Genomic DNA, 142,271 nt, shown 5'->3' with positions numbered 1-142,271 from the left:
GAGGCGGTGAATCAGAGGCGGGGAATCAGAGGCGGGGAATCAGAGGCGGGGAATCAGAGGGCGGAAAAGAGATGTGGGAAAAGAGAGGCAGAGAAGGAGGCACGAAAATAGTGGCAGGGAAAGAGAGGCAGGGAATCAGAGGCGGGGAATCAGAGGCGGGGAATCAGAGGCGGGGAATCAGAGGCGGGGAATCAGAGGCGGGGAATCAGAGGCGGGGAATCAGAGGCGGGGAATCAGAGGCGGGGAATCAGAGGCGGGGAATCAGAGGCGGGGAATCAGAGGCGGGGAAGCAGAGGCGGGGAAGCAGAGGCGGGGAAGCAGAGGCGGGGAAGCAGAGGCGGGGAATCAGAGGCAGGGAATCAGAGGCGGGGAATTTGAGGTGGGGATTCTGAGGTGGGAAATCAGAGGCTGAGATTGAAAGGGGGAGAATCAGAAGGGGGAAAAGAAATGTGGGGAAAGAGAGGCATGGAAAGAGCCAGGGACTCTGAAGCAGGGAATCGGAGGCAGGGAAACAGAGTCGGAGAAACGGAGGCGGGGAAGCAGAAGCGGGGAATCAGAGAGTGGAAAAGAGATGTGGGGAAAGAGAGGCAGGGAAAGAGGCGCGGAAATAGACGCAGGGAAAGAGAGGCGGAGTATCAGATGTGGGGAATTCAAGGCGGGGAATCAGAGGCGGGGAAAGAGATGTGGGGAAAGAGAGGCAGGGAAAGACGCAAGGAAATAGAGGTGGGGAATCAGAGGCAGGGAATCAGAGGCGGAGAATCAGAGGCAGGGAATCTGAGGCGGGGAATCTGAGGTGGGGAATCTGAGGCGGGGAATCAGAGTCGGGGAATCAGTGTCAGGGAATCAGAGTCGGGGAATCAGAGTCGGGGAATCAGAGGCGGGGAATCAGAGGCGGGGAATCAGAGGCGGGGAATCAGAGGCGGGGAATCAGAGGCGGGGAATCAGAGGCGGGGAATCAGAGGCGGGGAATCAGAGGCGGAGAATCAGAGGCGGGGAATCAGAGGCGGGGAATCAGTGGGCGGAAATGAGATGTGGGAAAAGAGAGGCAGAGAAAGAGGCACGAAAATAGTGGCAGGGAAAGAGAGGCGGGGAATCAGAGGCGGGGAACCACAGGCGGGGAATCAGAGGCTGAAATTAAAAGGGGGTGAATCAGAGGGGGGAAAAGAGATGTGGGGAAAGAAGGGCAGGGAAAGAGCCAGGGAAAGAGCCAGGGACTCTGAAGCAGGGAATCGGAGGCAGGGAAACAGAGGAAGGGAATCAGAGTCGGAGAAATATAGGCGGGGAATCAGAGGCGGGGAAGCAGAGGCGGGGAATCGGAGGTGGGGATTCTGAGGCAGGGAATCTGAGGTGGGGAATCTGAGGTGGGGAATCCGAGGCTGAGATTCAAAGGGGGAGAATCAGAAGGGGGAAAAGATATGTAGGGAAAGAGAGGCATGGAAAGAGCCAGGGACTCTGAAGCAGGTAATCGGAGGCAGGTAAACAGAGTCGGAGAACGGAGGCGGGGAATCAGAAGCGGGGTATCAGAAGCGGGGAATCAGAGGACGGAAAAGAGATGTGGCGAAAGAGAGGCAGAGAAAGAGAGGCGGGTTATCAGATGTGTGCAATCCGAGGCAAGGAATCAGAGGCGTGGAATCAGAGGCGTGGAATCTAAGGTGGGGAATCGGAGTCGGGGAATCAGAGTCGTTGAATCAGAGGCGGGGAATCAGAGTCGGGGAATCAGAGGAGGGGAATCAGAGGCGGGGAATCAGAGGCGGGGAATCAGAGGCGGGGAATCAGAGGCGGGGAATCAGAGGCGGGGAATCAGAGGCGGGGTATCAGAGGCGGGGTATAAGAGGCGGGGTATCAGAGGAAGAGGAACGGAGGCGTGGAATCAGAGGTGGGGAATCAGAGGGCAGAAAAGAGATGTGGGGAAAGAGAGGCAGAGAAAGAGGCGTGGAAATAGACGCAGTGAAAGAGAGGCGGGGTATCAGATGTGGGGGATCCGAGGCGGGGAATCAGAGGTGGGGAAAGAGATGTGGAGAAAGAGAGGCAGGGAAAGAGGCAAGGAAAGAGAGGCGGGGAAAGAGGCACGGAAAGAGAGGTGGGAAATGAGAGGCGGGGAATCAGAGTCGTATTATCTGAAGTGGGGAATCTGAGGCGGGGAATCAGAGGCGGGGAAAGAGATGTGGGAAAAGAGAGGCAGAAAATGAGGCACGAAAATAGTGGCAGGGAAAGAGAGGCAGGGAATCAGAGGCGGGGAATCAGAGGCGGGGAATCAGAGGCGGGGAAGCAGAGGCGGGGAATCAGAGGCGGGGAATCAGAGGCGGGGAATCAGAGGCGGGGAAGCAGAGGCGGGGAATCAGAGGCGGGGAATCAGAGGCGGGGAATCAGAGGCGGGGAAAGAGATGTGGGAAAAGAGAGGCAGAGAAAGAGGCGTGGAAATAGACGCAGTGAAATCGAGGAGGGGTATCAGATGCGGGGAATCCGAGGCGGGGAATCAGAGGCAGGAAAAGAGATGTGGGGAAAGAGAGGCCGGGAAAGAGGCACGGAAAGAGAGGCGGGTAATCAGAGGTGGGGAATCAGAGGCGGGGAATCAGAGGGCGGAAAAGAGATGTGGGGAAAGAGAGGCAGGGAAAGAGGCGCGGAAATAGACGCAGGGAAAGAGAGGCAGGGTATCAGATGTGGGGGATCCGAGGCGGGGAATCAGAGGTGGGGAAAGAGATGTGGAGAAAGAGAGGCAGGGAAAGAGGCACGGAAAGAGAGGTGGGAAATGAGAGGCGGGGAATCAGAGGCGGGGAATCAGAGTCGTGGTATCAGAAGCGGGGAATTTGAGGTGGAGAATCTGAGGCGGGGAATCAGAGGCGTGGAATCCGAGGCGGGGAATCAGAAGCAGGAAAAGAGATGTGGGGAAAGAGAGGCCGGGAAAGAGGCACGGAAAGAGAGGCGGGAAATCAGAGGCGAGGAATCAGAGGCGGGGAATCAGAGTCGTGGTTTCAGAGGCGGGGAATCAGAGGCGGGGAATCAGAGTCATGGTATCAGAGGCGGGGAATCAGAGGCGGGGAAAGAGATGTGGGAAAAGAGAGGCGGGGAAAGAGGCGCGGAAATAGACGCAGGGAAAGAGAGGCGGGGTATCAGATGTGGGGAATCTGAGGTGGAAAATCTGAGGCGGGGAATCCGAGGCGGGGCATCAGAGGCAGGAAAAGAGATGTGGGGAAAGAGAGGCCGGGAAGGAGGCACGGAAAGAGAGGCAGGAAATCAGAGGCGGTGAATCACAGGCGGGGAATCAGAGGCGGGGAATCAGAGTCGTATTATCTGAGGCGGGGAATCGGAGGCAGGGAATCAGAGGCGGGGCAAGAGATGTGGGAAAAGAGAGGCAGAGAAGGAGGCACGAAAATAGTGGCAGGGAAAGAGAGGCGGGGAATCAGAGGCGGGGAATCAGAGGCGGGGAATCAGAGGCGGGGAATCAGAGGCGGGAAATCAGAGGCGGGGAATCAGAGGCGGGGAATCAGAGGCGGGGAAGCAGAGGCGGGGAAGCAGAGGCGGGGAAGCAGAGGCGGGGAATCAGAGGCGGGGAATTTGAGGTGGGGATTCTGAGGTGGGAAATCAGAGGCTGAGATTGAAAGGGGGAGAATCAGAAGGGGGAAAAGAAATGTGGGGAAAGAGAGGCATGGAAAGAGCCAGGGACTCTGAAGCAGGGAATCGGAGGCAGGGAAACAGAGTTGGAGAAACGGAGGCGGGGAATCAGAAGCGGGGAATCAGAGGGTGGAAAAGAGATGTGGGGAAAGAGAGGCAGGAAAAGAGGCGCGGAAATAGACGCAGGGAAAGAGAGGCGGGGTATCAGATGTGGGGAATCTGAAGTGGAAAATCTGAGGCGGGGAATCAGAGGCGTGGAATCCGAGGCGGGGCATCAGAGGCAGGAAAAGAGATGTGGGGAAAGAGAGGCCGGGAAAGAGGCACGGAAAGAGAGGCAGGAAATCAGAGGCGGTGAATCAGAGGCGGGGAATCAGAGGCGGGGAATCAGAGTCGTATTATCTGAGGCGGGGAATCGGAGGCAGGGAAACAGAGGCGGGGAAAGAGAAGTGGGAAAAGAGAGGCAGAGAAGGAGGCACAAAAATAGTGGCAGGGAAAGAGAGGCGGGGAATCAGGGGCGGGGAATGAGAGGCGGGGAATCAGAGGCGTGGAATCAGAGGCGGGGAATCAGAGTCATGGTATCAGAGGCGGGGAATCTGAGGCGGGGAATCAGAGGCGGGGAAAGAGATGTGGGAAAAGAGAGGCAGGGAAATAGGCGCGGAAATAGACGCAGGGAAAGAGAGGCGGGGTATCAGATGTGGGGAATCCGAGGCGGGGAATCAGAGGCGGGGAAAGAGATGTGGGGTAAGAGAGGCAGGGAAAGAGGCGCGGAAATAGACGCAGGGAAAGAGAGGCGGGGTATCAGATGTGGGGAATCTGAGGTGGAAAATCTGAGGCGGGGAATCAGAGGCGTGGAATCCGAGGCGGGGCATCAGAGGCAGGAAAAGAGATGTGGGGAAAGAGAGGCCGGGAAAGAGGCACGGAAAGAGAGGCAGGAAATCAGAGGCGGTGAATCAGAGGCGGGGAATCAGAGGCGGGGAATCAGAGGCGGGGAATCAGAGTCGTATTATCTGAGGCGGGGAATCGGAGGCAGGGAATCAGAGGCGGGGAAAGAGATGTGGGAAAAGAGAGGCAGAGAAGGAGGCACGAAAATAGTGGCAGGGAAAGAGAGGCAGGGAATCAGAGGCGGGGAATCAGAGGCGGGGAATCAGAGGCGGGGAATCAGAGGCGGGGAATCAGAGGCGGGAAATCAGAGGCGGGCAATCAGAGGCGGGGAAGCAGAGGCGGGGAAGCAGAGGCGGGGAATCAGAGGCGGGGAATTTGAGGTGGGGATTCTGAGGTGGGAAATCAGAGGCTGAGATTGAAAGGGGGAGAATCAGAAGGGGGAAAAGAAATGTGGGGAAAGAGAGGCATGGAAAGAGCCAGGGACTCTGAAGCAGGGAATCGGAGTCGGGGAATCAGAGTCGGGGAATCAGAGTCGGGGAATCAGTGTCGGGGAATCAGAGTCGGGGAATCAGAGTCGGGGAATCAGAGGCGGGGAATCAGAGTCGGGGAATCAGAGGCGGAGAATCAGAGGCGGGGAATCAGAGGCGGGGAATCAGTGGGCGGAAATGAGATGTGGGAAAAGAGAGGCAGAGAAAGAGGCACGAAAATAGTGGCAGGGAAAGAGAGGCGGGGAATCAGAGGCGGGAAACCACAGGCGGGGTATCAGAGGCTGAAATTAAAAGGGGGTGAATCAGAGGGGGGAAAAGAGATGTGGGGAAAGAAGGGCAGGGAAAGAGCCAGGGAAAGAGCCAGGGACTCTGAAGCAGGGAATCGGAGGCAGGGAAACAGAGGAAGGGAATCAGAGTGGGAGAAATGGAGGCGGGGAATCAGAGGCGGGGATTCAGAGGCGGGGAAGCAGAGGCGGGGAATCAGAGGCGGGGAATCTGAGGTGGGGATTCTGAGGCAGGGAATCTGAGGTGGGGAATCTGAGGTGGGGAATCCGAGGCTGAGATTGAAAGGGAGAGAATCAGAAGGGGGAAAAGATATGTAGGGAAAGAGAGGCATGGAAAGAGCCAGGGACTCTGAAGCAGGGAATCGGAGGCAGGGAAACAGAGTCGGAGAACGGAGGCGGGGAATCAGAAGCGGGGAATCAGAGGGCGGAAAAGAGATGTGGGGAAAGAGAGGCAGGGAAAGAGGCGCGGAAATAGACGCAGGGAAAGAGAGGCAGGGTATCAGATGTGGGGGATCCGAGGCGGGGAATCAGAGGTGGGGAAAGAGATGTGGAGAAAGAGAGGCAGGGAAAGAGGCAAGGAAAGAGAGGCGGGGAAAGAGGCACGGAAAGAGAGGTGGGAAATGAGAGGCGGGGAATCAGAGTCGTATTATCTGAGGTGGGGAATCTGAGGCGGGGAAAGAGATGTGGGAAAAGAGAGGCAGAGAATGAGGCACGAAAATAGTGGCAGGGAAAGAGAGGCAGGGAATCAGAGGCGGGGAATCAGAGGCGGGGAATCAGAGGCGGGGAATCAGAGGCGGGGAATCAGAGGCGGGGAATCAGAGGCGGGGAATCAGAGGCGGGGAATCAGAGGCGGGGAATCAGAGGCGGGGAAGCAGAGGCGGGGAATCAGAGGCGGGGAATCAGAGGGGGGAATAGAGATGTGGGAAAAGAGAGGCGGCGAAAGGGAGGCGGGGAAAGAGTGAGAGACTCTGAAGCAGGGAATCGGAGTCGGAGAAATGGAGGCGGGGAATCAGAGGCGGGGAATCAGAGGCGGGGAATCAGAGGCGGGGAATCAGAGGCGGGGAATCAGAGGCGGGGAATCAGAGGCGGGGAATCAGAGGCGGGGAATCAGAGGGCGGAAAAGAGATGTGGGGAAAGAGAGGCAGAGAAAGAGGCGTGGAAATAGACGCAGGGAAAGAGAGGCAGGGTATCAGATGTGGGGGATCCGAGGCGGGGAATCAGAGGTGGGGAAAGAGATGTGGAGAAAGAGAGGCAGGGAAAGAGGCAAGGAAAGAGAGGCGGGGAAAGAGGCACGGAAAGAGAGGTGGGAAATGAGAGGCGTGGAATCCGAGGCGGGGAATCAGAGGCAGGAAAAGAGATGTGGGAAAAGAGAGGCAGGGAAAGAGGCGCGGAAATAGACGCAGGGAAAGAGAGGCGGGGTATCAGATGTGGGGAATCTGAAGTGGAAAATCTGAGGCGGGGAATCAGAGGCGTGGAATCCGAGGCGGGGCATCAGAGGCAGGAAAAGAGATGTGGGGAAAGAGAGGCCGGGAAAGAGGCACGGAAAGAGAGGCAGGAAATCAGAGGCGGTGAATCACAGGCGGGGAATCAGAGGCGGGGAATCAGAGTCGTATTATCTGAGGCGGGGAATCGGAGGCAGGGAATCAGAGGCGGGGAATTTGAGGTGGGGATTCTGAGGTGGGAAATCAGAGGCTGAGATTGAAAGGGGGAGAATCAGAAGGGGGAAAAGAAATGTGGGGAAAGAGAGGCATGGAAAGTGCCAGGGACTCTGAAGCAGGGAATCGGAGGCAGGGAAACAGAGTCGGAGAAACGGAGGCGGGGAATCAGAAGCGGGGAATCAGAGGGTGGAAAAGAGATGTGGGGAAAGAGAGGCAGGGAAAGAGGCGCGGAAATAGACGCAGGGAAAGAGAGGCGGAGTATCAGATGTGGGGGATCCGAGGTGGGGAATCAGAGGTGGGGAAAGAGATGTGGAGAAAGAGAGGCAGGGAAAGAGGCAAGGAAATAGAGGTGGGGAATCAGAGGCAGGGAATCAGAGGCGGAGATCCAGAGGCAGGGAATCTGAGGCGGGGAATCTGAGGCGGGGAATCTGAGGCGGGGAATCTGAGGCGGGGAATCAGAGGCGTGGAATCAGAGGGGGGAATAGAGATGTGGGAAAAGAGAGGCGGCGAAAGGGAGGCGGGGAAAGAGTCAGAGACTCTGAAACAGGGAATCGGAGTCGGGGAATCAGAGTCGGGGAATCAGAGTCGGGGAATCAGAGTCGGGGAATCAGTGTCAGGGAATCAGAGTCGGGGAATCAGAGGTGGGGAATCAGAGGCGGGGAATCAGAGGCGGGGAATCAGAGGCGGGGAATCAGTGGGCGGAAATGAGATGTGGGAAAAGAGAGGCAGAGAAAGAGGCACGAAAATAGTGGCAGGGAAAGAGAGGCGGGGAATCAGAGGCGGGGAACCACAGGCGGGGAATCAGAGGCTGAAATTAAAAGGTGGTGAATCAGAGGGGGGAAAAGAGATGTGGGGAAAGAAGGGCAGGGAAAGAGCCAGGGACTCTGAAGCAGGGAATCGGAGGCAGGGAATCGGAGGCAGGAAAACAGAGGAAGGGAATCAGAGTCGGAGAAATGGAGGCGGGGAATCAGAAGCGGGGAATCAGAAGCGGGGAATCAGAGGACGGAAAAGAGATGTGGCGAAAGAGAGGCAGAGAAAGAGAGGCGGGTTATCAGATGTGTGCAATCCGAGGCAAGGAATCAGAGGCGTGGAATCAGAGGCGTGGAATCTAAGGCGGGGAATCGGAGTCGGGGAATCAGAGTCGTTGAATCAGAGGCGGGGAATCAGAGGCGGGGAATCAGAGGCGGGGAATCAGAGGCGGGGAATCAGAGGCGGGGAATCAGAGGCGGGGAATCAGAGGCGGGGAATCAGAGGCGGGGTATCAGAGGCGGGGTATAAGAGGCGGGGTATCAGAGGAAGAGGAACGGAGGCGTGGAATCAGAGGTGGGGAATCAGAGGGCAGAAAAGAGATGTGGGGAAAGAGAGGCAGAGAAAGAGGCGTGGAAATAGACGCAGTGAAAGAGAGGCGGGGTATCAGATGTGGGGGATCCGAGGCGGGGAATCAGAGGTGGGGAAAGAGATGTGGAGAAAGAGAGGCAGGGAAAGAGGCAAGGAAAGAGAGGCGGGGAAAGAGGCACGGAAAGAGAGGTGGGAAATGAGAGGCGGGGAATCAGAGTCGTATTATCTGAGGTGGGGAATCTGAGGCGGGGAATCAGAGGCGGGGAAAGAGATGTGGGAAAAGAGAGGCAGAGAATGAGGCACGAAAATAGTGGCAGGGAAAGAGAGGCAGGGAATCAGAGGCGGGGAATCAGAGGCGGGGAATCAGAGGCGGGGAATCAGAGGCGGGGAATCAGAGGCGGGGAATCAGAGGGGGGAATAGAGATGTGGGAAAAGAGAGGCGGCGAAAGGGAGGCGGGGAAAGAGTCAGAGACTCTGAAGCAGGGAATCGGAGTCGGAGAAATGGAGGCGGGGAATCAGAGGCGGGGAATCAGAGGCAGGGAATCAGAGGCAGGGAATCAGAGGCGGAGAATCAGAGGCGGGGAATCAGAGGCGGGGAATCAGAGGCGGGGAATCAGAGGCGGGGAATCAGAGGCGGGGAATCAGAGGCGGGGAATCAGAGGCTGAAATTAAAAGAGTGTGAATCAGAGGGGGGAAAAGAGATGTGGGGAAAGAAGGGCAGGGAAAGAGCCAGGGAAAGAGCCAGGGACTCTGAAGCAGGGAATCGGAGGCAGGGAATCGGTGGCAGGGAAACAGAGGAAGGGAATCAGAGTCGGAGAAATGGAGGCGGGGAATCAGAAACGGGGAATCAGAAGCGGGGAATCAGAGGACGGAAAAGAGATGTGGGGAAAGAGAGGCAGAGAAAGAGAGGCGGGGTATCAGATGTGTGCAATCCGAGGCAAGGAATCAGAGGCGGGGAATCAGAGGCGGGGAATCAGAGGAGGAGAATCAGAGGCGGGGAATCAGAGTCGGGGAATCAGAAGCGGGGAATCAGAGGCGGGGAATCAGAGGCGGGGTATCAGAGGCGGGGTATCAGAGGCAGAGGAACGGAGGCGTGGAATCAGAGGTGGGGAATCAGAGGGCAGAAAAGAGATGTGGGGAAAGAGAGGCAGAGAAAGAGGCGTGGAAATAGACGCAGGGAAAGAGAGGCGGGGTATCAGATGCGGGGAATTCAAGGCGGGGAATCAGAGGTAGGGAAAGAGATGTGGGGAAAGAGAGGCCGGGAAAGAGGCACGGAAAGAGAGGCGGGAAATCAGAGGTGGGGAATCAGAGGCGGGGAATCAGAGGTGGGGAATCAGAGGGCGGAAATGAGATGTGGGAAAAGAGTGGCAGAGAAGGAGGCACGAAAATAGTGGCAGGGAAAGAGAGGCAGGGAATCAGAGGCGGGGAATCAGAGGCAGGGAATCAGAGGCAGGGAATCAGAGGCGGGGAATCAGAGGGCGGAAAAGAGATGTGGGGAAAGAGAGGCAGAGAAAGAGGCGTGGAAATAGACGCAGGGAAAGAGAGGCGGGGTATCAGATGTGGGGGATCCGAGGCGGGGAATCAGAGGTGGGGAAAGAGATGTGGAGAAAGAGAGGCAGGGAAAGAGGCAAGGAAAGAGAGGCGGGGTAAGAGGCACGGAAAGAGAGGTGGGAAATGAGAGGCGGGGAATCAGAGGTGGAGAATCTGAGGCGGGGAATCAGAGGCGTGGAATCCGAGGTGGGGAATCAGAGGCAGGAAAAGAGATGTGGGGAAAGAGAGGCAGGGAAAGAGGCGCGGAAATAGACGCAGGGAAAGAGAGGCGGGGATTCAGAGGGGGGGAATCAGAGGCGGGGAATCAGAGGCGGGGAATCAGAGGCGGGGAATCAGAGGCGGGGAATCAGAGGCGGGGAACCACAGGCGGGGAATCAGAGGCTGAAATTAAAAGGGGGTGAATCAGAGGGGGGAAAAGAGATGTGGGGAAAGAAGGGCAGGGAAAGAGCCAGGAAAAGAGCCAGGGACTCTGAAGCAGGGAATCGGAGGCAGGGAATCGGAGGCAGGAAAACAGAGGAAGGGAATCAGAGTCGGAGAAATGGAGGCGGGGAATCAGAAGCGGGGAATCAGAAGCGGGGAATCAGAGGACGGAAAAGAGATGTGGCGAAAGAGAGGCAGAGAAAGAGAGGCGGGTTATCAGATGTGTGCAATCCGAGGCAAGGAATCAGAGGCGTGGAATCAGAGGCGTGGAATCTAAGGTGGGGAATCGGAGTCGGGGAATCAGAGGAGGGGAATCAGAGGCGGGGAATCAGAGGCGGGGAATCAGAGGCGGGGAATCAGAGGCGGGGAATCAGAGGCGGGGAATCGGAGGCGGGGAATCGGAGGCGGGGAATCAGAGGCGGGGAATCAGAGGCGGGTTATCAGAGGCGGGGAATCAGAGGCAGAGGAACGGAGGCGTGGAATCAGAGGTGGGGAATCAGAGGGCAGAAAAGAGATGTGGGGAAAGAGAGGCAGAGAAAGAGGCGTGGAAATAGACGCAGTGAAAGAGAGGAGGGGTATCAGATGCGGGGAATCCGAGGCGGGGAATCAGAGTCAGGAAAAGAGATGTGGGGAAAGAGAGTCCGGGAAAGAGGCACTGAAAGAGAGGCGGGAAATCAGAGGTGGGGAATCAGAGGCGGGGAATCAGAGGCGGGGAATCAGAGGCGGGGAATCAGAGGCTTGGACTCAGAGGAGGTGTATCAGAGGCGGAGAAAAGGCGGCGTGGAATCAGAGGTGCGGAATCAGAGGGCGGAAATGAGATGTGGGAAAAGAGAGGCAGAGAAGGAGGCACGAAAATAGTGGCAGGGAAAGAGAGGCAGGGAATCAGAGGCGGTGAATCAGAGGCGGGGAATCAGAGGCGGGGAATCAGAGGCGGGGAATCAGAGGGCGGAAAAGAGATGTGGGAAAAGAGAGGCAGAGAAGGAGGCACGAAAATAGTGGCAGGGAAAGAGAGGCAGGGAATCAGAGGCGGGGAATCAGAGGCGGGGAATCAGAGGCGGGGAATCAGAGGCGGGGAATCAGAGGCGGGGAATCAGAGGCGGGGAATCAGAGGCGGGGAATCAGAGGCGGGGAATCAGAGGCGGGGAATCAGAGGCGGGGAAGCAGAGGCGGGGAAGCAGAGGCGGGGAAGCAGAGGCGGGGAATCAGAGGCAGGGAATCAGAGGCGGGGAATTTGAGGTGGGGATTCTGAGGTGGGAAATCAGAGGCTGAGATTGAAAGGGGGAGAATCAGAAGGGGGAAAAGAAATGTGGGGAAAGAGAGGCAGGGAAAGAGGCGCGGAAATAGACGCAGGGAAAGAGAGGCGGAGTATCAGATGTGGGGAATTCAAGGCGGGGAATCAGAGGCGGGGAAAGAGATGTGGGGAAAGAGAGGCAGGGAAAGAGGCAAGAAAATAGAGATGGGGAATCAGAGGCAGGGAATCAGAGGCGGAGATCCAGAGGCGGGGAATCAGAGGCGGGGAATCAGAGGCGGGGAATCAGAGGCGGGGAATCAGTGGGCGGAAATGAGATGTGGGAAAAGAGAGGCAGAGAAAGAGGCACGAAAATAGTGGCAGGGAAAGAGAGGCGGGGAATCAGAGGCGGGGAACCACAGGCGGGGAATCAGAGGCTGAAATTAAAAGGGGGTGAATCAGAGGGGGGAAAAGAGATGTGGGGAAAGAAGGGCAGGGAAAGAGCCAGGGAAAGAGCCAGGGACTCTGAAGCAGGGAATCGGAGGCAGGGAAACAGAGGAAGGGAATCAGAGTCGGAGAAATATAGGCGGGGAATCAGAGGCGGGGAAGCAGAGGCGGGGAATCGGAGGTGGGGATTCTGAGGCAGGGAATCTGAGGTGGGGAATCTGAGGTGGGGAATCCGAGGCTGAGATTCAAAGGGGGAGAATCAGAAGGGGGAAAAGATATGTAGGGAAAGAGAGGCATGGAAAGAGCCAGGGACTCTGAAGCAGGTAATCGGAGGCAGGTAAACAGAGTCGGAGAACGGAGGCGGGGAATCAGAAGCGGGGAATCAGAGGGCGGAAAAGAGATGTGGGGAAAGAGAGGCAGGGAAAGAGGCGCAGAAATAGACGCAGGGAAAGAGAGGCGGGGTATCAGATGTGGGGAATTCAAGGCGGGGAAAGAGATGTGGGGAAAGAGAGGCAGGGAAAGAGGCAAGGAAATAGAGGCGGGGAATCAGAGGTGGGGATTCAGAGGCAGGGAATCAGAGGCATGGAATCAGAGGGGGGAATAGAGATGTGGGAAAAGAGAGGCGGCGAAAGGGAGGCGGGGAAAGAGTCAGAGACTCTGAAGCAGGGAATCGGAGTCGGGGAATCAGAGTCGGGGAATCAGAGTCGGGGAATCAGAGTCGGGGAATCAGAGGCGGGGAATTAGAGGCAGAGAATCAGAGGCGGGGAATCAGAGGCGGGGAATCAGAGGCGGGGAATCAGTGGGCGGAAATGAGATGTGGGAAAAGAGAGGCAGAGAAAGAGGCACGAAAATAGTGGCAGGGAAAGAGAGGCGGGGAATCAGAGGCGGGGAATCAGAGGCGGGGAATCAGAGGCGGGGAATCAGAAGCGGGGAATCAGAGGCTGAAATTAAAAGGGGGTGAATCAGAGGGGGGAAAAGAGATGTGGGGAAAGAAGGGCAGGGAAAGAGCCAGGGACTCTGAAGCAGGGAATCGGAGGCAGGGAAACAGAGGAAGGGAATCAGAGTCGGAGAAATGGAGGCAGGGAATCAGAAGCGGGGAATCAGAAGCGGGGAATCAGAGGACGGAAAAGAGATGTGGGGAAAGAGAGGCAGAGAAAGAGACGCGGGGTATCAGATGTTTGCAATCCGAGGCAGGGAATCAGAGGCGTGGAATCAGAGGCGGGGAATCAGAGGCGTGGAATCAGATGCGGGGAATCTGAGGTGGGGAATCTGAGGCGGGGAATCAGAGGCGGTGATTCAGAGGGGGGGAATCAGAGGCGGGGAATCAGAGGCGGGGAATCAGAGGCGGGGAAATAGAGGCGGGGAATCAGAGGCGGGGAATCAGAGGCGGGGAAATAGAGGCGGGGAATCAGAGGCGGGGAATCAGAGGCGGGGAATCAGAGGCGGGGAATTAGAGGTGGGGAATCAGAGTCGTCGTATCAGAAGCGGGGAATTTGAGGTGGAGAATCTGAGGCAGGGAATCAGAGGCGTGGAATCCGAGGCGGGGAATCAGAGGCAGGAAAAGAGATGTGGGGAAAGAGAGGCCGGGAAAGAGGCACGGAAAGAGAGGCGTGAAATCAGAGGCGAGGGATCAGAGGCGGGGAATCAGAGTCGTGGTTTCAGAGGCGGGGAATCTGAGGCGGGGAATCAGAGGCTGAGATTCAAAGGGGGAGAATCAGAAGGGGGAAAAGAAATGTAGGGAAAGAGAGGCATGGAAAGAGCCAGGGACTCTGAAGCAGGGAATCGGAGGCAGGGAAACAGAGTCAGGGAAACGGAAGCGGGGAATCAGAAGCGGGGAATCAGAGGGCGGAAAAGAGATGTGGGGAAAGAGAGGCAGGGAAAGAGGCGCGGAAATAGACGCAGGGAAAGAGAGGCGGGGTATCAGATGTGGGGAATCAGAGGCGGGGAAAGAGATGTGGGGAAAGAGAGGCAGGGAATCTGAGGCGGGGAATCAGAGGTGGGGAATCAGAGGCGGGGAACCAGAGGCGGGGAATCAGAGGCTGAAATTAAAAGAGGGTGAATAAGAGGGGGGAAAAGAGATGTGGGGAAAGAAGGGCAGGGAAAGAGCCAGGGACTCTGAAGCAGGGAATCGGAGTCGGGGAATCAGAGGCGGGGAATCAGAGGCGGGGAATAAGAGGCAGGGAATCAGAGGTGGGGAATCTGAGGTGGGGAATCAGAGGCGGGGAACCAGAGGCGGGGAATCAGAGGCTGAAATTAAAAGAGGGTGAATAAGAGGGGGGAAAAGAGATGTGGGGAAAGAAGGGCAGGGAAAGAGCCAGGGAAAGAGCCAGGGACTCTGAAGCAGGGAATCGGAGGCAGGGAATCAGAGGCAGGGAAACAGAGGAAGGGAATCAGAGTTGGAGAAATGGAGGCGGGGAATCAGAAGCGGAGAATCAGAGTCGTATTATATGAGGTGGGGAATCTGAGGTGGGGAATCAGAGGCGGGGAAAGAGATGTGGGAAAAGAGAGGCAGAGAAGGAGGCACGAAAATAGTGGCAGGGAAAGAGAGGCGGGGAATCAGAGGCGGGGAATCAGAGGCGGGGAATAAGAGGCGGGGAATCAGAGGCGGGGAATCAGAGGCGGGGAAGCAGAGGCGGGGAATCAGAGGCGGGGAATCAGAGGCGGGGAATCAGAGGCGGGGAATTTGAGGTGGGGAATCAGAGGCTGAGATTCAAAGGGGGAGAATCAGAAGGGGGAAAAGAAATGTAGGGAAAGAGAGGCATGGAAAGAGCCAGTGACTCTGAAGCAGGGAATCGGAGGCAGGGAAACAGAGTCGGAGAAACAGAGGCGGGGAATCAGAAGCGGGGAATCAGAGGGCGGAAAAGAGATGTGGGGAAAGGGTGGCAGGGAAAGAGGCGCGGAAATAGACGCAGGGAAAGAGAGGCGGGGTATCAGATGTGGAGAATTCAAGGTGGGGAATCAGAGGCGGGGAAAGAGATGTGGGGAAAGAGAGGCAGGGAAAGAGGCAAGGAAATAGAGTCGGGGAATCAGAGTCGGGGAATCAGAGGCGGGGAATCAGAGGCGGGGAATCAGAGGCGGGGAATCAGAGGCGGGGAATCAGAGGCGGGGAATCAGAGGCGGGGAATCAGAGGCGGGGAATCAGAGGCGGGGAATCAGAGGCGGGGAATCAGAGGCGGGGAATCAGAGGCGGGGAATCAGAGGCGGGGAATCAGAGGCGGGGAATCAGAGGAGGGGAATCAGAGGCGGGGAATCAGAGGCGGGGAATCAGAGGCAGAGAATCAGAGGCGGAGAATCAGAGGCGGGGAATCAGAGGCGGGGAATCAGAGGCGGGGAATCAGAGGCGGGGAATCAGAGGCGGGGAATCAGAGGCAGAGAATCAGAGGCGGAGAATCAGAGGCGGGGAATCAGAGGCTGAAATTAAAAGAGGGTGAATCAGAGGGGGGAAAAGAGATGTGGGGAAAGAAGGGCAGGGAAAGAGCCAGGGAAAGAGCCAGGGACTCTGAAGCAGGGAATCGGAGGCAGGGAATCGGTGGCAGGGAAACAGAGGAAGGGAATCAGAGTCGGAAAAATGGAGGCGTGGAATCAGAAGCGGGGAATCAGAAGAGGGGAATCAGAGGACGGAAAAGACATGTGGGGAAAGAGAGGCAGAGAAAGAGACGCGGGGTATCAGATGTTTGCAATCCGAGGCAGGGAATCAGAGGCGGGGAATCAGAGGCGGGGAATCAGAGGCAGGGAATCAGAGTCATGGTATCAGAGGCGGGGAATCAGAGGCGGGGAATCAGAGGCGGGGAAAGAGATGTGGGAAAAGAGAGGCGGGGAAAGAGGCGCGGAAATAGATGCAGGGAAAGAGAGGCGGGGTATCAGATGTGGGGAATCCGAGGCGGGGAATCAGAGGCGGGGAAAGAGATGTGGGGAAAGAGAGGCAGGGAAAGATGCGCGGAAATAGACGCAGGGAAAGAGAGGCGGGGTATCAGATGTGGGGAATCTGAAGTGGAAAATCTGAGGCGGGGAATCGGAGGCAGGGAATCAGAGGCGGGGAAAGAGATGTGGGAAAAGAGAGGCAGAGAATGAGGCACGAAAATAGTGGCAGGGAAAGAGAGGCAGGGAATCAGAGGCGGGGAATCAGAGGCGGGGAATCAGAGGCGGGGAATCAGAGGCGGGGAATCAGAGGCGGGGAATCAGAGGCGGGAAATCAGAGGCGGGGAATCAGAGGCGGGGAAGCAGAGGCGGGGAAGCAGAGGCGGGGAAGCAGACGCGGGGAAGCAGAGGCGGGGAAGCAGAGGCGGGGAATCAGAGGCGGGGAATTTGAGGTGGGGATTCTGAGGTGGGAAATCAGAGGCTGAGATTGAAAGGGGGAGAATCAGAAGGGGGAAAAGAAATGTGGGGAAAGAGAGGCATGGAAAGAGCCAGGGACTCTGAAGCAGGGAATCGGAGGCAGGGAAACAGAGTCGGAGAAACGGAGGCGGGGAATCAGAAGCGGGGAATCAGAGGGTGGAAAAGAGATGTGGGGAAAGAGAGGCAGGGAAAGAGGCGCGGAATTAGACGCAGGGAAAGAGAGGCGGAGTATCAGATGTGGGGAATTCAAGGCGGGGAATCAGAGGCGGGGAAAGAGATGTGGGGAAAGAGAGGCAGGGAAAGAGGCAAGGAAAGAGAGGTGGGGAATCAGAGGCAGGGAATCAGAGGCGGGGAATCAGAGGCGGGGAATCAGAGGCGGGGAATCAGAGGCGGGGAATCAGAGGCGGGGAATCAGAGGCAGGGAATCAGAGGCGGGGAATCAGAGGCGGGGAATCAGAGGCGGAGAATCAGAGGCGGGGAATCAGAGGCGGGGAATCAGTGGGCGGAAATGAGATGTGGGAAAAGAGAGGCAGAGAAAGAGGCACGAAAATAGTGGCAGGGAAAGAGAGGCGGGGAATCAGAGGCGGGGAACCACAGGCGGGGAATCAGAGGCTGAAATTAAAAGGTGGTGAATCAGAGGGGGGAAAAGAGATGTGGGGAAAGAAGGGCAGGGAAAGAGCCAGGGAAAGAGCCAGGGACTCTGAAGCAGGGAATCGGAGGCAGGGAAACAGAGGAAGGGAATCAGAGTGGGAGAAATGGAGGCGGGGAATCAGAGGCGGGGAATCAGAGGGCGGAAATGAGATGTGGGAAAAGAGTGGCAGAGAAGGAGGCACGAAAATAGTGGCAGGGAAAGAGAGGCAGGGAATCAGAGGCGGGGAATCAGAGGCGGGAAATCAGAGGCGGGGAATCAGAGGGCGGAAAAGAGATGTGGGGAAAGAGAGGCAGAGAAAGAGGCGTGGAAATAGACGCAGGGAAAGAGAGGCGGGGTATCAGATGTGGGGGATCCGAGGCGGGGAATCAGAGGTGGGGAAAGAGATGTGGAGAAAGAGAGGCAGGGAAAGAGGCAAGGAAAGAGAGGAGGGGAAAGAGGCACGGAAAGAGAGGTGGGAAATGAGAGGCGGGGAATCAGAGTCGTATTATCTGAGGTGGGGAATCTGAGGCGGGGAATCAGAGGCGGGGAAAGAGATGTGGGAAAAGAGAGGCAGAGAATGAGGCACGAAAATAGTGGCAGGGAAAGAGAGGCAGGGAATCAGAGGCGGGGAATCAGAGGCGGGGAATCAGAGGCGGGGAATCAGAGGCGGGGAATCAGAGTGGGGGAATCAGAGGCGGGGAATCAGAGGCGGGGAATCAGAGGCGGGGAATCAGAGGCGGGGAATCAGAGGCGGGGAAGCAGAGGCGGGGAATCAGAGGCGGGGAATCAGAGGGGGGAATAGAGATGTGGGAAAAGAGAGGCGGCGAAAGGGAGGCGGGGAAAGAGTGAGAGACTCTGAAGCAGGGAATCGGAGTCGGAGAAATGGAGGCGGGGAATCAGAGGCGGGGAATCAGAGGCGGGGAATCAGAGGCGGGGAATCAGAGGCGGGGAATCAGAGGCGGGGAATCAGAGGCGGGGAATCAGAGGGCGGAAAAGAGATGTGGGGAAAGAGAGGCAGAGAAAGAGGCGTGGAAATAGACGCAGGGAAAGAGAGGCAGGGTATCAGATGTGGGGGATCCGAGGCGGGGAATCAGAGGTGGGGAAAGAGATGTGGAGAAAGAGAGGCAGGGAAAGAGGCAAGGAAATAGAGGCCGGGAAAGAGGCACGGAAAGAGAGGCGGGAAATCAGAGGCGAGGAATCAGAGGCGGGGAATCAGAGTCGTGGTTTCAGAGGCGGGGAATCAGAGGCGGGGAATCAGAGGCGGGGAAAGAGATGTGGGAAAAGAGAGGCGGGGAAAGAGGCGCGGAAATAGACGCAGGGAAAGAGAGGCGGGGTATCAGATGTGGGGAATCCGAGGCGGGGAATCAGAGGCGGGGAATCAGAGGCGGGGAATCAGAGTCGTGGTATCAGAAGCGGGGAATTTGAGGTGGAGAATCTGAGGCGGGGAATCAGAGGCGTGGAATCCGAGGCGTGGAATCAGAGGCAGGAAAAGAGATGTGGGGAAAGAGAGGCCGGGAAAGAGGCACGGAAAGAGAGGCGGGAAATCAGAGGCGAGGAATCAGAGGCGGGGAATCAGAGTCGTGGTTTCAGAGGCGGGGAATCAGAGGCGGGGAATCAGAGTCATGGTATCAGAGGCGGGGAATCAGAGGCGGGGAATCAGAGGCGGGGAAAGAGATGTGGGAAAAGAGAGGCAGGGAAAGAGGCGCGGAAATAGACGCAGGGAAAGAGAGGCGGGGTATCAGATGTGGGGAATCCGAGGCGGGGAATCAGAGGCGGGGAAAGAGATGTGGGGAAAGAGAGGCAGGGAAAGAGGCGCGGAAATAGACGCAGGGAAAGAGAGGCGGGGTATCAGATGTGGGGAATCTGAGGTGGAAAATCTGAGGCGGGGAATCAGAGGCGTGGAATCCGAGGCGGGGCATCAGAGGCAGGAAAAGAGATGTGGGGAAAGAGAGGCCGGGAAAGAGGCACGGAAAGAGAGGCAGGAAATCAGAGGCGGTGAATCACAGGTGGGGAATCAGAGGCGGGGAATCAGAGTCGTATTATCTGAGGCGGGGAATCGGAGGCAGGGAATCAGAGGCGGGGAATGAGATGTGGGAAAAGAGAGGCAGAGAAGGAGGCACGAAAATAGTGGCAGGGAAAGAGAGGCAGGGAATCAGAGGCGGGGAATCAGAGGCGGGGAATCAGAGGCGGGGAATCAGAGGCGGGGAATCAGAGGCGGGGAATCAGAGGCGGGGAATCAGAGGCGGGAAATCAGAGGCGGGGAATCAGAGGCGGGGAATCAGAGGCGGGGAAGCAGAGGTGGGGAAGCAGAGGCGGGGAAGCAGAGGCGGGGAAGCAGAGGCGGGGAAGCAGAGGCGGGGAATCAGAGGCGGGGAATTTGAGGTGGGGATTCTGAGGTGGGAAATCAGAGGCTGAGATTGAAAGGGGGAGAATCAGAAGGGGGAAAAGAAATGTGGGGAAAGAGAGGCATGGAAAGAGCCAGGGACTCTGAAGCAGGGAATCGGAGGCAGGGAAACAGAGTCGGAGAAACGGAGGCGGGGAATCAGAAGCGGGGAATCAGAGGGTGGAAAAGAGATGTGGGGAAAGAGAGGCAGGGAAAGAGGCGCGGAAATAGACGCAGGGAAAGAGAGGCGGAGTATCAGATGTGGGGAATTCAAGGCGGGGAATCAGAGGCGGGGAAAGAGATGTGGGGAAAGAGAGGCAGGGAAAGAGGCAAGGAAATAGAGGAGGGGAATCAGAGGCAGGGAATCAGAGGCGGAGATCCAGAGGCAGGGAATCTGAGGCGGCGAATCTGAGGCGGGGAATCAGAGGCGTGGAATCAGAGGGGGGAATAGAGATGTGGGAAAAGAGAGGCGGCGAAAGGGAGGCGGGGAAAGAGTCAGAGACTCTGAAACAGGGAATCTGAGTCGGGGAATCAGAGTCGGGGAATCAGAGTCGGGGAATCAGTGTCCGGGAATCAGAGGTGGGGAATCAGAGGCGGGGAATCAGAGGCGGAGAATCAGAGGTGGGGAATCAGAGGGCAGAAAAGAGATGTGGGGAAAGAGAGGCAGAGAAAGAGGCGTGGAAATAGACGCAGTGAAAGAGAGGAGGGGTATCAGATGCGGGGAATCCGAGGCGGGGAATCAGAGGCAGGAAAAGAGATGTGGGGAAAGAGAGTCCGGGAAAGAGGCACGGAAAGAGAGGCAGGGAATCAGAGGCGGGGAATCAGAGGCGGGGAATCAGAGGCGGGGAATCAGAGGCGGGGAATCAGAGGCGGGGAAGCAGAGGCGGGGAAGCAGAGGCGGGGAAGCAGAGGCGGGGAAGCAGAGGCGGGGAAGCAGAGGCGGGGAAGCAGAGGCGGGGAAGCAGAGGCGGGGAAGCAGAGGCGGGGAATCAGAGGCAGGGAATCAGAGGCGGGGAATTTGAGGTGGGGATTCTGAGGTGGGAAATCAGAGGCTGAGATTGAAAGGGGGAGAATCAGAAGGGGGAAAAGAAATGTGGGGAAAGAGAGGCATGGAAAAAGCCAGGGACTCTGAAGCAGGGAATCGGAGGCAGGGAAACAGAGTCGGAGAAACGGAGGCGGGGAATCAGAAGCGGGGAATCAGAGGGTGGAAAAGAGATGTGGGGAAAGAGAGGCAGGGAAAGAGGCGCGGAAATAGACGCAGGGAAAGAGAGGCGGAGTATCAGATGTGGGGAATTCAAGGCGGGGAATCAGAGGCGGGGAAAGAGATGTGGGGAAAGAGAGGCAGGGAAAGACGCAAGGAAATAGAGGTGGGGAATCAGAGGCAGGGAATCAGAGGCGGAGAATCAGAGGCAGGGAATCTGAGGCGGGGAATCTGAGGTGGGGAATCTGAGGCGGGGAATCAGAGGCGTGGAATCAGAGGGGGGAATAGAGATGTGGGAAAAGAGAGGCGGCGAAAGGGAGGCGGGGAAAGTGTCAGAGACTCTGAAGCAGGGAATCGGAGTCGGGGAATCAGAGTCGGGGAATCAGAGTCGGGGAATCAGAGTCGGGGAATCAGAGTCGGGGAATCAGAGTCGGGGAATCAGAGTCGGGGAATCAGTGTCGGGGAATTAGAGTCGGGGAATCAGAAGTGGGGAATCAGAGGCGGGGAATCAGAGTCGGGGAATCAGAGGAAGGGAATCAGAGGCAGGGAATCAGAGGCGGGGAATCAGAGGCGGGGAATCAGAGGCGGGGAATCAGAGGCGGAGAATCAGAGGCGGGGAATCAGAGGCGGGGAATCAGTGGGCGGAAATGAGATGTGGGAAAAGAGAGGCAGAGAAAGAGGAACGAAAATAGTGGCAGGGAAAGAGAGGCGGGGAATCAGAGGCGGGGAACCACAGGCGGGGAAACAGAGGTTGAAATTAAAAGGGGGTGAATCAGAGGGGGGAAAAGAGATGTGGGGAAACAAGGGCAGGGAAAGAGCCAGGGAAAGAGCCAGGGACTCTGAAGCAGGGAATCGGAGGCAGGGAAACAGAGGAAGGGAATCAGAGTCGGAGAAATATAGGCGGGGAATCAGAAGCGGGGAATCAGAGGCGGGGAAGCAGAGGCGGGGAATCAGAGGCGGGGAATCAGAGGCGGGGAATCAGAGGCGGGGAATCTGAGGTGGGGATTCTGACGCAGGGAATCTGAGGTGGGGAATCTGAGGTGGGGAATCCGAGGCTGAGATTCAAAGGGGGAGAATCAGAAGGGGGAAAAGATATGTAGGGAAAGAGAGGCATGGAAGGAGCCAGGGACTCTGAAGCAGGTAATCGGAGGCAGGTAAACAGCGTCGGAGAACGGAGGCGGGGAATCAGAAGCGGGGAATCAGAGGGCGGAAAATAGATGTGGGGAAAGAGAGGCAGGGAAAGAGGCGCGGAAATAGACGCAGGGAAAGAGAGGCGGGGTATCAGATGTGGGGAATTCAAGGCGGGGAAAGAGATGTGGGGAAAGAGAGGCAGGGAAAGAGGCAAGGAAATAGAGGCGGGGAATCAGAGGTGGGGATTCAGAGGCAGGGAATCAGAGGGAGGGAATCAGAGGCAGGGAATCTGAGGCAGGGATTCTGAGGTGGGGAATCTGAGTCGGGGAATCAGAGGCGTGGAATCAGAGGGGGGAATAGTGATGTGGGAAAAGAGAGGCGGCGAAAGGGAGGCGAGGAAAGAGTCAGAGACTCTGAAGCAGGGAATCGGAGTCGGGGAATCAGAGGTGGGGAATCAGAGGCGGGGAATCAGAGGCGGGGAATCAGAGGCGGGGAATCAGAGGCGGGGAATCAGAGGCAGAGAATCAGAGGCGGGGAATCAGAGGCGGGGAAATCAGAGGCGGGGAATCAGAGGCGGGGAATCAGAGGCTGAAATTAAAAGGTGGTGAATCAGAGGGGGGAAAAGAGATGTGGGGAAAGAGAGGCAGAGAAAGAGGCGTGGAAATAGACGCAGGGAAAGAGAGGCGGGGTATCAGATGTGGGGGATCCGAGGCGGGGAATCAGAGGTGGGGAAAGAGATGTGGAGAAAGAGAGGCAGGGAAAGAGGCAAGGTAAGAGAGGCGGGGAAAGAGGCACGGAAAGAGAGGTGGGAAATGAGAGGCGGGGAATCAGAGTCGTATTATCTGAGGTGGGGAATCTGAGGCGGGGAATCAGAGGCGGGGAAAGAGATGTGGGAAAAGAGAGGCAGAGAATGAGGCACGAAAATAGTGGCAGGGAAAGAGAGGCAGGGAATCAGAGGCGGGGAATCAGAGGCGGGGAATCAGAGGCGGGGAATCAGAGGCGGGGAAGCAGAGGCGGGGAATCAGAAACGGGGAATCAGAGGGGGGAATAGAGATGTGGGAAAAGAGAGGCAGCGAAAGGGAGGCGGGGAAAGAGTCAGAGACTCTGAAGCAGGGAATCGGAGTCGGAGAAATGGAGGCGGGGAATCAGAGGCGGGGAATCAGAGGCAGGGAATCAGAGGCAGGGAATCAGAGGCAGGGAATCAGAGGCGGGGAATCAGAGGCGGGGAATCAGAGGCGGGGAATCAGAGGCGGGGAACCAGAGGCGGGGAATCAGAGGCTGAAATTAAAAGAGTGTGAATCAGAGGGGGGAAAAGAGATGTGGGGAAAGAAGGGCAGGGAAAGAGCCAGGGAAAGAGCCAGGGACTCTGAAGCAGGGAATCGGAGGCAGGGAATCGGTGGCAGGGAAACAGAGGAAGGGAATCAGAGTCGGAGAAATGGAGGCGGGGAATCAGAAACGGGGAATCAGAAGCGGGGAATCAGAGGACGGAAAAGAGATGTGGGGAAAGAGAGGCAGAGAAAGAGAGGCGGGGTATCAGATGTGGGGATTCAGAGGCAGGGAATCAGAGGGGGGGAATCAGAGGCAGGGAATCCGAGGCAAGGAATCAGAGGCGGGGAATCAGAGGCGTGGAATCAGAGGCGTGGAATCAGAGGCGGGGTATCTAAGGTGGGGAATCGGAGTCGGGGAATCAGAGTCGTGGAATCAGAGGCGGGGAATCAGAGGAGGGGAATCAGAGGCGGGGAATCAGAAGCGGGGAATCAGAAGCGGGGAATCAGAGGCGGGGAATCAGAGGCGAGGAATCAGAGGCGGGGTATCAGAGGCGGGGTATCAGAGGCGGGGTATCAGAGGCAGAGGAACGGAGGCGTGGAATCAGAGGTGGGGAATCAGAGGGCAGAAAAGAGATGTGGGGAAAGAGAGGCAGAGAAAGAGGCGTGGAAATAGACGCAGGGAAAGAGAGGCGGGAAATCAGAGGTGGGGAATCAGAGGCGGGGAATCAGAGGCGGAGAAAAGGCGGCGTGGAATCAGAGGTGGGGAATCAGAGGGCGGAAATGAGATGTGGGAAAAGAGAGGCAGAGAAGGAGGCACGAAAATAGTGGCAGGGAAAGAGAGGCAGGGAATCAGAGGCGGGGAATCAGAGGCAGGGAATCAGAGGCAGGGAATCAGAGGCAGGGAATCAGAGGCGGGGAATCAGAGGGCGGAAAAGAGATGTGGGGAAAGAGAGGCAGAGAAAGAGGCGTGGAAATAGACGCAGGAAAAGAGAGGCGGGGTATCAGATGTGGGGGATCCGAGGCGGGGAATCAGAGGTGGGGAAAGAGATGTGGAGAAAGAGAGGCAGGGAAAGAGGCAAGGAAAGAGAGGCGGGGAAAGAGGCACGGAAAGAGAGGTGGGAAATGAGAGGCGGGGAATCAGAGGCAGAGGAACGGAGGCGTGGAATCAGAGGTGGGGAATCAGAGGGCAGAAAAGAGATGTGGAGAAAGAGAGGCAGGGAAAGAGGCAAGGAAAGAGAGGCGGGGAAAGAGGCACGGAAAGAGAGGCGGGAAATCAGAGGCGGGGAATCAGAGGCGGGGAATCAGAGGCGGGGAATCAGAGGCTTGGACTCAGAGGAGGTGTATCAGAGGCGGAGAAAAGGCGGCGTGGAATCAGAGGTGGGGAATCAGAGGGCGGAAATGAGATGTGGGAAAAGAGAGGCAGAGAAGGAGGCACGAAAATAGTGGCAGGGAAAGAGAGGCAGGGAATCAGAGGCGGGGAATCAGAGGCGGGGAATCAGAGGCGGGGAATCAGAGGGCGGAAAAGAGATGTGGGAAAAGAGAGGCAGAGAAGGAGGCACGAAAATAGTGGCAGGGAAAGAGAGGCAGGGAATCAGAGGCGGGGAATCAGAGGCGGGGAATCAGAGGCGGGGAATCAGAGGCGGGGAATCAGAGGCGGGGAATCAGAGGCGGGGAATCAGAGGCGGGGAAGCGGAGGCGGGGAAGCAGAGGCGGGGAAGCAGAGGCGGGGAAGCAGAGGCGGGGAAGCAGAGGCGGGGAATCAGAGGCGGGGAATCAGAGGCGGGGAAGCAGAGGCGGGGAAGCAGAGGCGGGGAAGCAGAGGCGGGGAAGCAGAGGCGGGGAAGCAGAGGCGGGGAAGCAGAGGCGGGGAATCAGAGGCAGGGAATCAGAGGCGGGGAATTTGAGGTGGGGATTCTGAGGTGGGAAATCAGAGGCCGAGATTGAAAGGGGGAGAATCAGAAGGGGGAAAAGAAATGTGGGGAAAGAGAGGCATGGAAAGAGCCAGGGACTCTGAAGCAGGGAATCGGAGGCAGGGAAACAGAGTCGGAGAACGGAGGCGGGGAATCAGAAGCGGGGAATCAGAGGGCGGAAAAGAGATGTGGGGAAAGAGAGGCAGGGAAAGAGGCGCGGAAATAGACGCAGGGAAAGAGAGGCGGAGTATCAGATGTGGGGAATTCAAGGCGGGGAATCAGAGGCGGGGAAAGAGATGTGGGGAAAGAGAGGCAGGGAAAGACGCAAGGAAATAGAGGTGGGGAATCAGAGGCAGGGAATCAGAGGCGGAGAATCAGAGGCAGGGAATCTGAGGCGGGGAATCTGAGGTGGGGAATCTGAGGCGGGGAATCAGAGGGGGGAATAGAGATGTGGGAAAAGAGAGGCGGCGAAAGGGAGGCGGGGAAAGTGTCAGAGACTCTGAAGCAGGGAATCGGAGTCGGGGAATCAGAGTTGGGGAATCAGAGTCGGGGAATCAGAGTCAGGGAATCAGAGTCGGGGAATCAGAGGCGGGGAATCAGAGGCGGGGAATCAGAGGCGGTAAATCAGAGGCGGGGAATCAGAGGCGGGGAATCAGAGGCGGGGAATCAGAGGCGGGGAATCAGAGGCGGAGAATCAGAGGCGGGGAATCAGAGGCGGGGAATCAGTGGGCGGAAATGAGATGTGGGAAAAGAGAGGCAGAGAAAGAGGCACGAAAATAGTGGCAGGGAAAGAGAGGCGGGGAATCAGAGGCGGGGAACCACAGGCGGGGAACCACAGGCGGGGAATCAGAGGCGGGGAATCGGAGGTGGGGATTCTGAGGCAGGGAATCTGAGGTGGGGAATCTGAGGTGGGGAATCCGAGGCTGAGATTCAAAGGGGGAGAATCAGAAGGGGGAAAAGATATGTAGGGAAAGAGAGGCATGGAAAGAGCCAGGGACTCTGAAGCAGGTAATCGGAGGCAGGTAAACAGAGTCGGAGAACGGAGGCGGGGAATCAGAAGCGGGGAATCAGAGGGCGGAAAAGAGATGTGGGGAAAGAGAGGCAGGGAAAGAGGCGCAGAAATAGACGCAGGGAAAGAGAGGCGGGGTATCAGATGTGGGGAATTCAAGGCGGGGAAAGAGATGTGGGGAAAGAGAGGCAGGGAAAGAGGCAAGGAAATAGAGGCGGGGAATCAGAGGTGGGGATTCAGAGGCAGGGAATCAGAGGCGTGGAATCAGAGGGGGGAATAGAGATGTGGGAAAAGAGAGGCGGCGAAAGGGAGGCGGGGAAAGAGTCAGAGACTCTGAAGCAGGGAATCAGAGTCGGGGAATCAGAGTCGGGGAATCAGAGTCGGGTAATCAGAGGCGGGGAATTAGAGGCAGAGAATCAGAGGCGGGGAATCAGAGGCGGGGAATCAGAGTCGGGGAATCAGTGGGCGGAAATGAGATGTGGGAAAAGAGAGGCAGAGAAAGAGGCACGAAAATAGTGGCAGGGAAAGAGAGGCGGGGAATCAGAGGCGGGGAATCAGAGGCGGGGAATCAGAGGCGGGGAATCAGAGGCTGAAATTAAAAGGGGGTGAATCAGAGGGGGGAAAAGAGATGTGGGGAAAGAAGGGCAGGGAAAGAGCCAGGGACTCTGAAGCAGGGAATCGGAGGCAGGGAAACAGAGGAAGGGAATCAGAGTCGGAGAAATGGAGGCAGGGAATCAGAAGCGGGGAATCAGAAGCGGGGAATCAGAGGACGGAAAAGAGATGTGGGGAAAGAGAGGCAGAGAAAGAGACGCGGGGTATCAGATGTGTGCAATCCGAGGCAGGGAATCAGAGGCGTGGAATCAGAGGCGGGGAATCAGATGCGGGGAATCTGAGGTGGGGAATCTGAGGCGGGGAATCAGAGGCGGTGATTCAGAGGGGGGAATAGAGATGTGGGGAAAGAAGGGCAGGGAAAGAGCCAGGGACTCTGAAGCAGGGAATCGGAGTAGGGGAATCAGAGTTGGGGAATCAGAGGCGGCGAATCAGAGGAGGGGAATCAGAGGCGGGGAATCAGAAGTGGGGAATCAGAGTCGGGGAATCAGAGGCGGGGAATTAGAGGTGGGGAATCAGAGTCGTCGTATCAGAAGCGGGGAATTTGAGGTGGAGGATCAGAGGCGGGGAATCAGAGTCGTGGTTTCAGAGGCGGGGAATCTGAGGCGGGGAATCAGAGGTTGAGATTCAAAGGGGGAGAATCAGAAGGGGGAAAAGAAATGTAGGGAAAGAGAGGCATGGAAAGAGCCAGGGACTCTGAAGCAGGGAATCGGAGGCAGGGAAACAGAGTCAGGGAAACGGAAGCGGGGAATCAGAAGCGGGGAATCAGAGGGCGGAAAAGAGATGTGGGGAAAGAGAGGCAGGGAAAGAGGCGCGGAAATAGACGCAGGGAAAGAGAGGCGGGGTATCAGATGTGGGGAATCAGAGGCGGGGAAAGAGATGTGGGGAAAGAGAGGCAGGGAATCTGAGGCGGGGAATCAGAGGCGTGGAATCAGAGGGGGGAATAGAGATGTGGGAAAAGAGAGGCGGCGAAAGGGAGGCGGGGAAAGAGTCAGAGACTCTGAAGCAGGGAATCGGAGTCGGGGAATCAGAGGCGGGGAATCAGAGGCGGGGAATCAGAGGCAGGGAATCAGAGGTGGGGAATCTGAGGTGGGGAATCAGAGGCGGGGAACCAGAGGCGGGGAATCAGAGGCTGAAATTAAAAGAGGGTGAATAAGAGGGGGGAAAAGAGATGTGGGGAAAGAAGGGCAGGGAAAGAGCCAGGGAAAGAGCCAGGGACTCTGAAGCAGGGAATCGGAGGCAGGGAATCAGAGGCAGGGAAACAGAGGAAGGGAATCAGAGTCGGAGAAATGGAGGCGGGGAATCAGAAGCGGAGAATCAGAGTCGTATTATATGAGGTGGGGAATCTGAGGTGGGGAATCAGAGGCGGGGAAAGAGATGTGGGAAAAGAGAGGCAGAGAAGGAGGCACGAAAATAGTGGCAGGGAAAGAGAGGCGGGGAATCAGAGGCGGGGAATCAGAGGCGGGGAATCAGAGGCGGGGAATCAGAGGCGGGGAATCTGAGGTGGGGAATCAGAGGCTGAGATTCAAAGTGGGAGAATCAGAAGGGGGAAAAGAAATGTAGGGAAAGAGAGGCATGGAAAGAGCCAGTGACTCTGAAGCAGGGAATCGGAGGCAGGGAAACAGAGTCGGAGAAACAGAGGCGGGGAATCAGATGCGGGGAATCAGAGGCGGGGAATCAGAGGCGGGGAATCAGAGGCGGGGAATCAGAGGCGGGGAATCAGAGGCGGGGAATCAGAGGCGGGGAATCAGAGGCGGGGAATCAGAGGCGGGGAATCAGAGGCGGGGAATCAGAGGCGGGGAATCAGAGGCGGAGAATCAGAGGCGGGGAATCAGAAGCGGGGAATCAGATGGGGGAATAGAGATGTGGGAAAAGAGAGGCGGCGAAAGGGAGGCGGGGAAAGAGTCAGAGACTCTGAAGCAGGGAATCGGAGTCGGGGAATCAGAGTCGGGGAATCAGAGTCGGGGAATCAGAGTCGGGGAATCAGAGTCGGGGAATCAGAGGCGGGGAATCAGAGGCGGGGAATCAGAGGCGGGGAATCAGAGGCGGGGAATCAGAGGCGGGGAATCAGAGGCGGGGAATCAGAGGCGGGGAATCAGAGGCGGGGAATCAGAGGCGGGGAATCAGAGGCGGGGAATCAGAGGGCGGAAAAGAGATGTGGGGAAAGAGAGGCAGGGAAAGAGGAACGGAAAGAGAGGCGGGAAATCAGAGGCGGGGAATCAGAGGCGGGGAATCAGAGGCGGGGAATCAGAGGCGGGGAATCAGAGGCGGGGAATCAGAGGCGGGGAATCAGAGGCGGGGAAGCGGAGGCGGGGAAGCAGAGGCGGGGAAGCAGAGGCGGGGAAGCAGAGGCGGGGAAGCAGAGGCGGGGAATCAGAGGCGGGGAATCAGAGGCGGGGAAGCAGAGGCGGGGAAGCAGAGGCGGGGAAGCAGAGGCGGGGAAGCAGAGGCGGGGAAGCAGAGGCGGGGAAGCAGAGGCGGGGAATCAGAGGCAGGGAATCAGAGGCGGGGAATTTGAGGTGGGGATTCTGAGGTGGGAAATCAGAGGCCGAGATTGAAAGGGGGAGAATCAGAAGGGGGAAAAGAAATGTGGGGAAAGAGAGGCATGGAAAGAGCCAGGGACTCTGAAGCAGGGAATCGGAGGCAGGGAAACAGAGTCGGAGAACGGAGGCGGGGAATCAGAAGCGGGGAATCAGAGGGCGGAAAAGAGATGTGGGGAAAGAGAGGCAGGGAAAGAGGCGCGGAAATAGACGCAGGGAAAGAGAGGCGGAGTATCAGATGTGGGGAATTCAAGGCGGGGAATCAGAGGCGGGGAAAGAGATGTGGGGAAAGAGAGGCAGGGAAAGACGCAAGGAAATAGAGGTGGGGAATCAGAGGCAGGGAATCAGAGGCGGAGAATCAGAGGCAGGGAATCTGAGGCGGGGAATCTGAGGTGGGGAATCTGAGGCGGGGAATCAGAGGGGGGAATAGAGATGTGGGAAAAGAGAGGCGGCGAAAGGGAGGCGGGGAAAGTGTCAGAGACTCTGAAGCAGGGAATCGGAGTCGGGGAATCAGAGTTGGGGAATCAGAGTCGGGGAATCAGAGTCAGGGAGTCAGAGTCGGGGAATCAGAGGCGGGGAATCAGAGGCGGGGAATCAGAGGCGGTAAATCAGAGGCGGGGAATCAGAGGCGGGGAATCAGAGGCGGGGAATCAGAGGCGGGGAATCAGAGGCGGAGAATCAGAGGCGGGGAATCAGAGGCGGGGAATCAGTGGGCGGAAATGAGATGTGGGAAAAGAGAGGCAGAGAAAGAGGCACGAAAATAGTGGCAGGGAAAGAGAGGCGGGGAATCAGAGGCGGGGAACCACAGGCGGGGAACCACAGGCGGGGAATCAGAGGCGGGGAATCGGAGGTGGGGATTCTGAGGCAGGGAATCTGAGGTGGGGAATCTGAGGTGGGGAATCCGAGGCTGAGATTCAAAGGGGGAGAATCAGAAGGGGGAAAAGATATGTAGGGAAAGAGAGGCATGGAAAGAGCCAGGGACTCTGAAGCAGGTAATCGGAGGCAGGTAAACAGAGTCGGAGAACGGAGGCGGGGAATCAGAAGCGGGGAATCAGAGGGCGGAAAAGAGATGTGGGGAAAGAGAGGCAGGGAAAGAGGCGCAGAAATAGACGCAGGGAAAGAGAGGCGGGGTATCAGATGTGGGGAATTCAAGGCGGGGAAAGAGATGTGGGGAAAGAGAGGCAGGGAAAGAGGCAAGGAAATAGAGGCGGGGAATCAGAGGTGGGGATTCAGAGGCAGGGAATCAGAGGCGTGGAATCAGAGGGGGGAATAGAGATGTGGGAAAAGAGAGGCGGCGAAAGGGAGGCGGGGAAAGAGTCAGAGACTCTGAAGCAGGGAATCAGAGTCGGGGAATCAGAGTCGGGGAATCAGAGTCGGGTAATCAGAGGCGGGGAATTAGAGGCAGAGAATGAGAGGCGGGGAATCAGAGGCGGGGAATCAGAGTCGGGGAATCAGTGGGCGGAAATGAGATGTGGGAAAAGAGAGGCAGAGAAAGAGGCACGAAAATAGTGGCAGGGAAAGAGAGGCGGGGAATCAGAGGCGGGGAATCAGAGGCGGGGAATCAGAGGCGGGGAATCAGAGGCTGAAATTAAAAGGGGGTGAATCAGAGGGGGGAAAAGAGATGTGGGGAAAGAAGGGCAGGGAAAGAGCCAGGGACTCTGAAGCAGGGAATCGGAGGCAGGGAAACAGAGGAAGGGAATCAGAGTCGGAGAAATGGAGGCAGGGAATCAGAAGCGGGGAATCAGAAGCGGGGAATCAGAGGACGGAAAAGAGATGTGGGGAAAGAGAGGCAGAGAAAGAGACGCGGGGTATCAGATGTGTGCAATCCGAGGCAGGGAATCAGAGGCGTGGAATCAGAGGCGGGGAATCAGATGCGGGGAATCTGAGGTGGGGAATCTGAGGCGGGGAATCAGAGGCGGTGATTCAGAGGGGGGAATAGAGATGTGGGGAAAGAAGGGCAGGGAAAGAGCCAGGGACTCTGAAGCAGGGAATCGGAGTAGGGGAATCAGAGTTGGGGAATCAGAGGCGGCGAATCAGAGGAGGGGAATCAGAGGCGGGGAATCAGAAGTGGGGAATCAGAGTCGGGGAATCAGAGGCGGGGAATTAGAGGTGGGGAATCAGAGTCGTCGTATCAGAAGCGGGGAATTTGAGGTGGAGGATCAGAGGCGGGGAATCAGAGTCGTGGTTTCAGAGGCGGGGAATCTGAGGCGGGGAATCAGAGGTTGAGATTCAAAGGGGGAGAATCAGAAGGGGGAAAAGAAATGTAGGGAAAGAGAGGCATGGAAAGAGCCAGGGACTCTGAAGCAGGGAATCGGAGGCAGGGAAACAGAGTCAGGGAAACGGAAGCGGGGAATCAGAAGCGGGGAATCAGAGGGCGGAAAAGAGATGTGGGGAAAGAGAGGCAGGGAAAGAGGCGCGGAAATAGACGCAGGGAAAGAGAGGCGGGGTATCAGATGTGGGGAATCAGAGGCGGGGAAAGAGATGTGGGGAAAGAGAGGCAGGGAATCTGAGGCGGGGAATCAGAGGCGTGGAATCAGAGGGGGGAATAGAGATGTGGGAAAAGAGAGGCGGCGAAAGGGAGGCGGGGAAAGAGTCAGAGACTCTGAAGCAGGGAATCGGAGTCGGGGAATCAGAGGCGGGGAATCAGAGGCGGGGAATCAGAGGCAGGGAATCAGAGGTGGGGAATCTGAGGTGGGGAATCAGAGGCGGGGAACCAGAGGCGGGGAATCAGAGGCTGAAATTAAAAGAGGGTGAATAAGAGGGGGGAAAAGAGATGTGGGGAAAGAAGGGCAGGGAAAGAGCCAGGGAAAGAGCCAGGGACTCTGAAGCAGGGAATCGGAGGCAGGGAATCAGAGGCAGGGAAACAGAGGAAGGGAATCAGAGTCGGAGAAATGGAGGCGGGGAATCAGAAGCGGAGAATCAGAGTCGTATTATATGAGGTGGGGAATCTGAGGTGGGGAATCAGAGGCGGGGAAAGAGATGTGGGAAAAGAGAGGCAGAGAAGGAGGCACGAAAATAGTGGCAGGGAAAGAGAGGCGGGGAATCAGAGGCGGGGAATCAGAGGCGGGGAATCAGAGGCGGGGAATCAGAGGCGGGGAATCTGAGGTGGGGAATCAGAGGCTGAGATTCAAAGTGGGAGAATCAGAAGGGGGAAAAGAAATGTAGGGAAAGAGAGGCATGGAAAGAGCCAGTGACTCTGAAGCAGGGAATCGGAGGCAGGGAAACAGAGTCGGAGAAACAGAGGCGGGGAATCAGATGCGGGGAATCAGAGGCGGGGAATCAGAGGCGGGGAATCAGAGGCGGGGAATCAGAGGCGGGGAATCAGAGGCGGGGAATCAGAGGCGGGGAATCAGAGGCGGGGAATCAGAGGCGGGGAATCAGAGGCGGGGAATCAGAGGCGGAGAATCAGAGGCGGGGAATCAGAAGCGGGGAATCAGATGGGGGAATAGAGATGTGGGAAAAGAGAGGCGGCGAAAGGGAGGCGGGGAAAGAGTCAGAGACTCTGAAGCAGGGAATCGGAGTCGGGGAATCAGAGTCGGGGAATCAGAGTCGGGGAATCAGAGTCGGGGAATCAGAGTCGGGGAATCAGAGGCGGGGAATCAGAGGCGGGGAATCAGAGGCGGGGAATCAGAGGCGGGGAATCAGAGGCGGGGAATCAGAGGCGGGGAATCAGAGGCGGGGAATCAGAGGCGGGGAATCAGAGGCGGGGAATCAGAGGCGGGGAATCAGAGGCGGGGAATCAGAGGGCGGAAAAGAGATGTGGGGAAAGAGAGGCAGGGAAAGAGGAACGGAAAGAGAGGCGGGAAATCAGAGGCGAGGAATCAGAGGCGGGGAATCAGAGTCGTGGTATCAGAAGCGGGGAATTTGAGGTGGAGAATCTGAGGCGGGGAATCAGAGGCAGGAAAAGAGATGTGCGGAAAGAGAGGCCGGGAAAGAGGAACGGAAAGAGAGGCGGGAAATCAGAGGCGGGGAATCAGAGGCGGGGAATCTAAGGTGGGGAATCTGAGGCAGGGAATCAGAGGGCGGAAAAGAGATGTGGGGAAAGAGAGGCAGGGAAAGAGAGGCGGGGTATCAGATGTGTGCAATCCGAGACAGGGAATCAGAGGCGAGGAATCAGAGGTGGGGAATAAGAGGCGGGGAATCAGAGGGCGGAAAAGAGATGTGGGGAAAGAGAGGCAAGGAAAGAGGCGCGGAAATAGACGCAGGGAAAGAGAGGCGGGGTATCAGATGTGGGGAATTCAAGGCGGGGAATCAGAGGCGGGGAAAGAGATGTGGGGAAAGAGAGGCAGGGAAAGAGGCAAGGAAATAGAGGCGGGGAATCAGAGGTGTGGACTCAGAGTCGGGGAATCAGAGGCGGGGAATCAGAGGCGGGGAATCTGAGGTGGGGAATCAGAGGTGTGGACTCAGAGGGGGAAATAGAGATGTGGGAAAAGAGAGGCAGCGAAAGGGAGGCGGGGAAAGAGTCAGAGACTCTGAAGCAGGGAATCGGAGTCGGGGAATCAGAGTCGGGGAATCAGAGTCGGGGAATCAGAGGCGGGGAATCAGAGGCGGGGAATCAGAGGCGGGGAATCAGAGGCGGGGAATCAGAGGCGGGGAATCAGAGGCGGGGAATCAGAGGCGGGGAATCTGAGGCGGGGAATCTGAGGTGGGGAATCTGAGGCGGGGAATCAGAGGCGTGGAATCAGAGGGGGGAATAGAGATGTGGGAAAAGAGAGGCGGCGAAAGGGAGGCGGGGAAAGAGTCAGAGACTCTGAAGAAGGGAATCGGAGTCGGGGAATCATCAGAGTCGGGGAATCAGAGTTGGGGAATCAGAGGTGGGGAATCAGAGGCGGGGAATCAGAGGCGGGGAATCTGAGGCGGGGAATCTGAGGCGGGGAATCTGAGGTGGGGAATCTGAGGTGGGGAATCTGAGGCGGGGAATCAGAGGCGTGGAATCAGAGGCGGGGAGTCAGAGGCGGGGAGTCAGAGGCGGGGAGTCAGAGGCGGGGAATCAGAGGCGGGGAATCAGAGGCGGGGAATCAGAGGCAGGCAATCAGAGGCGGGGAATCAGTGGGCGGAAATGAGATGTGGGAAAAGAGAGGCAGAGAAAGAGGCAGGAAAATAGTGGCAAGGAAAGAGAGGTGGGGAATCAGAGTCGGGGAATCAGAGGCGGGGAACCAGAGGCGGGGAATCAGAGGCTGAAATTAAAAGGGGGTGAATCAGAGGGGGGAAAAGAGATGTGGGGAAAGAAGGGCAGGGAAAGAGCCAGGGAAAGAGCCAGGGACTCTGAAGCAGGGAATCGGAGGCAGGGAAACAGAGGAAGGGAATCAGAGTCGGAGAAATGGAGGCGGGGAATCAGAAGCGGGCAATCAGAGGCGGGGAATCAGAGGACGGAAAAGAGATGTGGGGAAAGAGAGGCAGAGAAAGAGAGGCGGGGTATCAGATGTGTGCAATCCGAGGCAGGGAATCAGAGGCGTGGAATCAGAGGCGGGGAATCAGAGGCGGGGAATCAGAGACGTGGAATCAAAGGCGGGGAATCTGAGGTGGGGAAGCTGAGGCGAGGAATCAGAGACGTGGAATCAGGGGTGTGGAATCAGAGGCAAGGATTCAGTGGGGGGAATAGAGATGTGGGAAAAGAAAGGCGGGGAAAGAGCCAGGGACTCTGAAGCAGGGAATCGGAGTCGGGGAATCAGAGGTGGGGAATCAGAGTGCGGAAAAGAGATGTGGGGAAAGAGAGGCAGAGAAAGAGGCGTGGAAATAAACGCAAGGAAAGAGAGGCGGGTAATCAGAGGTGGGGAATCAGAGGCGGGGAACCAGAGGCGGGGAATCAGAGGCATGGAATGAGAGGCGTGGAATCAGAGGCGTTGATTCAGAAGGGGGAAAAGAGAGGCGGGGAAAGAGCCAGGAACTCTGAAGCAGGGAATCGGAGTCGGGGAATCAGAGGCGGGAAAGAGAGGCAGGGAATCAGAGGCGGGAAAGAGAGGCAGAGAATCAGAGGCGGGGACTCAGAGGTGGGGTAAGGGAGGCAGGGAATCAGAGTCAGGGAATCGGAGGAGGAGTATCAAAGGCGGGGAATCAGAGGTGGGGAAGAGGGGGGAAACGGAGGTGGATAAACAGAGGCGGGGAAACGGCGGCGGCGAAACAGGCAGGGAAACAGCGGCGTTGGAACAGATGGTTGGAAGTAGAATGGACGAAAGAGAGGTGGAGAAATCGAGGAAGGGAAACAGAGGAGTAGGAGAGACGGGGAAAAAGAGGTGGGGAAAGAGTGCGGTGGAAAAAGAGAAGTGATAAGAGATGGGTAGAATCTAAAGTGGAGAAACAGAGGTGTGGAATTAGTCTGGTTGAAAAAGAGAAGCGGAAAGCGGGGTAGAAACAGAGTTGGGGAAATGGAGGGGTGGAAACAGAGGTGTTAAAAATGAGGTAGGGGAAGAGAAGGCTGGGTACAGGGTCAATAGGCAATTACTTGAAGGTGTGGATAAGCAGAGGGACTTTGGGGTTCAAATCCAAACATCCCTCAACGTTGTTGCCACACAGGTTAGTTATAGGATAGTCATGAAGGCCAATGGGATGCTGAGCTTCATTAACTTTTCTACGTGGTCGTGCGTCAAAATGAGGCCATTTTGGTAAGAAAGCGCAGGAAATTACTACGATCACAGGAATGGCCTCCACGTGCATCCTCGAGCAATATCTACATGGTAATTTTATGGAAACAAATGACAACGTGACCAAATATCCAATCACATTTATAAAAATAGCACTGGCCTTAGCGAAAAAATGGATCACGATGTCCGACTCCCCTCTACTTATAACACACTGGGCTGTGGAAATGAACAGCTGTTACCTACGGAAAAAAATCACATAAACATTACCCTTTGGTAAAGGTCTGTCAGCCATACCTGGACCACAAAAGGGGCCCAGACACAATAATAAAAAGGAACAATAGAATTCTATAAAACTTTTAAAGATTTATTAATTCCTCCCCTCCTGGAAGTAATCAACCAGATTGATAAAACACAAAGCTTACCAGATTCATGCAAAACAGCAATAATTACAGTAATACCAAAGACAGGGAAAGATCCACTCGCACCAGCGTCATATAGACCAATATCTTTACTTCACACAGATTGTAAGATAATAGCTAAACTATTAGCAAACAGATTAGCCGACTATGTACCAAAAATAGTAAATCTAGACCAAACTGGATTTATTAAAAAAGATGAACAACAGACAATATTTGTAAATTTATTAACTTAATTCATGCAGTAGAAGGAAATAAAGCTCCATCAGTAGCGGTTGCTTTAGACGCAGAGAAGCCCTTTGACAGAGTAGAATGGAATTATTTATTCAAAGTACTACAAAAATTCAGTTTACCAGAGAAATATATTCATTGGATTAAAGCATTATATAAGGGGCCATTGGCGAAAGTGACAGTAAATGGATATATATCAAAGCAACAAGATCAACAAGGCAGGGTTGCCCACTATCGCCCTTATTGTTCGCGTTAGCCATAGAACCACTAGCAGAATTGATAAGAACAGAAAATAAAATAAAAAGGATAAAAATAAAAGACAAGGAATATGAAATCAGTTTATTTGCAGATGACGTTATGGTATACTTAACAGAACCAGAAATAGCAATAAAAGAATTACATAACACATTGAAGGAATATGGAGAAGTGTCGGGATACAAGATTAACGCAAATAAAAGTGAAGCAATGCCAATGAATAATGCGGATTTCTCAAAATTTAAGAAAGAATCACCATTCAGATGGCAAATGCAAGCAATACGATACCTAGGTATACAAATAAATAAAAACCTCGGCCATCTATATAAACTCAATTATTATCCACTAATGAAAAAATTACAGGATGACTTAGAGCATTGGAAAGACTTACCACTAACACTAATAGGAAGGATAAACTGTATTAAAATGAACATTTTCCCAAGGATACAATACCTATTTTAGGCATTGCCAATACACTTGACGGAGAAATTCTTCAAGGAGTTAAAGAAAATAATAAGAAAATTTTTATGGAAAGGGGGGAAACCGAGGATAGCACTAGATAAATTAACAGAATGGTATAAACAAGGAGGCTTACAACTGCCAAACTTTAAAAATTATTATAGAGCCGCACAATTAAGATACCTATCAGATTTTTATCAAACAAGGGAAAAGCCAGATTGGACTAGATTAGAACTAGATAAAATAGGGGAGAAGATACCCGAACATATATTATATAAATGGGATGAAAAATTGGTACAACGTAGAAATTCTCCAGTATTACATCATCTGCTCAATATTTGGAAGAAGATTCATGTAGAAAGGAATAAAACAAATTACCAACTACCAAAACTAATACTGACGCAAAATCAGCTAATCCCTTTTACAATAGATAACCTTTCCTTTAGAGAATGGGAGAAAAAAGGGATCAAAAGAATAGAAAATTCTGTGCAATTTGACAAGTGTGACAAGTCTTACAAAATCTCTTTCCATCCTTTTCCAAATTAGGTCAGTAGAATTGTTTCATCATTTCCTTTTCCCAAAGGTGCCCACCCAAATGTGTTTTATGAGCCATGTTCAAAATCTCATCTCTATAGGCTGTAGGATCTATAACCCAATGAACCTCTGCCCATTCTTCATTATCCAATATCGCATTATATTTTCTCATCAATAAACCTCCTTTGAAATAATATCCAACTGGCCCTTTTTAATTCCTTCACCAGAGAATGGTTTCTATCCATCTCCATTTTGTTTTTCTATCAATTTTCCTCGAAGTTCTGAAAAATCCTTTTGCCAACTGCTGCTCACTGTCACAAACTTTTAAATCATTTTAGACATCACTGCCCTCACTGTCACAACTTTCAAATTTAAAATCAGAATCAGAATTCTGACTGAAGAAAATATTTAAAATGACTGGTGATTCACAGCTTGACTCTTTGATCTCTTCATTAGTTTGCTTCTGTACCTGACAGCTTGTTTCTTTCAGCTGCTGACTCTCTCAAGCTTTCTTGAAATCAATTGTCCAATATCTTCTTCACTGACCAAGGTTTTCAACATAACTGCCAACTTCCGTTGTTCAACTTTTAACCTCCAGAACTTTCATCTCCTTAGCAATAAGCAACAACTCCTCCTTTTTCAGATCTGAAAAGTTTGGTGATTCCAAACACATTTTTAATTTCTATTTGGACAAGTTCACTTGGCCCACACTTAAGTTTTGTTTCCAAAACACACTCATCTGTACTTTGTGCAGAATCTCACTTCATATTGGGGTTTAAAACATTCACATTCTGCAGAAACTGACAAAGTTTCCACTTTCAAATCGACACAGATTGGAGTTGCCAAACATGGACCAAAATCCATCGCTGTACTTGAACCCCACACACACAATAAGCCTTTTAATGAGCTTGGGAAATCAGTTTACTAATAAATCACAAAAACTCCAAAGATTTCAGATCCCAAAACTCCAAATCGCAAGGACAAGCCCAAAATATGTTATGAACTAACAACCTTTTTAATTATGTTTGGGATTAAAGGACCTTTTGACAAGAATGTGCTAAAAAGCATTTAAATCCATTTATGCCTCTGAGAAGTCTGCTTTCCTCAGAATTAAAATGGCCTGCATTTGTACAGGTGCTTCTGAACAAACACCTATTGTTTTCAATATCTCAAGAACATCATAAATCCTTTTCACCTTCTTGCATGTTTGTCTCAACTGCCTTCTGTTTGCGATCTCCAACAACAATCTGTGTTTAAAATGCTAATGCTTTGTCCTTGTGCCCCTGAAATATCCAAGCTAACTGATCAAGTATACAGGTACAATATTTTACCTCTGTAATTTACTTTACTAAGACATTTTTATATACGAGAAATATTAAATTAATATTAAAGGTTAACACAACTCCGTGACATATCTGAATAGTCAAGGTATTAAAGGTGAGTGGGAGAATGGATCAGTTCATGATGGAATGGACACAATGGGCCAAACGGCCTACTTCTGCTCCTGTATCTTATTGTCTCATATTTTACAAAGCACAGATGTTTTTTTCAACCCCAATTTGTAAATCACAGTTTTGGCTTTTGGAATGTAAATTGCACACATTTTTGCACAGCAAAGATATCGGTTTTGACCCAAAAACAGGACATATTTTGAAAAATACAACTTTTGTCTTTTTTTAGCAAAACACTCCATACTTTCCTTCAAAACACAACCTTCAGTTTTTGTTTATTAGAACCTCCACTTCTCCCAAAACAACCATTGTACACAAATTCTCCAAAACACCACAACCATTCCTTAATTGGGGAACACTTCCCCAAAATATTGGCAACATTTATGCTGGCATTGCTCGAACGCCCTAATCAGAGTGACCCACAGTCGCCAGGAGTGGGTGCTGCCACGCGAGCCATCATTCAAGTAAATGGCTCACGAGACTATCTTGTGACTTGAAGTCAAGCTGGTGTAAATACGATCAGTAACTCTCTCTCTGTTTTGTGCAAAGAATCTTGCATATAAGAACTAAAGAGAGTTGGGGTGTGGTTTGGTGAAACTCTGTGTCCTTCATTAATTCTCTGAGTCAACTCAAAGTGGGAGTTCGATTCCTCATCTACGTGTGCAGCCCAGACAGTTTGGGCACAGTTACACCAGGTGGACACATTGCCCAAAGCCTTAGGGATCAGCATTGTGGTGCACACAATAATCACGTCAAATAGGATGGAGTGATTAAACACCTTCAATGACCAAAAACCTGAGCATTACTGATACACGACTGGGCCAGGTTCAGAGGGGGCAAGTCCGGGAAATCCAGGGTGGAGATAAGGGAGAGGTTGGAGAAGGTCAGGTAGATATGGACTGGCCAGTCCATACATCTATATAAAAGCCTTTCACCACTTTGAGATAAAACCCAACGAGGTGATGTGGCGACACAGAGCACATACTGTACTTTATGACATACATAGTTCATAGTGTCCATCACAGGTTCAGCCTGTCGGGTGGTCTTGTGATGCTCTGTGGCTTCCGAGGCACTGGGCCCTCCCAATTTTGTGCCAGCTCCCCTTCTCGCTTCAGTCTGTATACGGACCTGAATCATTAACTGACCATCTCTCTCCATGGACACTGCCTAACCTGCTGAGTTCCTCCAGCTTCATTCTTTATTCCTCATTCTGGTGGTCCTTCACCTAAAGGCAGAATGGGCTCACAGGGAGAAACAGCCTCCTGCTCCTACTTTATTCTGTGTTGGGGAAAACCTATTCTAAATCCTCGTTCACTCCTTGAGGTGATCGGTCCTTGGCATCTGTTGGCCCTTGTACAGAACAAAGGCCACTCTTCTGCCTCTCACCCTGAAAGGACTCAGTTCAACCTTGTGCCATTTGGGGGATTAGTATTGGGGGAGTGTCAGGTATTGAAGGTTGAGGGTAAGACGTGGGTTTGTTGGTGGATCAGTTAAAGGTTATCTGCCCTCTCATTTCAACTGAATCCACATAGACCTGCATCATTCTGTGTCATATTAAGCCCTGACCACACAAATCCCCCCCATTCACTTTCCAATTTGATGAAGGGTGCAGAATATTAGCTGGATCTTGTTCTGATAATTGCGATGAAGACATCATCACACAGATTTTGCCAGGAAGCTAGGATAGAGAGTGACCAAGGACATTTCAGACAGGAATCAATTCTCAACTCCTCGACTGAGTCTCATATCCTAATGCCTGCCCCATCTCTAAAACAATAGTGCGAATTGACTACAGCTGGAGCCACTTTCAGGTGCATTCTACGTCAAGAATCAGTCTGCAGAAGCGGAAACAGCCCTGTGGAATGTTCTTTCAGGTGGCACCCTGAAAGGGACAGCTGCAGGAGAGGCGCCTCAGAGCGCACTCCAGCTCCTGTCAGCACGGGAGATCAGGGCAGGTGCGGCTGGCTCAGGATGTTGGGGCAGAGGAGGCTGTCAGGCAGCAGTGATGGGTGGTGTCGGGCGCGGTGATGGAGGCTCTCGGGTAAGGTGAATGGGGCTGTCGGACGCGGGAACGGTGAGTTGTCGGGCATGAGGAGGGGGGCTGTCAGGCGCGGGGATTTGGGTCCCTGGCTGATTATCATCAGGCGGCTGCATTCAGGTTCCTCGGGGGAATTGCTCAGACACGGAGATTATACCTCCCGAAGGAAGATTGGTAAGTACTCCTCCGAGCCGCATCAGGCTCTTTCACATGGCCTCCATACAGCCGTATTCGGGTAGAATATGTGACTTTACATTGGGGTATTCTGGCCACCTGAAGGAGGCTCATCAGGCCTGATCCAAAGGCTGCAAGAAGCCTTCAGCACCACTCAGTCCCAGAATGGCATTTTCTGCTTTGAACTGTTAGCCACCATTGTCAACTTCAAGAATTTAAAATTACTATGAAACTAGACATTTACATATGTAAATTGGAAACCAGAAATCAGACAGGCAGAGAATGATTACCAATGTGTACTGTGAGCAACCCTTCCAGATTTCTGTTGAAATTTTGTAGACCAGAAGGATGTTCTTAATTATAACGGGCACATGAGATTAAATTGCCAACAACAAATCCTTTCTATGTCTTGAGGAAGAGGATGTGCAAAATGTAAAGCAGAAGCTGTACCAATGCCTTCCAAGAAATGTTATCCAATTTGTTGGCAGGAAAATGTCTTAAAAGCTCTACCATGTGACTGTGTTCTTTAACTCCCGTTCAAACATTAATAGTGAGGTGAGTCTGTTCACCCACCACTGGTACCCCTCATTCTTACTGGCATGACTCAATAAAGACTGTGTTTTAGAGTTTGTGGTTTGTTACTGTACCTTTTTGTACCTTGACAGGAAATCGACTTCAACAAGGGTGAGAAAAAAAAAACACTCAAACCCCTTACATGGTGACAGATTGAAACTGGGTTACTGTCACTAAGAACATTCTTCCAAACATGCCAAGATCAAAATTCAATTGATTGTCATGGTATAAAGTGCAATATTACACAAAATTCACTTCATTCAGACATAAAGCAGACAGGGTCACATTAGCAGGAAGTTAGACATAGTGTTCCTTGCAGTCAAGAGGAAAAGAGAATTCCCTGAGTCCCCTACAGCCCCCAAACCCAGCCCTTGCCCACAAACACCCAGCCCCCTGCCCCCAAAATCCAGCGCAAACCATCAAATGCAGTCGCCTTGTTTAGAAAAGGTAATGGGGAGAATCTTGGGAATTATAGACCAGTATAGGATCTATGAGCATTTGCAGAAGTACAGACTTCTCAAGGACAGTCAACATGCCTTTGTGATGGTAAGGTCATGCCTCATAAGTCTAAATGAGTTTTATTTGAGGGGGGTAACAAAGGAAATGAATGAGGCTCGTGTGGTAGATGTGGTCTACATGGATTTTAGCAAGAATTTGACGAGACTCATCAGAAAGTAATTTGGCAAAGGATCAGGGTATCTTTGGCTGTGGATAAAAAATTGTCTTGTTGGAAGAAAGCAGAGAGCAGTGGAGTGCCACAAAGATCTGTTCTGGGACCCCTGCACTTGTTGATTTTTATAAATGACCTGGATGGAGGGGCAGAAGATGGGTCAGTAAGTCTGCAGATGATGTGAAGGTTGGAGGAGTTGTGGATGAAGCTGAAGGTTGTCGAAGGATACAAGAGGATACAGACAGGATGCAGATTTGGGCAGAAAAGTTGCAGATGGATTTCAATCCAGGTAAGTGTGAGGTGATGCATTTTGGAAGTACAAACCAGAAGGCTGGGTACAAGGTTACCAGTCGGTTTCTTGAGTGTGGATAAACTGAGGGAATTTGGGGTTCAAATCCAAACATCCCTCAAGGTTTCCGCTCAGGTTGATAGGATAGTTATGAAGGCCAATGGGATGATGAGCTTCATTAAACTTTTCTACGTGGTCTTGCGTGAAAGTGAGGCCATTTTGGCAGGAAAGCGCAGAAAAATTAACCACGATCACAGGAGTGGCCTCCACGTGAGACCTGGAGCAATATCTTCATGGAAACAAGCGACAACTTAACCAAATATCCAATATCATTTATAAAAATAGCACTGGCCTTCACGAAAAGATGTATCACGATCAACTGGATGTCCGATAGCACGCTGGGCTGGGGAAATGAACTGCTGTTACCTACGGAAAAAAAAATCACATAAACGTGACCCTTTGGTAAAGGTCTGTCAGCTGTACCTGGACCACATAGGGGCCCAGACACTAATATAAATGAACAATAAAAGGGGATAAAAGTAACCATTATATAAACCAAAACCAAGTTTCCCCAACTGGACTCATCTACTTGTAATCTCTGAAAATGTGGATATGAAAACAAACTGCAATAGAGAGAGAAAAAATTCAAAGTGCAAAAGGAAGAGTCTTTAAATGAATCCCTGAATGTGTGTTGAGTCTCGTGGTGAAGGGGTAGCAGCTATTCCTGAACCTGGCTATACCTCTTTCCTGATGGGAGCAGTGAGAACAGAGCGGGTGATGTGGATCCTTGATTGCTGCTGCTCTCTGACAGCAGCGTTCCCTGCAAATGTTCTCAATGGTGGAGGGTTTTTACCTGAGATGTCCTGGGCGGTGTCCATACTTTTGCAGAGCTTTTTGCTCAGGGGTATTGGTGTCACAACAGCTCAAACCTACTACAAACTGAACCTTTCACCCCTCACACCCGTAAACCCACTATTTTTCTTGCATCAATGTGCCTGCCTAAATGTTAAAGGTCCCTATTATTCCAGACTCCACCATCCTGCCCGGCCATGTGCTCCAGGCACCCGCAGCCTTCTGCACATTCTCTTTCTACAAGTCCTTCAGCAGCCTTGTGTTTCCTCAGCACTGCCTGCTCCTCCACCAAGCTCTGCCACAAATCCATTCACTATGAGCTTCCTGCATCACTCCAGAGAAAAGCCCAAGGTTTCTCTCTCTGAATATTGCATTTACTTCATTCTGAAGGGCTGAATTCCTGCAGCTTCCCAATCAAACATCTGCAATCGCCTTTAAATTGTGCCGCTCTGCACAGATTTGTGCCACCTGCTTTTAAACAGGTTAAATCCTATGGGCATTCTGACAGTGTCCTTCCACTCTCTCTCTCTCTCACTCTCACTCTACCGGTGGAACTAAATCCTTCTGCTCAAATTGTTGCTTGGTCTGGGCTTCTGTCCTTTTGCCTGGATTCTCATCCTCTGCTATTTCAGTCTGAACCTTGCCGTCAGCCCGAGGAATAAAAACGTGTGGATATGGATCGGAATTCTTTCTGGCTGAAGCATCTCAAACACTGCTCTCATCTTCGTGTGTACACAGCTAGAGACAAGAACAAATCTTAGAAACATAGAAAAATAGGTGCAGAAGTAGGCCATTTGGCCCTTCAAGCCTACACCACCATTCAATATGATCATGGCTGATCAGTACTCGGTTCCTGTCTTCTCCCCATACCCCCTGATCCTCTTAGCCACAAGGGCCAAATCTAACCTACTCAACAAACACATTCTTCTGAATAACTGGGTGCTCATCAATGCTTTCAAAGCTCTGGATCCCCAGCACAATTTGCATCATTGTGCACGCAGACGAGTGCCCCAGAGTGGTCGATGCTGAATTTTTTTTTAAATTTAACCCTTGAATAAAATTAATCTTGACCTGGAGCACCTTTTACCATCTCGATCCTCTCTCTCCTTCCACATCATCCCTCTCCACCACTCCCCTGGGATAGGTGCAGAAGGTAGCATGTTAAACCGGAAAGTCTGAAGTTGCTGAGGTTGGGTGCAATGCACAGACGTGCTGGAGAACCTCAGCTGGTCACACCGCATCCTAAAGAGGTAAAGGACAACCAACATTTCATGCCTGGGCCCTCCGTCAGGAATGCCCGGAATGTTCCTGTGGTTGCGGTGTGACCCCCTGAGTCTCTCCAGCACATTAGTGCATTTGCAGGGAGTAGAAATCCTTTTCAGTAATGACTTTGGGAGTAAAATCCTGGGCAGCATAAGATCTGACTGATGAAGGAATTCTAATCCACTCGAGGTGAAGCGCCCTGTGCCATGTAACAGAGAGCTCGGAAAATGTTATCTGCAGTCCCCGCAATCAAAGATATATTTTCATTTTTAATTGCACGGCGAATACTAATTCGACAACCAACACCTTCATCCCCACCATGAAAAAAGGTCAAGTACGTAACAGTCATCCCTGTGGGCAGGATTCTAGCGGAGTTGAAAATCCGTGGGTGCCCGTATCTTGTCCTGAGTCACTGTGAAATCCATTTCCAGGATGTTGGCACTTAATTCCTGTGTGTTTTTTTGAACCTTGCTTAGTGCTAGGTGTTTGAATTAAGATTTTTCCATTAGTTTTTCCTTTTGAATTGAACATTACAATATATGTTAATGCACTTTCCAAAGTGTTTTACAATGTAAACAATATTTTAAAGAAAAATCTGAAGACTTCACCATCTGAGATGCAGGAACTAATCTGTGGCTTCAGCGGGTCTGCGCCCAGGGTTATTTGGATTAGTTGAAACAGGACCGTCTTCCAATGTCTGCAGTGAAACTGGGAGAAAGAGGGTTGGGCTGTCGGTGTCATAGTTAATGACGTCTCATTACAGAACTGAAAGCTTTCAGTCTGTGGTGAACTGATATTCTCATCCCACTGACCAGCATCCCTTCCTGCTCATTCCCATCCATGGGTCCGGGACTCCCTCGCCCTCACGGGTCCCCCTCACACTCGCAGTTCACCGATCGCCTCAACCACACGGATCCCCTCAACCACGTGGATTAACACCCCCACCTTCAGCCTCGCGGGTCCCCCTCAGATTTCTGGGTCCACGTCCCCGTCCCCCCTCAGCCTTCCGGGTCCCCGTCCCCCCTCAGCCTTCCGGGTCCCCGTCCCCCCTCAGCCTTCCGGGTCCCCGTCCCCCCTCAGCCTTCCGGGTCCCCGTCCCCCCTCAGCCTTCCGGGTCCCCGTCCCCCCTCAGCCTTCCGGGTCCCCGTCCCCCCTCAGCCTTCCGGGTCCCCGTCCCCCCTCAGCCTTCCGGGTCCCCGTCCCCCCTCAGCCTTCCGGGTCCCCGTCCCCCCTCAGCCTTCCGGGTCCCCGTCCCCCCTCAGCCTTCCGGGTCCCCGTCCCCCCTCAGCCTTCCGGGTCCCCGTCCCCCCTCAGCCTTCCGGGTCCCCGTCCCCCCTCAGCCTTCCGGGTCCCCGTCCCCCCTCAGCCTTCCGGGTCCCCGTCCCCCCTCAGCCTTCCGGGTCCCCGTCCCCCCTCAGCCTTCCGGGTCCCCGTCCCCCCTCAGCCTTCCGGGTCCCCGTCCCCCCTCAGCCTTCCGGGTCCCCGTCCCCCCTCAGCCTTCCGGGTCCCCGTCCCCCCTCAGCCTTCCGGGTCCCCGTCCCCCCTCAGCCTTCCGGGTCCCCGTCCCCCCTCAGCCTTCCGGGTCCCCGTCCCCCCTCAGCCTTCCGGGTCCCCGTCCCCCCTCAGCCTTCCGGGTCCCCGTCCCCCCTCAGCCTTCTGGGTCCTGATCACCCTCACCCTTCTGGGTCCTGATCACCCTCACCCTTCTGGGTCCTGATCACCCTCACCCTTCAGGGTCCTGATCACCCTCACCCTTCTGGGTCCTGATCACCCTCACCCCTCTGGGTCCTGATCACCCTCACCTCTCTGGGTCCTGATCACCCTCACCCCTCTGGGTCCTGATCACCCTCACCCCTCTGGGTCCTGATCACCCTCACCCCTCTGGGTCCTGATCACCCTCACCCCTCTGGCGGGATCCCGTCACCCTTCTGGGTCCTTGTCCCCTCTCCCAGCAGCCTCAGCATTCCACTGCCCCCCTCAGCCTCGCGAGTCCCCGACGCCCCCCTCAGCCTCGCGGGTCCCCGACACCCCCCCTCAGCCTCTCGGGCCCCGACCCCCCCCCCTCAGCCTCGCGGCCCCCGCCCCCCCACCTCAGGCTCGCGGCCCCCGCCCCCCGACAGGCTCGCGGCCCCCGCCCCCCCACCTCCGCCTCGCGGCCCCCGACTCACCTCCAACCTCGCGGGCCCCGACCCCCCCTCAGCCTCGCCGCCCCCGACCCCCCCCCTCAGCCTCGCGGGTCCCCGACCCCCCCTCAGCCTCGAGGGTCCCCGACCCCCCCTCAGCCTCGAGGGTCCCCGACCCCCCCCTCAGCCTCGCGGGTCCCCGACACCCCGCCCTCAGCCTCGCGGGTCCCCGACACCCCGCCCTCAGCCTCGCGGATCCCCGACCCCCCCCTCAGCCTCGCGGGTCCCCCGACCCCCCTCAGCCTCGCGGGTCCCCCGACCCCCCTCAGCCTCGCGGGTCCCCCGACCCCCCTCAGCCTCGCGGGTCCCCCGACCCCCCTCAGCCTCGCGTGTCCCCCGACCCCCCTCAGCCTCGCGGGTCCCGATCCCCGAGCCCCCCCTCAGCCTCGCGGGCCCCGACACCCCCTCAGTCTCGCGGGTCCCCCGACCCCCCTCAGTCTCGCGGGCCCCGACCCCCCCCCTCAGCCTCGCGGGCCCCGACCCCCCCTCAGCCTCGCGGCCCCCGACCCCCACCTCAGCCTCGCGGGCCCCGACCCCCCCCTCAGCCTCGCGGGCCCCGACCCCCCCCCCTCAGCCTCGCGGGCCCTGACCCCCCCCCCTCAGCCTCGCGGGCCCCGACCCCCCCTCAGCCTCGAGGGCCCCGCCCCCCCCTTCAGCCTCGCGGCCCCCGAACCCCCTTCAACCTCGCGGCCCCCGGCCCCCCTCAGATTCACGGGCCCCAAACCCCCCCTCAGCATCGCGAGCCCCGACGCCCCCCCTCAGCCTCGCGTGTCCCCGACACCCCGCCCTCAGCCTCGCGGATCCCCGACCCCCCCCTCAGCCTCGCGGGTCCCCCGACCCCCCTCAGCCTCGCGGGTCCCGATCCCCGAGCCCCCCCTCAGTCTCGCGGCCCCCGACCCCCCTCCAACCTCGCGGGCCCCGACCCCCCTCAGCCTCGCCGCCCCCGACCCCCCCCTCAGCCTCACGGGTCCTGACCCCCCCCCTCAGCCTCACGGGTCCAGACCCCCCTCTCAGCCTCACGGTCCCCGAACCCCCCTCAGCCTCGCGGGCCCCTACCCCCCCCTCAGCCTCGCGGGCCCCGAACCCCCCCTCAGCCTCGCGGGCCCCGAACCCCCCCTCAGCCTCGCGGGCCCCGACCCCCCCCTCAGCCTCGCGGCCCCCGCCCCCCTCCCTTCAGCCTCGCGGCCCCCGAACCCCCTTCATCCTCTCGGCCCCCGACCCCCCTCAGCCTCGCGGCCCCCGCCCCCCCACCTCAGGCTCGCGGCCCCCGACCCCCCTCCAACCTCGCGGCCCCCGACCCCCCTCAGCCTCGCGGCCCCCGAACCCCCCCTCAGCCTCACGGGCCCCGACCCCCCCCTCAGTCTCACGGGCCCCGACCCCCCCCTCAGCCTCGAGGCCCCCGCCCCCCCACCTCAGGCTCGCGGCTCCCGACCCCCCTCCAACCTCGCGGGCCCCGACCCCCCTCAGCCTCACGGTCCCTGAACCACCCTCAGCCTCGCGGGCCCCTACCCCCCCTCAGCCTCGCGGGCCCCGACCCCCCCCCCCTCAGCCTCACGGACCCCGACCCCGCTCAACCTCGCGGCCCCCGACCCCCCCCACCTAAGGCTCGCGGCGCCCGACCCCCCTTCAGCCTCGCGGCCCCCACCCCCCCACATCAGCCTCGCCGCCCCCGACCCCCCCACCTCAGGCTCGCGGCCCCCGCCCCCCGACCTCAGGCTCGCGGCCCCCGCCCCCCCACCTCCGCCTCGCGGCCCCCGACTCACCTCCAACCTCGCGGGCCCCGACCCCCCCTCAGCCTCGCCGCCCCCGACCCCCCCCCTCAGCCTCGCGGGTCCCCGACCCCCCCTCAGCCTCGAGGGTCCCCGACCCCCCCTCAGCCTCGAGGGTCCCCGACCCCCCCCCTCAGCCTCGCGGGTCCCCGACACCCCGCCCTCAGCCTCGCGGGTCCCCGACACCCCGCCCTCAGCCTCGCGGATCCCCGACCCCCCCCCTCAGCCTCGCGGGTCCCCCGACCCCCCTCAGCCTCGCGGGTCCCCCGACCCCCCTCAGCCTCGCGGGTCCCCCGACCCCCCTCAGCCTCGCGGGTCCCCCGACCCCCCTCAGCCTCGCGGGTCCCCCGACCCCCCTCAGCCTCGCGTGTCCCGATCCCCGAGCCCCCCCGAACCCCCTCAGCCTCGCGGGTCCCGATCCCCGAGCCCCCCCGACCCCCCTCAGCCTCGCGGGTCCCCCGACCCACCTCAGCCTCGCGGGTCCCCCGACCCCCCTCAGCCTCGCGTGTCCCGATCCCCGAACCCCCTCAGCCTCGCGTGTCCCGATCCCCGAACCCCCTCAGCCTCGCGTGTCCCGATCCCCGAGCCCCCCCGACCCCCCTCAGCCTCGCGGGTCCCCCGACCCCCCTCAGCCTCGCGGGTCCCCCGACCCCCCTCAGCCTCGCGGGTCCCCCGACCCCCCTCAGCCTCGCGGGCCCCGACACCCCCTCAGTCTCGCGGGTCCCCCGACCCCCCTCAGCCTCGCGGGTCCCCCGACCCCCCTCAGCCTCGCGGGCCCCGACACCCCCTCAGTCTCGCGGGTCCCCCGACCCCCCTCAGTCTCGCGGGCCCCGACCCCCCCTCAGCCTCGCGGCCCCCGACCCCCACCTCAGCCTCGCGGGCCCCGACCCCCCCCTCAGCCTCGCGGGCCCCGACCCCCCCCCTCAGCCTCGCGGGCCCTGACCCCCCCCCTCAGCCTCGCGGGCCCCGACCCCCCCTCAGCCTCGAGGGCCTCGACCCCCCTCAGCCTCGCGGCCCCCGCCCCCCTCCCTTCAGCCTCGCGGCCCCCGAACCCCCTTCATCCTCTCGGCCCCCGACCCCCCTCAGCCTCGCGGCCCCCGCCCCCCCACCTCAGGCTCGCGGCCCCCGACCCCCCTCCAACCTCGCGGGCCCCGACCCCCCTCAGCCTCGCCGACCCCGACCCGCCCCCTCAGCCTCGCGGCCCCCGACCCCCCTCAGCCTCGCGGCCCCCGAACCCCCCCTCAGCCTCACGGGCCCCGACCCCCCCCTCAGTCTCACGGGCCCCGACCCCCCCCTCAGCCTCGAGGCCCCCGCCCCCCCACCTCAGGCTCGCGGCTCCCGACCCCCCTCCAACCTCGCGGGCCCCGACCCCCCTCAGCCTCACGGTCCCTGAACCACCCTCAGCCTCGCGGGCCCCTACACCCCCCTCAGCCTCGCGGGCCCCGACCCCCCCCTCAGCCTCACGGACCCCGACCCCGCTCAACCTCGCGGCCCCCGACCCCCCCCACCTCAGGCTCGCGGCGCCCGACCCCCCTTCAGCCTCGCGGCCCCCGCCCCCCCACATCAGCCTCGCCGCCCCCGACCCCCCCACCTCAGGCTCGCGGCCCCCGCCCCCCCCCACCTCAGGCTCGCGGGCCCCGACCCCCCTTCAGGCTCGCGGGCCCCGACCCCCCCCCCCTTCAGCCTCGCGGGTCCCCGACTACCACACACCCTAACGCCACCCCGACCCAAACTCCCTCACGGTTCCCCGGCCCCACCTCACAACCATCTCCCCGCCCGTTCCCCTCCGAGCTCCGGCCGCCCCGGACCCAAAGGGCGACCCGTGGAAACTCCCTCCTCCCTGGTCTCGCTCCCAAAATGCCCCGATTCCCGCCCGTGAAGCACCGACACGAACCTCTCCCGCTCGCGACCAACTGCTCCAAAGGCGGGAAAGATCAACAACATGGCGGCCCCCAGCGGTCGCTCTCGCGAGAGCTTGAGCCACCCCTCCACGGGATCTCTTGCCAGCCCAGTCCCACTGGGGAAGGGGCCGAGAGCTGCCTCGGGCCTCCAGTCCATCTCCCCTTCAGGCTGCACATTTCCACACCAGGACCTGCCCCACATTCCCCCCCAAGATTCCAGTCCATCCCACCTCCACCACCTTGGCCCAAAGCTCATTCCACGCTCCCACCCCCCTCTGAGGGAAGAAAATCCCCCTTCAATCTCAATCCATGTCCTCCTCTTTGAATCTCTTCCACTCTCCTTGGAAACAGCCTGTCCCCATGGACACGATCCGTCCCCCCTCACAATTTTCAAATCTTCCTCAATCTTCTACGCTCCAGGGAATAAAGTCCCAGCCTGTCCAACCTTCCCCTGGAACTCAAACCCCGAAAGCCAGACCACCTTCTTGTCCCTCTCCTCGACGCGCTGTCTCATTCCTATCCTTCCTCTCCTCCAGCCACCCAAACGGCACACAATGTTCCCAAGTTGGCCTCACCCATGCCTCGTCCAACTTCCTCGTGGCCTCCCACCTCCTGCACTCAATCCTCTCATTTCTGAAGGCCAAAATACCAGAAGCTTTCTTCACTCCCCCCACCACCCACCCCCCCCCCCCCCCCCATCTCCACATGGGACTCCACTTTCGGGCAGTTCTGTACCACAGTTCCTCAATCCCTTTGTTTGACAACACTCCTCAATGGTCTGCCATTTAACATTCAAACTCTTACGTTTTAAGAATCAATTGCAGAGATCCATGGATGTGAGAAGTCAGGAGGGTTAGGGACTGGGTGCAGGTCGATGAGACTGGCAGAATGATATTTCACCATGGACGAGAAGGGCAGAAGGGTCCCTTTTCTTTGCTGTGGGGTTTCTAGGGTAGAGTTCACACCATTCTCAGGAAGGAGGATGAGCAGACAGGTGTCATGGTCCATGGGTAGGAATGGTGATGAGATCCTGCCAGGAGAGATGAGGGAGTTAAGTGCGAAGGTGAAGGGCACAACCAAGGGGTCTCTGTCTGTCTGTGTGCGTGTGTCACTACGTCTGTGTGTTTCTCTCTATGTCTCTGTGTGTCTCTGTGTCTGTGTGTGTGTCTGTGTGTGTGTGTCTCTCTCTGTGTCTGTGTCTCTCTCTCTCTGTCTGTCTATCGGTCTGTGTGTGTATCTGTGACTGTGTGATTCTCTGTGTCTGTGTGTCTCTGTCTGTGTGTGTCTCTCTGTGTCTGTTTGTGTGTCTCTGTCTGTGTCTCTTTGTGTGTCGCTGTCTGTGTGTGTGTCTCTCTCTCCCTGTGGCACAATGTGTGTCTCTCTGTGTCTGTATGTTTGTGTGTCTCTCTCTCTCTGTCTCTTTCTGTGTCTCTGTATCTGTGTGTGTGTCTGTCTGTGTCTCTCTGTCTGTGTCTCTCTCTCTGTCTGTGTCTCTCTCTGTGTCGCTGTCTGTGTGTCTCTCTGTCTGTGTCTCTATATCTGTGTGTCTGTGTGTCTATGTCTCTGTGTGTGTCTCTCTCTATCTATGTCTGTGTGTATGTATCTGTGTGTGTCTGTCTCTCTGTGTCGTGTGTTTGTCTCTGTCTCTGACTGTGTGTGTGTCTGTCTCTTTGTGTCGTGTGTGTGTCTCTCTCTGTCTGTGTGTGTGTCTCTCTGTCTGTCTGTGTCTGTCTGTGTGTGTCTCTGTCTGTCTGTCTCTCGCTGTCAGTGTCTCTCTCTCTGTCTCTGTCTGTGTGTGTTTCTCCGTGTGTCTGTGTGTGTGTATCTGTCTCTCTGTGTCTGTGTGTGTGTGTCTGTCTGTCTGGGTATGTGTGTGTCGCTCTCTCTCGGTGTCTCTAATATATGCTTATTCATTACCCACCATTATCCATCCCTACTGGTGGTGCGGGCTTTGTTCCCCAAGGCGTCCGTATTGGCTGCCCATAGACCATCTCTGCCCCAACGCATTCCTCGGTGTCACCTGCATTAAAATCAAGATGGCATCAGCACCTTTTTGGACACTTTTAGCTGTGTTTCCTCAGTTCTTCTGGCCAGTTTTGTGTTTCGTTCACACATTCCTGCTTCCTGGGGTTCACGGCACTCGTGGAAGATCGCCAGTTCCTGAAACAATTCTTCATTCATCTTATTTGTAACATTTTTACATTTAATTTAACATATGCATTAAAAAACTTAAATTTCTTGTTTGAAAATAAGATAAAATTAATGCATAGTGATTTAAAAAGTAACCCCTCCCACAGCTGCCCAATAGAAAATAATAAAGAGAGAAAACATCTAGATAGTATTTATAAAAATTGACCAAAACTCTCAAATAAAATCTTGGTTTTCTTGGTTTTAGGAGTCAGAAAGTTCGTGTTGGGTGGTTAAAACTTAATTCTGACAATTGGTAAATACACATCCCAAATCTTCAAAAGAGAAATTCAAATTTGTTCCGTGAATTCGATGTAATTATTTCAAGTGGGAATCAACGGCCTATTTCAGTGTGGCCATCGACCCATTCCCAAATACGCATCGGACTTCCAAGTTACTGCCACACATTTTAACCCTATAACAATTACAGCACAGAAACAGGTCACTTGGCCCTTCTTGTCTGCACTGAACTAAATACTCTCCTCTCGTACCACCTCTCTGCATTCCCCTCCCCTCCAATTTTCCCTGAAATGACAAAATGGACCCTGCCGCCACTATTTCTCCCGGAAGCTCACTCCACTCAGCCACCACTCTGAGTAAAGAAGTTCCCCCTCATGTTACTTCCAAACTTTTACCTCCTGTTTCAATCTCTGCTCCCGCAATGAAAAAAGTCTATCCACATCAACTCGTTCTATCCTCCTAGTAATTTTAAAGACCTCGATCAAATCCCCTCTCAACCATCTACAATCCATAGAATAAAGACTTCATTTGCTGAATCTTTCTTTGTAATCTAGTTGCTGATATCCAGGTAACATTGACTTAAATCTTCTCTGCACCCTCTCTACTTTGTTGATAGCTTTCCTCTCATTTGGTGACCAGAACTGCACACAGTACTCTCAACAGGGCCTCACCAATATCTTGTCTAGTCTCAACCTCACTGCCCGACTCCCGTATTCTATGCTATGGTTGATCAAGGCCAGCTATTTGAACAGATTCTTTTCGAGGTACTCTCTGATTACCCTCCAATAATTAACCTATCACTGTCAGGCTCACCTGGTTGGCTTTTGAAGCCGTTTTTAAACAAAGGAACATTAGATTACATCCATTCCTCTGGCACCTCACCCGTGGATAAACAGGTTTTAAATATTTCTGTCAGAGCCCTTGCAATTTCTACTCTTCTTTCCCTCAAGGCCAAGGGAATATCATGTCAGACCTCCATCCACCAACAGACAAAAATCAGCCATCACAAGGTGAAGGCAGGACAGTAGACCCACCTCTCCAGCACGAGTCATGGATCAAGTGAGCACTGACTGCAAGAAGTTTCTACATCCTCTTGGTGTCTATGTGGATTTCCTCCCACACTCCACAGCTCAAGGTGGCCGTAAGTTCATTGGCGAATTGGGAAGCTCAAGACCATGGGGTGGAAGTGCACATTCTGGTCCTGGGGGCATCAATTCAATTCAACTGCACGGATGAACCTTTGGGCACGACCTGATCTTTTTCTGGTTTCAAACTCATTATTTTTGAAAATTGTATGTGCACCTCTAATGCAACACGACTGCTGCTAAACAGGCTTCTTGATGCATATCCATGACAAGAACTCGGGAGAATCTGATTTGGTTACTAGACTTTTGAACAGAACAGTGTCTGGACATTTTATCCCTAAACTGAAACTTTATAGACATACAGAACAAAAACAGGGCAAAACAAGCTTGTGTCTCACCAATACCACAATTCACAGACACTTTTTAAGTTCTCAAGGGTGGCAGAAAACAAAAAGAACAGACAAACTCCTTCCACACTGTCACTTTGAGAGCTTTGGACTCACCATGCTATAAATATTGCCAAGCCATCACTCTCTCTCCAAATCAATGACCAAAAGTACTGGCTGAGCGATAGATTTGAGACATTTTACCCGCTATGTAGCAATCAGGCACAAGGGAAAGTGGTGCTTCCATTGTAAAGTATTTAGGAATCTCAGACCACAAACAACCTTCACCCCAAAAAACAAGCAATTCTCCACAATAAAACTAGGTTTCCTTCCTGTCTGCAAGCATCTGCTCTCTTGAGTCTGAATGGCACAACTGGGGAAACCGTTTCAAACCCATGACCTGAAACAGCATATTCTCTTCCCCTAATTGGAGCTGTCTTGAATTGGCCACCATTGCCCGAGCAAGAATGAACTGGGAGATCTCACACTTGCTCCTTCACAGGTGAGACCTCCCTGTTCATTGGAGCTCCATATTATCCATCTTGCTCTATTTTGTTAACCTTAATCAAGTCTCCTCTCATTCTCCAACACTCCCATGAAAAATAAAAATCATGTATCCTGAAGTTCGCGAGTCCGGACACCAGGTGGTGGTATTATACCTAGATCTCTCTCTCTCTCTCTCCCTCTCTCCCTCTCTCATCATGTATGCAGTACTCGGTGTGAACAGGCGGTGGCAGCACTTTACAGCCCTTGCAATCTGCAGCTTGGACAGGAGATGGTTGGTTTGTACCTCGTGGGCTCTTGCACCAAGATTGAAGATTTGGAGATTTCCCATTGATTGGCAGAGAACATGCACGACATCACATCCAACCCTGAGATTCCCTTTTTCCTGTAGACACGACCGAATTCCCACGAATGGATTGGGAAATCAATGTTCCCGGGTACACGTCCTATAGAAAAGACAGAAAGTTGAGAAGAGGGGGTGGGGTAGCTCTGTTGGTAAGAAATGAAATTCAGGCGTTTGAAAGGAAAGACATTGAAACAGGTGGGTAGAGTCTGGATAGAATTAAGAAATTGTAAAGGCATGAGGACCATAATGGGGGAAATTTACAGGCCTCCGAAAAGTAGTTCAGATATCGGTGGCAGTATCAATCAGGAATTAAGAGTGGCATGTCAAAGTGGTAGCAATACGGTAGTTATGGGGGACTTCAACATGAAGGTGGACTGGGATAATCAGACGGGGGCAGGAACACAAGAGTGAGTTTATTGAATGTCTACGAGATACTTTCTTGGAGCAGCTAGTGGAGGAACATACCATGAGGAAGTCGATTCAGGACTTGGTACATTGCAGCAACACAGAGTTAATAAGTGACCTCGATGTAGGAGAGCCATTAGGGAATAGTGAGCATGGTATGGTTACTTTTGAGCTGCAATTAGAAAGGGAAAAAGAAAGGAAGTCAGAAGCATCTGTACTGCAGTTAAATAAAGGGGATTATGCAGCTATGAGGGAGGATCTAGCCAAAATAAAATGGAAAGATACACTAGCTGGTAGGACAACTCGGGAAAAATGGCAGGTGTTTTTGGACATTTTCCACAGGATTCAGGACAAATTTATTCCAAAGTGGAGGAAATGCCCTAGGAGATGCAAATGGCAGCCGTGACTAACTAATGAAATCAAGTGCAATATCAAATCCAAAGGGAGTAAGTATAAGATAGCGAAGTGGAGTGGGAAGCTAGAGGATTGGGAAACCTTCAAAGAGCATCAGAGGGTAACTAAGAAAGTCATAAGAGAGGGGAAAATGAAGTATGAGAGGAAATTAGCAAATAATATCTTGGAGGATAGGAAAAGCTTTTTTAAATATGTGAAGAGGAAGAAATTGGTTCGGTCTAAAATTGGTCCATTAAGAATGGAAAAGGCTGGAATTATTACCGGAAACAAGGAGATGGCTGAGGAATTTAACAAATACTTTGCATCGGTCTTCACCAAGGAGGATATAGGTTATGGTCAGTTAGGGGGTAGTGGTCATGTGGTATCAAGAGACTTGGGGAACTTTCCTGGGGAAGTAGGGGATCTAATGGATATCCGGATCTAGAAGCAGGAGGTTGTGAGTAAATTGTTGGGACTGAGGGCTGATAAAACCCCAGGGCCTGATGGGCTGCATCCCAGGGTGCTTAAAGAAGTTGCTATGGAAATTGTGGAGGCACTGGTCGACATTTTCCAAAGTTCCATAGATTCAGGGGAGGTCCCTGAGGATTGGAGAATGGATGATGTGGTGCCGATTTTTAAGAAGGGAGGGAAGGAGAAAACGGTAAATTATAGACCGGTCAGCCTGACGTCAGTGGTGGGGAAGATATTGGAATCTATCATAAAAGGAGTAATAGCAGAACACTTAGGCAGAAATAATAGTATAAGGGCTAGTCAGCATGGATTCCTTAAGGGTAAGTCATGCTTGACTAATCTTCTGGAATTTTTCGAGGATGTGACAAAGAGGGTGGACTTGGGAGAGCCAGTGGATGGGGTGTATTTGGACTTCCAGAAGGCCTTTGATAAGGTACCGCACGGGAGACGAGTGGGCAAGATCAGGGAGCATGCAATTGGAGGTAAGGTGCTGACATGGATAGGAAATTGGTTAAGAAATAGGAAACAAAGGGTTGGAGTAAGCCGGTCCTTTTCAGGATGGCAGGATGTGACGAGTGAAGTGCCGCAGGGATCGGTATTGGGTCCTCAGTTGTTTGTAATTAATGTAAATGATTTGGATGAGGGGATTATTAATAACATGAGCAAATTTGCAGATGACACTAAACTGGGTGGCGGTGTGGGGTGTGAGGAGGATGTCAAGAAAATGCAGAGGGACTTGGACAGGTTGGGGGTGTGGGCTGCTGAATGGAAGATGACGTTCAATGTGAGCAAATGTGAGGTTATCAATTTTGGGGGTAATAATAGGAAAGCTGAGTATTATTTAATTGGAGACAAGCTCGGGAGTGGGGAGGAGCAAATGGATCTGGGTGTACTTGTTCACCGGTCACTGAAGGCTAACATGCAGGTTCAAAAAGCTGTGAAGAAGGCAAATGGCATGTTGGCTTTCATAAAGAGGGGATTGGAATATAGGAACAGAGACACCCTTCTGCAGTTGTACAGGGCCCTGGTGAGACCCCACCTGGAGTAATGCGTCCAGTACTGGTCTCCAGTTTTGAGGAAGGACATACTAGCTATAGAGGGTGTGCAGCGCAGATTTACAAGGTTAGTTCCAGGGATGGCGGGGTTGACATATGCTGAAAGGCTAGAGAAACTGGACTTGTATCCGATGGAGTTTAGAAGGATGAGGGGGGACATGATTGAGGTATACAAAATTATCAGGGGGATGGACAGGGTGAAGTCGGATTACTTGTTCCCAGTGATGGGGGAGACGAGGACTCGAGGGCATAGTTTAAGAATACAGGGAAGGCCCTTTAGGACGGAGATGAGAAAACATTTTTTTACCCAGAGAAGTGTGAATCTGTGGAATGCTCTGCCACAGAGGGTGGTAGAGGCAGATTCGCTGATTATGTTCAAAAGAGAGTTAGATAAGACTCTAGTGGGCAAAGGAGTTAAGGGTTATGGGGATAAGGCTGGAAAGGGGTACTGATAGTAGTGATCAGCCATGATCTGTAAAATGGTGGTGCTGGCTCGACAGGCCGGAGGGCCTACTCCTGCTCCTATTGTCTATTGAACCATTCCTCCAAGGTCCCTCTGTTCCTCAATGCCCTCCCCTTCACTGCATACGTCTTGGTTATTCTTCCCAAAATAAAGCACCTCACACTTACCTACATTAAACTCCATCTGCCATCTTTCCAAACAGTCCAAATCCTTTTGTAGTCCATGAAAACCCTCCTCACTCTCCACAACTCTTGAAAATAAGCAAAAAGTATTACGTTATGTTAAGCTTTTCTTTGAAAATTTTAATAAAATTTAATAGAATATTTCAGGCCAATGGGACGCTAGGCATCATTAATCTTTCTATGTACCGCGTGGTCGTGTGTGAAAGTGTGGCCATTTTGGCCAAAAAAGCGCAGCAAAACGAACCGCGATCACAGGAGTGGCCTCCACAGGCGACCCGCAGCAATATGTTTGAGGTAATTTCGTAGAAACAAACGACAACTTAAGCAAATATCAAATCTCATTTATAAAAATGGCACTGGCCTTGTCCTTTGACTGTTGGTTCCGTGATTAGTCAGGGATGACTCAAGAATGGGGGGGGAAAGAAAGTGTTTGAAAACAATGAAATAACAAATGAAGGGCAGGGGAGTGGATGTGGGGTGTGTGGATTTTAGTGAGGCCTTTGACAGGGTTGCCCAGGGTAGATTCATTCTGATTGTCATGAGCCAAAGGATCTGTGGAACCTTGGCTGTGTGGATTCAGAATTAGTTTGCCTGCAGAAAGAGGTTCTCAACCTTCATCTTCTCACTCACCTACCACCTTAAGTAATCTCTGAACATTAAGGGATTGCTTCATGTGGTAGGTGAGTGGGAAGGGAAGGTTGAGGATGACGGTTCTAGATTGTTCATATGATTATTTTAAAATAGGGTTTGAACTTTCTTACCACCCACTTACCACTAAAAGTGGTATGTGAGTGGAAGGAAAAAGGTTGAGAACCATTGGTTTAGTACGTTATATTTAAGGAATGAATATATGGGCTAGAACAACATTAAGGCCTGAAGGGCCTGTACTGTGCTGTGTTCTCTGGATCTGCTGATCAATGGCCAGGGTTACCCATCCAGTATGGACACTGCAACTGAGTAAGGCAAGAGGAAACTTCTTCAGTATTTCCAGCCCATCTGTAACCATGACCTAAACGTCAATATTGGTCTCAGCTCAGAAAACAACGGGGAGGCCACAACTACAATTCAGAGGTTCAGAGATTGTGGTGGATTGAGAGACAGGATCGCCCTCGCTGGACGGTAAGGCACCTGAATGATGATATTTGGTGTCCAAAATAGGAACTTCTCTTATTTTTGATCATTGAGCCCATGGTAAAACCTTCATTTCACTTCAAGTCACACTTTCCAAGAATGTGTCGACAACATTGAGGACCAGCTGTAGGCCCTGGTGGGTTCACCTTCAAGTCCCAGCAACAACCTAACCAATCTCTGCACTCCTTCAATCACATGGATTCTGCAATTTGGTGACTTGGTCCTCCAAATATGAAACAGCTAAAGCAACCTGAAAAAATCCCGTTTAATCCAAATATTTTTAGTCTCTTCCAGGAAAAATATTCTAGGATCCATTGGGAGTGTTCAAAATTTTAATTTTGGACCAAAATGTATATATTTTGGACAAACCCAAGTAGAATATATAAACATAGAAAAATAGGTGCAGGATTCGGCCATTTTGCCCTTCAAACCTACCCTGCCATTCAATACGATCATGGCTGATCAGTACCCAGTTCCTGCCTTCTCTCCATACCTCCTGATCCCCTTAGCCACAAGGGCCAATTCTAACCTACTCTTGAACATTGACAAGGAACCAGCCTCAACTACTTTCTGTAGCAAAGAATTCCATAGATCCATCATCCTCCAAGAGAGGAAATCTTTCCTCATCTCGGTCCTGAAAACCTTCCCCCAATGCCTGAAGAGGGCGCATAAAATCAGTGAACTGGTGCGGACTCGAAAGGCCAACATGGCCTGTTTCCGCTCCGTAAATGGTTATATGGTTATAGTATGGTTATCCTTAAACTGTAACCCCTGGTTCTGTTTTTCCCAGCATTGCAAACAACCTACCCGCATCTAGTCTATCTAAACCCTTTAGAATTTTGTTTCTATAAGATCCACCTTCAATTTCCTAAATTCCAGAGAATACAAGCCTAGTCTATCCAACCTTTCTTCATCTGCAAGTCCTTCCATCCCTGGTATCAGTCTAGTGAATCTTCTCTGCACCCACTCCACGGCGAGGATGTCCTTCCTCGGATTAAAGAGGCCAAAACAGCACGCAGTATTGCAGGTGTGGTCTCACCAAGGCCGTGTATGGCTGCAGCAGGATCTCTGTACTCAAGTCCTCTTGCTATGAATGCCTTCCTCACCGCCTGTTGCACCTGCATGCCCACTTTCAACGACTGATGCACAGCAACACCCAAGTCTCTCTGCATTTCCTGAACAGATACCGTTGAGATAATAGTCCTCTTTCCTGTTCTTGCCTCCAAAGTGGATCACCTCACATTTATCCACATAAAAGAACCTACTTTATTACATCCAAGACAAATCTGATAATGTCAAATTAAATTTATTTAAATTGGGTTTCAAGTATAATCGATGTAAAAAAGATTATATTGTGCCAGTCTCGACCTGACATTAATAATTTTAGTTGTACTTAATGATTTTCATATTTTAACTTTCAAATCAGATTCCCATTTTAATCTTGATTGATGAATTTCTAATTTAGCAGCTTTTTTTCTGTACATTTCTGAAATAACTCCATTAGTGATCACAGACAAAGGAACAGAACCAGGCCACTAGGCCCATCGAGTCTGTTCCATAAATCTACACTAAGCTACTCTACACTAGTTCTCATTTTTGGCCTTTCCCCCATAATCCCTTGATGCCCTCACTAATGAGATATTTGTCGTTCTTTTTAAAATACTCCCAGCGATCTGGCTTCCACTGCTGTATGCCGCAGTGAGTTCCACACATCCACGACCCTCTGGCTAAAGAAGTTCTTCCTGATCTCTTTTATACGGATAACCTCTCATTTTCAGACTATGAATAGTTTTCCGCCTGTTTAATATTTCCACTCGGAGACGAGGCTTGTATTATACGTTATCTTTTCTAATGGAATACAAGACCTCCTTTCTGAATGCCACCATTGAATACTCGTCATTTTCTAGCCCCAGCTAAAGCCAATCTCAAAGAGCAATTTGAGACTCATCTAATTTTAATTCTAAACTCAATTTCTTCATATCACCCAATAAAAATACCTTAGGATCAAGTGAAAGTTTAAATTTTAATAAGTTCCTTGATTCTATCCCAGAAAGGTTTCACGTAATCAAGTCGAGTGCAAGAAAGAGCCAACTTGCTCATGGCACCTAAAGCACCAATTTACGTGAAACTCCACGAGTTCCACCTACCTACTTCCCTTGCCCATAACCCTCCCACCCCCTCGCATCCATGTACTCATATAACCTCATCTTAAATGACAGAATTGACCCTGGCGCAACTTCTTCCAGTAGATCATTCCACTCAGCCACCACTCTGAGTGAAGAAGCATCCTCCTGTATTACTTAAGTTTTGCCCCTTAACTTATGACCCCTTGTTCCAATCTCTGCTCCCCTTAGGGGAAAGAGCCTATTCACGGCTACTCTATCTATTCCATTGATAATTTTAAATACCTCTATCAAATCCCCGCTCAACCCTCTACGCTCCAATGAATGAAGTCCCAGTCTACTCAATCTTTCTACGTATTCAAAATACTGCAATCCAGGCAACATTTTCGTCAAACTTCTTTGCACTCTCTCTACCTTATTGATATCCTTCCTATAATTTGGAGTCCAGAACGGCATACAATACTCCAAACTTGGCCTCACCAACACTCTGAACATCACCTCCCCAGATCCTATATTCCATGCTATGATTTATAAAGGCCAGCGTACCCAAAGCCTTCTTTCTCCATGGGAATCCACCTTCAAATTTAAAACTAATTTGGCAGGGGGAAGGGAACAGGACTGATAGGGAAGCAGATAGGAGAGTGAATATAGGGGTGGTTCTGTTAGACGGTGAAACAATAAGGAAAAAGGGAACTAAAAGTGATAGGAGAGTAGGGGCAAGTGCATCGAGAACAAAGATGGATGGAGAATGGAGATATGGTATCAAGGTATTGTGTATGAATGCACGGAGTGTAAGGAATAAAATGGATGAGCTTGAGGCGCAAATGGCAATGGGAGGTTATGACATTGTCGGAGTTACGGAGACATGGCTGCGGGAAAGGCAGGATTGGGAAATCAATGTTCCCAGGTACACATCCTATAGAAAAGACAGAAAGTTAGGAAGAGGAGGTGGGGTAGCTCTGTTGGGAAGAAATGAAATTCAGGCCTTTGAAAGGAAAGACATTGAAACAGGTGGGTAGAGTCTGTTTGGATAGAATTAAGAAATTGTAAAGGCATGAGACCATAATGGGGGTCATTTACAGGCCTCCGAAAATTAACTTAGATCTCGGTAGAAGTATAAATCAGGAATTAACAGTGGCATGTCAAAGTGGTAGCAATACAGTAGTTATGGGGGACTTCAACATGAAGGTGGACTGGGATAATCAGACGGGGGCAGGAACACATGAGTGAGTTTATTGAATGTCTACGAGATACTTTCTTGGAGCAGCTAGTGGAGGAACATAGCATGGGGAAGTCGATTCTGGACTTGGTGCTGTGCAGCAACGCAGAGTTAATAAGTGACTTCGATGTAGGAGAGCCATTAGGGAATAGTGAGCATGGTATGGTTACTTTTGAGCTGCAATTAGAAAGGGAAAAAGAAAGGAAGTCGGAAGCATCTGTACTGCAGTTAAATAAAGGGGATTATGCAGCTATGAGGGAGGAGCTAGCCAAAATAAAATGGAAAGATACACTAGCTGGGAGGACAACTGGGGAAAATGGCAGATATTTTTGGACATTTTTTTTACAGGATTCAAGACAAATTTATTCCAAAGTGGAGGAAAGGCTCTAGGAGATGCAAATGGCAGTCGTGGCTAACTAATGAAATCAAGTGCAATATCAAATCCAAAGGGAGTAAGTATAAGATAGCAAAGTGGAGTGGGAAGCTAGAGGATTGGGAAACCTTCAAAGAGCATCAGAGGGTAACTAAGAAAGTCATAAGAGAGGGGAAAATGAAGTATGAGAGGAAATTAGCAAATAATATCATGGAGGATAGCAAAAGCTTTTTTAAATATGTGAAGAGGAAGAAATTGGTTCGGTCTAAAATTGGCCCATCAAGAATGGAAAAGGGTGGAATTATTACCGGAAACAAGGAGTTAGCTGAGGAATTGAACAAATACTTTGCATTTGTCTTCACCAAGGAGGATATAGGTTATGGTCAGTTAGGGGGTAGTGGTCATGCGGTATCAAGAGACTTGGGGAACTTTCCTGGGGAAGTAGGGGATCTAATGCATATCCAGATCTAGAAGGAGGAGGTTGTGAGTAAATTGTTGGGACTGAGGGCTGATAAATCCCCAGGGCCTGATGGGCTGCATCCCAGGGTGCTTAAAGAAGTTGCTATGGAAATTGTGGAGGCACTGGTCGACATTTTCCAAAGTTCCATAGATTCGGGGGAGGTCCCTGAGGATTGGAGAGTGGCTGATGTGGTGCCGATTTTTAAGAAGGGAGGGAGGGAGAAAACGGGAAATCATAGCCTGACGTCAGCCTGACGTCAGTGGTGGGGAAGATATTGGAATCTATCATAAAAGGAGTAATAGCAGAACACTTAGGCAGAAATAATAGTATAAGGGCTCGTCAGCATGGATTCCTTAAGGGTAAGTCATGCTTGACTAACCTTCTGGAATTTTTCGAGGATGTGACAAAGAGGGTGGACTTGGGAGAGCCAGTGGATGTGGTGTATTTGGACTTCCAGAAGGCCTTTTATAAGGTACCGCACGGGAGACTAGTGGGTTAGATCAGGGAGCATGGTATTGGAGGTAAGGTGCTGACATGGATAGGAAATTGGTTAAGAAATAGGAAACAAAGGGTTGGAGTAAGCGGGTCTTTTTCAGGATGGCAGGATGTGACGAGTGGAGTGCCGCAGGGATCGGTATTGGGTCCTCAGTTGTTTGTAATTTATGTAAATGATTTGGATGAGGGGATTATTAATAACATGAGCAAATTTGCAGATGTCAGGAAAATGCAGAGGGACTTGGACAGGTTGGGGGTGTGGGCTGCTGAATGGAAGATGACGTTCAATGTGAGCAAATGTGAGGTTATCCATTTTGGGGGCAATAATAGGAAAGCTGAGTATTATTTAAATGGAGACAAGCTAGGGAGTGGGGAGGAGCAAATGGATCTGGGTGTACTTGTTCACCGGTCACTGAAGGCTAACATGCACGTTCAGAAAGCTGTGAAATGGGCAAATGGCATGTTGGCTTTCATAAAGAGCGGATTGGAGTATAGGAACAGAGACGCCCTTCTGCAGTTGTACAGGGCCCTGGTGAGACCCCACCTGGAGTATTGCACCCAGTACTGGTCTCCAATTTTGAGGAAGGACATACTAGCTATAGAGGATGTGCAGCGCAGATTTACAAGGTTAGTTCCAGCGATGGCGGGGTTGACATATGCTGAAAGGCTAGAAAAACTAGACTTGTATCCGATGGAGTTTAGAAGGATGAGGGGGGACATGATTGAGGTATACAAAATTATCAGGGAGATGGACAGGGTGAAGTCGGATTACTTGTTCCCAGTGATGGGGGAGACGAGGACTAGAGGGCATAGTTTAAGAATACAGGGTAGGCCCTTTAGGACGGAGATGAGAAAACATTGTTTTACCCAGAGAAGTGTTAATCTGTGGAATGCTCTGCCACAGAGGGTGGTAGAGGCAGATTCGCTGATTATGTTCAAAAGAGAGTTAGATAAGACTCTTGTGGGCAAAGGAGTTCAGGGTTATGGGGATAAGGCTGGAAAGGGGTACTGATAGTAGTGATCAGCCATGATCTGTGAAATGGCGGTCACTGAAGGCTCGACAGGCAGAAGGGCCTACTCCTGCTCCTATTGTCTATTGAACCATTCTTCCAAGATCCCTCTGTTCCTCAATGCCCTCCCCTTCACTGCATACGTCTTGGTTATTCTTACCAAAATAAAGCCCCTCACACTTACCTAAATTAAACTCCATCTGCCATCTTTCCAAACAGTCCAAATCCTTTTGTAGTCCATGAAAACCCTCCTCACTCTCCACAACTCTTGAAAATAAGCAAAATGTATTACGTTATGTTAAGCTTCTCTTTGAAAATTTTAATTTCACATGCATTAAATGCGTACGTAAATTTCTCATTCAAAGATAATGAAAAATTAATACATAGTATTTTTTTTAATTCCCCCTGCCCAACAACCCAATAGAAAAGAAAGATAACATCTGGAAAGTATTTATAAAAAAATTACTAAAAAACTATCAAATAAAATCTAACAAATATTCTGGATTTTAGGAGCCAGAAGGTTCAGGTTGGGCGATTACAACTTAATTCCTACAGTTTATAAATAGGATTCCCAAATCTTTCCAAAAATTTCAAATTTGTTACAGAAATTACATGTAATTATTTCAAGTGTCAAGGGACTTGGGGGGTTCTCGTTCAGGAAAACATAGTGAGTGGGAAACCACCAGGTTGGATCGGCAGGAAAAGAAAGCAAATTCTATGTTGGCTTTTGTTTCTAGGGTAGGGAGGTGTTGATGGGGCATGGGAGAGACCTCATTTGGAGAACTGCGAAGTTTATCTTAAAAAGGATGTGCTGATGTTGGAGAGAGAGCAGAGATTTACCAGGATGATATATCTCCACTCTTCATTGGAGTATAGAAGAAGGAGAGGAGATTTCAGAAACCTTTCCAATGCTGAAAGGATTGGACAGTAGATGTGAATAATGTTTCCCTTGGATAAAAAGACATTGTCTTAGAATTGGAAGGTACCTATTTAAAGCAGATGAGAAATTTATTTCACCAGAAGGTCATGGAATTTGTTGCTGGATTGTTTTTTTTTTTGTTTTTTTTTAAATTTTTTTATTTTTCACACCATCAATCACAATAGCCATGATATACACTTTTTCTTTTCCACACATTTACAGTGACTTTTTCTCCCTCCCCCCTCCCTCCTCCCAAGCCACCCCCCCATCCCCCCCCCTCTCATCCATTTTAGTTATACAATCTAGGTTGCATTAATTCAGTTAGACAATGTTGTCATTCAACAAAAATACACCAGAAATTCTACTGAGTCCATTCTTTTCTTTTCTTCTCCTTCCATCAACTTAGGTAATGTTTGTTCCCGGTAGGTTTTCGCTATTGTATTTAATGTAAGGCTCCCATACTTGTTCGAATATTTCAATATTATTTCTTAAACTATATGTTATTTTTTCTAATGGAATACATTTATTCATTTCTATATACCATTGTTGTATTTTCAAATTATCTTCCAATTTCCAGGTTGACATAATACATTTTTTTGCTACAGCTAGGGCTATCTTAACAAATCTTTTTTGTGCATCCTCCAAGTCAATTCCAAATTCTTTATTTTTTATGTTACTTAGGAGAAAGATCTCTGGATTCTTTGGTATATTGTTTTCTGTTATTTTATTTAATATCTGATTGAGATCATCCCAAAATTTTTCTACTCTCTCACATGTCCAGATTGCATGAATTGTTGTTCCCCTTTCTTTTTTACATCGAAAACATCTATCAGATACTGTTGGGTCCCATTTATTTAACTTTTGCGGTGTAATGTATAGTCTGTGTAACCAATTATATTGTATCATACGCAGCCTCGTATTTATTGTATTTCTCATCGTTCCAGAGCATAACTTCTCCCATGTTTCCTTTTTTATCTACAACAATGGCTCACAGAGCCGAGTAAAAGTGCGCAACCGCGCATGCGCGAGGAGTCGCGCATGCGCGATGCGCATGAAAAAAAACACACCGACGGGAGGGGGGACCAGCTGGGGAGTCGATCTCCACAGCCAGCAACGACAGCTGCAGAACACCTGCAGCAAGAAGAGACCACAGAAGACAATGGAAACAAGAAAGAAGAGGAGGAAAGGGCAGCAAAGGAACAACAGATGGTCAACCTAGAGGAAGAAGAAGAGGAAGAGGAAGAGTACAGGGAAATAGAAGAAGAAAAGAAAGGCAAGGTAAAGGAGGTACTTGCTCTTGTTAGAGGATACATGGAGTCATTTAAAGAATGGCAAACACAGGAATTCAATGATTTAAGAAGAAGAATAAACAACACAGAAAAGAAAATAAATAAAATGGATATGACCTTAACAGAAATGGGGAAAAAAATGGACAAGATGGAAGAACGGGCAATAGCAGCAGAAATGGAGGTAGAAGACTTAAAAAAGAAATTGGAGGAATCTAATAAAAAAACTAAAGAGACACAAGAATTACTAGCCCAAAAAATAGATATAATGGAAAACCATAACAGAAGAAATAACATAAAGATAGTGGGCCTTAAGGAAGATGAAGAAGGCAAGAATATGAGGGAGTTTATAAAAGAGTGGATCCCTAAGACCCTAGGATGTCCAGAACTACAGCAAGAAATGGAAATAGAAAGGGCACATAGAGCATTGGCCCCTAAACCACAACCACAACAAAAACCAAGATCTATTGTAGTAAAATTCCTAAGATATACTACAAGAGAAAAGGTACTGGAGAAGACAATGGAAAAAGTAAGAGAGGGCAACAAACCACTGGAGTATAAAGGGCAAAAAATCTTCATTTATCCAGATATAAGCTTTGAACTCCTAAAGAAGAGAAAAGAGTTCAATGCAGCAAAAGCGATTTTATGGAAGAAAGGATATAAATTTACACTGAAGCATCCTGCGGTATTGAAAATATTTATTCCAGGACAACAAAACAGACTATTCTCGGATCCAGAAGAAGCACGAAAATTTGCAGAACAATTACAAAAATAGACTGAAGGATGAAGACGGGTAATGAGAGCAAAAATTATCACGATTGATATGTATGTGGGTAAAGACAAAAATAGACTGAGGGATGAAGACGGGTAAGGAGGGTAAAAATGACCACGATTGATATGTATGCGGGTAAAGAGGTATAAGAGTGAATAGAGACAATGGGCATATGTGAAAGTATCTGTAATTAGAGGAAAACATAGAGAGTATAGACAAGAATTAATAAGGGAAGGTAATGGAATAGAGAGAATAAGGAGGGAACTAAAAGAGTGACCTTTGTGACATATAAAAAACGAAATCTTTTCTGGGGGGGGCTGGGTGGGGGGAAAAGAGCGGTCACTGCAAAATCAGTTGACGCTTGCGAGTGGATTCGCAAATCCAAATGGAGAGGGGAGATGTGGTTGTCCGACAAGGGATAAAGGGCAACTCAGGAGGGGAAGGGGAGATTGGGAATAAAGAAGATAGAAATAGGAGAATAAGGAAAATGTTGGATGTTGTAGGAATGTTGTCTGGTAAAGAGTTGAAAATAAGAAAAAAGAAATGGAAAAGGAGGAAAGGTAATGATGGAAAAACGGAAAGAGAAGATAAACAAAATATAAAATGGCTACGCTGAACTATATGACTCTAAATATTAATGGAATACATAACCAAATTAAAAGGAAGAAACTACTAAATTTACTGAAAAAGGAAAAAATAGATATAGCATTTGTCCAAGAAACACATTTAACTGAATTGGAGCACAAGAAATTAAAGAGAGATTGGGTAGGACATGTAACAGCAGCATCGTATAATTCAAAAGCAAGAGGAGTGGCTATATTAATTAGCAAAAATGTGCCATTTAAAATAGAAGAGGAAATAATAGATCCAGCAGGGAGATATGTTATGATAAAATGTCAGATATATTCAGAGCTTTGGAATCTACTTAATATATATTCACCTAACGAAGAAGATCAAAAGTTTATGCAAGATATCTTTTTGAAGGTAGCTAATACGCAAGGGAACATACTAATAGGAGGGGATTTCAATCTGAATTTGGATCCAAATATGGATAAAACGGGGGGAAGCAGGATTCTTATCGTGCTCACAAATTCCTTCGTCACTCCTCGAACGATGATCAGTATTCTGACTCAAGCGTTTTCTGGCCCTGTGACGACAAGCGGGCCTAACGTTCCAATGGCAAATGAGGCAGGGAGGATGTTTCCTGTAATAGAGGTAGTAAAAGTTCCATTAGAGAGGAATACGTTGCCTTTAACTGATAACATGCGGTGGGGTCTCGGTTCATTTGGTGATGTCTGGGATCTCTCTATCAATATAAAAAATGAAAATAAAGGCTGGGTCTCTCTGTGGGGGGGGGGGGGGTGTCTAATATTTGCTTATGTCATAATCTAATTCATCCCAACTAGCAGTGCGGGCTTTGTTCCCCAAGGCGTCCGTATTGGCTGTCCATGGACCATCTCTGTTCCAATGCAGTCCTCAGTGTCACTTGCATTTAAATCAATGATGGCATCAGCACCTTTTGGCCAATTTTAGCTGTGTTTACTCAGTCAATCTGGCCAGTTTAGTTTTTCATTCAGTACTGGTGTCTGGGGTTAATGGGAGTAGTGGATGATTGATAATTCCTGAAATAATTCTTCATTCATCTTATTTTTTTTTAAATTATTTAATTTCACATATGCATTAAAAACTAATTTTTTATTTGAAATAACATCAAATGAATGCATAGTGATTAAAAAAATTAACCCCTTGTCTTGGGATGATGGTTTTGGGATGTTTGTGCCTGAGGTTTGTCTCTGAAGTGGACGCTGCTGATGGGTTGATCCCAGAATGGGGGGGTGGGGGGGTTTGTGGGCAAGGGCTGGTTTGGAGGCTGCAGGGAATTCTCTTGCTCTTGACTGCAAGAACCATTTCATTTAATTTTTGCTGATGTAAAGAAAAAAAGAAAAAACATCTGGATAGTATTTATAAATATTTACCAAATCTTTCAACTAAAATCTAACATCTTAAATTTCTTGATTTTAGGAGTCGGAAGGTTCATGTTGGGCTTACAAGTTACTGCCACACATTTTACCCCTATAACAATTACAGCACAGAAACAGGTAATTTGGCCCTTCTCGTCTGCTCTGAACTAAATACTCTCCTCCAGTACCACCTCTCTGCATTCCCCTCCCCTCCAATTTTTTCTGAAATGACAAAATGGACCCTGCTGCCACTATTTCTCCCAGAAGCTGACTCCACTCAGCCACCATTCTGAGTCAAGAAGTTCCCCCTCATGTTACTTCTAACAAGACCTCTTGTTTCAATCTCTCCCACTTGCAATGGAATTGCCTATCCACATCAACTCTATCCATCCTTCTTGTAATTTTAAATACTCTACCAAATCCACTCTCGGCTTTCAAGTTGACAGTAATGCAGTCATGGATGGTCGGATGAATTCTCTTGGGGAAGAGTTCATAGTGGCTCAAAAGTGCTTGATTAGATGCAAGGAGAGCTGCCACTGAATGTTGCATGTATTTGGTTCTGGGTTTCGAAGGTACCTCAGCTCTCTCTCTTTTGTACTCGGTCCAAAAGACATTGCTGATCTTATTTGGAATTAGACCAGTTTCAATGAAGCAATGCTGAAGATTTTTGCTGGAGGGGGGGAATAAGCATTGCATTAAATTAAGCTGCGGCTGGTCATCCTTAAGTGTTGATCTGCAGTCCAAGTCTGGTGAGCTTTCTGGGATGGGCTAACGTTCCAGGCAACTCCTTCTTCACACAACAGGATTCAACATTTAATAGGACGGGGGGTGGGGGAATAATCTTGGGTTAAGTTCCATTTGTGTTTTAGTTCATAAAGCCCATTGGATTTTGACTTCTATCGGGAGCACAGTGGGATATGAACAACATTTCTTGTTGTTTTCAGAGTATATCTTTCCCCTGGTTTATAATTCTTTGTGTGAATCATTTTTTTACTCCTGTCCAAGTTAGTAACAGGAAACACTGTGGGAGTGGGACGCTGTTTCATCGCTGGTAAAGTCCAACAACTGGTGAAACATTCACATGATTGAAGCTCTCTGGAAGGCAGGTTTCCAATTACTGCAGGTAACTTTCAGTTCAAGATCGTTCACCCCATCTTCCTCACTCGTGCACAGTGTCACGCCCATCAATGATGGAGGGAGGAAAGTTGGTTTGAAAATGAGCAAATTGTTTACGTCAGAGCCAAGTCTGAAACCACCTTTTATTGAACCAAGCGAGATGCAGGACTGGTCACGGTGGCTGCTGGGGGGCACATGCAGATAGCCTTGCCCACAAGGAATCTTTTGAGTCCTCATTCTCAACATAGGGTGGCAGTGTCCTAGGGTCTCCTTCTTTCGCCTTGTCTTCCTTAATCATCTGGAGCCTGATTTCTTTCCCCTCTCATTCAGCCTGCATTATTTTCTGCATCCTCTCCCTGTTACTCCCTTGCTTTCTGTTCCCTTCATTTTCTCCCTCATCATTAATATTAGCAAAGATGACTGGCTTGGTTTAGTCTGTAACATGTTTGAGTTTCAAGTGGAACATTTAACGTGGGCTCAGTGCTGTTTTGAAATATTAGCAGAACAGAGGATGACACCAGTCACTAATAGATAGAAGAGAAAAAGATCCCCCTCTCTCTGGTAAGGTCGTGGGCAAGAGACCTAAGAGAGGAACAAGTCTGAATAAACATCTTTCCTGATTAACTGTGTCCGGTGCATTGATTGAGTGGTGGTGTTGCAGCAGACCCCACTCTTATCCATAATTGATTGGAAACTAATGGAGCGCCAGAATAGCGTACATAGTTGAAGAAATTAAATTCCAAGACTTTGCTCTGCAAAGTGTTTCAACTTCAAAAGTACAGCCCCTCATGGCCAATCCCGGGAATTTACTGGGACAGGGTCCAGTGGAAAAGGGACACTGTCCAAATGCCAGTGTCAAATGATGTCATTTCACGCCACCTATAACCCTACTCATATCCTCGGTGTTTGCCGATGTCGGCCTGATGGTAAAACCAGTGGAAGAGAGACAGCAGAGAATCACCCGTTTCCAGTCGAAGGCAGAACACTCCGCTCCCCAGGGATGAGTTGTGTTCAGTGGAAAAGCAATCTTGTGTCCCAGTGGAAATGGCACCAAGGGCTTCCTAACCTGAGACACTGCATGGCCAATGAACTGGGATTCCCGTGGAAAAGGGTTTCAGACTGCTTTGTAAAATCTGCATGCAATGCTTCAACCGAAATGAAGGCCAATGGGATGATGAGCTTCATTTCGTGGTCGTGCGTGAAAGTGAGGCCATTTTGGCAGGAAAGCGCAGAAAAATTAACCACGATCACAGGAGTGGCCTCCACGTGATACCTGGAGCAATATCTTCATGGATACAAGCGACAACTTAACCAAATATATAATATCATTTATAAAAATAGCACTGGCCTTCGCGAAAAGATGTATCACGATCAACTGGATGTCCGATAGCACGCTGGGCTGTGGAAATGAACTGCTGTTACCTACGGAAAAAAAAATCACATAAACGTGACCCTTTGGTAAAGGTCTGTCAGCTGTACCTGGATCACATAGGGGCCCAGACACTAATATAAATGAACAATAAAAGGGGATAAAAGTAACCATTATATAGACCAAAACCAAGTTTCCCCAACTGGACTCATCTACTTGTAATCTCTGAAAATGTGGATATGAAAACAAACTGCAACAGAGAGAAAAAAATTCAAAGTGCAAAAGGGAGAGTCTTTAAATGAGTCCCTGAATGTGTGTTGAGTCTGGTGGTGAAGGGGTAGCAGCTGTTCCTGAGCCCGGCTATACCTCTTCCCTGATGGGAGCAGTGAGAACAGAGTGGGTGATGTGGATCCTTGATTGCTGATGCTCTCTGACAGCAGCGTTCCCTGCAAATGTTCTCAATGGTGGAGGGTGTTTACCTGAGATGTCCAGGGCGGTGTTCATACTTTTGCAGAGATTTCTGCTCAGGGGTATTGGTGTCACAAGAGAATAGCTCAAACCTACTGCAAACTGAACCTTTCCCCCTTCACACCCGTAACCCACAATTTTTCTTGCATCAATGTGCCTATCTAAATGTTAAAGGTCCCTATTATTCCAGACTACACAATCCTGCCCGGCCATGCGCTCCAGGCACCCGCAGCCTTCTGCACGTTCTCTTTATACAAGTCCTTCAGCAGCCTTGTGTTTCCTCAGCACTGCCTGCTCCTCCACCAAGCTCTGCCTCAAATCCATTCACTCTATGAGCTTCCTGCATCACTCCAGAGAAAAGCCCAAGGTTTCTCTCTCTGGATATTGCATTTACTTCATTCTGATGGGCTGAATTCCTGCAGCTTCCCAATCCAACATCTGCAATCGCCTTTAAATTGTGCACCTCTGCACAGATTTGTGCCACCTGCTTTTAAACAGGTTAAATCCTATGGGCATTCTGACAGTGTCCTTCCACTCTCTCTCTCTCTCTCTCTACCGGTGGAACTAAATCCTTCTGCTCAAATTGTTGCTTGGTCTGGGCTTCTGTCCTTTTGCCTGGATTCTCATCCTCTGCTATTTCAGTCTGAACCTTGCCCTCACCCGAGGAATAAAACCGTGGGGATATGGATCGGAATTCTTTCTGGCTAGAGCATCTCAAACACTGCTCTCATCCTCGTGTGTGCACAGCTAGAGGCAAGAACAAATCTTGTCCTTAGTCACTGTGAAATCCATCTCCAGGATGCTGGCACTTTATTCCTGTATGTTTTTTTTTAACCTTGCTTAGTGCAAGTTTTTCCTTTTGAATTGATCATTACAATATATGTCAATGCACTTTCCAAATTGTTTCACAATGTAAACAAAATTTTAAAGAAAAATCTGAAGACTTCACCATCTGAGATGCAGGAACTAATCTGTGGCTTCGGCGGGTCCGCGCCCAGGGGTATTTGGATTATTTTAAACAAGACCATCTTCCAATGTCTGCAGTGAAACTGGGAGAAAGAGGGTTGGGCTGACGGTGTCATAGTAAATGACGTCTCATTACAGAACTGAAAGCTTTCAGTCTGTGGTGAACTGATCTTCTCGTCCCACTGACCAGCACCCCTTCCTGCTCATTCCCATCCATGGGTCCGGGACTCCCTCACCATCATGGGTCCCCCTCACACTCGCAGTTCCCCAATCCCCTCAACCACACGGATCCCCTCAGCCACGCGGGTTCCCAACCCCACCTTCAGCCTCGCGGGTGCCCTCAGCCTTCTGGGTCCCAATCTCAAAGAGCAATTTGAGACGCATCTAATTTTAATTCTAAACTCAATTTCTTCATATAACCCAATAAAAGTACCTTAGGATCAAGTGAAAGTTTAAATTTTAATAAGTTCCTTGATTCTATCCCAGAAAGGTTTCACATAATCAAGTCGAGTGCAAGAAAGAGCCAACTTGCTCATGGCACCTAAAGCACCGATTTACGTGAAACTCCACGAGTTCCACCTACCTACTTCCCTTGCCCATAACCCTCCCAGCCCCTCGCATCCATGTACTCATATAACCTCATCTTAAATGACAGAATTGACCCTGGCGCAACTTCTTCCAGTAGATCATTCCACTCAGCCACCACTCTGAGTGAAGAAGCATCCTCTTGTATTACTTCTCAAGTTTTGCCCCTTAACTTATGACCCCTTGTTCCAATCTCTGCTCCCCTTAGGGGAAAGAGCCTATTCACAGCTTATTCCCTTGATAATTTTAAATACCTCTATCAAATCCCCGCTCAACCCTCTACGCTCCAATGAATGAAGTCCCAGTCTACTCAATCTTTCTACGTATTCAAAATACTGCAATCCAGGCAACATTTTCGTCAAACTTCTTTGCACTCTCTCTACCTTATTGATATCCTTCTTATAATTTGGAGTCCAGAACGGCATACAATACTCCAAACTTGGCCTCACCAACACTCTGAACATCACCTCCCCAGATCCTATATTCCATGCTATGATTTATAAAGGCCAGCATACCCAAAGCCTTCTCTCTCCATGGGAATCCACCTTCAAATTTAAAACTAATTTGGCAGGGGGAAGGGAACAGGACTGATAGGGAAGCAGATAGGAGAGTGAATATAGGGGTGGTTCTGTTAGACGGTGAAACAGTAAGGAAAAAGGGAACTAAAAGTGATAGGAGAGTAGGGGCAAGTGCATCGAGAACAAAGGTGGAGGGAGAAAGGAGATATGGTATCAAGGTATTGTGTATGAATGCACGGAGTGTAAGGAATAAAATGGATGAGCTTGAGGCGCAAATGGCAATGGGAGGTTATGACATTGTCGGAGTTACGGAGACATGGCTGCGGGAAAGGCGGGATTGGGAAATCAATGTTCCCGGGTACACGTCCTATAGAAAAGACAGAAAGTTAGGAAGAGGAGGTGGGGTAGCTCTGTTGGTAAGAAATGAAATTCAGGCGTTTGAAAGGAAAGACATTGAAACAGGTGGGTAGAGTCTGTTTGGATAGAATTAAGAAATAGTAAAGGCATGCGACCATAATAGGGGTCATTTACAGGCCTCTGAAAAGTAACTCAGATATCGGTAGAAGTATAAATCAGGAATTAAGAGTGGCATGTCAAAGTGGTAGCAATACAGTAGTTATGGGGGACTTCAACATGAAGGTGGACTGGGATAATCAGACGGGGGCAGGAACACAAGAGTGTGAGTTTATTGAATGTCTACGAGATACTTTCTTGGAGCAGCTAGTGGAGGAACATACCATGGGGAAGTCGATTCTGGACTTGGTGCTGTGCAGCAATGCAGAGTTAATAAGTGAGAGCCATTAGGGAATAGTGAGCATGGTATGGTTACTTTTGAGCTGCAATTATAAAGGGAAGAAGAAAGGAAGTCGGAAGCATCTGTACTGCAGTTAAATAAAGGGGATTATGCAGCTATGAGGGAGGAGCTAGCGAAAATAAAATGGAAAGATACACTAGCTGGGAGGTCAACTCGGGAAAAATGGCAGGTGCTTTTGGACATTTTCCACAGGATTCATGACAAATTTATTCCAAAGAGGAGGAAAGGCTCTAGGAGATGCAAATGGCAGTCGTGGCTAACTAATGAAATCAAGTGCAATATCAAATCCAAAGGGAGTAAGTATAAGATAGCAAAGTGGAGTGGGAAGCTAGAGGATTGGGAAACCTTCAAAGAGCATCAGAGGGTAACTAAGAAAGTCATAAGAGAGGGGAAAATGAAGTATGAGAGGAAATTAGCAAATAATATCATGGAGGATAGCAAAAGCTTTTTTAAATATGTGAAGAGGAAGAAATTGGTTCGGTCTAAAATTGGTCCATTAAGAATGGAAAAGGCTGGAATTATTACCGGAAACAAGGAGATGGCTGAGGAATTTAACAAATACTTTGCATCGGTCTTTACCAAGGAGGATATAGGTTATGGTCAGTTAGTGGGTAGTGGTCATGCGGTATCAAGAGACTTGTGGAACTTTCCTGGGAAGTAAGGGATCTAATGGATATCCGGATCTAGAAGGAGGAGATTGTGAGTAAATTGTTGGGACTGAGGGCTGATAAAACCCCAGGGCCTGATGGGCTGCATCCCAGGGTGCTTAAAGAAGTTGCTATGGAAATTGTGGAGGCACTGGTCGACATTTTCCAAAGTCCATAGATTCGGGGGAGGTCCCTGAGGATTGGAGAGTGGCTGATGTGGTGCCGATTTTTAAGAAGGGAGGGAGGGAGAAAACGGGAAATTATAGACCGGTCAGCCTGACGTCAGTGGTGGGGAAGATATTGGAATCTATCATAAAAGGAGTAATAGCAGAACACTTGGGCAGAAATAATAGTATAAGGGCTAGTCAGCATGGATTCCTTAAGGGTAAGTCATGCTTGACTAACCTTCTGGAATTTTTCGAGGATGTGACAAAGAGGGTGGACTTGGGAGACCAGTGGATGTGGTGTATTTGGACTTCCAGAAGGCCTTTGATAAGGCACCGCACGGGAGACTAGTGGGCAAGATCAGGGAGCATGGAATTGGAGGTAAGGTGCTGACATGGATAGGAAATTGGTTAAGAAATAGAAAACAAAGGGTTGGAGTAAGCGGGTCTTTTTCAGGATGGCAGGATGTGACGAGTGGGGTGCTGCAGGGATCGGTATTGGGTCCTCAGTTGTTTGTAATTTATGTAAATGATTTGGATGAGGGGATTATTAATAACATGAGCAGATTTGCAGATGACACTAAACTGGGTGGCGGTGTGAGGAGGATATAAGGAAAATGCAGAGGGATTGGACAGGTTGGGGGTTTGGCCTGTTGAATGGAAGATGACGTTCAATGTGAGCAAATGAGCAGGGGAATCACGTTGCTCTCCATTGCAGGCAAAATCTTCGCTAGGATTCTACTAAATAGAATAATACCTAGTGTCGCCGAGAATATTCTACCAGAATCACAGTGCGGCTTTCGCGCAAACAGAGGAACTACTGACATGGTCTTTGCCCTCAGACAGCTCCAACAAAAATGCAGAGAACAAAACAAAGGACTCTACATCACCTTTGTTGACCTCACCAAAGCCTTCGACACCGTGAGCAGGAAAGGGCTTTGGCAAATACTAGAGCGCATCGGATGTCCCCCAAAGTTCCTCAACATGATTATCCAACTGCACGAAAACCAACAAGGTCGGGTCAGATACAGCAATGAGCTCTCTGAACCCTTCTCCATTAACAATGGCGTGAAGCAAGGCTGTGTTCTGGCACCAACCCTCTTTTCAATCTTCTTCAGCATGATGCTGAACCAAGCCATGAAAGACCCCAACAATGAAGACGCTGTTTACATCCGGTACCGCACGGATGGCAGTCTCTTCAATCTGAGGCGCCTGCAAGCTCACACCAAGACACAAGAGAAACTTGTCCGTGAACTACTCTTTGCAGACGATGCCGCTTTAGTTGCCCATTCAGAGCCAGCTCTTCAGCGCTTGACGTCCTGCTTTGCGGAAACTGCCAAAATGTTTGGCCTGGAAGTCAGCCTGAAGAAAACTGAGGTCCTCCATCAGCCAGCTCCCCACCATGATTACCAGCCCCCCCACATCTCCATCGGGCACACAAAACTCAAAACGGTCAACCAGTTTACCTATCTCGGCTGCACCATTTCATCAGATGCAAGGATCGACAATGAGATAGACAACAGACTCGCCAAGGCAAATAGCGCCTTTGGAAGACTACACAAAAGAGTCTGGAAAAACAACCAACTGAAAAACCTCACAAAGATAAGCGTATACAGAGCCGTTGTCATACCCACACTCCTGTTCGGCTCCGAATCATGGGTCCTCTACCGGCACCACCTACGGCTCCTAGAACGCTTCCACCAGCGTTGTCTCCGCTCCATCCTCAACATCCATTGGAGCGCTTTCATCCCTAACGTCGAAGTACTCGAGATGGCAGAGGTCGACAGCATCGAGTCCACGCTGCTGAAGATCCAGCTACGCTGGATGGGTCACGTCTCCAGAATGGAGGACCATCGCCTTCCCAAGATCGTGTTATATGGCGAGCTCTCCACTGGCCACCGTGACAGAGGTGCACCAAAGAAAAGGTACAAGGACTGCCTAAAGAAATCTCTTGGTGCCTGCCACATTGACCACCGCCAGTGGGCTGATATCGCCTCAAACCGTGCATCTTGGCGCCTCACAGTTTGGCGGGCAGCAACATCCTTTGAAGAAGACCGCAGAGCCTACCTCACTGACAAAAGGCAAAGGAGGAAAAACCCAGCACCCATCCCCAACCAACCAATTTTCCCCTGCAACCGCTGCAATCGTGTCTGCCTGTCCCGCATCGGACTTGTCAGCCACAAACGAGTCTGCAGCTGACGTGGACTTTTTACCCCCTCCATAAATCTTCGTCCGCGAAGCCAAGCCAAAGAAATAAAGTTTAAAAAAGATACACAACCAGTGTTTCAGGCTTGAGCCCTTTATCAGGGCTACGAGTATCTGTACTTTATAAAGGTTCACTGCTTGATCAGATGAGCTTCTCCAGCATTTGTGTCCTTACAGAATTTGGTTGAGTTACTATATGTGGACATCAGGTCATTTTTTCACCCTTAAACTGTCCATCTACACAGACAGGAACTTGAAACATTTCTTATTTTTCACACAACTACCCCCATTTGGTGAAGTGTGTGGAATATTAGCTGTAGAATATCTTCTTCTGGGAATTATGATGAAGAAACCATCACACAGACTTTGCCAGAAAGCTGGGAAAGAGAGTTAAAAAGCACATTCCAGACAGGGATCAATTCTCACCTCCTCTACTGAGCCATACATATCCAAATGCCTGCCTGATCTTCAAAACAATGGTGCAAATTGTTAGACCTGATCCAAAGGCTGCAATAAGCCCACAGCACCACTCAGACCCTGAATGGCATTGTTTCTGCTTTGAAGTGAAGAATTTAAGACTGCTATGCAATTAAGACATTTGGGTAAATTGGAAACCAGAAATCAGGCAGGCAGAGAATGATTACTAATCTGAACTGTGCGCAAGTCTTCCAGACACCTGTTGATTTTTGTGTTCCCTCACCTTAACTGGTACATGAGATTAGATGACCAACAAGAAGTCCTTTCCATGTCTTTAGGAAGAGGATATGCAAAATGTAAAATACAGTGGCAGATAGAACAGTAACAGGTCATAACAAGCCCTGACAATCTGAAACAGGTCATGGGAATATAAATTTATTCAGTAATGTAGAAATGACTGCAAAAGCTGAGAAATTAGGAATTCATAAACTGAGGCAAAGATGGGATGGAGATTTGAACATAGAAAATGGACTGATCGTTATAAATGAGATAGACTGGTTCAATACAATTTTATTCACCAGACACCTCAAAAGAAAATACATGGAATCGGATTTGTTTCAAATGTTAACAAGTCATTTCTACTTTTCTGCATTTGACTTGGCAATGTCCTAAAGTTGGGCAGCTTGGTTGAAATAAGTATTTTTTTAAAAATTCCCAAAGGATCCATGAGAAAGAGATGTTAAGGAATTAAATTTAAATTAAAACTGAATATTTACCAGGTTTAAATTGCTGCAAATTGTACAGCTAGAAAGTGCGTGGCCATATCTTGCAAACTGGCTGAGGTTCGGAGCTGTTCACCACAAGAAAATAATGTATCGTTCACGAGATGAACATTCTATCTTTGGAGCCCACATTTCCTAAAGGTGGGTTGGTGAAGTTTTGAAATATTCACAATATTATGGTTAAATAAAACATCTGTTGAAGATCTCTGGTCCCTCATATGGGATGTGGAGAGGGTGGGCCTGGGTAGATCTCAATTTGTATTAATCAACCACATGTATCGGGATTTGAATTATATTCTTGTAAAATTAACAAGAATATAACTAACTCTTAAAAATTAATTTAAAAAAAAACCCTGACCCACACAAATGCCCCTGTTCACCTTGCCATTTTGTAAAAGGTGATGGGGGGAAAATCCTGACACAAGGGACAGATTTGAACCTGAGTCACTGTCATTTTCTGCTAAACATGCCAAGATCAAAATTCGACTGACTGTCCTGCAATATTACACACACGTAAGGTAAGATGGTTACATCAGCAAAAATTAAATGAAATGCTTCCTACAGTCAAGAGCAAAAGAATTCCCTGCAGCCTCCAAACCAGCCCTTGCCCACAAATAACACCCCCTGCCCCCCCCCCCCCCAATTCTGGGATCAACCCATCAGCAGCCTACACTTTGTTGGAATCTAGGGGTTAAAACATTATGAAAGAAATGATTAATTAATAAGTTGATATGTACTGCATGGTTCAGGGAAAAAGAGGAATGTGATTAAGTGGCAATCACAGCATGGAGCGAAGTTGGCTGAGCAAAATTGTCTGCTCCCAAATACAGGGAGAGGAAATTCATAAAACGATTTAGGAGGAAAGCTCCAAATGAAGGAGGTGGTGAGTAGCACAGGAGACACAGGCCAGACCAGAAAAAAGAATGGCCTGCAAGAAACCAAGGAAATGGAAAACCAGTCTAGGAGGAAGATTAAGGCATGAGGAGGTGTTAAAGAGAACAGCAGAAATTGGCCAGACAGGAACAGAATGGTGATTAGAAATATCTGGTGATGAATTAATTTCTGATCAAAACAACAGGATAGTCTGGCCTGGAGGATTAAGATGGGAGTGCCACACCCCAGATATCTGCAAAACAGGAGATGACTTGTGATAACCCTTATGCAAAAAGATCTATCAAAGGAAGCCAACTTTTGTTCTGTATGATAAGGTTGATCTATATAAACTGAGCCAACTGGACAATAGGTGTCAGTCTTGGGGAATAGCTCACTGTGCAGGTGACCTATGAACTAACGACTGACCCAGAGCTCTGTTAAGTTTTATTCTTGTGCTGTGTAATAAATTGACTGTTGAACCGAATACCTTCTCCTATCACTTCATTCAAAGAACACGCTGGACTCAGACCACATACAGACTAAATTAAGAGTAAGGGAAAGCCAGAGTCCGACAACTTCAGAGCCAAACCTCAGGCACAAACATCCCAAAACCATCATCCCAAGACAAGATCTAAAGTTGCAGGCACCGTAAACCACATACATTAAAGCAACACATTTCTCTGGCTCAATACCCACGAACCACATGGAACACCAGTTTGCAAACTACCCACAAACAGGGGCTTCCACAAACACCGGATTCCTTTCACCCCAACAACTCAAAGAACCACCCCAGAAAAAGCAGCCACAGTAAAACCAAGCTTCCTACCTTCCTCTGATGGCAGCATCACCTCATCTCTGCCTGAAAGCTGCAAGTGACGAGAGTGGGGAAACTCTCCTGTTTTAAACCCTGATCTGGAATCAGGAGGACAATTAATTCAGGTGTGAAATATCTCAGTAAATTGTGGCTGGCCCTTTAAACAAGGCCCATCTCCGCCCTTCAAGAGAGCTGCAATTAAGGGAATAGCACCTTTTTAATTTGGAGTGGGAGTTAAAAAAGTTTTCTCACTTGTGGCATTGAGATGTTTGAGGAGATGATACTTCTAGATAGGGGAGTGTTAGAGCTTTATGAGAGATTTGTTTGTTTTTGGGCCTCGTCCTTTCAATTTTGGTTTGGAAGTCTTTTGTGGTCTATGACAGCTGAAAACTATGCAAACTAGGGTTTTCTTTGATCCTGATGGTTGTGCAGCAGTTCAAACTTCTCAAATGCAGAATTTGAGCTGTTTGCTCTCCCAGTGCCCTAGAGCATTGATTTGGGAATATTTATGCCACAGGTGGTGTTATGGTCCTGTTAAGTCAATGACTCTGGATCAAATCTGGCCCCGTCTGCAAGGGGTTTGTGTGTTCACCCACTCTTCAGTGGAGGTGGCAGGTTAACAGGGGTTTGTGGGGGGGGGGGGGGAAATCGCAGGTGAATGAGGGGGAATGCACAGAGCTGGTGGCGTGAATAGGAATGTGAGGCAGTTGTTGGCGAAGGAGAGTGTGTTGCAGGGATGTGTAGCTGAGGACTCACCATCCAATCTCAGACCAGAGGGAAACAGGATTCTTATCGTGCTCACAAATTCCTTCGTCACTCCTCAAACGATGATCAGTATTCTGACTCAAGCGTTTTCTGGCCCTGTGACGACAAGCGGGCCTAACGTTCCAATGGCAAATGAGGCAGGGAGGATGTTTCCTGTAATAGAGGTAGTAAAAGTTCCATTAGAGAGGAATACGTTGCCTTTAACTGATAACATGCGGTGGGGTCTCGGTACATTTGGTGATGTCTGGGATCTCTCTATCAATATAAAAAATGAAAATCAAGGCTGGGTCTCTCTCTGGGGGGGGGGGGGGGGAGTATCTAATATTTGCTTATGTCATAATCTAATTCATCCCAACTGGCAGTGCGGGCTTTGTTCCCCAAGGCGTCCGTATTGGCTGTCCATGGACCAACTCTGTCCCAATGCAGTCCTCAGTGTCTCTTGCATTTAAATCAATGATGGCATCAGCACCTTTTGGCCAATTTTAGCTGTGTTTACTCAGTCAATATGGCAAGTTTAGTTTTTCATTCAGTACTGGTGTCTGGGGTTAATGGGAGTAGTGGATGATTGATAATTCCTGAAATAATTCTTCATTCATCTTATTTTTTTTTAAATTATTTAATTTCACATATGCATTAAAAACTAATTTTTTATTTGAAATAACATCAAATGAATGCATAGTGATTTAAAAAATTAACCCCTTGTCTTGGGATGATGGTTTTGGGATGTTTGTGCCTGAGGTTTGTCTCTGAAGTGGACGCTGCTGATGGGTTGATCGCAGAATGGCGGGGGGGGGGGGGGGAGGGGGGGTGTTTGTGGGCAAGGGCTGGTTTGGAGGAATTCTCTTGCTCTTGACTGCAAGAACCATTTCATTTAATTTTTCCTGATGTAAAGAAAAAAAGAAAAAACATCTGGATAGTATTTATAAACATTTACCAAACCTTTCAAATAAAATCTAACATCTTAAATTTCTTGATTTTAGGAGTCGGAAGGTTCATGTTGAGCTTCCAAGTTACTGCCACGCATTTTACCCCTAGAACAATTACAGCACAGAAACAGGTCATTTGGCCCTTCTCGTCTGCTCTGAACTAAATACTCTCCTCCAGTACCACCTCTCTGCATTCCCCACCCCTCCAATTTTCTCTTAAATGACAAAATGGACCCTGCTGCCACTATTTCTCCCGGAAGCTCACTCCACTCAGCCACCATTGAGTCAAGAAGTTCCCCCTCACGTTACTTCAAAACTTTTGCCTCTTAACTCAAGACCTCTTGTTTCAATCTCTCCCACTTGCAATGGAATTGCCTATCCACATCAACTCTATCCATCCTTCTTGTAATTTTAAATACTCTACCAAATCCCCTCTCGGCTTTCGAGTTGACAGGAATGCACTCATGGATGGTTGGATGAATTCTCTTGGGAAGAGTTCATAGTGGCTCAAAAATGCTTGATTAGATGCAAGGAGAGCTGCCACTGAATGTTGCATGTATTTGGTTCTGGGTTTCGAAGGTACCTCAGCTCTCTCTCTTTTGTACTCGATCCAAAAGACATTGCTGATCTTATTTGGAATTAGACCAGTTTCAATGAAGCAATGCTGAAGATTTTTGCTGGAGGGGGGGAAACAAGCATTACATTAAATGAAGCTGCGGCTGGTCATCCTTAAGTGTTGATCTGCAGTCCAAGTCTGGTGAGCTTTCTGGGATGGGCTAACATTCCAGGCAACTCCTTCTTCACACAACAGGATTCAATATTTAATGGGACGGGGGGCGGGGGAATAATCTGGGGCTAAGTTCCGTATGTGTTTTGAGTTGATCTGATATAGTTCATGAAGCCCATTGGATTTTGACTTCTATCGGGAGCACAGTGGGATATGAACAACATTTCTTGTTGTTTTCAGAGTATATCTTTCCCCTGGTTTATAATTCTTTGTGTGAATCATTTTTTTACTCCTGTCCAAGTTAGTAACAGGAAACACTGTGGGAGTGGGACGCTGTTTCATCGCTGGTAAAGTCCAACAACTGGTGAAACATTCACATGATTGAAGCTCTCTGGAAGGCAGGTTTCCAATTACTGCAGGTAACTTTCAGTTCAAGATCTTTCACCCCATCTTCCTCACTCGTGCACAGTGTCACGGCCGTCAATGACGGAGGGAGGAAAGTTGGTTTGAAAATGAGCAAATTGTTTACGTCAGAGCCAAGTCTGAAACCACCTTTTATTGAATCAAGTGAGATGCAGGACTGGTCACGGTGGCTGCTGGGGGGCACATGCAGATAGCCTTGCCCACAAGGAATCTTTTGAGTCCTCATTCTCAACATTGGGTGACAGTGTCCTAGGGTCTCCTTCTTTCGCCTTGTCTTCCTTAATAATCTGAAGCCTGAATTCTTTCCCCTCTCATTCAGCCTGCATTATTTTCTACATCCTCTCCCTGTTACTCCCTTGCTTTCTATTCCCTTCATTTTCTCCCTCATCATTAATTTTAGCAAAGATGACTGGCTTGGTTTAGTCTGTAACATGTTTGAGTTTCAAGTGGAACATTTAACGTGGGCTCAGTGCTGTTTTGAAATATTAGCAGAACAGAGGATGACACCAGTCACTGATGGATAGAAGAGAAAAAGATCCCCCTCTCTCTGGTAAGGTCGTGGGCAAGAGACCTTAGAGGGGAACAAGTCTGAATAAACATCTTTCCTGATTAACTGTGTCCGGTGCATTGATTGAGTGGTGCTGTTGCAGCAGACCCCACTCTTATCCATAATTGATTGGAAACTAATCTATGGTCACTGGACCCAAAATGTTCACATACACGTTTTACCTCTCTAACCATTACAGCATCGAAATAGGCCAACTTGGCCCTTCGAGTCCACGCCGAACACTTGGTCCTACCTAATCCCATTGACCTACACTCGCCCCTTGACCCTCCATTCCTTTCCTGTCCAAATACATATCCCACTTCTCCTTAAGTGCTAATATTGAGCCTGCCTCCTCCACTTCATCTGCAAGTCCATTCCACACACCCACCACTCTGAGTGAAAGTCCCCCCTCACATTTCCTCGAAACTTCTGCCCCTTTCTCTCAACCCACGTCAAATCTATACCCCAATAATTTTAAATACCTCAACCCAATCCAACCTCAACCTTTTATGCTCCGCAGAATAAAAATTTTGCTTAACCTTTCCCTATAACTTAGACCTGTGGTTTTCAAAATGCTCTCAAACTCAAATTCCACTTGAAGCAATCCCTACACCAGAAGTGCTCTGTGATTAGTCAGGAATTGATTCAGGTGCTATGAAAGGAACCATCTACATCCTACAGGATGGAGCGCCAGAATAGCGTACATAGTTGAAGAAATTAAATTCCAAGACTTTGCTCTGCAAAGTGTTTCAACTTCAAAAGTACAGCCCCTCATGGCCAATCCCGGGAATTTACTGGGACAGGGTCCAGTGGAAAAGGGACACTGTCCAAATGCCAGTGACAAATGATGTCATTTCACACCACCTCTAACCCTACACATATCCTCGGCGTTTGCCGACGTCAGCCTGATGGTAAAACCAGTGGAAGAGAGACAGTAGAGAATCACCTGTTTCCAGTCGAAGGCAGAACACTCAGCTCCCCGGGGATGAGTTGTGTTCAGTGGAAAAGCAATCTTGTGTCCCAGTGGAAATGGCACCAAGGGCTTCCTAACCTGAGACACTGCATGGCCAATGAACTGGGATTCCCGTAGAAAAAGGGTTTCAGACTGCTTTGTAAAATCTGCATGCAGTGCTTCAACCGAAATGAAGTCCAATGGGATGATGAGCTTCATTAAACTTTTCTACGTGGTCGTGCGTGAAAGTGAGGCCATTTTGGCAAGAAAGCGCAGAAAAATTAACCACGATCACAGGAGTGGCCTCCACGTGAGACCTGGAGCAATATCTTCATGGAAACAAGCGACAACTTGACCAAATATCTAATCTCATTTATAAAAATAGCACTGGCCTTCGCGAAAAGATGTATCACGATCAACTGGATGTCCGATAGCACGCTGGGTTGTGGAAATGAACTGCTGTTACCTACGGGAAAAAAAAAATCACATAAACGTGGTAAAGGTCAGTCAACTGTACCTGGACCACATAGGGGCCCAGACACTAATATAAATGAACAATAAAAGGGGATGAATGTAACCATTATATAGACCAAAACCAAGTTTCCCCAACTGGACTCATCTACTTGTAATCTCTGAAAATGTGGATATGAAAACAAACTGCAATAGAGAGAGAAAAAATTCAAAGTGCAAAAGGAAGAGTCTTTAAATGAGTCCCTGAATGTGTGTTGAGTCTCGTGGTGAAGGGGTAGCAGCTGTTCCTGAACCTGGCTATACCTCTTTCCAGATGGGAGCAGTGAGAACAGAGCGGGTGATGTGGATCCTTGATTGCTGCTGCTCTCTGACAGCAGCGTTCCCTGCAAATGTTCTCAATGGTGGAGGGTTTTTACCCGAGATGTCCAGGGCAGGGTCCATGCTTTTGCAGAGCTTTTTGCTCAAGGGTATTGGTGTCACAAGACAACTGATCAAACCTACTACAAACTGAACCTTTCACCCCTCACACCCGTAAACCCACTATTTTTCTTGCATCAATGGGCCTGTCTAAATGTTAAAGGTCCCTATTATTCCAGACTCCACTATCCTGCCCGGCCATGCACTCCAGGCACCCGCAGCCTTCTGCACGTTCTCTTTCTACAAGTCCTTCAGCAGCCTTGTGTTTACTCAGCACTGCCTGCTCCTCCACCAAGCTCTGCCTCAAATCCATTCACTCTATGAGCTTCCTGCATCGCTCCAGAGAAAAGCCCAAGGTTTCTCTCTTTGGATATTGCACTTCCTTCATTCTGATGGGCTGAATTCCTGCAGCTTCCCAATCAAACATCTGCAATCGCCTTTAAATTGTGCCCCTCTGCACAGATTTGTGCCACCTGCTTTTAAACAGGTTAAATCCTATGGGCATTCTGACAGTGTCCTTCCACTCTCTCTCTCTCTCTCTCTCTACCAGTGGAACTAAATCCTTCTGCTCAAATTGTTGCTTGGTCTGGGCTTCTGTCCTTTTGCCTGGATTCTCATTCTCTGCTATTTCAATCTGAACCCTGCCCTCAGCACGAGGAATAAAACCGTGGGGATATGGATCGGAATTCTTTCTGGCAAGAGCATCTCAAACACTGCTCTCATCCTCGTGTGTGCACAGGTAGAGACAAGAACAAATCTTGTCCTTAGTCACTGTGAAATCCATCTCCAAGATGATGGCACTTTATTCCTGTGTGTTTTTTTTGAACCTTGCTTAGTGCTAGTTTTTCCTTTTGAATTGAACATTACAATATATGTTAACGCACTTTCCAAATGGTTTTACAATGTAAACAATATTTTAAAGAAAAATCTGAAGACTTCACCATCTGAGATGCAGATTCTAATCTGTGGCTTCGGCGGCTCCGTGCCAAGGGGTATTTGGATTATTTTAAAGAGGACCGTCTTCCAATGTCTGCAGTGGAACTGGGAGAAAGAGGGTTGGGCTGTCGGTGTCATAGTTAATGATGTCTCATTACAGAACTGAAAGCTTACAGTCTGTGGTGAACTGATATTCTCGTCCCACTGACCAGCACCCCTTCCTGCTCATTCCCATCCATGGGGCCGGGACTCCCTCAACCTCATGGGTCCCCCTCACACTCGCAGTTCTCCGATCCCCTCAACCATACGGATCCCCTAAACCACGCGGGTTCCCACCCCTACCTTCAGCCTCGCAGGAGCCCTCAGCCTTCTTGGTCCACGTCCCCCCTCCGCCCTCTGGGTCCCCGTACCTCCTCAACATTCTGGGTCCCCGTCCCCTTCCGCCCTCAGCCTTCTAGGTCCCCGTCCCCCCTCAGCCTTCTGGGTCCCCGTCCTCGTCCCCCCTCAGCCTTCTGGGTCCCCGTCCCCCCTCAGCCTTCTGGGTCCCCGTCCCCCCTCAGGCTTCTGGGTCCCCGTCCCCCCGCAGCCTTCTGGGTCCCCGTCCCCCCGGAGCCTTCTGGGTCCCCGTCCCCCCGCAGCCTTCTGGGTCCCCGACCCCCTCAGCCTTCTGGGTCCCCGTCCCCCCTCAGCCTTCTGGGTCCCCGTCCCCCGTCAGCCTTCTGGGTCCCCGTCCCCCCTCAGCCTTCTGGGTCCCCGTCCCCCCTCTGCCTTCTGGGTCCCCGTCCCCCCTCAGCCTTCTGGGTACCCTTCCCCCCTCAGCCTTCTGGGTCCCTGTCTCCGTCCCCCCTCAGCCTTGTGATTTCCCGTCCCCGTACCCCCTCATCCTTCTGGGTCCCCATTCCCCCTCAGCCTTCTGGGTCCCCGTCCCCCCTCAGCCTTCTGGGTCCCCTTCCCCCCTCAGCCTTCTGGGTCCCCGTCCCTGTCCCCCCTCAGCCTTGTGAGTTCCCGTCCCCGTCCCCCCTCATCCTTCTAGGTCCCCATACCCCCTCAGCCTTCTGGGTCCCCATTCCCCCTCAGCCTTCTGGGTCCCCGTCCACGTCCCCACTCAGCCCACTGGGTCACCGTCCAGTCCCCGTCCCCGTCCCCCCTCAGCCTTCTGGGTCCCCGTCCCCGTCCCCCCTCAGCCTTCTGGGTCCCCGTCCCCGTCCCCCCTCAGCCTTCTGGGTCCCCGTCCCCCCTCAGCCTTCTGGGTCCCCGTCCCCCCTCAGCCTTCTGGGTCCTGATCACCCTCACCCTTCTGGGTCCTGATCACCCTCACCCTTCTGGGTCCTGATCACCCTCACCCTTCTGGGTCCTGATCACCCTCACCCTTCTGGGTCCTGATCACCCTCACCCTTCTGTGTCCTGATCACCATAACCCTTCTGGGTCCTCATTCCCCTCACCCTTCTGGTTCCACGAGTACCTCAGCCATGCGTGTTCCTCAACCTTCCGGATACCCGTCCCCCTCAGCCTCGCAGGATCCCCCCCCCACAGCCTTGCGTGTCCCTCACTCCTCTGGCAGATCTCCCACACCCCTCTGGCGGATCCCCCTCACCCTTCTGGGTCCTCGACCCCCCTCACCCTTCTGGGTCCCCGACCCCCTCACCTGGGTCCCCGACACCCTCACCCTTCTGGGTCCCCGACCACCTCACCCTTCTGGGTCCCCGACCCCCTCACCCATCTGGGTCCCCGACCCCCTCACCCTTCTGGGTCCCCGACCCCCTCACCCTCTGGGTCCCCGACCCCCTCACCCTTCTGGGTCCTCGTCCCCGACCCCCTTCATCATTCTGGGTCCCCGTCCTTGCCCCCCCTCAACCTTCTGGGTCCCCGTCCCCGTCCTCCCTCAGTCTTCTGGGTCCCCGTCCCCGTCCCCCCTCAGCCTTCTGGGTCCCCGTCCCCTTCCGCCCTCAGCCTTCTGGGTCCCCGTCCCCCCTCAGCCTTCTGGGTCCCCGTCCTCGTCCCCCCTCAGCCATCTGGGTCCCCGACCTCGTCCCCCCTCAGCCTTCTGGGTCCCCGTCCCCCCTCAGGCTTCTGGGTCCCCGTCCCCCCGCAGCCTTCTGGGTCCCCGTCCCCCCGCAGCCTTCTGGGTCCCCGTCCCCCCGCAGCCTTCTGGGTCCCCGACCCCCTCAGCCTTCTGGGTCCCCGTCCCCCCTCAGCCTTCTGGGTCCCCGTCCCCCGTCAGCCTTCTGGGTCCCCGTCCCCCCTCAGCCTTCTGGGTCCCCGTCCCCCCTCAGCCTTCTGGGTCCCCGTCCCCCCTCAGCCTTCTGGGTCCCCGTCCCCCCTCAGCCTTCTGGGTACCGTTCCCCCCTCAGCCTTCTGGGTCCCTGTCTCCGTCCCCCCTCAGCCTTGTGATTTCCCGTCCCCGTACCCCCTCATCCTTCAGGGTCCCCATTCCCCCTCAGCCTTCTGGGTCCCCGTCCCCCCTCAGCCTTCTGGGTCCCCTTCCCCCCTCAGCCTTCTGGGTCCCCGTCCCCGTCCCCCCTCAGCCTTGTGAGTTCCCGTCCCCGTCCCCCCTCATCCTTCTGGGTCCCCATACCCCCTCAGCCTTCTGGGTCCCCATTCCCCCTCAGCCTTCTGGGTCCCCATTCCCCCTCAGCCTTCTGGGTCCCCATTCCCCCTCAGCCTTCTGGGTCCCCGTCCACGTCCCCACACAGCCCACTGGGTCACCGTCCCCGTCCCCCCTCAGCCTTCTGGGTCCCCGTCCCCATCCCCCCTCAGCCTTCTGGGTCCCCGTCCCCCCTCAGCCTTCTGGGTCCTGATCACCCTCAGCCTTCTGGGTCCTGATCACCCTCACCCTTCTGGGTCCTGATCACCCTCACCCTTCTGGGTCCTGATCACCCTCACCCTTCTGGGTCCTGATCACCCTCACCCTTCTGGGTCCTGATCACCCTCACCCTTCTGGGTCCTGATCACCCTCACCCTTCTGGGTCCTGATCACCCTCACCCTTCTGGGTCCTGATCACCCTCACCCTTCTGGGTCCTGATCACCCTCACCCATCTGGGTCCTCATTCCCCTCACCCTTCTGGTTCCACGAGTACCTCAGCCTTGCGTGTCCCTCAACCTTCCAGATACCCGTCCCCCTCAGCCTCGCAGGATCCCCCCCCCCACAGCCTTGCGTGTCCCTCACTCCTCTGGCAGATCTCCCACACCCCTCTGGCGGATCCCCCTCACCCTTCTGGGTCCTCGACCCCCCTCACCCTTCTGGGTCCCCGACCCCCTCACCTGGGTCCCCGACCCCCTCACCCTTCTGGGTCCCCGACCCCCTCACCTGGGTCCCCGACCCCCTCACCCTTCTGGGTCCCCGACCCCCTCACCCTTCTGGGTCCCCGACCCCCTCACCCTTCTGGGTCCCCGACCCCCTCACCCTTCTGGGTCCCCGACCCCCTCACCCTTCTGGGTCCCCGACCCCCTCACCCTTCTGGGTCCCCGACCCCCTCACCCTTCTGGGTCCCCGACCCCCTCACCCTTCTGGGTCCCCGACCCCCTCACCCTTCTGGGTCCTCGTCCCCGACCCCCTTCATCATTCTGGGTCCCCGTCCCTGCCCCCCCTCAACCTTCTGGGTCCCCGTCCCCGTCCTCCCTCAGTCTTCTGGGTCCCCGTCCCCGTCCCCCCTCAGCCTTCTTGGTCCCCGTCCCCGTCCCCCCTCAGCCTTCTGGGTCCCCATCCCTGTCCACCCTCAGCCTTCTGGGTCCCCGTCACCGTCCCTCCTCAGCCTTCTGGGTCCCCGTCACCGTCCCCCCTCAGCCTTCTGGGTCCCCGTCCCCCCTCAGCCTTCTGGGTCCCCGTCCCCCCTCAGCCTTCTGGGTCCCCGTTTCCCCCTCAGCCTTCTGGGTCCCCGTCCCCCCTCAGCCTTCTGGGTCCCCGTCCCCCCTCACCCTTCTGGGTCCTGATCACCCTCACCCTTCTGGGTCCTGATCACCCTCACCCTTCTGGGTCCTGATCACCCTCACCCTTCTGGGTCCTGATCACCCTCACCCTTCTGGGTCCTGATCACCCTCACCCTTCTGGGTCCTGATCACCCTCACCCTTCTGGGTCCTGATCACCCTCACCCTTCTGGGTCCTGATCACCCTCACCCTTCTGTGTCCTGATCACCCTCACCCTTCTGTGTCCTGATCACCATTACCCTTCTGGGTCCTCATTCCCCTCACCCTTCTGGTTCCACGAGTACCTCAGCCTTGCGTGTCCCTCAACCTTCTGGATACCCGACCCCTCAGCCTCGCAGGATCCCCGCCCCCCACAGCCTTGCATGTCCCTCACTCCTCTGGCAGATCTCCCACACCCCTCTGGAGGGTCCCCCTCACCCCTCTGGTGCGTCCCCCTCACCCTTCTGGGTCCTCGACCCCCTCACCCTTCTGGGTCCACGACACCCTCACCCTTTTGGGTCCCCGACCCCCTCACCCTTCTGGGTCCCCGACCCCCTCAGCCTTCTGGGTCCCCGTCCCTCTCCCCCCTCTGCCTCGTGGGCCGCGACCCTCCTCAGCCTCGCGGGTCTCCGACTACCACACACCCTAACGCCACCCCGACCCAAACTCCCTCACGGTTCCCCGGCCCCACCTCACAACCATCCCCCTGCCCGTTCCCCTCCGAGCTCCGGCCGCCCCAGACCCAAAGGGCGACCCGTGGAAACTCCGTCCTCCCTGGTCTCGCTCCCAAAATGCCCCGATTCCCGCACTTGAGGAACCGACACGAACCTCTCTCCCCCTCACGCTCGCGACCAACTCCTCCAAAGGCGGGAAAGATCAACAACATAGCAGCCACCAGGTGTCGCTCTCGCGAGAGCTTGGGCCACCCCTCCACGGGATCTCCTCTCCACCACCCCGAGCCCCTGGATGGAGCCCCAGGGGTCGAGGTCCAGCCCTTTGGAGCCCCATCTCTCCTGAGAACCTCGTCCCACTGGGGAAGGGTCCGAGAGCTGCCTCGGGCCTCCAGTCCATCTCCCCTTCAGGCTGCACATTTCCACACCAGGACCTGCCCCACATTTCCCCCCCAAGATTCCAGTCCATCCCACCTCCACCACCTTGGCCCAAAGCTCATTCCACGCTCCCACCCCCCTCTGAGGGAAGAAAATCCCCCTTCAATCTCAATCCACGTCCTCCTCTTTGAATCTCTCCCACTCTCCTTGGAAACAGCCTGTCCCCATGGACACGATCCGTCCCCCCTCACAATTTTCAAATCTTCCTCAATCTTCTATGCTCCAGGGAATAAAGTCCCAGCCTGTCCAACCTTCCCCTGGAACTCAAACCCCGAAAGCCAGACCACCTTCTTGTCCCTCTCCTTGACGCGCTGTCTCATTCCTATCCTTCCTCTCCTCCGGCCACCCAAACGGCACACAATGTTCCCAAGTTGGCCTCACCCATGCCTCGTCCAACTTCCTCGTGGCCTCCCACCTCCTGCACTCAATCCTCTCATTTCTGAAGGCCAAAATACCAGAAGCTTTCTTCACTCCCCCCCACCCCCCCATCTCTACAAGGGACTCCACTTTCGGGCAGTTCTGTACTACAGTTCCTCAATCCCTTTGTTTGACAACACTCCTCAATGGTGTACCATTGAACATTCAAACTCTTACGTTTTAAGAATCAATTGCAGAGATCCATGGATGTGGGGAGTCAGGAGGGTTAGGGACTGGGTGCAGGTCGATGAGACTGGCAGAATGATATTTCACCATGGACGAGAAGGGCCGAAGGGTCTCTTTTCTTTGCTGTGGTGTTTCTAGGGTAGAGTTCACACCATTCTCAGGAAGGAGGATGAGCAGACAGATGTCATGGTCCACGGGTAGGAAAGGTGATGAGATCCTGCCAGGAGAGATGAGGGAGATAAGTGCACAACCAAGGGGTCTCTCTCTGTCAGTCTGTGTGTGTCTCTATCTCTCTGTGTCTCTCTCTCTCTCTGTCTGTGTCTCTCTGTCTGTGTCTCTGTCTGTCTGTGTCTCTCTCTCTGTCTGTGTCTCTCTCTCTGTCTGTGTCTCTCTCTCTGTCTGTGTCTCTCTCTCTATCTGTGTCTCTCTTTGTGTCACTCTGTGTCTCTGTGTGTGTGTCTCTGTCTGTGTGTGTCTGTCTGTGTGTGTCTCTGTGTGTGTATGTCTGTGACTCTCTCGCTGTGTCTCTCTATCTGTGTCTCTCTCGCTGTCAGTGTCTCTCTCTCTGTCCGTATATGTCTCTCTGTGTGTCTGTGTCTGTATATCTGTCTATCTGTCTCTCTGTGTCTGTATATCTGTCTCTCTGTGTCTGTGTGTGAGTGTGTCTGTCTGTCTGGGTATGTGTGTGTGTCTCTCTCTGTCTGTGTGTGAGTGTGTCTGTCTGTCTGGGTATGTGTGTGTGTCTCTCTCTGTCTGTGTCTCTGTATCTGTGTCTATCTCTGTGTCTGTCCCTGTGTGTGTATGTCTCTCTGTGTCTGTGTCTCTCTGTGTGTCTGTGTCTCTCTCTGTGTCTGTGTCTCTCTCTGTGTCTGTGTCTCTCTCTGTGTCTGTGTCTCTCTGTGTCTGTGTGTCTCTGTGTCTGTGTGTCTCTGTGTCTGTGTGTGTCTGTGTGTGTGTCTGTGTGTGTGTCTGTGTGTGTGTGTCAGTGTCTCTCTGTGTCTGTGTCTCTCTGTGTCTGTGTCTCTCTGTGTCTGTGTCTCTCTGTGTCTGTGTCTCTCTGTGTCTGTGTCTCTCTGTGTCTGTGTCTCTCTGTGTCTGTGTCTCTCTGTGTCTCTCTGTCTGTGTCTCTCTCTCCATGTCTCTCTCTCTGTCTATCTCTCTCTCTCTGTCTATATCTCTCTCTCTGTCTATATCTCTCTCTCTCTGTCTGTGTCTCTCTCTGTGTGGGTCTGTGTGTGTGTGTGTGTGTCTCTCTCTCTCTCTCTGTCTCTCTCTCTCTCTCTGTCTGTTTGTGTGTTTCTCTCTCTGTGTCTCTGTGTGTCGCTGTCTGTGTGTGTCTCTCTCTCTGTCTCTCCCTCTGTGTCTCAATGTGTGACTCCCTCTGTGTCTGTATGTGTGTGTCTCTCTCTCTCTGTCTGTGTGTGTGTGTGTGTATGTCTCTCTGTGTCGTGTGTGTGTCTCTCTCTGTCTCTATGTGTGTCTCTCTGTGTCTGTCTGTGTGTATGTCTGTCTCTCTGTGTCGTGTGTGTGTGTCTCTCTGTCTCTATGTGTGTCTCTCTGTCTCTGTCTGTGTATATCTCTCTCTCCATCTGCGTGTGTCTCTCTATCTGTCTGTGTGTGTCTGTCTGTGTGTGTCTCTCTGTCTCTCTCTCGCTGTCAGAGTCTCTCTCTGTCTCTGCCTGTGTGTGTTTCTGTGTGTGTGTCTGTGTGTGTGTTTGTCTCTGTGTGTGTGTGTGTGTGTGTCTGTCTGTCTGTCTGTCTGTCTGTCTGTCTGTCTGGGTATGTGTGTCGCTCTCTATCGGTGTCTCTAATATTTGCTTATTCATTACCCACCATTATCCATCCCGACTGGTGGTGCGGGCTTTGTGCCGTGTGTGTGTCTCTCTCTGTCTCTATGTGTGTCTCTCTGTGTCGTGTGTGTGTCTCTCTGTCTCTCTGTGTATGTCTCTGTCTGTGTGTGTCTCTTTGTGTGTATGTCTGTGACTCTCTCGCTGTGTCTCTCTCTGTCTGTGTCTCTCTCTCTGTCTCTCTCTCGCTGTCAGTGTCTCTCTCTCTGTCTGTATGTGACTCTCTGTGTGTCTGTATATCTGTCTCTCTGTGTCTGTGTGTGAGTGTGTCTGTCTGTCTGTCTGGGTATGTGTGTGTGTTTCTCTCTCTGTCTGTGTCTCTGTATCTGTGTCTGTCTCTGTGTCTGTCTGTGTGTGTGTGTCTCTCTGTGTCTGTGTGTCTGTGTCTCTCTGTCTGTGTCTCTCTGATGGTGTCTCTCTGATGGTGTCTCTCTGATGGTGTCTCTCTGATGGTGTCTCTCTGATGGTGTCTCTCTGTCTGTGTCTCTCTGTCCATGTCTCTCTCTCTGTTTATCTCTCTCTCTCTCTGTCTGTGTCTCTCTCTGTGTGGGTCTGTGTGTGTGTCTCTCTCTCTCTGTTTGTGTGTGTTTCTCTCTCTGTGTCTCTGTGTGTGTCGCTGTCTGTGTGTGTGTGTGTCTCTCTCACTGTCTCTCCCTCTGTATCTCAATGTGTGACTCTCTCTGTGTCTGTATGTGTGTGTCTCTGTGTGTGTGTGTGTATGTGTATCTGTCTCTCTGTGTCGTGTGTGTGTCTCTCTCTGTCTCTATGTGTGTCTCTCTGTGTCTGTCTGTGTGTATGTCTGTCTCTGTGTCGTGTGTGTGTCTCTCTGTCTCTATGTGTGTCTCCCTGTCTCTGTCTGTGTGTATCTCTCTCTCCGTCTGTGTGTATCTCTCTCTCCGTCTGTGTGTGTCTCTCTATCTGTCTGTGTGTGTCTCCGTCTGTGTGTGTCTCTCTGTCTCTCTCTCGCTGTCAGAGTCTCTCTCTGTCTCTGCCTGTGTGTGTTTCTGTGTGTGTGTGTGTGTGTGTGTGTGTGTGTGTGTGTGTGTGTGTGTGTGTGTGTGTTTGTGTCTGGGTATGTGTGTCGCTCTCTATCGGTGTCTCTAATATTTGCTAACTCATTACCCACCATTATCCATCCCGACTGGTGGTGCGGGCTTTGTTCCCCAAGGCGTCCGTATTGGCTGTCCATGTACCATCTCTGCCCCAACGCATTCCTCGGTGTCACCTGCATTAAAATCAAGGTGGCATCAGCACCTTTTTGGGCACTTTTAGCCGGATTTCCTCAGTTCTTCTGGCCAGTTTTGTGTTTCGTTCACACATTCCTGCAGCCTGGGGTTAATGGCACTCGTGGAAGATCGCCAGTTCCTGAAACAATTCTTCATTTATCTTATTTGTAACATTTTTACATTTAATTTAACATATGCATTAAAAAACTTAAATTTCTTATTTGAAAATAAGATAAAATTAATGCATAGTGATTTAAAAAGTAACCCCTCCCACAGCTGCCCAATAGAAAACAATAAAGAGAGGAAACATCTCGATAGTATTCATAAAAATTGAGCAAAACTCTCAAATAAAATCTTGCTTTTCTTGGTTTTAGGAGTCAGAAAGTTCATGTTGGGTGATTACAACTTAATTCCTACAATTGGTAAATACACATCCCAAATCTTCACAAGAGAAATTCAAATTTGTTCCGTGAATTCAATGTAATTATTTCAAGTGGGATACAACGGCCTATTTCAGTGTGGCTATTGACCCATTCCCAAATACGCATCGGACTTCCAAGTTACTGCCACACATTTTAACCCTATAACAATTACAGCACAGAAACAGGTCACTTGGCCCTTCTTGTCTGCACTGAACTAAATACTCTCCTCTCGTACCACCTCTCTGCATTCCCCTCCCCTCCAATTTTCCCTGAAATGACAAAATGGACCCTGCCGCCACTATTTCTCCCGGAAGCTCACTCCACTCAGCCACCACTCTGAGTAAAGAAGTTCCCCCTCATGTTACTTCCAAACTTTTACCTCCTGTTTCAATCCCTGCTCCCCGCAATGAAAAAAGTCTCTCCACATCAACTCGTTCTATCCTCCTAGTAATTTTAAAGACTTCGATCAAATCCCCTCTCAACCATCTACAATCCAAAGAATAAAGACTTCATTTGCTGAATCTTTCTTTGTAATCTAGTTGCTGATATCCAGGTAACATTGACTTAAATCTTCTCTGCACCCTCTCTACTTTGTTGATAGCTTTCCTCTCATTTGGTGACCAGAACTGCACACAGTACTCACAAAAAAGCCTCACCAACATCTTGTCTAGTCTCAACCTCACTGCCCGACTCCTGTATTCTATGTGATGGTTGATCAAGGCCAGCTATTTGAACAGATTCTTTTCGAGGTACTCTCTGATTACCCTCCAATAATTTACCTATTTTGTCAGGCTCACCTGGTTTGCTTATGAAGCCGTTTTTAAACAAGGGAACATTAGATTACATCCATTCCTCTGGCACCTCACCCGTGGATAAACAGGTTTTAAATATTTCTGTCACAGCCCTTGCAATTTCTACTCTTCTTTCCCTCAAGGCCAAGGGAATATCATGTCAGACCTCCATCCACCATCAGACAAAAATCAGCCAACACAAGATGAAGGCAGGACAGTAGTCCCACCTCTCCAGCACAAGTCACCCCAGGATCAAGTCAGCACTGACTGCAAGAAGTTTCTACATCCTCTCGGTGTCTGTGTAGATTTCCTCCCACACTCCACAGCTCAAGGGGCCGTAAGTTCATTGGCGAATTGGGAAGCTCAAGACCATGGGGTGGAAGTGCACATTCTGGTCCTGGGGGCATCAATTCAATTCAACTGCACGGATGAACCTTTGGGCACGACATGATCTTTTTCTGGTTTCAAACTCATTATTTTTGAAAATTGTATGTGCACCTCTAATGCAACACGACTGCTGCTAAACAGGCTTCATGATACATATCCATGACAAGAACTCGGGAGAATCTGATTTGGTTACTAGACTTTTGAACAGAACAGTGTCTGGACATTTTATCCCTAAACTGAAACTTTATAGATATACAGAACAAAAAGAGGGCAAAACAAGCTTGTGTCTCACCAATACCACAATTCACGGACACTTTTTAAGTTCTCAAGGGTGGCAGAAAACACAAAGAACAGACAAACTCCTTCCACACTGTCACTTTGAGAGCTTTGGACTCACCATGCTATAAATATTGCCAAGCCATCACTCTCTCACCAAATCAATGACCCAAAGTCCTGGCTGAGCGATAGATTTGAGACATTTTACCCGCTATGTAGCAATCAGGCACAAGGAAAATTGCTGCTTCCATTGTAAAGTATTTAGGAATCTCAGACCACAAACAACCTTCACCCCGAAAAACAAGCAATTCTCCACAATAAAACTAGGTTTCCTTCCTGTCTGCAAGCATCTGCTCTCTTGAGTCTGAATGGCACAACTGGGGAAACCGTTTCAAACCCATGACCTGAAACAGCATATTCTCTTCCCCTAATTGGAGCTGTCTTGCAATTGGCCACCACTGCCCGAGCAAGAATGAACTGGGAGATCTCACACTTGCTCCTTCACAGGTGAGACCTCCCTGTTCATTGGAGCTCCATATTATCCATCTTGCTCTATTTTGTTAACCTTAATCAAGTCTCCTCTCATACTCCAACACTCCCATGAAAAATAAAAATCATGTATCCTGTAGTTCGCGAGTCCGGACACCAGGTGGTGGTATTATACCTAGATCTTTCTCTCTCTCTCTCTCTCTCTCTCTCTCTCTCTCTCGCTTCATGCATGAAGTACTCGGTGTGAACAGGCAGTGGCAGCACTTTACAGCCCTTGCAATCTGCAGCTTGGACAGGAGATGTCGGTGTTACGGAGACATGGCTGCGAGAAGGGCAGGATTGGGAAATCAATGTTCCCGGGTACACGTCCTATAGAAAAGACAGAAAGTTAGGAAGAGGGGGTAGGGTAGCTCTGTTGGTAAGAAATGAAATTCAGGCGTTTGAAAGGAAAGACATTGAAACAGGTGGGTAGAGTCTTTTTTCATAGAATTAAGAAATTGTAAAGGCATGAGGACCATAATGGGGGTCATTTACAGGCCTCCGAAAAGTAGCTCAGATATCGGTAGCAGTATAAATCAGGAATTAAGAGTGGCATGTCAAAGTGGTAGCAATACGGTAGTTATGGGGGACTTCAACATGAAGGTGGACTGGGATAATCAGACAGGGGCAGGAACACAAGAGAGTGAGTTTATTGAATGTCTACAAGATACTTTCTTCCATTGATTTAATTATAAATTTGGTTACTTTGTTCTTTCTGTTAATTTTTTTCCCAGTTTTATCCATATTTGAATCCAAATTCAGGTTGAAATCCCCTCCTATTAATATGTTCCCTTGCGTATCTGCTACCTTCAAAAAGATATCTTGCATAAACTTTTGATCTTCTTCGTTAGGTGAATATACATTGAGTAGATTCCAAAACTCCGAATATATCTGACATTTTATCATTACATATCTCCCTGCTGGATCTATTATTTCCTCTTCTATTTTAAATGGCACATTTTTACTAATTAATATAGCTACTCCTCTTGCTTTTGAATTATACGATGCTGCAGTTACGTGTCCTACCCAATACGAGATACTTTCTTGGAGCAGCTAGTAGAGGAACCTACCAGGGGGAAGTCGATTCTGGACTTGGTGCTATGCAGCGACGCAGAGTTAATAAGTGGCCTCGATGTAGGGGAGCCATTAGGGAATAGTGACCATGGTATGGTTATTTTTGAGCTGCAATTAGAAAGGGAAAAAGAAAGGAAGTCGGAAGCATCTGTACTGCAGTTAAATAAAGGGGATTATGCAGCTATGAGGGAGGAGCTAGCCAAAATAAAATGGAAAGATACACTAGCTGGGAGGACAACTCGGGAAAAATGGCAGGTGCTTTTGGACATTTTCCACAGGATTCAGCACAAATTTTTTCCAAAGTGGAGGAAAGGCTCTAGGAGATGCAAATGGCAGTCGTGGCTAACTAATGAAATCAAGTCCAATATCAAATCCAAAAGGAGTAAGTATAAGATAGCAAAGTGGAGTGGGAAGCTAGAGGATTGGGAAACCTTCAAAGAGCATCAGAGGGTAACTAAGAAAGTCATAAGAGAGGGGAAAATGAAGTATGAGAGGAAATTAGCAAATAATATAATGGAGGATAGCAAAAGCTTTTTTAAATATGTGAAGAGGAAGAAATTGGTTCGGTCTAAAATTGGCCCATTAAGAATGGAAAAGGCTGGAATTATTACCGGAAACAAGGAGATGGCTGAGGAATTTAACAAATACTTTGCATCGGTCTTTACCAAGGAGGATATAGGTTATGGTCAGTTAGGGGGTAGTGGTCATGCGGTATCAAGAGACTTGGGGAACTTTCCCGGGGAAGTAGGGGATCTAATGGATATCCAGATCTAGAAGCAGGAGGTTGTGAGTAAATTGTTGGGACTGAGGGCTGATAAAACCCCAGGGCCTGATGGGCTGCATCACAGGGTGCTTAAAGAAGTTGCTATGGAAATTGTGGAGGCACTGGTCGACATTTTCCAAAGTTCCATAGATTCAGGGGAGGTCCCTGAGGATTGGAGAGTGGCTGATGTGGTTCCCATTTTTAAGAAGGGAGGGAGGAAGAAAACGGGAAATTATAGACCGGTCAGCCTGACGTCAGTGGTGGGGAAGATATTGGAATCTATCATAAAAGGAGTAATAGCAGAACACTTAGGCAGAAATAATAGTATAAGGGCTAGTCAGCATGGATTCCTTAAGGGTAAGTCATGCTTGACTAACCTTCTGGAATTTTTTGAGGATGTGACAAAGAGGGTAGACTTGGGAGAGCCAGTGGATGTGGTGTATTTGGACTTCCAGAAAGCCTTTGATAAGGTACCGCACGGGAGACTAGTGGGCAAGATCAGGGAGCATGGAATTGGAGGTAAGGTGATGACATGGATAGGAAATTGGTTAAGAAATAGGAAACAAAGGGTTGGAGTAAGCCGGTCTTTTTCAGGATGGCAGGATGTGACGAGTTGAGTGCCGCAGGGATCAGTATTGGGTCCTCAGTTGTATGTAATTTATGTAAATGATTTGGATGAGGGGATTATTAATAACATGAGGAAATTTGCAGATGACACTAAACTGCGTGGCGGTGTGGGGTGTGAGGAGGATGTCAGGAAAATGCAGAGGGACTTGGACAGGTTGGGGGTGTGGGCTGCTGAATGGAAGATGACGTTCACTGTGAGCAAATGTGAGGTTATCCATTTTGGGGGCAATAATAGGAAAGGTGAGTATTATTTAAATGGAGACAAGCTAGGGAGTGGGGAGGTGCAAATGGATCTGGGTGTACTTGTTCACCGGTCACTGAAGGCTAACATGCAGGTTCAGAAAGCTGTGAAGAGGGCAAATGGCATGTTGGCTTTCATAAAGAGGGGATTAGAGTAGAGGAACAGAGACGCCCTTCTGCAGTTGTACAGGGCCCTGGTGAGACCCCACCTGGAGTATTGCACCCAGTACTGGTCTCCAATTTTGAGGAAGGACATACTAGCTATAGTGGGTGTGCAGCGCAGATTTACAAGGTTAGTTCCAGGGATGGCGGGGTTAACATATGCTGAAAAGCTAGAAAAACTGGACTTGTATCCGATGGAGTTTAGAAGGATGAGGGGGGACATGATTGAGGTATACAAAATTATCAGGGGGATGGACAGGGTGAAGTCGGATTACTTGTTCCCAGTGATGGGGGAGACGAGGACCAGAGGGCATAGTTTAAGAATACAGGGTAGGCCCTTTAGGATGGAGATGAGAAAACATTTTTTTTACTCAGAGAAGTGTGAATCTGTGGAATGCTCTGCCCCAGAGGGTGGTAGAGGCAGATTCGCTGATTATGTTCAAAAGAGAGTTAGATAAGACTCTAGTGGGCAAAGGAGTTAAGGGTTATGGGGATAAGGCTGGAAAGGGGTACTGATAGTAGTGATCAGCCATGATCTGTAAAATGGCGGTCACTGAAGGCTCGACAGGCCGAAGGGCCTACTCCTGCTCCTATTGTCTATTGAACCATTCCTCCAAGGTCCCTCTGTTCCTCAATGCCCTCCCCTTCACTGCATACGTCTTGGTTATTCTTCCCAACATAAAGCACCTCACACTTACCTACATTAAACTCCATCTGCCATCTTTCCAAACAGTCCAAATCCTTTTGTAGTCCATGAAAACCCTCCTCACTCTCCACAACTCTTGAAAATAAGCAAAATGTATTACGTTATGTTAAGCTTCTCTTTGAAAATTTTAATTTCACATGCATTAAATGCGTACATAAATTTCTCATTCAAAGATAATGAAAAATTAATACATAGTATTTTTTTTTAAATTCCCCCTGCCCAACAACCCAATAGAAAAGAAAGACAACATCTGGAAAGTATTTATAAAAAAATTACTAAAAAGCTATCAAATAAAATCTAACAAATTTTCTTGATTTTAGGAGTCAGAAGGTTCAGGTTGGGCGATTACAACTTAATTCCTACAGTTTTTCAATAGGATTCCCAAATCTTTCCAAAAATTTCAAATTTGTTACATAAATTACATGTAATTATTTCAAGTGTCAAGGGACTTGGGGGGTTCTCGTTTCGGAAAACATAGTGAGTGGGTAACCACCAGGTTGGATCGGCAGGAAAAGAAAGCAAATCCTATGTTGGCCTTTGTTTCAAGGGTAGGGAGGTGTTGATGGGGCATGGGAGAGACCTCAATTGGAGAACTCCGAAGTTTATCTTAAAAAGGATGTGCTGATGTTGGAGAGAGAGCAGAGATTTACCAGGATGATATATCTGCACTCTTCATTGGAGTATAGAAGAAGGAGAGGAGATCTCAGAAACCTTTCCAATGATGAAAGGATTGGACAGTAGATGTGAATAATGTTCCCCTTGGATAAAAAGACATTGTCTTAGAATTAGAAGATACCTATTTAAAGCAGATGAGAAATTTATTTCACCAGAAGGTCATGAAATTTGTTGCTGGACTGTTGAGGGAGTTTAAGTGAGGGGGTGGCGGAATTAATAGATGTTTAATGAGTCAGGGTATCAAGGGATCAGGGGAAAAAGCCAGAAGTTGGAATGAGAGGCGAGAACTGTTTAGATCAGGGGATAGCAGACACAGTGGGCTGAATGGCCAACTTCTGTTCCTTGTGATTTGACACCATTTTAACTAATGTACCTTTGAGAATTTTAACATCCATCCATATGTCCTCTGTATTTTGGATGAGAAACAACGGCTGTGCAGGAGAAGCCAGTGAGTGGCTGTGGCCAATTGCTCCTCAGACTGGAGGCCTGTGACGAGAGCTGTGCCTCAGGGATAGGTGCTGGAACAATAATGTGGTGAATTGGATTAGCAAGTTTGCAGGTGATACCAAGAACGGTGGAGTTGTGGACAGCCAGGAAAGCTTGCAGAAGGATCTGGACCAGCTGGAGAAAGGGCAGATGGAATTTAATGCAGACAAGTGTGAGGTGTCACATTTTGAAGGGCAAACCAAGAAAAGATAGACACGGTGAACGGTCGGGCACTGAGGAGTGAGGTTGAACAGAGGGACATGGTAAACGGGTGTCATTCCATGCAAGTGCTGTCACAGGTGGATTTGGGCGGGAATTGAAGATACCCAAGTTAACTAAAATTGAAAATTGTAAATGGGGCAAAAAAGGGATCTATTTCAGGAATGTTTGTGACAACAGAAAATGGCTAAACCAACTTTAGATTAAATGGGAGATTCTTCTTTAGAATTAACCCAAGAAGAACTGAGTACTTACTATGTGTGAAGATGGTGGATTAAATTGATGAATGTGCGATATAATTGGGTGAATTATAATTTTTTTGACATCAGTTGTATTTAACTCCAGGAAAAAAAGATAAGGGTTTAGTCATTCATATTTATGTTTTCATTGTGGGATTCAAATTAATACTTTTTTTTGTCTGTCTGGTGGTGTGAGAAAGTTAAGCCTTTGAGGATTTATTTGAAAGATTAACACAATTCCATTACACCTTCTTCCCATGGAGAAATTTTTAGACTTCTGAAAGGTCAAAATTTTAAACTCCAATCTCTGATTTGTTCTTAATAGATTTCACAGCCATAATCAATAGAATAAAAACAAATATAGCAGAAACCTCTAAATCCAACATCTAAATAAGCAATCCTCAATGACACTGGCCCTTAATATCATTATAGTCTCTTGTACTTCAGTCCTATTCTTGCAAAATTAAATTCCAGTTGAATCGTCATCTATTCTTATTTTTAATCTTACTCAAAAATTATGATCAATACTTAATCCCATAGCAGCGCAAACACATTCTTCTACATGTTGCAGAGCTAATACAAGGGACAAAAATTATTTTCCAGCAGCAGAATAATTCTTTTGAGTGTTTATTCAATGTCTGAGATACATAAGCCAGTGGATTTTTAACATCATCAGACATATTTATTTTTAATACAGCACCGGCTGCATCCATCAAATCCCGGGATGAAGCGGTTGTAAAAGTAGTCCATACCCACAAACTCCTGCAGCTCCTTGAGGCTGTCCGGATATGGTAACTCCCTGAGAGCGGAGACCTTTGCAGCGGTGGGCGTGGCTCCTTCGGCCGTGATGGTATGGCCCAGGAACTGCATGGACTCTTTCCCAAACTAGCACTTGGCCAGGTTGATGGCAAGGCTGAAATCAGCCAGCCGGGAGAAAAGGGCACATAGGTGGGCCTTGTGTTGTGCCTGGTCCTTGCTGGCGACGAGAATGTCGTCCTAATAAATAAAGCCAAAATCCAAGTCCCTGCCCACAGAGTCCATGAGGCGCTTGAAGGTCTGAGCGGGATCCTTGAGCCCGAATTGCATGCGCAGGAATTCGAACAAGCCAAAGGGGGAGATGATTGCTGTCTTTGGTATGTACTCAGGGTGCACCGGGATCTGGTGATATCCACGCACCAGGTCAACCATGGAGAAAACCCTCGCACCATGCAGGTTGGCCGCAAAGTCTTGGATGTGAGGGATGGGATAATGGTCAGGAACTGTTACCTCATTGAGCCGCCGATTGTCTCCGCAGGGACGCCAGCTACCGGAGGCTTTCAGGACCAGGTGGAGCGGAGAGGCCCATGGGTTTTCAGACCGCCGAATGATCCCCAGTTCCAAAAGGTGCCAAAACTCCTCCTTCGCCTCCTTGAGCTTGTCAGGCAGGAGCCGGCGAGCCTTGGCGTGAACAAGTGGGCCCTGCGTGGGGATGTGGTGGAACACCCCGTGCTGCGGTGAGGCAGCGGAGAACTATGGCTTGATGAGTGTCGTGAACTCTTCCAGGATTCACTGGAACGAGTCTCTGGGTGTGCTGATCGTGGCCATCTGTGGTTGCTCCGAGCGGGAGGCGTCGAGGCGAACGGCCTGGAAGGTCCACCAGGCGCCTACCTCGAATGTCTACCAGAAGCACATGTGCGAGGAGGAAGTCTGCACCCAGGATGGCAGTTGGAAAGGAAAAGATGGTGAACCTCCATGTGAAGTTTCGTTGGCTGATCTGGAAGTGGACTGTCTTGTCTCCATACATCTGGATTGCTGTTGCACTGGCTGCACGGAGTGGAGGACCACAAGGTCAGTTCCTGGACTCGACGGCCGTGGCCAGGATGACATTAATCTGGGCTCCAGCGTCAACGAGGAACTGATATCTGCTGACTGAGTCCTGCAGATAGAGGAGGCTATGTTCTTGGCCAGTCCCCGCAGCCATTAACCCTGTCCGGCCTGGTCATTTCCCTGGAATGAGCCAGACTGATGACACTTCCGAGCCTTGGCTCCCCAGCATTGGTGGTAGAAGCAGAGGCCTGGAGCGGATGCTGTGGCCTTGGTTATGCTCTTGGGCACCCCTGCAGGAGCCAAATGCTCTACTGCAGTGCTCGGGGCAGGCTTGGCGTGGTCATGTCTGTGCCTCGTGACCTACTGGACCACTGAGCCCTCTGGGAATAATGCATGCCATAGCTCCTGGGCCTTCTGGGGGACCTTCCTCAGGTCAGTGAAGCTCTCCTGGACCAGCAGCAGCTGGACGTCCCTGGGCATATGGTCGAGGAAAATGCACTCGAAGAGTGGGGAGTTGGTGTGTTCACCCATGAGCGTGAGCATCTCGTCCATCAGCTCCATTGGGGACCTGTCCCTCAGCGTGCCGAGGTGTAGCATCTGAGCGGCATGCTGGTGTCTGGATAGTCCGAGGCATCCAGTAAGCACTTGTTTGACGGTCTCGTATTTGCCTTCTGCGGGTGGGTGCTGAGCAAGGTGCAGCACGTGTCTGCCGATGGCCAGGTCCAGGGCAGCGACCACATGATAGAATTTGGTTGTGTCGGACGAAGTCTGGCAGAGGTGAAACTGAGCCTCCGCGTGGCTGACGCCGGTCTCCGTCTCCTGAACCCAGAATTCATGGAGTTTCGCGGCTTAAGCGCCGATCACCCCAGGCTCACTCATGATGGGTTCAAAGACGTTTGATCCAATCAGGGTCACCAATTGTTGCATCAGCTACACTACTCCTGAAAGTACACACACAACCAGACAGTTTGAGCTCAGTGAGCAGACTAGTTTATTGCAGGCTGCTAAGCTGTACTTCTACTCCCATCCTGGACTCAGCTGAGAACCATGCTGGAGGGCGCTGACGTCACCTGGGCATCACGTGGTCCCCCAGCTCGGGGCTTCTGAGCCCCGTGCTGGGAGGAAGGGAACACACCCAATGGCGCCATTTTGGCCGGCTGTCCCACCTTACAAGCAGGGCTGGTTCGCCTGCCTGGTGGTGAGCCGCCACACATCACACATTCTGGGTGATTTGCAGACAATGCAATTTGATTTTTTTAATACTTTATTTCTCAATTTTTCACCAAAATAATAATTGTATTACATTCAACTGTAAATTATATTTAAAAATTAAACATGTGGTATTATCCTCCCATCCCCCTCAACCCACCCTCCCAACATCCCCCCCACTCCTAAAAAAAGAAATAAACTGGAGAATGCCAAGAACATAAAGCATTCCTGGAGAAATATCTATTGGGATGTTTGGGAATGGACCAAGCGTTTGGCCTTCACATCCAAAGGCAGGCTGTGTGCTCATAGAAAGTCTGCGCCGAGAAGTGATGTGTCCACAGTGGCTCGAGTGAAATTCCACTAGAAATTTTCTCTGCCGAGTTGTTTTGGACATTGTGCGTGTCAAAGGTCTTGATGGCAGTCTTTTTTGTCGCCCAGAGGGTGGGACCTTGTGGGTATGTTCGTCTCTTCAGGGCGATTGGCGGGATGACACTGAGTTCAGCACCCGTGTCGACCAGGAACTGCCGGCCACTAGCCTTATCAGTAATGTTCAAGAGGCTATTGGTGAGGTCAGCCACCTTGACAATGAGCGGCGGATGGCCTGGGCATTTTCTGAAAATGAGCAGGGCTGGCTGCATCTTCACGCTCGAGCCCATCGGTGTTGCTGATAAAAACACCAGCTAACGTTCAGTGCCTCTGCTAATTTGATGGGGCGCGGTTGTGCTCGGTTCGGGTGGGATCAGTTCTGCTGCCCCACATGAGGATGAGTCAATCGGTTCATGGCGGACTCATTTTCCTGTTTCATGTGCCACAGCGCATCAGCTCTGGCCGTGACCTTACGTGGGTCTGAGAAATCTTCGTCCGTCAACGGCAGTTGTATGTCATCTGGCATCTCTTCCAAGAAAGCCTACTCAGACATTAGGCATGGCTTGTGGCCCTCTGCTCATGCGACCATCTCATCCATCAGAGCACATGGTGTTCTGTCTCCTTAGCTGTGCAGGTGCATCAGCCTGGCAGCGCACTGTCGTCTGAACAGGCCGAAAGCCCTCAAGAGGAGTTTGTTGAGGGCTGGGTATTTCCTTCCTCCGGGGATCGTGTATCAGGTCGTCCACCCTGGCCGCGGTCTCTTGGTCCAGGGAACTGACGACATGGTAGAACGTTGTCGAGTCAGACGTGATCTGCCGGAGGTGAAATCGTGCTTCCGCTTGCCTGAACCAAGTGCGTGGGCGAAGCGTCCAGAGGTTGGCAATTTCATAGCCACTGCGTTGACTGCTGCAGCATCCATGGTGTGGAGTCCAGAATCGTCTGGACTCGTCGGGGTCACCAATTGTAGCGGTAGCTACAAGGAGAAATGAAATAAGGAGATGACTTTGTTAGTCGCTTGCACTTCCAACAGTTTATATTGGAAAATTCCCATGCTGCACCTTATCAGGTGGCCCGTAAGTGCCGCCCACACAGGGGCGGTGATGTAACGACGCAGCCAAGTGCATCTGCATGGCCCGTTTGAGCTGGGGAGAAGATGCGCCCAGCAGTAACATCTTGACACGGCTACACTGCTGCTGCGGCCGTAACAGTGCAGAGCCGATTCGACTGCGCCTCGATGTGTGCCGCTACAGCTATACATTTCCGAGCAACTGCTGAAGCAACTGACACAAATTCAATGTGATAAATATTTCAATTTAATTTTGGCCTCATAACCTTAATCTTTCTTTGGCTTGGCTTCGCGGACGAAGATTTATGCAGGGGTAATGTCCACGTCAGCTGCAGGCTCGTTTGTGGCTGACAAGTCCGATGCAGGACAGGTAGCCACGGTTGTAGTGGTCGCAAGGGAAAATTGGTGGGTTGGGGTTGGGTGTTGGGTTTTTCCTCCTTTGTCTTTTGTCAGTGAGGTGGGCTCTGCGGTCTTCTTCAAAGGAGGTTGCTGCCCGCCAAACTGAGAGGCGCCAAGATGCACGGTTTGAGGCGATATCGGCCCAGTGGCGGTGGTCAATGTGGAAGGCACCAAGAGATTTCTTTAGGCAGTCCTTGTACCTCTTCTTTGGTGCACCTCTGTCTCCGTGGCCAGTGGAGAGCTCGCCATATAACACGATCTTGGGAAGGCGATGGTCCTCCATTCTGGAGACGTGACCTACCCAGCACAGTTGGGTCTTCAGCAGCGTCGGCCTCTGCCATCTCGAGTACTTCGATGTTGGAGATGAAGTCGCTCCAATGAATGTTGAGGATGGAGCAGAGACAACGCTGGTGGAAGCGTGATGCCGGTAGAGGACCCATGATTCGGAGCCAAACAGGAGTGTGGGTATGACAACGGCTCTGTATACGCTAATCTTTGTGAGGTTTTTCAGTTCGTTGATTTTCCAAACTCTTTTGCGTAGTCTTCCAAAGGCGCTATTTGCCTTGGCGAGTCTGTTGTCTATCTCGTTGTCGATCCTTGCATCCGATGAAATGGTGCAGCCGAGATAGGTAAACTGGTTGACCATTTTGAGTTTTGTGTGCCCGATGGAGATGTGGGGGGGGCTGGTAGTCATGGTGGGGAGCTGGCTGATGGAGGACCTCAGTTTTCTTCAGGCTGACTTCCAGGCCAAACATTTTGGCAGTTTCCGCAAAACAGGACGTCAAGCGCTGAAGAGCTGGCTCTGAATGGGCAACTAAAGCGGCATCGTCTGCAAAGAGTAGTTCACGGACAAGTTGCTCTTGTGTCTTGGTGTGAGCTTAATATTACTCGGTAAAAATAACATGAAGGCCTGTGAAAATTACGTACCCCAATCCAAAATTGTCTAAATTTAGGACATTGCCAAGTTGAATGCAAAAATTTTCCAATCTCAGGTGCACATCGAAAACATTAATCCGATACGGCAGGATTTAATCTATTTGATTTTTGTGGAGTCAAATAGAACTGATGTAAAAAATTATATTGAACCAACCTATATCTTAGTCATATTATTTACACAAATCCATCCAATCCTTTTTGCTTATTTGAGAATTTAAATCTATTTCCCATCTTCATCTAGATTTATTCACTCCAGTTTTGGGGGCCTTAGATTGAAGCAAGTTATACATTACTGAAATAAATTTATTTCCAGTAGGATAACAAATCAGTAATTCTAATTCACTTTGATTAGGTAACATCAAAGTAAGACCTATTTTTACAGATAAAAAAGCTTTAACTTGGTAATAACAAGATAATTCTTTCAAAGATTTCAATCTCACATCCTCAAAACTAATTTTATTAATACCCTTCCATCTCCAAATCTTCCAGAATTGGTTGTCTACTGAAAAAGGAAAATGCCTATTTCAATATTAAACCTTTCATGCCAATTTCATTATCAACTCAATCAAATGTTTCAAAATAGATGATTCCCCACTTCCAAATAAAGCTTAGGATTCCATTTGTAAATAAAATCGAGGGGATCCGTATTCCCTATTGCATTAAATTCAACAGAAACCCAAGCTGCAATATCATCTAAATTATACAATATATTTATAAATCTCAATTGAGCTGCTTTTTAAAATTATTAAAATGAGGAAGACACAAACCACAACCACCCCCCCCCCCCACCAACTCATATTTCCAAGTCACTATTTCCAAAGAAACCCTGGGCATTTTATCTTTACATAATTTCCGAACCGCCATATTTAAATCCTGACAATGCAATTTGTTGAGCTCCTTGTTTATAAACTAACGGTTGAAATACATCTGACATAAAATTCTTTCCCTGATCTGATTTCATTTCTTGAGGCAAACCAAACAAATTGAAAAAATTTTTCTCGAGCCCCAGACACAGTTTTTGCTTTAATGTTCCCAAGTGTTATGGCTTCTGTACACCTGGAAACATCCAAGCTAACTCATTAAGAATACAGGTACAATATTTTACCTCAGTAATTTAATTTACTAAGACATTTTTATATACGAGAAATATTAAATTAATATTAAAGGTTAACACAACTCTGTGACATATCTGAATAGTCAAGGTATTAAAGGTGAGTGGGAGAACGGATCAGTTCATGATAGAATGGACACAATGGGCCAAATGGCCTACTTCTGCGCCTGTATCTTATTGTCTCATATTTTACAAAGCACAGATGTTTTTTTTGGCTTTTGAAATGAAAATTGCACACATTTTTGCACAGCAAAGATGTTGGTTTTGACCCAAAAACAGGACATAGTGTGAAAAATACAACTTTTGTCCCTTTTTAGCAAAACACTCCATACTTTCCTTCAAAACACAACCTTCAGTTTTTGTTTATTAGAACCTCCACTTCTCCCAAAACAACCATTGTACACAAATTCTCCAAAACACCACAACCATTCCTTAATTGGGCAACACTTCTCCTAAATATTGGCAACATTTATGCTGGCATTGCTCGGACACCCTAATCAGAGTGACCCACAGTCGCCAGGAGTGGGTGCTGCCACGCGAGCCATCATTCAAGTAAATGGCTCGCGAGATTATCTTGTGACTTGAAGTCAAGCTGGTGTAAATACGATCAATAACTCTCTCTCTGTTTTGTGCAAAGAATCTTGCATATAAGAACGAAAGAGAGTTGGAGTGTGGTTTGGTGAAACTCTGTGTCCTTCATTAATTCTCTGAGTCAACTCAAAGTGGGAGTTCGATTCCTCATCTACGTGTGCAGCCCAGACATTTTGGGCACAGTTACACCAGGTGGACACATTGCCCAAAGCCTTTGGGATCAGCATTGTGGTGCACACAATAATCACGTCAAATAGGATGGAGTGATTAAACACCTTCAATGACCAAAAACCTGAGCATTACTGATACACGACTGGGCCAGGTTCAGAGGGGGCAAGTCCGGGAAATCCAGGGTGGAGCTAAGGGAGAGGTTGGAGAAGATCAGGTAGATATGGACTGGCCAGTCCATACATCTATATAAAAGCCTTTCACCACTTTGAGATAAAACCCAACGAGGTGATGTGGCGACACAGAGCACATACTGTACTTTATGACATACATAGTTCATAGTGTCCATCACAGGTTCAGCCTGTCGGGTGGTCTTGTGATGCTCTGTGGCTTCCGAGGCACTGGGCCCTCCCAATTTTGTGCCAGCTCCCCTTCTCGCTTCAGTCTGTGTACGGACCTGAATCATTAACTGACCATCTCTCTCCATGGACACTGCCTAACCTGCTGAGTTCCTCCAGCTTCATTCTTTATTCCTCATTCTGGTGGTCCTTCACCTAAAGGCAGAATGGGCTCACAGGGAGAAACAGCCTCCTGCTCCTACTTTATTCTGTGTTGGGGAAAACCTATTCTAAATCCTCGTTCACTCCTTGAGGTGATCGGTCCTTGGCATCTGTTGGCCCTTGTACAGAACAAAGGCCACTCTTCTGCCTCTCACCCTGAAAGGACTCAGTTCAACCTTGTGCCATTTGGGGGATTAGTATTGGGGGAGTGTCAGGTATTGAAGGTTGGGGGTAAGACGTGGGTTTGTTGGTGGATCAGTTAAAGGTTATCTGCCCTCTCATTTCAACTGAATCCACATAGACCTGCATCATTCTGTGTCATATTAAGCCCTGACCACACAAATCCCCCCCATTCACTTTCCAATTGGATGAATATTAGCTGGATCTTGTTCTGATAATTGTGATGAAGATATCATCACACAGATTTTGCCAGGAAGCTAGGAGAGAGGGTGACCAAGGACATTTCAGGCAGGAATCAATTCTCAACTCCTCGACTGAGTCTCATATCCTAATGCATGCCTCATCTAAAACAATAGTGCGAATTGACTACAGCTGGAGCCACTTTCAGCTGCATTCTACGTCAAGAATCAGTCTGCAGAAGCAGAAACAGCCCTATGGAATGTTCTTTCAGATGGCAGCCTGAAAGGGACAGCTGCAGGAGAGGCGCCTCAGAGCGCACTCCAGTTCCTGTCAGCGCAGGACATCAGGGCAGGTGCGGCTGGCACAGGATGTTGGGGTAGGGGAGGCTGTCAGGCAGCAGTGATGGGTGGTGTCGGGTGCGGTGATGGGGGCTCTCTGGTGAGGTGAATGGGGCTGTCGGACACGGGAAGGGTGGGTTGTCGGGCATGAGGAGGGGGGCTGTCAGGCGCGGGGATTTGGGTCCCTGGCTGATTATCATCAGGCGGCTGCATTCAGGTTCCTCGGGGGAATAGCTCAGTCACGGAGATTATACCTCCCGAAGGAAGATTGGTAAGTACTCCTCCGAGCCGCATCAGGCTCTTTCATATGGCCTCCATACAGCAACATTCAGGTAGAATATGTGACTTTACATCGGGGGTATTCTGGCCACCTGAAGGAGGCTCATCAGGCCTGATCCAAAGGCTGCAATAAGCCTTCAGCACCACTCAGTCCCAGAATGGCAGTTTCTGCTTTGAACTGTTAGCCACCATTGTCAACTTCAAGAATTAAAAATTACTATGAAACTAGACATTTACATATGTAGATTGGAAACCAGAAATCAGACAGGCAGAGAATGATTACCAATGTGTACTGTGAGCAACCCTTCCAGATTTCTGTTGAAATTTTGTAGACCAGAAGGATGTTCTTAATTATAACGGGCACATGAGATTAAATTGGCAACAACAAATCCTTTCTATGTCTTGAGGAAGAGGATGTGCAAAATGTAAAGCAGAAGCTGTACTAATACCTTCCAAGAAATGTTATCCAATTTGTTGGCAGGAAAATGTCTTAAAAGCTCTACCATGTGACTGTGTTCTTTAACTCCCGTTCAAACATTGATAGTGAGGTGAGTCTGTTAACCCACCACTGGTACCCCTCATTCCTGCTGGCATGAAACATCCCTCAAAGACTGTGTTTTAGAGTTTGTGGTTTGTTACTGTACCTTTTTGTACCTTGACAGGAACTCGACTTCAACAAGGGTGAGAGAAAAAAAAACTCAAATCCCTTACATGGTGACAGATTTGAACCTGGCTCACTGTCACTAAGAACTTTCTTCCAAACATGCCAAGATCAAAATTCAATTGATTTTCATGGTATAAAGTGCAATATTACACAAAATTCACTTCATTCAGTCATAAAGCAGACAGAGTCACATCAGCAGGAAGTTAGACATAGTGTTCCTTGCAGTCAAGAGGAAAAGAGAATTCCCTGAGTCCCCTACAGCCCCCAAGCCCAGCCCTTGCCCACAAACACCCAGCCCCCTGCCCCCAAAATCCAGCGCAAACCATCAAATGCAGTCGCCTTGTTTAGAAAAGGTAATGGGGAGAATCTTGGGAATTATAGACCAGTATAGGATCTATGAGCATTTGCAGAAGTACAGACTTCTCAAGGACAGTCAGCATGGCTCTGTGATGGGAAGGTCATGCCTCATGAGTCTAAATGAGTTTTATTTGAGTGGGGTAAAAAAAGGAAATGTATGAGGGTCGTGTGGTAGATGTGGTCTACATGGATTTTAGCAAGAATTTGACGAGACTCATCAGAAAGTAATTTGGCAAAGGATCAGGGTAACTTTGACTGTGGATAAAAAATTGTCTTGTTGGAAGAAAGCTGAGAGGAGTGGAGTGCCACAAAGATCTGTTCTGGGACCCCTGCTCTTGGTGATTTTTATAAATGACCAGGATGAAGAGGCAGAAGATGGGTCAGTAAGTCTACAGATGATGTGAAGGTTGGAGGAGTTGTGGATGAAGCTGAAGGTTGTCGAAGGATAAGGATTTCAATCCAGGCAAGTGTGAGGTGATGCATTTTGGAAGGACAAACCAGAAGGCTGGGTACAAGGTTACCAGTCGGTTACATGAGTGAGGATAAACAGAGGGACTTTGGGGTTCAAATCCAAACATCCCTCAAGGTTGCCGCTCAGGTTGATAGGATAGTTATGAAGGCCAATGGGATGATGAGCTTCCTTAAACTTTTCTACGTGGTCGTGCGTGAAAGTGAGGCCATTTTGGCAAGAAAGCGCAGAAAAATTAACCACGATCACAGGAGTGGCCTCCACGTGAAACCTGGAGCAATATCTTCATTGAAACAAGTGACAACTTGACCAAATATCTAATCTCATTTATAAAAATAGCACTGGCCTTCGCGAAAAGATGTATCATGATCAACTGGATGTCCGATAGCAAGCTGGGCTGTGGAAATGAACTGCTGATACCTACGGAGAAAAAAAATCACAAAAACATGACCCTTTGGTAAAGGTATGTCAGCTGTACCTGGACCACATAGGGGCCCAGACACTAATATAAATGAACAATAAAAGGGGTAAAAAGTAACCATTATATAGACCAAAACCAAGTTTCCCCAACTGGACTCATCAACTTGTAATCTCTGAAAATGTGGATATGAAAACAAACTGGAATAGAGAGAGAAAAAATTCAAAGTGCAAAAGGAAGAGTCTTAAAATGGGTCCCTGAATGTGTGTTGAGTCTCGTGGTGAAGGGGTAGCAGCTGTTCCTGAACATGGCTATACCTCTTCCCTGATGGGAGCAGTGAGAACAGAGCGGGTGATGTGGATCCTTGATTGCTGCTGCTCTCTGACAGCAGCGTTCCCTGCAAATGTTCTCAGTGGTGGAAGGTTTTTACCTGAGATGTCCAGGGCGGTGTCCATACTTTTGCAGAGCTTTTTGCTCAGGGGTATTGGTGTCACAAGACAATAGCTCAAACCTACTACAAACTGAACCTTTCACACCTCACACCCGTAAACCCACTATTTTTCTTGCATCAATGTGCCTGTCTAAATGTTAAAGGACCCTATTATTCCAGTCTCCACCATCCTGCCCGGCCATGCGCTCCAGGCATCCGCAGCCTTCTGCACGTTCTCTTTCTACAATTCCTTCAGCAGCCTTGTGTTTCCTCAGCACTGCCTGCTCCTCCACCAAGCTCTGCCACAAATCCATTCACTCAATGAGCTTCCTGCATCACTCCAGAGAAAAGCCCAAGGTTTCTCTCTCTGGATATTGCATTGACTTCATTCTGATGGGCTGAATTCCTGCAGCTTCCCAATCAAACATCTGCAATCGCCTTTAAATTGTGCCCCTCTGCACAGATTTGTGCCACTTGCTTTTAAACAGGTTAAATCCTATGGGCATTCTGACAGTGTCCTTCCACTCTCTCTCTCTCTCACTCTCACTCTACCGGTGGAACTAAATCCTACTGCTCAAATTGTTGCTTGGTCTGGGCTTCTGTCCTTTTGCCTGGATTCTCATCCTCTGTTATTTCAGTCTGAACCTTGCCATCAGCCCGAGGAATAAAACCGTGGGGATATGGATCGGAATTCTCACCCTCACCCTCACGGGTCCACCTCACACTCGCAGTTTCCCAATCCCCTCAACCACACGATCCCCTCAGCCACGCGGGTTCCCACCCTCACCCTCAGCCACGCAGGTGCCCTCAGTCCTCTGGGTCCCCGTCCCCCCTCGGCCTTCTGGGTCCCCGTCCGCCCTCGGCCTTCTGGGTCCCCGTCCCCCCTCAGCCTTCTGGGTCCCCGTCCCCCCTCAGCCTTCTGGGTCCCCGTCCCCGTCCCCCCTCAGCCTTCTGGGTCCCCGACCCCCCTCAGCCTCGAGGGCCCCGACCCCCCCCCTCAGCCTTCTGGGTCCCCGTCCCCCCTCAGCCTTCTGGGTCCCAATCTCAAAGAGCAATTTGAGACTCATCTAATTTTAATTCTAAACTCAATTTCTTCATATAACCCAATAAAAATACCTTAGGATCAAGTGAAAGTTTAAATTTTAATAAGTTCCTTGATTCTATCCCAGAAAGGTTTCATATAATCAAGTCGAGTGCAAGAAAGAGCAAACTTGCTTATGGCACCTAAAGCACCGATTTACGTGAAACTCCACGAGTTCCACCTACCTACTTCCCTTGCCCATAACCCTCCCACCCCCTCGCATCCATGTACTCATATAACCTCATCTTAAATGACAGAATTGACCCTGGCGCAACTTCTTCCAGTAGATCATTCCACTCAGCCACCACTCTGAGATGTGGGGAAAGAGATGTGGGGAAAGAGAGGCAGGGAAAGAGGCAAGGAAACAGAGGTGGGGAATCAGAGGCAGGGAATCAGAGGGGGAGATCCAGAGGCAGGGAATCTGAGGCGGGGAATCTGAGGCGGGGAATCAGAGGCGTGGAATCAGAGGGGGGAATAGAGATGTGGGAAAAGAGAGGCGGCGAAAGGGAGGCGGGGAAAGAGTCAGAGACTCTGAAACAGGGAATCGGAGTCGGGGAATCAGAGTCGGGGAATCAGAGTCGGGGAATCAGTGTCAGGGAATCAGAGTCGGGGAATCAGAGGCGGGGAATCAGAGGCGGGGAATCAGAGTCGGGGAATCAGAGGCAGGGAATCAGAGGCAGGGAATCAGAGGCGGGGAATCAGAGGCGGGGAATCAGAGGCGGAGAATCAGAGGCGGGGAATCAGAGGCGGGGAATCAGTGGGCGGAAATGAGATGTGGGAAAAGAGAGGCAGAGAAAGAGGCACGAAAATAGTGGCAGGGAAAGAGAGGCGGGGAATCAGAGTCGGGGAATCAGAGGTGGGGAATCAGAGGCGGGGAATCAGAGTCGGGGAATCAGAGGCAGGGAATCAGAGGCAGGGAATCAGAGGCGGGGAATCAGAGGCGGGGAATCAGAGGCGGGGAATCAGAGGCGGGGAATCAGAGGCGGGGAATCAGAGGCTGAAATTAAAAGGGGGTGAATCAGAGGGGGGAAAAGAGATGTGGGGAAAGAAGGGCAGGGAAAGAGCCAGGGAAAGAGCCAGGGACTCTGAAGCAGGGAATCGGAGGCAGGGAAACAGAGGAAGGGAATCAGAGTGGGAGAAATGGAGGCGGGGAATCAGAGGCGGGGAATCAGAGGCGGGGAATCTGAGGTGGGGATTCTGAGGCAGGGAATCTGAGGTGGGGAATCCGAGGATGAGATTCAAAGGGAGAGAATCAGAAGGGGGAAAAGATATGTAGGGAAAGAGAGGCATGGAAAGAGCCAGGGACTCTGAAGCAGGGAATCGGAGGCAGGGAAACAGAGTCGGAGAACGGAGGCGGGGAATCAGAAGCGGGGAATCAGAGGGCGGAAAAGAGATGTGGGGAAAGAGAGGCAGGGAAAGAGGCAAGGAAATAGAGGCGGGGAATCAGAGTCGGGGAATCAGAGGCGGGGAATCAGAGGCGGGGAATCAGAGGCGGGGAATCAGAGGCGGGGAATCAGAGGCGGGGAATCAGAGGCGGGGAATCAGTGGGCGGAAATGAGATGTGGGAAAAGAGAGGCAGAGAAAGAGGCACGAAAATAGTGGCAGGGAAAGAGAGGCGGGGAATCAGAGGCGGGGAATCACAGGCGAGGAACCAGAGGCGGGGAATCAGAGGCTGAAATTAAAAGAGGGTGAATCAGAGGGGGGAAAAGAGATGTGGGGAAAGAAGGGCAGGGAAAGAGCCAGGGAAAGAGCCAGGGACTCTGAAGCAGGGAATCGGAGGCAGGGAATCGGAGGCAGGAAAACAGAGGAAGGGAATCAGAGTCGGAGAAATGGAGGCGGGGAATCAGAAGCGAGGAATCAGAAGCGGGGAATCAGAGGACGGAAAAGAGATGTGGGAAAAGAGAGGCAGGGAAAGAGGCACAAAAATAGTGGCAGGGAAAGAGAGGCGGGGAATCAGGGGCGGTGAATCCGAGGCGGGGAATCAGAGGCGGGGAAAGAGATGTGGGGAAAGAGAGGCAGGGAAAGAGGCGCGGAAATAGACGCAGGGAAAGAGAGGCGGGGTATCAGATGTGGGGAATCTGAAGTGGAAAATCTGAGGCGGGGAATCTGAGTCGTGGTTTCAGAGGCGGGGAATCAGAGGCGGGGAATCAGAGGCGGGGAATCAGAGTCGTGGTTTCAGAGGCGGGGAATCTGAGGCGGGGAATCAGAGGCGGGGAAAGAGATGTGGGAAAAGAAAGGCAGGGAAAGAGGCACAAAAATAGTGGCAGGGAAAGAGAGGCGGGGAATCAGGGGCGGGGAATGAGAGGCGGGGAATCAGATGCGTGGAATCTGAGGTGGGGAATCTGAGGCGGGGAATCAGAGGCGGGGAATCAGAGGCGGGGAAAGAGATGTGGGAAAAGAGAGGCAGGGAAAGAGGCGCGGAAATAGACGCAGGGAAAGAGAGGCGGGGTATCAGATGTGGGGAATCCGAGGCGGGGAATCAGAGGCGGGGAAAGAGATGTGGGGAAAGAGAGGCAGGGAAAGAGGCGCGGAAATAGACGCAGGGAAAGAGAGGCGGGGTATCACATGTGGGGAATCTGAAGTGGAAAATCTGAGGCGGGGAATCAGAGGCGGGGAATCAGAGTCGTATTATCTGAGGCGGGGAATCGGAGGCAGGGAATCAGAGGCGGGGAAAGAGATGTGGGAAAAGAGAGGCAGAGAAGGAGGCACGAAAATAGTGGCAGGGAAAGAGAGGCGGGGAATCAGAGGCGGGGAATCAGAGGCGGGGAATCAGAGGCGGGGAATCAGAGGCGGGGAATCAGAGGCGGGGAATCAGAGGCGGGGAATCAGAGGCGGGGAATCAGAGGCGGGGAATCAGAGGCGGGGAATCAGAGGCGGGGAATCAGAGGCGGGGTATCAGAGGCGGGGTATCAGAGGCGGGGTATCAGAGGCGGGGTATCAGAGGCAGAGGAACGGAGGCGTGGAATCAGAGGTGGGGAATCAGAGGGCAGAAAAGAGATGTGGGGAAAGAGAGGCGGAGAAAGAGGCGTGGAAATAGACGCAGTGAAAGAGAGGAGGGGTATCAGATGCGGGGAATCCGAGGCGGGGAATCAGAGGCAGGAAAAGAGATGTGGGGAAAGAGAGTCCGGGAGAGAGGCACGGAAAGAGAGGCGGGAAATCAGAGGCGGGGAATCAGAGGCGGGGAATCAGAGGCGGGGAATCAGAGGCGGGGAATCAGAGGCGGGGAATCAGAGTCGGGGAATCAGAGGCGGGGAATCAGAGGCGGGGAATCAGAGGGGGGAATAGAGATGTGGGAAAAGAGAGGCAGAGAAAGAGGCACGAAAATAGTGGCAGGGAAAGAGAGGCGGGGAATCAGAGGCGGGGAATCAGAGGCGGGGAATCAGAGGCGGGGAATCAGAGGGGGGAATAGAGATGTGGGAAAAGAGAGGCAGAGAAAGAGGCACGAAAATAGTGGCAGGGAAAGAGAGGCGGGGAATCACAGGCGGGGAATCACAGGCGGGGAACCAGAGGCGGGGAATCAGAGGCTGAAATTAAAAGAGGGTGAATCAGAGGGGGGAAAAGAGATGTGGGGAAAGAAGGGCAGGGAAAGAGCCAGGGAAAGAGCCAGGGACTCTGAAGCAGGGAATCGGAGGCAGGGAATCGGTGGCAGGGAAACAGAGGAAGGGAATCAGAGTCGGAGAAATGGAGGCGGGGAATCAGAAGCGGGGAATCAGAAGCGGGGAATCAGAGGACGGAAAAGAGATGTGGGGAAAGAGAGGCAGAGAAAGAGGCGTGGAAATAGACGCAGTGAAAGAGAGGCGGGGTATCAGATGCGGGGGATCCGAGGCGGGGAATCAGAGGTGGGGAAAGAGATGTGGAGAAAGAGAGGCAGGGAAAGAGGCAAGGAAAGAGAGGCGGGGAAAGAGGCACGGAAAGAGAGGTGGGAAATGAGAGGCGGGGAATCAGAGTCGTATTATCTGAGGTGGGGAATCTGAGGCGGGGAATCAGAGGCGGGGAAAGAGATGTGGGAAAAGAGAGGCAGAGAATGAGGCACGAAAATAGTGGCAGGGAAAGAGAGGCAGGGAATCAGAGGCGGGGAATCAGAGGCGGAGAATCAGAGGCGGGGAATCAGAGGCGGGGAATCAGAGGCGGGGAATCAGAGGCGGGGAATCAGAGGCGGGGAATCAGAGGCGGGGAAGCAGAGGCGGGGAATCAGAGGCGGGGAATCAGAGGGGGGAATAGAGATGTGGGAAAAGAGAGGCGGCGAAAGGGAGGCGGGGAAAGAGTCAGAGACTCTGAAGCAGGGAATCGGATTCGGAGAAATGGAGGCGAGGAATCAGAGGCGGGGAATCAGAGGCAGGGAATCAGAGGCGGAGAATCAGAGGCGGGGAATCAGAGGCGGGGAATCAGAGGCGGGGAATCAGAGGCGGGGAATCAGTGGGCGGAAATGAGATGTGGGAAAAGAGAGGCAGAGAAAGAGGCGTGGAAATAGACGCAGTGAAAGCGAGGAGGGGTATCAGATGCGGGGAATCCGAGGCGGGGAATCAGAGGCGGGGAATCAGAGGCAGGGAATCAGAGGCGGGGAAAGAGATGTGGGGAAAGAGAGGCAGGGAAAGAGGCACGGAAATAGAGGCGGGAAATCAGAGGTGGGGAATCAGAGGCGGGGAATCAGAGGCAGGGAATCAGAGGCGGGGAATCAGAGGGCGGAAAAGAGATGTGGGGAAAGAGAGGCAGAGAAAGAGGCAAGGAAAGAGAGGCGGGGAAAGAGGCACGGAAAGAGAGGTGGGAAATGAGAGGCGGGGAATAAGAGGCGGGGAATCAGAGTCGTGGTATCAGAAGCGGGGAATCAGAGTCGTGGTTTCAGAGGCGGGGAATCAGAGGCGGGGAATCAGAGGCGGGGAATCAGAGGCGGGGAATCAGAGGCGGGGAAAGAGATGTGGGAAAAGAGAGGCGGGGAAAGAGGCGCGGAAATAGACGCAGGGAAAGAGAGGCGGGGTATCAGATGTGGGGAATCTGAGGTGGAAAATCTGAGGCGGGGAATCAGAGGCGTGGAATCCGAGGCGGGGCATCAGAGGCAGGAAAAGAGATGTGGGGAAAGAGAGGCCGGGAAAGAGGCACGGAAAGAGAGGCAGGAAATCAGAGGCGGTGAATCACAGGCGGGGAATCAGAGGCGGGGAATCAGAGGCGGGGAAAGAGATGTGGGAAAAGAGAGGCAGAGAAGGAGGCACGAAAATAGTGGCAGGGAAAGAGAGGCAGGGAATCAGAGGCGGGGAATCAGAGGCGGGGAATCAGAGGCGGGGAATCAGAGGCGGGGAATCAGAGGCGGGGAATCAGAGGCGGGGAATCAGAGGCGGGAAATCAGAGGCGGGGAATCAGAGGCGGGGAATCAGAGGCGGGGAAACAGAGGCGGGAAATCAGAGGCGGAGATCCAGAGGCAGGGAATCTGAGGCGGCGAATCTGAGTCGGGGAATCAGAGTCGGGGAATCAGAGGTGGGGAATCAGAGGCGGGGAATCAGAGTCGGGGAATCAGAGGTGGGGAATCAGAGGTGGGGAATCAGAGGCGGGGAATCAGAGTCGGGGAATCAGAGGCAGGGAATCAGAGGCAGGGAATCAGAGGCGGGGAATCAGAGGCGGGGAATCAGAGGCGGGGAAAGAGATGTGGGAAAAGAGAGGCAGGGAAAGAGGCACAAAAATAGTGGCAGGGAAAGAGAGGCGGGGAATCAGGGGCGGGGAATCCGAGGCGGGGAATCAGAGGCGGGGAAAGAGATGTGGGGAAAGAGAGGCAGGGAAAGAGGCGCGGAAATAGACGCAGGGAAAGAGAGGCGGGGTATCAGATGTGGGGAATCTGAAGTGGAAAATCTGAGGCGGGGAATCAGAGTCGTGGTTTCAGAGGCGGGGAATCTGAGGCGGGGAATCAGAGGCGGGGAAAGAGATGTGGGAAAAGAGAGGCAGGGAAAGAGGCACAAAAATAGTGGCAGGGAAAGAGAGGCGGGGAATCAGGGGCGGGGAATGAGAGGCGGGGAATCAGATGCGTGGAATCTGAGGTGGGGAATCTGAGGCGGGGAATCAGAGGCGGGGAAAGAGATGTGGGAAAAGAGAGGCAGGGAAAGAGGCGCGGAAATAGACGCAGGGAAAGAGAGGCGGGGTATCAGATGTGGGGAATCCGAGGCGGGGAATCAGAGGCGGGGAAAGAGATGTGGAGAAAGAGAGGCAGGGAAAGAGGCGCGGAAATAGACGCAGGGAAAGAGAGGCGGGGTATCAGATGTGGGGAATCTGAAGGGGAAAATCTGAGGCGGGGAATCAGAGGCGTGGAATCCGAGGCGGGGCATCAGAGGCAGGAAAAGAGATGTGGGGAAAGAGAGGCCGGGAAAGAGGCACGGAAAGAGAGGTGGGAAATCAGAGGCGGTGAATCACAGGCGGGGAATCACAGGCGGGGAATCAGAGGCGGGGAAAGAGATGTGGGAAAAGAGAGGCAGAGAAGGAGGCACGAAAATAGTGGCAGGGAAAGAGAGGCGGGGAATCAGAGGCGGGGAATCAGAGGCGGGGAATCAGAGGCGGGGAATCAGAGGGTGGAAAAGAGATGTGGGGAAAGAGAGGCAGGGAAAGAGGCGCGGAAATAGACGCAGGGAAAGAGAGGCGGAGTATCAGATGTGGGGAATTCAAGGCGGGGAATCAGAGGCGGGGAAAGAGATGTGGGGAAAGAGATGTGGGGAAAGAGAGGCAGGGAAAGAGGCAAGGAAATAGAGGTGGGGAATCAGAGGCAGGGAATCAGAGGCGGAGATCCAGAGGCAGGGAATCTGAGGCGGGGAATCTGAGGCGGGGAATCAGAGGCGTGGAATCAGAGGGGGGAATAGAGATGTGGGAAAAGAGAGGCGGCGAAAGGGAGGCGGGGAAAGAGTCAGAGACTCTGAAACAGGGAATCGGAGTCGGGGAATCAGAGTCGGGGAATCAGAGTCGGGGAATCAGTGTCAGGGAATCAGAGTCGGGGAATCAGAGGTGGGGAATCAGAGGCGGGGAATCAGAGTCGGGGAATCAGAGGCAGGGAATCAGAGGCGGAGAATCAGAGGCGGGGAATCAGAGGCGGGGAATCAGAGGCGGGGAATCAGAGGCGGGGAATCAGAGGCGGGGAATCAGAGGCGGGGAATCAGAGGCGGGGAATTAGAGGTGGGGAATCAGAGTCGTCGTATCAGAAGCGGGGAATTTGAGGTGGAGAATCTGAGGCAGGGAATCAGAGGCGTGGAATCCGAGGCGGGGAATCAGAGGCAGGAAAAGAGATGTGGGGAAAGAGAGGCCGGGAAAGAGGCACGGAAAGAGAGGCGTGAAATCAGAGGCGAGGGATCAGAGGCGGGGAATCAGAGTCGTGGTTTCAGAGGCGGGGAATCTGAGGCGGGGAATCGGAGGCAGGGAAACAGAGTCAGGGAAACGGAAGCGGGGAATCAGAAGCGGGGAATCAGAGGGCGGAAAAGAGATGTGGGGAAAGAGAGGCAGGGAAAGAGGCGCGGAAATAGACGCAGGGAAAGAGAGGCGGGGTATCAGATGTGGGGTATCAGAGGCGGGGAAAGAGATGTGGGGAAAGAGAGGCAGGGAATCTGAGGCGGGGAATCAGAGGGGGGAATAGAGATGTGGGAAAAGAGAGGCGGCGAAAGGGAGGCGGGGAAAGAGTCAGAGACTCTGAAGCAGGGAATCGGAGTCGGGGAATCAGAGGCGGGGAATCAGAGGCGGGGAATCAGAGGCAGGGAATCAGAGGTGGGGAATCTGAGGTGGGGAATCAGAGGCGGGGAACCAGAGGCGGGGAATCAGAGGCTGAAATTAAAAGAGGGTGAATAAGAGGGGGGCAAAGAGATGTGGGGAAAGAAGGGCAGGGAAAGAGCCAGGGAAAGAGCCAGGGACTCTGAAGCAGGGAATCGGAGGCAGGGAATCAGAGGCAGGGAAACAGAGGAAGGGAATCAGAGTCGGAGAAATGGAGGCGGGGAATCAGAAGCGGAGAATCAGAGTCGTATTATATGAGGTGGGGAATCTGAGGTGGGGAATCAGAGGCGGGGAAAGAGATGTGGGAAAAGAGAGGCAGAGAAGGAGGCACGAAAATAGTGGCAGGGAAAGAGAGGCGGGGAATCAGAGGCGGGGAATCAGAGGCGGGGAATCAGAGGCGGGGAATCAGAGGGCGGAAAAGAGATGTGGGGAAAGAGAGGCAGGGAAAGAGGCAAGGAAATAGAGGCGGGGAATCAGAGTCGGGGAATCAGAGGCGGGGAATCAGAGGCGGGGAATCAGAGGCGGGGAATCAGAGGCGGGGAATCAGAGGCGGGGAATCAGAGGCGGGGAATCAGTGGGCGGAAATGAGATGTGGGAAAAGAGAGGCAGAGAAAGAGGCACGAAAATAGTGGCAGGGAAAGAGAGGCGGGGAATCAGAGGCGGGGAATCACAGGCGAGGAACCAGAGGCGGGGAATCAGAGGCTGAAATTAAAAGAGGGTGAATCAGAGGGGGGAAAAGAGATGTGGGGAAAGAAGGGCAGGGAAAGAGCCAGGGAAAGAGCCAGGGACTCTGAAGCAGGGAATCGGAGGCAGGGAATCGGAGGCAGGAAAACAGAGGAAGGGAATCAGAGTCGGAGAAATGGAGGCGGGGAATCAGAAGCGAGGAATCAGAAGCGGGGAATCAGAGGACGGAAAAGAGATGTGGGAAAAGAGAGGCAGGGAAAGAGGCACAAAAATAGTGGCAGGGAAAGAGAGGCGGGGAATCAGGGGCGGTGAATCCGAGGCGGGGAATCAGAGGCGGGGAAAGAGATGTGGGGAAAGAGAGGCAGGGAAAGAGGCGCGGAAATAGACGCAGGGAAAGAGAGGCGGGGTATCAGATGTGGGGAATCTGAAGTGGAAAATCTGAGGCGGGGAATCTGAGTCGTGGTTTCAGAGGCGGGGAATCAGAGGCGGGGAATCAGAGGCGGGGAATCAGAGTCGTGGTTTCAGAGGCGGGGAATCTGAGGCGGGGAATCAGAGGCGGGGAAAGAGATGTGGGAAAAGAAAGGCAGGGAAAGAGGCACAAAAATAGTGGCAGGGAAAGAGAGGCGGGGAATCAGGGGCGGGGAATGAGAGGCGGGGAATCAGATGCGTGGAATCTGAGGTGGGGAATCTGAGGCGGGGAATCAGAGGCGGGGAATCAGAGGCGGGGAAAGAGATGTGGGAAAAGAGAGGCAGGGAAAGAGGCGCGGAAATAGACGCAGGGAAAGAGAGGCGGGGTATCAGATGTGGGGAATCCGAGGCGGGGAATCAGAGGCGGGGAAAGAGATGTGGGGAAAGAGAGGCAGGGAAAGAGGCGCGGAAATAGACGCAGGGAAAGAGAGGCGGGGTATCACATGTGGGGAATCTGAAGTGGAAAATCTGAGGCGGGGAATCAGAGGCGGGGAATCAGAGTCGTATTATCTGAGGCGGGGAATCGGAGGCAGGGAATCAGAGGCGGGGAAAGAGATGTGGGAAAAGAGAGGCAGAGAAGGAGGCACGAAAATAGTGGCAGGGAAAGAGAGGCGGGGAATCAGAGGCGGGGAATCAGAGGCGGGGAATCAGAGGCGGGGAATCAGAGGCGGGGAATCAGAGGCGGGGAATCAGAGGCGGGGAATCAGAGGCGGGGAATCAGAGGCGGGGAATCAGAGGCGGGGAATCAGAGGCGGGGAATCAGAGGCGGGGTATCAGAGGCGGGGTATCAGAGGCGGGGTATCAGAGGCGGGGTATCAGAGGCAGAGGAACGGAGGCGTGGAATCAGAGGTGGGGAATCAGAGGGCAGAAAAGAGATGTGGGGAAAGAGAGGCAGAGAAAGAGGCGTGGAAATAGACGCAGTGAAAGAGAGGAGGGGTATCAGATGCGGGGAATCCGAGGCGGGGAATCAGAGGCAGGAAAAGAGATGTGGGGAAAGAGAGTCCGGGAGAGAGGCACGGAAAGAGAGGCGGGAAATCAGAGGCGGGGAATCAGAGGCGGGGAATCAGAGGCGGGGAATCAGAGGCGGGGAATCAGAGGCGGGGAATCAGAGTCGGGGAATCAGAGGCGGGGAATCAGAGGCGGGGAATCAGAGGGGGGAATAGAGATGTGGGAAAAGAGAGGCAGAGAAAGAGGCACGAAAATAGTGGCAGGGAAAGAGAGGCGGGGAATCAGAGGCGGGGAATCAGAGGCGGGGAATCAGAGGCGGGGAATCAGAGGCGGGGAATCAGAGGGGGGAATAGAGATGTGGGAAAAGAGAGGCAGAGAAAGAGGCACGAAAATAGTGGCAGGGAAAGAGAGGCGGGGAATCACAGGCGGGGAATCACAGGCGGGGAACCAGAGGCGGGGAATCAGAGGCTGAAATTAAAAGAGGGTGAATCAGAGGGGGGAAAAGAGATGTGGGGAAAGAAGGGCAGGGAAAGAGCCAGGGAAAGAGCCAGGGACTCTGAAGCAGGGAATCGGAGGCAGGGAATCGGTGGCAGGGAAACAGAGGAAGGGAATCAGAGTCGGAGAAATGGAGGCGGGGAATCAGAAGCGGGGAATCAGAAGCGGGGAATCAGAGGACGGAAAAGAGATGTGGGGAAAGAGAGGCAGAGAAAGAGAGGCGGGTTATCAGATGTGTGCAATCCGAGGCAAGGAATCAGAGGCGTGGAATCAGAGGCGGGGAATCAGAGGCGGGGAATCAGAGGCGGGGAATCAGAGGCGGGGAATCAGAGGCGGGGAATCAGAGGGCAGAAAAGAGATGTGGGGAAAGAGAGGCAGAGAAAGAGGCGTGGAAATAGACGCAGTGAAAGAGAGGCGGGGTATCAGATGCGGGGGATCCGAGGCGGGGAATCAGAGGTGGGGAAAGAGATGTGGAGAAAGAGAGGCAGGGAAAGAGGCAAGGAAAGAGAGGCGGGGAAAGAGGCACGGAAAGAGAGGTGGGAAATGAGAGGCGGGGAATCAGAGTCGTATTATCTGAGGTGGGGAATCTGAGGCGGGGAATCAGAGGCGGGGAAAGAGATGTGGGAAAAGAGAGGCAGAGAATGAGGCACGAAAATAGTGGCAGGGAAAGAGAGGCAGGGAATCAGAGGCGGGGAATCAGAGGCGGAGAATCAGAGGCGGGGAATCAGAGGCGGGGAATCAGAGGCGGGGAATCAGAGGCGGGGAATCAGAGGCGGGGAATCAGAGGCGGGGAAGCAGAGGCGGGGAATCAGAGGCGGGGAATCAGAGGGGGGAATAGAGATGTGGGAAAAGAGAGGCGGCGAAAGGGAGGCGGGGAAAGAGTCAGAGACTCTGAAGCAGGGAATCGGAGTCGGAGAAATGGAGGCGAGGAATCAGAGGCGGGGAATCAGAGGCAGGGAATCAGAGGCGGAGAATCAGAGGCGGGGAATCAGAGGCGGGGAATCAGAGGCGGGGAATCAGAGGCGGGGAATCAGTGGGCGGAAATGAGATGTGGGAAAAGAGAGGCAGAGAAAGAGGCGTGGAAATAGACGCAGTGAAAGCGAGGAGGGGTATCAGATGCGGGGAATCCGAGGCGGGGAATCAGAGGCGGGGAATCAGAGGCAGGGAATCAGAGGCGGGGAAAGAGATGTGGGGAAAGAGAGGCAGGGAAAGAGGCACGGAAATAGAGGCGGGAAATCAGAGGTGGGGAATCAGAGGCGGGGAATCAGAGGCAGGGAATCAGAGGCGGGGAATCAGAGGGCGGAAAAGAGATGTGGGGAAAGAGAGGCAGAGAAAGAGGCAAGGAAAGAGAGGCGGGGAAAGAGGCACGGAAAGAGAGGTGGGAAATGAGAGGCGGGGAATAAGAGGCGGGGAATCAGAGTCGTGGTATCAGAAGCGGGGAATTAGAGTCGTGGTTTCAGAGGCGGGGAATCAGAGGCGGGGAATCAGAGGCGGGGAATCAGAGGCGGGGAATCAGAGGCGGGGAAAGAGATGTGGGAAAAGAGAGGCGGGGAAAGAGGCGCGGAAATAGACGCAGGGAAAGAGAGGCGGGGTATCAGATGTGGGGAATCTGAGGTGGAAAATCTGAGGCGGGGAATCAGAGGCGTGGAATCCGAGGCGGGGCATCAGAGGCAGGAAAAGAGATGTGGGGAAAGAGAGGCCGGGAAAGAGGCACGGAAAGAGAGGCAGGAAATCAGAGGCGGTGAATCACAGGCGGGGAATCAGAGGCGGGGAATCAGAGTCGTATTTTCTGAGGCGGGGAATCGGAGGCAGGGAATCAGAGGCGGGGAAAGAGATGTGGGAAAAGAGAGGCAGAGAAGGAGGCACGAAAATAGTGGCAGGGAAAGAGAGGCAGGGAATCAGAGGCGGGGAATCAGAGGCGGGGAATCAGAGGCGGGGAATCAGAGGCGGGGAATCAGAGGCGGGGAATCAGAGGCGGGGAATCAGAGGCGGGAAATCAGAGGCGGGGAATCAGAGGCGGGGAATCAGAGGCGGGGAATCAGAGGCGGGGAAACAGAGGCGGGAAATCAGAGGCGGAGATCCAGAGGCAGGGAATCTGAGGCGGCGAATCTGAGTCGGGGAATCAGAGTCGGGGAATCAGAGGTGGGGAATCAGAGGCGGGGAATCAGAGTCGGGGAATCAGAGGTGGGGAATCAGAGGTGGGGAATCAGAGGCGGGGAATCAGAGTCGGGGAATCAGAGGCAGGGAATCAGAGGCAGGGAATCAGAGGCGGGGAATCAGAGGCGGGGAATCAGAGGCGGGGAAAGAGATGTGGGAAAAGAGAGGCAGGGAAAGAGGCACAAAAATAGTGGCAGGGAAAGAGAGGCGGGGAATCAGGGGCGGGGAATCCGAGGCGGGGAATCAGAGGCGGGGAAAGAGATGTGGGGAAAGAGAGGCAGGGAAAGAGGCGCGGAAATAGACGCAGGGAAAGAGAGGCGGGGTATCAGATGTGGGGAATCTGAAGTGGAAAATCTGAGGCGGGGAATCAGAGTCGTGGTTTCAGAGGCGGGGAATCTGAGGCGGGGAATCAGAGGCGGGGAAAGAGATGTGGGAAAAGAGAGGCAGGGAAAGAGGCACAAAAATAGTGGCAGGGAAAGAGAGGCGGGGAATCAGGGGCGGGGAATGAGAGGCGGGGAATCAGATGCGTGGAATCTGAGGTGGGGAATCTGAGGCGGGGAATCAGAGGCGGGGAAAGAGATGTGGGAAAAGAGAGGCAGGGAAAGAGGCGCGGAAATAGACGCAGGGAAAGAGAGGCGGGGTATCAGATGTGGGGAATCCGAGGCGGGGAATCAGAGGCGGGGAAAGAGATGTGGAGAAAGAGAGGCAGGGAAAGAGGCGCGGAAATAGACGCAGGGAAAGAGAGGCGGGGTATCAGATGTGGGGAATCTGAAGGGGAAAATCTGAGGCGGGGAATCAGAGGCGTGGAATCCGAGGCGGGGCATCAGAGGCAGGAAAAGAGATGTGGGGAAAGAGAGGCCGGGAAAGAGGCACGGAAAGAGAGGTGGGAAATCAGAGGCGGTGAATCACAGGCGGGGAATCACAGGCGGGGAATCAGAGGCGGGGAAAGAGATGTGGGAAAAGAGAGGCAGAGAAGGAGGCACGAAAATAGTGGCAGGGAAAGAGAGGCGGGGAATCAGAGGCGGGGAATCAGAGGCGGGGAATCAGAGGCGGGGAATCAGAGGCGGGGAATCAGAGGCGGGGAATCAGAGGCGGGGAATCAGAGGCGGGGAATCAGAGGCGGGGAATCAGAGGCGGTGAATCACAGGCGGGGAATCGGAGGCAGGGAATCAGAGGCGGGGAAAGAGATGTGGGAAAAGAGAGGCAGAGAAGGAGGCACGAAAATAGTGGCAGGGAAAGAGAGGCAGGGAATCAGAGGCGGGGAATCACAGGCGGGGAATCAGAGGCGGGGAATCAGAGTCGTATTTTCTGAGGCGGGGAATCGGAGGCAGGGAATCAGAGGCGGGGAAAGAGATGTGGGAAAAGAGAGGCAGAGAAGGAGGCACGAAAATAGTGGCAGGGAAAGAGAGGCAGGGAATCAGAGGCGGGGAATCAGAGGCGGGGAATCAGAGGCGGGGAATCAGAGGCGGGGAATCAGAGGCGGGGAATCAGAGGCGGGGAATCAGAGGCGGGAAATCAGAGGCGGGGAATCAGAGGCGGGGAATCAGAGGCGGGGAATCAGAGGCGGGGAAACAGAGGCGGGAAATCAGAGGCGGAGATCCAGAGGCAGGGAATCTGAGGCGGCGAATCTGAGTCGGGGAATCAGAGTCGGGGAATCAGAGGTGGGGAATCAGAGGCGGGGAATCAGAGTCGGGGAATCAGAGGTGGGGAATCAGAGGTGGGGAATCAGAGGCGGGGAATCAGAGTCGGGGAATCAGAGGCAGGGAATCAGAGGCAGGGAATCAGAGGCGGGGAATCAGAGGCGGGGAATCAGAGGCGGGGAAAGAGATGTGGGAAAAGAGAGGCAGGGAAAGAGGCACAAAAATAGTGGCAGGGAAAGAGAGGCGGGGAATCAGGGGCGGGGAATCCGAGGCGGGGAATCAGAGGCGGGGAAAGAGATGTGGGGAAAGAGAGGCAGGGAAAGAGGCGCGGAAATAGACGCAGGGAAAGAGAGGCGGGGTATCAGATGTGGGGAATCTGAAGTGGAAAATCTGAGGCGGGGAATCAGAGTCGTGGTTTCAGAGGCGGGGAATCTGAGGCGGGGAATCAGAGGCGGGGAAAGAGATGTGGGAAAAGAGAGGCAGGGAAAGAGGCACAAAAATAGTGGCAGGGAAAGAGAGGCGGGGAATCAGGGGCGGGGAATGAGAGGCGGGGAATCAGATGCGTGGAATCTGAGGTGGGGAATCTGAGGCGGGGAATCAGAGGCGGGGAAAGAGATGTGGGAAAAGAGAGGCAGGGAAAGAGGCGCGGAAATAGACGCAGGGAAAGAGAGGCGGGGTATCAGATGTGGGGAATCCGAGGCGGGGAATCAGAGGCGGGGAAAGAGATGTGGAGAAAGAGAGGCAGGGAAAGAGGCGCGGAAATAGACGCAGGGAAAGAGAGGCGGGGTATCAGATGTGGGGAATCTGAAGGGGAAAATCTGAGGCGGGGAATCAGAGGCGTGGAATCCGAGGCGGGGCATCAGAGGCAGGAAAAGAGATGTGGGGAAAGAGAGGCCGGGAAAGAGGCACGGAAAGAGAGGTGGGAAATCAGAGGCGGTGAATCACAGGCGGGGAATCACAGGCGGGGAATCAGAGGCGGGGAAAGAGATGTGGGAAAAGAGAGGCAGAGAAGGAGGCACGAAAATAGTGGCAGGGAAAGAGAGGCGGGGAATCAGAGGCGGGGAATCAGAGGCGGGGAATCAGAGGCGGGGAATCAGAGGCGGGGAATCAGAGGCGGGGAATCAGAGGCGGGGAATCAGAGGCGGGGAATCAGAGGCGGGGAATCAGAGGCGGTGAATCACAGGCGGGGAATCGGAGGCAGGGAATCAGAGGCGGGGAAAGAGATGTGGGAAAAGAGAGGCAGAGAAGGAGGCACGAAAATAGTGGCAGGGAAAGAGAGGCGGGGAATCAGAGGCGGGGAATCAGAGGCGGGGAATCAGAGGCGGGGAATCAGAGGCGGGGAATCAGAGGCGGGGAATCAGAGGCGGGGAATCAGAGGCGGGGAATCAGAGGCGGGGAATCAGAGGCGGGGAATCAGAGGCGGGGAATCAGAGGCGGGGAATCAGAGGCGGGGAATCAGAGGCGGGGAAGCAGAGGCGGGGAAGCAGAGGCGGGGAATCAGAGTCGGGGAATCAGAGGCGGGGAATTTGAGGTGGGGATTCTGAGGTGGGAAATCAGAGGCTGAGATTGAAAGGGGGAGAATCAGAAGGGGGAAAAGAAATGTGGGGAAAGAGAGGCATGGAAAGAGCCAGGGACTCTGAAGCAGGGAATCGGAGGCAGGGAAACAGAGTCGGAGAAACGGAGGCGGGGAATCAGAAGCGGGGAATCAGAGGGTGGAAAAGAGATGTGGGGAAAGAGAGGCAGGGAAAGAGAGGCAGGGAAAGAGTCGCGGAAATAGACGCAGGGAAAGAGAGGCGGAGTATCAGATGTGGGGAATTCAAGGCGGGGAATCAGAGGCGGGGAAAGAGATGTGGGGAAAGAGATGTGGGGAAAGAGAGGCAGGGAAAGAGGCGTGGAAATAGACGCAGGGAAAGAGAGGCAGGGTATCAGATGTGGGGGATCCGAGGCGGGGAATCAGAGGTGGGGAAAGAGATGTGGAGAAAGAGAGGCAGGGAAAGAGGCAAGGAAAGAGAGGCGGGGAAAGAGGCACGGAAATAGACGCAGGGAAAGAGAGGCGGAGTATCAGATGTGGGGAATTCAAGGCGGGGAATCAGAGGCGGGGAAAGAGATGTGGGGAAAGAGAGGCAGGGAAAGAGGCAAGGAAATAGAGGTGGGGAATCAGAGGCAGGGAATCAGAGGCGGAGATCCAGAGGCAGGGAATCTGAGGCGGCGAATCTGAGGCGGGGAATCAGAGGCGTGGAATCAGAGGGGGGAATAGAGATGTGGGAAAAGAGAGGCGGCGAAAGGGAGGCGGGGAAAGAGTCAGAGACTCTGAAACAGGGAATCGGAGTCGGGGAATCAGAGTCGGGGAATCAGAGTCGGGGAATCAGTGTCAGGGAATCAGAGTCGGGGAATCAGAGGTGGGGAATCAGAGGCGGGGAATCAGAGGCGGGGAACCACAGGCGGGGAATCAGAGGCTGAAATTAAAAGGGGGTGAATCAGAGGGGGGAAAAGAGATGTGGGGAAAGAAGGGCAGGGAAAGAGCCAGGGAAAGAGCCAGGGACTCTGAAGCAGGGAATCGGAGGCAGGGAATCAGAGTCGGAGAACGGAGGCGGGGAATCAGAGGCGGGGAATCAGAGGCGGGGAAGCAGAGGCGGGGAATCAGAGGCGGGGAATCAGAGGCGGGGAATCAGAGGCGGGGAATCTGAGGTGGGGATTCTGAGGCAGGGAATCTGAGGTGGGGAATCTGAGGTGGGGAATCCGAGGATGAGATTCAAAAGGAGAGAATCAGAAGGGGGAAAAGATATGTAGGGAAAGAGAGGCATGGAAAGAGCCAGGGACTCTGAAGCAGGGAATCGGAGGCAGGGAAACAGAGTCGGAGAACGGAGGCGGGGAATCAGAAGCGGGGAATCAGAGGGCGGAAAAGAGATGTGGGGAAAGAGAGGCAGGGAAAGAGGCGCGGAAATAGACGCAGGGAAATAGAGGCGGGGTATCAGATGTGGGGAGTTCGAGGCGGGGAATCAGAGGCGGGGAAAGAGATGTGGGGAAAGAGAGGCAGGGAAAGAGGCGCGGAAATAGACGCAGGGAAAGAGAGGCGGGGTATCAGATGTGGGGAATCTGAAGTGGAAAATCTGAGGCGGGGAATCAGAGGCGTGGAATCCGAGGCGGGGCATCAGAGGCAGGAAAAGAGATGTGGGGAAAGAGAGGCCGGGAAAGAGGCACGGAAAGAGAGGCAGGAAATCAGAGGCGGTGAATCACAGGCGGGGAATCAGAGGCGGGGAATCAGAGGCGGGGAATCAGAGTCGTATTATCTGAGGCGGGGAATCGGAGGCAGGGAAACAGAGGCGGGGAAAGAGATGTGGGAAAAGAGAGGCAGAGAAGGAGGCACAAAAATAGTGGCAGGGAAAGAGAGGCGGGGAATCAGGGGCGGGGAATGAGAGGCGGGGAATCAGAGGCGTGCAATCAGAGGCGGGGAATCAGAGGCGGGGAATCAGAGTCATGGTATCAGAGGCGGGGAATCTGAGGCGGGGAATCAGAGGCGGGGAAAGAGATGTGGGAAAAGAGAGGCAGGGAAAGAGGCGCGGAAATAGACGCAGGGAAAGAGAGGCGGGGTATCAGATGTGGGGAATCAGAGGCGGGGAATCAGAGGCGGGGAAAGAGATGTGGGAAAAGAGAGGCGGGGAAAGAGGCGCGGAAATAGACGCAGGGAAAGAGAGGCGGGGTATCAGATGTGGGGAATCTGAGGTGGAAAATCTGAGGCGGGGAATCAGAGGCGTGGAATCCGAGGCGGGGCATCAGAGGCAGGAAAAGAGATGTGGGGAAAGAGAGGCCGGGAAAGAGGCACGGAAAGAGAGGCAGGAAATCAGAGGCGGTGAATCACAGGCGGGGAATCAGAGGCGGGGAATCAGAGTCGTATTATCTGAGGCGGGGAATCGGAGGCAGGGAATCAGAGGCGGGGAAAGAGATGTGGGAAAAGAGAGGCAGAGAAGGAGGCACGAAAATAGTGGCAGGGAAAGAGAGGCAGGGAATCAGAGGCGGGGAATCAGAGGCGGGGAATCAGAGGCGGGGAATCAGAGGCGGGGAATCAGAGGCGGGAAATCAGAGGCGGGCAATCAGAGGCGGGGAAGCAGAGGCGGGGAAGCAGAGGCGGGGAAGCAGAGGCGGGGAAGCAGAGGCGGGGAAGCAGAGGTGGGGAATCAGAGTCGGGGAATCAGAGGCGGGGAATTTGAGGTGGGTATTCTGAGGTGGGAAATCAGAGGCTGAGATTGAAAGGGGGAGAATCAGAAGGGGGAAAAGAAATGTGGGGAAAGAGAGGCATGGAAAGAGCCAGGGACTCTGAAGCAGGGAATCGGAGGCAGGGAAACAGAGTCGGAGAAACGGAGGCGGGGAATCAGAAGCGGGGAATCAGAGGGTGGAAAAGAGATGTGGGGAAAGAGAGGCAGGGAAAGAGGCGCGGAAATAGACGCAGGGAAAGAGAGGCGGAGTATCAGATGTGGGGAATTCAAGGCGGGGAATCAGAGGCGGGGAAAGAGATGTGGGGAAAGAGATGTGGGGAAAGAGAGGCAGGGAAAGAGGCAAGGAAATAGAGGTGGGGAATCAGAGGCAGGGAATCAGAGGCGGAGATCCAGAGGCAGGGAATCTGAGGCGGGGAATCTGAGGCGGGGAATCAGAGGCGTGGAATCAGAGGGGGGAATAGAGATGTGGGAAAAGAGAGGCGGCGAAAGGGAGGCGGGGAAAGAGTCAGAGACTCTGAAACAGGGAATCGGAGTCGGGGAATCAGAGTCGGGGAATCAGAGTCGGGGAATCAGTGTCAGGGAATCAGAGTCGGGGAATCAGAGGTGGGGAATCAGAGGCGGGGAATCAGAGTCGGGGAATCAGAGGCAGGGAATCAGAGGCGGAGAATCAGAGGCGGGGAATCAGAGGCGGGGAATCAGAGGCGGGGAATCAGAGGCGGGGAATCAGAGGCGGGGAATCAGAGGCGGGGAATCAGAGGCGGGGAATTAGAGGTGGGGAATCAGAGTCGTCGTATCAGAAGCGGGGAATTTGAGGTGGAGAATCTGAGGCAGGGAATCAGAGGCGTGGAATCCGAGGCGGGGAATCAGAGGCAGGAAAAGAGATGTGGGGAAAGAGAGGCCGGGAAAGAGGCACGGAAAGAGAGGCGTGAAATCAGAGGCGAGGGATCAGAGGCGGGGAATCAGAGTCGTGGTTTCAGAGGCGGGGAATCTGAGGCGGGGAATCGGAGGCAGGGAAACAGAGTCAGGGAAACGGAAGCGGGGAATCAGAAGCGGGGAATCAGAGGGCGGAAAAGAGATGTGGGGAAAGAGAGGCAGGGAAAGAGGCGCGGAAATAGACGCAGGGAAAGAGAGGCGGGGTATCAGATGTGGGGTATCAGAGGCGGGGAAAGAGATGTGGGGAAAGAGAGGCAGGGAATCTGAGGCGGGGAATCAGAGGGGGGAATAGAGATGTGGGAAAAGAGAGGCGGCGAAAGGGAGGCGGGGAAAGAGTCAGAGACTCTGAAGCAGGGAATCGGAGTCGGGGAATCAGAGGCGGGGAATCAGAGGCGGGGAATCAGAGGCAGGGAATCAGAGGTGGGGAATCTGAGGTGGGGAATCAGAGGCGGGGAACCAGAGGCGGGGAATCAGAGGCTGAAATTAAAAGAGGGTGAATAAGAGGGGGGAAAAGAGATGTGGGGAAAGAAGGGCAGGGAAAGAGCCAGGGAAAGAGCCAGGGACTCTGAAGCAGGGAATCGGAGGCAGGGAATCAGAGGCAGGGAAACAGAGGAAGGGAATCAGAGTCGGAGAAATGGAGGCGGGGAATCAGAAGCGGAGAATCAGAGTCGTATTATATGAGGTGGGGAATCTGAGGTGGGGAATCAGAGGCGGGGAAAGAGATGTGGGAAAAGAGAGGCAGAGAAGGAGGCACGAAAATAGTGGCAGGGAAAGAGAGGCGGGGAATCAGAGGCGGGGAATCAGAGGCGGGGAATCAGAGGCGGGGAATCAGAGGCGGGGAATCAGAGGCGGGGAAGCAGAGGCGGGGAATCAGAGGCGGGGAATCAGAGGCGGGGAATCAGAGGCGGGGAATCAGAGGCGGGGAATCAGAGGCGGGGAATCAGAGGCGGGGAATCAGAGGCGGGGAATCAGAGGCGGGGAATCAGAGGCGGGGAATCAGAGGCGGGGAATCAGAGGCGGGGAATCAGAGGCGGGGAATCAGAGGCAGAGAATCAGAGGCGGAGAATCAGAGGCGGGGAATCAGAGGCGGGGAATCAGAGGCGGGGAATCAGAGGCGGGGAATCAGTGAGCGGAAATGAGATGTGGGAAAAGAGAGGCAGAGAAATAGGCACGAAAATAGTGGCAGGGAAAGAGAGGCGGGGTATCAGAGGCGGGGAACCAGAGGCGGGGAATCAGAGGCTGAAATTAAAAGAGGGTGAATCAGAGGGGGGAAAAGAGATGTGGGGAAAGAAGGGCAGGGAAAGAGCCAGGGAAAGAGCCAGGGACTCTGAAGCAGGGAATCGGAGGCAGGGAATCGGAGGCAGGGAAACAGAGGAAGGGAATAAGAGTCGGAAAAATGGAGGCGTGGAATCAGAAGCGGGGAATCAGAAGAGGGGAATCAGAGGACGGAAAAGACATGTGGGGAAAGAGAGGCAGAGAAAGAGACGCGGGGTATCAGATGTTTGCAATCCGAGGCAGGGAATCAGAGGCGTGGAATCAGAGGCGGGGAATCAGAGGCGTGGAATCAGATGCGGGGAATCTGAGGTGGGGAATCTGAGGCGGGGAATCAGAGGCGGTGATTCAGAGGGGGGAATAGAGATGTGGGGAAAGAAGGGCAGGGAAAGAGCCAGGGACTCTGAAGCAGGGAATCGGAGTAGGGGAATCAGAGTTGGGGAATCAGAGGCGGCGAATCAGAGGCGGCGAATCAGAGGCGGGGAATCAGAGTCGGGGAATCAGAGGAGGGGAATCAGAGGCGGGGAATCAGAGGCGGGGAATCAGAGGAGGGGAATCAGAGGCGGGGAATCAGAGTCGGGGAATCAGAGGAGGGGAATCAGAGGCGTGGAATCCGAGGCGGGGAATCAGAGGCAGGAAAAGAGATGTGGGGAAAGAGAGGCCGGGAAAGAGGCACGGAAAGAGAGGCGTGAAATCAGAGGCGAGGGATCAGAGGCGGGGAATCAGAGTCGTGGTTTCAGAGGCGGGGAATCAGAGGCGGGGAATCAGAGGCGGGGTATCAGAGGGCGGAAAAGAGATGTAGGGAAAGAGAGGCAGAGAAAGAGGCGTGGAAATAGACGCAGTGAAAGAGAGGAGGGGTATCAGATGCGGGGAATCCGAGGCGGGGAATCAAGGGGGCAGAAATGAGGTGTGGGAAAAGAGAGGCAGAGAAGGAGGCATGAAAATAGTGGCAGGGAAAGAGAGGCAGGGAATCAGAGGCGGGGAATCAGAGGCGGGGAATCAGAGGCGGGGAATCAGAGGCGGGGAACCAGAGGCGGGGAACCAGAGGCGGGGAACCAGAGGCGGGGAATCAGAGGCGGGGAATTAGAGGTGGGGAATCTGAGGTGGGGAATCAAAGGCTGAGTTTCAAAGGGGGTGAATCAGAGGGGGGAAATGGGATGTGGGAAAAGAGAAGCCGGGAAAGAGCCAGAGACTCTGAAGCAGGGAATCGGAGGCGGGGAAACAGAGGCAGGGAATCAGAAGCGGGGAATCAGAGGGCGGAAAAGAGATGTGGGGAAAGAGAGGCAGAGAAAGAGGCGTGGAAATAGACGCAGGGAAAGAGAGGCGGGGTATCAGATGTGGGGGATCCGAGGCGGGGAATCCGAGGCGGGGAATCAGAGGCGGGGAATCAGAGGCGGGGAATCAGAGGCGGGGAATCAGAGGCGGGGAATCAGAGTCGTGGTATCAGAAGCGGGGAATTTGAGGTGGAGAATCTGAGGCGGGGAATCAGAGGCGTGGAATCCGAGGCGGGGAATCAGAGGCAGGAAAAGAGATGTGCGGAAAGAGAGGCCGGGAAAGAGGAACGGAAAGAGAGGCGGGAAATCAGAGGCGAGGAATCAGAGGCGGGGAATCAGAGGCGGGGAATCAGAGGCAGGTAATCAGAGGCAGGGAATCTGAGGCAGGGAATCAGAGGCAGGGAATCTGAGGCAGGGAATCTGAGGCAGGGAATCTGAGGCGGGGAATCTGAGGCAGGGAATCTGAGGCAGGGAATCTGAGGCAGGGAATCTGAGGCGGGGAATCTGAGGCGGGGAATCAGATGCAGGGAATCAGAGGCGGGGAATCAGAAGTGGGGAATCAGAGGTGGGTAATTAGAGGCGGGGAATCAGAGGCGGGGAATCAGAGGCGGGGAATCAGAGGCGTGGAATCAGAGGCGGGGAATCAGAGGCGGGGAATCAGAGGCGGGGAATCAGAGGCGGGGAATCAGAGGCGGGGAATCAGAGGCGGGGAATCAGAAGTGGGGAATCAGAGGTGGGTAATTAGAGGCGGGGAATCAGAGGCGGGGAATCAGAGGCGGGGAATCAGAGGCGTGGAATCAGAGGCGGGGAATCAGAGGCGGGGAATCAGAGGCGGGGAATCAGAGGCGGGGAATCAGAGGCGGGGAATCAGAGGCGGGGAATCAGAGGCGGGGAATCAGAGGTGGGGAAAGAGTGGAGAAAGACAGGCAGGGAATCAGAGTCGGAGAAACGGAGGTGGGGAATCAGAAGCGGAGAAACAGAGGGCGGAAAACAGATGTGGGGAAAGAGAGGCAGAGAAAGAGGCGCGGAAATAGACGCAGGGAAAGAGAGGCAGGGTATCAGATGTGGGGGATCTGAGGCGGGGAATCAGAGGTGGGGAAAGAGTGGAGAAAGAGAGGCAGGGAAGGAGGCAAGGAAAGAGAGGCGGGGAAAGAGGCACGGAAAGAGAGGTGGGAAATCAGAGGCGGGGAATCTGAGGCGGGGAATCATAGGCTGGGAAAGAGATGTGGGAAAAGAGAGGCAGAGAAGGAGGCACAAAAATAGTGGCAGGGAAAGAGAGGCGGGGAATCAGGGGTGGGGAATCAGAGGCGGGGAATCAGAGGCGGGGAATCAGAGGCGGGGAATCAGAGGCGTGGAAAGAGATGTGGGAAAAGAGAGGCAGAGAAGGAGGCACAAAAATAGTGGCAGGGAAAGAGAGGCGGGGAATCAGGGGCGAGGAATCAGAGGCGGGGAATCAGAGGCGGGGAATCAGAGGCGGAGAATCAGAGGCGGGGAATCAGAAGCGGGGAATCAGAGGGCGGAAAAGAGATGTGGGGAAAGAGAGGCAGGGAAAGAGGCGCGGAAATAGACGCAGGGAATCAGAGGCGGGGTATCAGATGTGGGGAATCAGAGGCGGGGAATCAGAGGCGGGGAAAGAGATGTGGGAAAAGAGAGGCAGAGAAGGAGGCACAAAAATAGTGGCAGGGAAAGAGAGGCGGGGAATCAGGGGCGAGGAATCAGAGGCGGGGAATCAGAGGCGGGGAATCAGAGGCGGAGAATCAGAGGCGGGGAATCAGAGGCGGGGAATCAGAGGCGGGGAAACAGAGGCGGGAAATCAGAGGCGGAGATCCAGAGGCAGGGAATCTGAGGCGGCGAATCTGAGTCGGGGAATCAGAGTCGGGGAATCAGAGTCGGGGAATCAGTGTCAGGGAATCAGAGTCGGGGAATCAGAGGTGGGGAATCAGAGGCGGGGAATCAGAGTCGGGGAATCAGAGGCAGGGAATCAGAGGCAGGGAATCAGAGGCGGGGAATCAGAGGCGGGGAATCAGAGGCGGGGAAAGAGATGTGGGAAAAGAGAGGCAGGGAAAGAGGCACAAAAAAGGTGGCAGGGAAAGAGAGGCGGGGAATCAGGGGCGGGGAATCCGAGGCGGGGAATCAGAGGCGGGGAAAGAGATGTGGGGAAAGAGAGGCAGGGAAAGAGGCGCGGAAATAGACGCAGGGAAAGAGAGGCGGGGTATCAGATGTGGGGAATCTGAAGTGGAAAATCTGAGGCGGGGAATCAGAGTCGTGGTTTCAGAGGCGGGGAATCTGAGGCGGGGAATCAGAGGCGGGGAAAGAGATGTGGGAAAAGAGAGGCAGGGAAAGAGGCACAAAAATAGTGGCAGGGAAAGAGAGGCGGGGAATCAGGGGCGGGGAATGAGAGGCGGGGAATCAGATGCGTGGAATCTGAGGTGGGGAATCTGAGGCGGGGAATCAGAGGCGGGGAAAGAGATGTGGGAAAAGAGAGGCAGGGAAAGAGGCGCGGAAATAGACGCAGGGAAAGAGAGGCGGGGTATCAGATGTGGGGAATCCGAGGCGGGGAATCAGAGGCGGGGAAAGAGATGTGGAGAAAGAGAGGCAGGGAAAGAGGCGCGGAAATAGACGCAGGGAAAGAGAGGCGGGGTATCAGATGTGGGGAATCTGAAGGGGAAAATCTGAGGCGGGGAATCAGAGGCGTGGAATCCGAGGCGGGGCATCAGAGGCAGGAAAAGAGATGTGGGGAAAGAGAGGCCGGGAAAGAGGCACGGAAAGAGAGGTGGGAAATCAGAGGCGGTGAATCACAGGCGGGGAATCACAGGCGGGGAATCAGAGGCGGGGAAAGAGATGTGGGAAAAGAGAGGCAGAGAAGGAGGCACGAAAATAGTGGCAGGGAAAGAGAGGCGGGGAATCAGAGGCGGGGAATCAGAGGCGGGGAATCAGAGGCGGGGAATCAGAGGCGGGGAATCAGAGGCGGGGAATCAGAGGCGGGGAATCAGAGGCGGTGAATCACAGGCGGGGAATCGGAGGCAGGGAATCAGAGGCGGGGAAAGAGATGTGGGAAAAGAGAGGCAGAGAAGGAGGCACGAAAATAGTGGCAGGGAAAGAGAGGCGGGGAATCAGAGGCGGGGAATCAGAGGCGGGGAATCAGAGGCGGGGAATCAGAGGCGGGGAATCAGAGGCGGGGAATCAGAGGCGGGGAATCAGAGGCGGGGAATCAGAGGCGGGGAATCAGAGGCGGGGAATCAGAGGCGGGGAATCAGAGGCGGGGAATCAGAGGCGGGGAATCAGAGGCGGGGAATCAGAGGCGGGGAAGCAGAGGCGGGGAAGCAGAGGCGGGGAATCAGAGTCGGGGAATCAGAGGCGGGGAATTTGAGGTGGGGATTCTGAGGTGGGAAATCAGAGGCTGAGATTGAAAGGGGGAGAATCAGAAGGGGGAAAAGAAATGTGGGGAAAGAGAGGCATGGAAAGAGCCAGGGACTCTGAAGCAGGGAATCGGAGGCAGGGAAACAGAGTCGGAGAAACGGAGGCGGGGAATCAGAAGCGGGGAATCAGAGGGTGGAAAAGAGATGTGGGGAAAGAGAGGCAGGGAAAGAGAGGCAGGGAAAGAGTCGCGGAAATAGACGCAGGGAAAGAG

The sequence above is a fragment of the Narcine bancroftii genome, unplaced genomic scaffold (genome assembly GCF_036971445.1).
Source record: "Narcine bancroftii isolate sNarBan1 unplaced genomic scaffold, sNarBan1.hap1 Scaffold_115, whole genome shotgun sequence".
Classification (NCBI taxonomy): Eukaryota; Metazoa; Chordata; class Chondrichthyes; order Torpediniformes; family Narcinidae; genus Narcine; species Narcine bancroftii.
The sequence above is the reverse complement of the archived record's forward strand: the minus strand, read 5'-3'. Positions refer to the sequence as shown.